We start from the raw sequence: 125,542 nt of genomic DNA on the forward strand, positions 1-125,542 counted from the left end.
CCCTGCTCCTCACACAGAGCCCCCCCGCCCCTGCTCCCTCACACAGAGCCCCCCCCGCCCTGCTCCCTCACACAGAGCCCCCCCCGCCCCTGCTCCCTCACACAGAGCCCCCCCCGCCCCTGCTCCCTCACACAGAGCCCCCCCCGCCCCTGCTCCCTCACACAGAGCCCCCCCCGCCCCTGCTCCCTCACACAGAGCCCCCCCGCCCCTGCTCCCTCACACAGAGCCCCCCCCGCCCCTGCTCCCTCACACAGAGCCCCCCCCGCCCCTGCTCCCTCACACAGAGCCCCCCCCGCCCCTGCTCCCTCACACAGAGCCCCCCCGCCCCTGCTCCCTCACACAGAGCCCCCCCCGCCCCTGCTCCCTCACACAGAGCCCCCCCGCCCCTGTGCTCCCTCACACAGAGCCCCCCCCGCCCCTGCTCCCTCACACAGAGCCCCCCCGCCCCTGCTCCCTCACACAGAGCCCCCCCCGCCCCTCACATAGAGCCCCCCGCCCCTGCTCCCTCACACAGAGCCCCCCCGCCCCTGCTCGCTCACACAGAGCCCCCCCGCCCCTGCTCCCTCACACAGAGCCCCCCCGCCCCTGTTCCCTCACACAGAGCCCCCCCCGCCCCTGCTCCCTCACACAGAGCCCCCCCCGCCCCTGCTCCCTCACACAGAGCCCCCCCCGCCCCTGCTCCCTCACACAGAGCCCCCCCCCCTGCTCCCTCACACAGAGCCCCCCCTGCTCCCTCACACAGAGCCCCCCTGCTCCCTCACACAGAGCCCCCCCTGCTCCCTCACACAGAGCCCCCCCTGCTCCCTCACACAGAGCCCCCCTGCTCCCTCACACAGAGCCCCCCCTGCTCCCTCACACAGAGCCCCCCTGCTCCCTCACACAGAGCCCCCCTGCTCCCTCACACAGAGCCCCCCTGCTCTCTCACACAGAGCCCCCCTGCTCCCTCACACAGAGCCCCCCTGCTCCCTCACACAGAGCCCCCCCTGCTCCCTCACAGAGCCCCCCCTGCTCCCTCACACAGAGCCCCCCCTGCTCCCTCACACAGAGCCCCCCCTGCTCCCTCACACAGAGCCCCCCCTGCTCCCTCACACAGAGCCCCCCCTGCTCCCTCACACAGAGCCCCCCCTGCTCCCTCACACAGAGCCCCCCTGCTCCCTCACACAGAGCCCCCCCTGCTCCCTCACACAGAGCCCCCCCTGCTCCCTCACACAGAGCCCCCCCTGCTCCCTCACACAGAACCCCCCCTGCTCCCTCACACAGAGCCCCCCCTGCTCCCTCACACAGAGCCCCCCCTGCTCCTCACACAGAGCCCCCCCTGCTCCCTCACACAGAGCCCCCCCTGCTCCCTCACACAGAGCCCCCCCTGCTCCCTCACACAGAGCCCCCCCCTGCTCCCTCACACAGAGCCCCCCTGCTCCCTCACACAGAGCGCCCCGCCCCTGCTCCCTCACACAGAGCGCCCCGCCCCTGCTCCCTCACACAGAGCGCCCCGCCCCTGCTCCCTCACACAGAGCGCCCCGCCCCTGCTCCCTCACACAGAGCGCCCCGCTCCTGCTCCCTCACACAGAGTGCCCCGCCCCTGCTCACACAGAGCGCCCCGCCCCTGCTCACACAGAGCGCCCCGCCCTGCTCCCTCACACAAGCGCCCCGCCCCTGCTCCCTCACACAGAGCGCCCCGCCCCTGCTCCCTCACACAGAGCGCCCCGCCCCTGCTCCCTCACACAGAGTGCCCCGCCCCTGCTCACACAGAGCGCCCCGCCCCTGCTCACACAGAGCGCCCCGCCCCTGCTCACACAGAGCGCCCCGCCCCTGCTCACACAGAGCGCCCTGCCCCTGCTCACACAGAGCGCCCCGCCCCTGCTCACACAGAGCGCCCCGCCCCTGCTCACACAGAGCGCCCCGCCCCTGCTCACACAGAGCGCCCCGCCCCTGCTCCCTCACACAGAGCCGCCCCTGCTCCCTCACACAGAGCGCCCCGCCCCTGCTCCCTGACACAGAGCCCCCCACGCCCCTGCTCCCTCACACAGAGCCCCCCCGCCCCTGCTCCCTCACACAGACCGCTCCCAGCCCCCGCCCTGCTCCTCACACAGAGCCCCCCCCGCCCCTGCTCCCTCACACAGAGCCCCCCCGCCCCTGCTCCCTCACACAGAGCCCCCCCCGCCCCTGCTCCCTCACACAGAGCCCCCCCGCCCCTGCTCCCTCACACAGAGCCCCCCCCGCCCCTGCTCCCTCACACAGAGCCCCCCCCGCCCCTGCTCCCTCACACAGAGCCCCCCCCGCCCCTGCTCCCTCACACAGAGCCCCCCCCGCCCCTGCTCCCTCACACAGAGCCCCCCCGCCCCTGCTCCCTCACACAGAGCCCCCCCGCCCCTGCTCCCTCACACAGAGCCCCCCCGCCCCTGCTCCCTCACACAGAGCCCCCCCGCCCCTGCTCCCTCACACAGAGCCCCCCCGCCCCTGCTCCCTCACACAGAGCCCCCCCGCCCCTGCTCCCTCACACAGAGCCCCCCCGCCCCTGCTCCCTCACACAGAGCCCCCCCGCCCCTGCTCCCTCACACAGAGCCCCCCCGCCCCTGCTCCCTCACACAGAGCCCCCCGCCCCTGCTCCCTCACACAGAGCCCCCCCCGCCCCCTCACACAGAGCCCCCCCGCCCCTGCTCCCTCACACAGAGCCCCCCCCGCCCTGCTCCCTCACACAGAGCCCCCCCCGCCCCTGCTCCCTCACACAGAGCCCCCCCGCCCCTGCTCCCTCACACAGAGCCCCCCCCGCCCCTGCTCCCTCACACAGAGCCCCCCCGCCCCTGCTCCCTCACACAGAGCCCCCCCGCCCCTGCTCCCTCACACAGAGCCCCCCCGCCCCTGCTCCCTCACACAGAGCCCCCCCGCCCCTGCTCCCTCACACAGAGCCCCCCCGCCCCTGCTCCCTCACACAGAGCCCCCCGCCCCTGCTCCCTCACACAGAGCCCCCCCGCCCCTGCTCCTCACACAGAGCCCCCCGCCCCTGCTCCCTCACACAGAGCCCCCCCGCCCCTGCTCCCTCACACAGAGCCCCCCCCCGCCCCTGCTCCCTCACACAGAGCCCCCCCCGCCCCTGCTCCCTCACACAGAGCCCCCCCCGCCCCTGCTCCCTCACACAGAGCCCCCCCCGCCCCTGCTCCCTCACACAGAGCCCCCCCGCCCCTGCTCCTCACACAGAGCCCCCCCGCCCCTGCTCCCTCACACAGAGCCCCCCCCACCCCTGCTCCCTCACACAGAGCCCCCCCGCCCCTGCTCCCTCACACAGAGCCCCCCCCGCCCTGCTCCCTCACACAGAGCCCCCCCCGCCCCCTCACACAGAGCCCCCCCGCCCCCTCACACAGAGCCCCCCGCCCTGCTCCCTCACACAGAGCCCCCCCGCCCCTGCTCCCTCACACAGAGCCCCCCCGCCCCTGCTCCCTCACACAGAGCCCCCCCGCCCCTGCTCCCTCACACAGAGCCCCCCCCGCCCCTGCTCCCTCACACAGAGCCCCCCCCGCCCCTGCTCCCTCACACAGAGCCCCCCCGCCCCTGCTCCCTCACACAGAGCCCCCCCGCCCCTGCTCCCTCACACAGAGCCCCCCGCCCCTGCTCCCTCACACAGAGCCCCCCCGCCCCTGCTCCCTCACACAGAGCCCCCCCGCCCCTGCTCCCTCACACAGAGCCCCCCCGCCCCTGCTCCCTCACACAGAGCCCCCCCGCCCCTGCTCGCTCACACAGAGCCCCCCGCCCCTGCTCCCTCACACAGAGCCCCCCTGCTCCCTCACACAGAGCCCCCCTGCTCCCTCACACAGAGCCCCCCCTGCTCCCTCACACAGAGCCCCCCCTGCTACCTCACACAGAGCCCCCCCTGCTCCCTCACACAGAGCCCCCCCTGCTCCCCTCACACAGAGCCCCCCCTGCTCCCTCACACAGAGCCCCCCCTGCTCCCTCACACAGAGCCCCCCTGCTCCCTCACACAGAGCCCCCCTGCTCCCTCACACAGAGCCCCCCTGCTCTCTCACACAGAGCCCCCCCTGCTCCCTCACACAGAGCCCCCCTGCTCCCTCACACAGAGCCCCCCCTGCTCCCTCACAGAGCCCCCCCTGCTCCCTCACACAGAGCCCCCCCTGCTCCCTCACACAGAGCCCCCCCTGCTCCCTCACACAGAGCCCCCCCTGCTCCCTCACACAGAGCCCCCCCTGCTCCCTCACACAGAGCCCCCCTGCTCCCTCACACAGAGCCCCCCCTGCTCCCTCACACAGAGCCCCCCCTGCTCCCTCACACAGAGCCCCCCCTGCTCCCTCACACAGAGCCCCCCCTGCTCCCTCACACAGAGCCCCCCCTGCTCCCTCACACAGAGCCCCCCCTGCTCCCTCACACAGAGCCCCCCCTGCTCCCTCACACAGAGCCCCCCCTGCTCCCTCACACAGAGCGCCCCGCCCCTGCTCCCTCACACAGAGCGCCCCGCCCCTGCTCCCTCACACAGAGCGCCCCGCCCCTGCTCCCTCACACAGAGCGCCCCGCCCCTGCTCCCTCACACAGAGCGCCCCGCCCCTGCTCCCTCACACAGAGCGCCCCGCCCCTGCTCCCTCACACAGAGCGCCCCGCCCCTGCTCCCTCACACAGAGCGCCCCGCCCCTGCTCCCTCACACAGAGCGCCCCGCCCCTGCTCCCTCACAGAGCGCCCCGCCCCTGCTCCCTCACACAGAGCGCCCCGCCCCTGCTCCCTCACACAGAGCGCCCCGCCCCTGCTCCCTCACACAGAGCGCCCCGCCCCTGCTCCCTCACACAGAGCGCCCCGCCCCTGCTCCCTCACACAGAGCGCCCCGCCCCTGCTCCCTCACACAGAGCGCCCCGCCCCTGCTCCCTCACACAGAGCGCCCCGCCCCTGCTCCCTCACAGAGCGCCCCGCCCCTGCTCCCTCACACAGAGCGCCCCGCCCCTGCTCCCTCACACAGAGCGCCCCGCCCCTGCTCCCTCACACAGAGCGCCCCGCCCCTGCTCCCTCACACAGAGCGCCCCGCCCCTGCTCTCACAGCGCCCCGCCCCTGCTCTCACAGCTCCCCGCCCCTGCTCTCACAGCGCCCCGCCCCTGCTCTCACAGCGCCCCGCCCCTACTCTCACAGCGCCCCGCCCCTGCTCCCTCACAGAGCGCCCCGCCCCTGCTCCCTCACACAGAGCGCCCCGCCCCTGCTCCCTCACAGAGCGCCCCGCCCCTGCTCCCTCACACAGAGCGCCCCGCCCCTGCTCCCTCACACAGAGCGCCCCGCCCCTGCTCCCTCACACAGAGCGCCCCGCCCCTGCTCCCTCACACAGAGCGCCCCGCCCCTGCTCTCACAGCGCCCCGCCCCTGCTCTCACAGCTCCCCGCCCCTGCTCTCACAGCGCCCCGCCCCTGCTCTCACAGCGCCCCGCCCCTACTCTCACAGCGCCCCGCCCCTGCTCCCTCACACAAGCGCCCCGCCCCTGCTCCCTCACACAGAGCGCCCCGCCCCTGCTCCCTCACACAGAGCGCCCCGCCCCTGCTCCCTCACACAGAGTGCCCCGCCCCTGCTCACACAGAGCGCCCCGCCCCTGCTCACACAGAGCGCCCCGCCCCTGCTCACACAGAGCGCCCCGCCCCTGCTCACACAGAGCGCCCCGCCCCTGCTCACACAGAGCGCCCCGCCCCTGCTCACACAGAGCGCCCCGCCCCTGCTCACACAGAGCGCCCCGCCCCTGCTCCCTCACACAGAGCCGCCCCTGCTCCCTCACACAGAGCGCCCCGCCCCTGCTCCCTGACACAGAGCCCCCCACGCCCCTGCTCCCTCACACAGAGCCCCCCCGCCCCTGCTCCCTCACACAGAGCCCCCGCGCCCCTGCTCCCTCACACAGAGCCCCCCCGCCCCTGCTCCCTCACACAGAGCCCCGCCCGCCCCTGCTCCCTCACACAGAGCCCCCCCGCCCCTGCTCCCTCACACAGAGCCCCTCCGCCCCTGCTCCCTCACACAGAGCCCCCACCGCCCCTGCTCCCTCACACAGAGCCCCCCCGCCCCTGCTCCCTCACACAGAGCCCCCCCCGCCCCTGCTCCCTCACACAGAGCCCCCCCCGCCCCTGCTCCCTCACACAGAGCCCCCCCCGCCCCTGCTCCCTCACACAGAGCCCCCCCGCCCCTGCTCCCTCACACAGAGCCCCCCCCGCCCCTGCTCCCTCACACAGAGCCCCCCCCGCCCCTGCTCCCTCACACAGAGCCCCCCCCCGCCCCTGCTCCCTCACACAGAGCCCCCCCCGCCCCTGCTCCCTCACACAGAGCCCCCCCCCGCCCCTGCTCCCTCACACAGAGCCCCCCCCGCCCCTGCTCCCTCACACAGAGCCCCCCCGCCCCTGCTCCCTCACACAGAGCCCCCCCGCCCCTGCTCCCTCACACAGAGCCCCCCCCGCCCCTGCTCCCTCACACAGAGCCCCCCCCGCCCCTGCTCCCTCACACAGAGCCCCCCCCGCCCCTGCTCCCTCACACAGAGCCCCCCCGCCCCTGCTCCCTCACACAGAGCCCCCCCGCCCCTGCTCCCTCACACAGAGCCCCCCCCGCCCCTGCTCCCTCACACAGAGCCCCCCACGCCCCTGCTCCCTCACACAGAGCCCCCCCGCCCCTGCTCCCTCACACAGAGCCCCCCCGCCCCTGCTCCCTCACACAGAGCCCCCCCCGCCCCTGCTCCCTCACACAGAGCCCCCCCGCCCCTGCTCCCTCACACAGAGCCCCCCCCGCCCCTGCTCCCTCACACAGAGCCCCCCCGCCCCTGCTCCCTCACACAGAGCCCCCCCCGCCCCTGCTCCCTCACACAGAGCCCCCCCCGCCCCTGCTCCCTCACACAGAGCCCCCCCCGCCCCTGCTCCCTCACACAGAGCCCCCCCCGCCCCTGCTCCCTCACACAGAGCCCCCCCCGCCCCTGCTCCCTCACACAGAGCCCCCCCGCCCCTGCTCCCTCACACAGAGCCCCCCCCGCCCCTGCTCCCTCACACAGAGCCCCCCCCGCCCCTGCTCCCTCACACAGAGCCCCCCCGCCCCTGCTCCCTCACACAGAGCCCCCCCCGCCCCTGCTCCCTCACACAGAGCCCCCCCCACCCCTGCTCCCTCACACAGAGCCCCCCCCGCCCCTGCTCCCTCACACAGAGCCCCCCCGCCCCTGCTCCCTCACACAGAGCCCCCCCCGCCCCCTCACATAGAGCCCCCCCGCCCCTGCTCCCTCACACAGAGCCCCCCCGCCCCTGCTCGCTCACACAGAGCCCCCCGCCCCTGCTCCCTCACACAGAGCCCCCCCGCCCCTGTTCCCTCACACAGAGCCCCCCCCGCCCCTGCTCCCTCACACAGAGCCCCCCCCGCCCCTGCTCCCTCACACAGAGCCCCCCCCGCCCCTGCTCCCTCACACAGAGCCCCCCCCCCTTCTCCCTCACACAGAGCCCCCCCTGCTCCCTCACACAGAGCCCCCCCTGCTCCCTCACACAGAGCCCCCCCTGCTCCCTCACACAGAGCCCCCCTGCTCCCTCACACAGAGCCCCCCCTGCTCCCTCACACAGAGCCCCCCTGCTCTCTCACACAGAGCCCCCCCTGCTCCCTCACACAGAGCCCCCCTGCTCCCTCACACAGAGCCCCCCCTGCTCCCTCACAGAGCCCCCCCTGCTCCCTCACACAGAGCCCCCCCTGCTCCCTCACACAGAGCCCCCCCTGCTCCCTCACACAGAGCCCCCCCTGCTCCCTCACACAGAGCCCCCCCTGCTCCCTCACACAGAGCCCCCCCTGCTCCCTCACACAGAGCCCCCCTGCTCCCTCACACAGAGCCCCCCCTGCTCCCTCACACAGAGCCCCCCCTGCTCCCTCACACAGAGCCCCCCCTGCTCCCTCACACAGAGCCCCCCCTGCTCCCTCACACAGAGCCCCCCCTGCTCCCTCACACAGAACCCCCCCTGCTCCCTCACACAGAGCCCCCCCTGCTCCCTCACACAGAGCCCCCCCTGCTCCCTCACACAGAGCCCCCCCTGCTCCCTCACACAGAGCCCCCCCTGCTCCCTCACACAGAGCCCCCCCTGCTCCCTCACACAGAGCCCCCCCCTGCTCCCTCACACAGAGCCCCCCCTGCTCCCTCACACAGAGCGCCCCGCCCCTGCTCCCTCACACAGAGCGCCCCGCCCCTGCTCCCTCACACAGAGCGCCCCGCCCCTGCTCCCTCACACAGAGCGCCCCGCCCCTGCTCCCTCACACAGAGCGCCCCGCCCCTGCTCCCTCACACAGAGCGCCCCGCTCCTGCTCCCTCACACAGAGCGCCCCGACCCTGCTCCCTCACACAGAGCGCCCCGCCCCTGCTCCCTCACACAGAGCGCCCCGCCCCTGCTCCCTCACACAGAGCGCCCCGCCCCTGCTCCCTCACACAGAGCGCCCCGCCCCTGCTCCCTCACAGAGCGCCCCGCCCCTGCTCCCTCACACAGAGCGCCCCGCCCCTGCTCCCTCACACAGAGCGCCCCGCCCCTGCTCCCTCACACAGAGCGCCCCGCCCCTGCTCCCTCACACAGGGCGCCCCGCCCCTGCTCCCTCACACAGAGCGCCCCGCCCCTGCTCCCTCACAGAGCGCCCCGCCCCTGCTCCCTCACACAGAGCGCCCCGCCCCTGCTCCCTCACACAGAGCGCCCCGCCCCTGCTCCCTCACACAGAGCGCCCCGCCCCTGCTCCCTCACACAGAGCGCCCCGCCCCTGCTCTCACAGCGCCCCGCCCCTGCTCTCACAGCTCCCCGCCCCTGCTCTCACAGCGCCCCGCCCCTGCTCTCACAGCGCCCCGCCCCTACTCTCACAGCGCCCCGCCCCTGCTCCCTCACACAAGCGCCCCGCCCCTGCTCCCTCACACAGAGCGCCCCGCCCCTGCTCCCTCACACAGAGCGCCCCGCCCCTGCTCCCTCACACAGAGTGCCCCGCCCCTGCTCACACAGAGCGCCCCGCCCCTGCTCACACAGAGCGCCCCGCCCCTGCTCACACAGAGCGCCCCGCCCCTGCTCACACAGAGCGCCCCGCCCCTGCTCACACAGAGCGCCCCGCCCCTGCTCACACAGAGCGCCCCGCCCCTGCTCACACAGAGCGCCCCGCCCCTGCTCCCTCACACAGAACCGCCCCTGCTCCCTCACACAGAGCGCCACGCCCCTGCTCCCTGACACAGAGCCCCCCACGCCCCTGCTCCCTCACACAGAGCCCCCCCGCCCCTGCTCCCTCACACAGAGCCCCCCCGCCCCTGCTCCCTCACACAGAGCCCCCCCCGCCCCTGCTCCCTCACACAGAGCCCCCCCCGCCCCTGCTCCCTCACACAGAGCCCCCCCCGCCCCTGCTCCCTCACACAGAGCCCCCCCGCCCCTGCTCCCTCACACAGAGCCCCCCCCGCCCCTGCTCCCTCACACAGAGCCCCCCCCGCCCCTGCTCCCTCACACAGAGCCCCCCCCGCCCCTGCTCCCTCACACAGAGCCCCCCCGCCCCTGCTCCCTCACACAGAGCCCCCCCCGCCCCTGCTCCCTCACACAGAGCCCCCCCGCCCCTGCTCCCTCACACAGAGCCCCCCCGCCCCTGCTCCCTCACACAGAGCCCCCCCCGCCCCTGCTCCCTCACACAGAGCCCCCCCGCCCCTGCTCCCTCACACAGAGCCCCCCCGCCCCTGCTCCCTCACACAGAGCCCCCCCGCCCCTGCTCCCTCACACAGAGCCCCCCCGCCCCTGCTCCCTCACACAGAGCCCCCCCGCCCCTGCTCCCTCACACAGAGCCCCCCCGCCCCTGCTCCCTCACACAGAGCCCCCCCCGCCCCCTCACACAGAGCCCCCCCCGCCCCTGCTCCCTCACACAGAGCCCCCCCCGCCCCTGCTCCCTCACACAGAGCCCCCCCCGCCCCTGCTCCCTCACACAGAGCCCCCCCGCCCCTGCTCCCTCACACAGAGCCCCCCCGCCCCTGCTCCCTCACACAGAGCCCCCCCGCCCCTGCTCCCTCACACAGAGCCCCCCCGCCCCTGCTCCCTCACACAGAGCCCCCCCGCCCCTGCTCCCTCACACAGAGCCCCCCCGCCCCTGCTCCCTCACACAGAGCCCCCCCGCCCCTGCTCGCTCACACAGAGCCCCCCGCCCCTGCTCCCTCACACAGAGCCCCCCCGCCCCTGCTCCCTCACACAGAGCCCCCCCCGCCCCTGCTCCCTCACACAGAGCCCCCCCCGCCCCTGCTCCCTCACACAGAGCCCCCCCCCGCCCCTGCTCCCTCACACAGAGCCCCCCCCTGCTCCCTCACACAGAGCCCCCCCTGCTCCCTCACACAGAGCCCCCCTGCTACCTCACACACAGCCCCCCCTGCTCCCTCACACAGAGCCCCCCCTGCTCCCTCACACAGAGCCCCCCCTGCTCCCTCACACAGAGCCCCCCCTGCTCCCTCACACAGAGCCCCCCTGCTCCCTCACACAGAGCCCCCCTGCTCCCTCACACAGAGCCCCCCTGCTCTCTCACACAGAGCCCCCCCTGCTCCCTCACACAGAGCCCCCCTGCTCCCTCACACAGAGCCCCCCCTGCTCCCTCACAGAGCCCCCCCTGCTCCCTCACACAGAGCCCCCCCTGCTCCCTCACACAGAGCCCCCCCTGCTCCCTCACACAGAGCCCCCCCTGCTCCCTCACACAGAGCCCCCCCTGCTCCCTCACACAGAGCCCCCCCTGCTCCCTCACACAGAGCCCCCCCTGCTCCCTCACACAGAGCCCCCCTGCTCCCTCACACAGAGCCCCCCCTGCTCCCTCACAGAGCCCCCCCTGCTCCCTCACACAGAGCCCCCCCTGCTCCCTCACACAGAGCCCCCCCTGCTCCCTCACACAGAGCCCCCCCTGCTCCCTCACACAGAGCCCCCCCTGCTCCCTCACAGAGCCCCCCCTGCTCCCTCACACAGAGCCCCCCCTGCTCCCTCACACAGAGCCCCCCCTGCTCCCTCACACAGAGCCCCCCCTGCTCCCTCACACAGAGCCCCCCCTGCTCCCTCACACAGAGCCCCCCCTGCTCCCTCACACAGAGCGCCCCGCCCCTGCTCCCTCACACAGAGCGCCCCGCCCCTGCTCCCTCACACAGAGCGCACCGCCCCTGCTCCCTCACACAGAGCGCCCCGCTCCTGCTCCCTCACACAGAGCGCCCCGCCCCTGCTCCCTCACACAGAGCGCCCCGCCCCTGCTCCCTCACACAGAGCGCCCCGCCCCTGCTCCCTCACACAGAGCGCCCCGCCCCTGCTCCCTCACAGAGCGCCCCGCCCCTGCTCCCTCACACAGAGCGCCCCGCCCCTGCTCCCTCACACAGAGCGCCCCGCCCCTGCTCCCTCACACAGAGCGCCCCGCCCCTGCTCCCTCACACAGAGCGCCCCGCCCCTGCTCCCTCACACAGAGCGCCCCGCCCCTGCTCCCTCACAGAGCGCCCCGCCCCTGCTCCCTCACACAGAGCGCCCCGCCCCTGCTCCCTCACACAGAGCGCCCCGCCCCTGCTCCCTCACACAGAGCGCCCCGCCCCTGCTCCCTCACACAGAGCGCCCCGCCCCTGCTCTCACAGCGCCCCGCCCCTGCTCTCACAGCTCCCCGCCCCTGCTCTCACAGCGCCCCGCCCCTGCTCTCACAGCGCCCCGCCCCTACTCTCACAGCGCCCCGCCCCTGCTCCCTCACACAAGCGCCCCGCCCCTGCTCCCTCACACAGAGCGCCCCGCCCCTGCTCCCTCACACAGAGCGCCCCGCCCCTGCTCCCTCACACAGAGTGCCCCGCCCCTGCTCACACAGAGCGCCCCGCCCCTGCTCACACAGAGCGCCCCGCCCCTGCTCACACAGAGCGCCCCGCCCCTGCTCACACAGAGCGCCCCGCCCCTGCTCACACAGAGCGCCCCGCCCCTGCTCACACAGAGCGCCCCGCCCCTGCTCACACAGAGCGCCCCGCCCCTGCTCACACAGAGCGCCCCGCCCCTGCTCCCTCACACAGAGCCGCCCCTGCTCCCTCACACAGAGCGCCCCGCCCCTGCTCCCTGACACAGAGCGCCCCGCCCCTGCTCCCTGACACAGAGCGCCCCGCCCCTGCTCCCTGACACAGAGCCCCCCCAGGCACATAATTTGGGAATTGTGCGTGTCAGCTCTTCAACCCATTTATGGTATATAACTGTTTGTATAATAAAGATGTATGTTGTTTTACTGTTCCAGGAGTGCCAACCAGTGGTGATGTGCAGGGCGTGAGTTTCAGGGGTGATTTTACGGTAGAATGTTGTCAGGGTGTGTTTGGGTAAAAGGGGGCCCGGGTTGCGGGTTCCCCTGAAACATGTACTCAGGAATCCCCCCAGATTCCTGAGGACATGAGGAACAAAGACCACCGGATTTGTAAGGACAGAATGAAAATATTCATTTCGGCGGAGAAAGAGGGGTCGCAAGCTGCGCCCCAAGCCAAAGACTGTCTCGTGGCTCTATTTGCGCATCAACCCCACTCTGGGAATTGATGTCTAGAGACTATTTCTGCGGATTTCGTTCTGTGGACATTTTATTTCGTTTTGCCCTGTTCCAGTAAGTGTTTATTCGTGTTGTAAATCAAGCTGTGTGTGTTTCTTCTGTAAATAAATTACAATCTATTTTATCTCATGCTTTGTTCAATAAAAGGATCAAGATATTAAGGTGTTAAAAAGCTTGGTCTCCCGTGACAAGGGGGACAAACGATAATGGCTACCAGTCGCGGCCAGGCCCCGGCTCTGCATCAGATGCAGTCCTTCCTGTCCCAGCCTCTGATGTCAGTGCGCTCTGCCCCTCTGATGTCAACACGCCAAAGCTTCCAGTACACGCTGACTGGAAGCTCGGTGTGGGACACAGTGAGAAGGCCTGCATCTGATGGCCGGTCATGGCCGGGTCCCGACTCTCCGCCCGTCCCTGCAGCCACCGCCAGTCCCGACCATCCCCAAGGTATGTTTACTTTTATTTATATGTATCGGGGGAGTCTTTTTATATGTATTGGGGGGAGTGGGGGTCTTTTTATATGTATTGGGGGGAGTGGGTGTTGGTTTAGCTCATCTTGCCTATGTATATAATGGGCAGTATATTGGCCATTATATACATAGGAAAGACAGGGCTAACGCCAGCCTGAAGTAGGTGATAAAATATTTGCGGTATTTCTGCCGTTCATCCCATTAAGATAAATATCCGAACTTGATGTATGGAAGTTTTTACTCCCCTTCTCTCCATTCGCTGGCCACACAAAACAATGTCCTTTCAGGAATGGCTATCCCGGCGTGGTCCCGCAAAAGGAACCGCACCCGAGATGTTTATGGTGTGGAAAGCTGAATCATACCAAAGACTATCTCTTCAGGCTGGATGATGATGATTACGATGATAATGATGACTCCTGCTGCGGGGCCCCACGAAAAGGACAGTTTCTATTTTTAGCAGAAGCTCCAGAATTTTTTTACCCCGTGTGTTCAGGAAGGCTTGGGTCAGAAAAGACCAGAGAGGAGCTACGGCCCAGAGCATTTAGCGCAATAGTCACAGGAATGATGACACTCCTAGAGATGACAAAGGCTACTGCTGCCGCCATATACAGAGAGCCGAGCGAATCAGAGAAAACAAGTACTGACTGGAAACTATACTGTGAGATGCCCCAGAAAGATGTGCAAAACTTCATCACAGAGTTAGACGTTTCTCAGCCAGAGGCTCGCGCGCTCAAAACAGAGCTGGAACTCTCATGCCATGAGGTCTACGCTCTCAGCACAGAGGTCTGTGAATTGAAGGATGCAGAGGAAGAGAACCTGATTGATGGTAAAAAGAGCAAATACAAGCCTGAGATAGAAAAAAATCAGACTTGACTGACCAGGTCAGTAAAGGTGATAAGCTTCACCAAGCAGGAAAAGTGGAGAAGCAATTGATCCAGGAAAAGTTAGAAGTGCAGGAATTACTGCAGAATGCAGAGAGGGTGCAACCTGTCTCCGTGGAGCAGCACACACAAGCAGCGCACCTAAGGCAGAGCCAGCTGCAAGAGCAACAGTATGTGCAAGTCTGGAAGCGGCCAAGGAGAAGCTGCAGAGGATCAAAAAGGCTCTGCGCTGTACCCGGAGCAACGCGTTTCGGAAGTGTTCTATACTTTTCTTGCCTGAGAGGCTTGTACTATTGATTGTACTGCCAAGTTCCATGTAATGTGCTGTTTAAATTCTGCGGTACTAGCAACACTATGGGCTTTATGCAGTAAGCGTTGATAAGGTTTTTTTCGCCATTTTATAGGCAAAATTGGGTTTGAGATTCAGTAAGCGCCGATATGTGCTTGATTTCGGCAGGTTTCGTAGCCGATAAGTTTGTTATGGCCAGCCTGCTATCGATAAGCCTGTTTTCGGCACTTATCGCCACTTTTTTAAATCGGCTGTATTCAAGTACCAAAATCAGCTTATCGGGGCTGATCGGCACTAACAAATTGAGATGTTATGGCCAATTTTTCCCGCCAACTAAAGTTGGCAAGTTGGAGGGGAGAACGATCGCTAAGGCTGCCGGAACGGCACTTAGAAAAAAAAAATCATCTGCACATCAATGGAGTCAATGGAGCGGGGACGTATAACATTATAGTACTGTTTACGTTCCATTGCTCACAATACAAATGTGATTAGCATTACAGTGTGGGGGGCATTCACTGCATTGTGTCACACCTGACGTGTATTATTTGATTTACATTGTACTTTTAGATGTTTTCATCATTTGCGTGTCACATTACTCATCATGTGATGATGTGTCAAGGGAAAATCCTATACTCAACTCTTAAAGGAGAACCTCACATCATATCACACATTTTACTGAACTGAGCGACAATTCTTTATATGATGTTACACATGTCACACATCTAACACACACACCGTATATTCATGTTGCTTTACATTACACAATGCTTGTAATTTGTAACGCATCTTTAAACGTTCATGTACATCTTTCTTCTCATGTTTACATGTACTTTGGGTCCTCCCTTTTTTTATGACGTCACTTATTGGACACTCAATCACATTGCATGTTCACATTGTAACCGTTGCATTACAAGCACTTCAACCTAACTTATACACACATGTACAGTAATTAATCATTGTGACACCTTTCAAACTGATTCTATAGCAACTATCCTCATTACATAAATGTATGCATATGCACACGAGAATTCATTGTTGTGAACATGTGACAATAACATGGCTAATTACACATGTTGCAGCAAACATTTTCCATGTCAATCTCAGGCTTTTTGTCTATTTACATGACTGACTGTTGCGTTCAGAAGTGTTACATGCATTGCACATTACACTAAGACTTTTCAAACAATGTTTGTACAAAGCTTCACTTTACATCACTGGCAAATATCATGATTGCCTGCTGAATACACAGAACAAATAATTATTTGATCAAATGGACACAGCTTGTGAGCAAAGTACTTTAATATGTTAATGTAACACCTTGCTTTTTACTATGTCACCTGACATCATCACATACCTATTTAAAGGACGCCCATTACCTGCTCATTCACAGCTACTCATTTCAAAATGTTGCGATTGTTTAGGAGACGGAGGAACATTCTTTTTCATGACATGCTTGCTGATGAAGAGAATGACATAGGGCAGGGGAGGGACAGAGCCAGGGACAGTGACAGGCACGCGGATGGGACAGGGAGAGGGACAGGCCGAGGGACAGGAGATCAAAGGAGAAGACAGAGGAGACAAGTTGTGCCTCGTCCGCATGTGTACAGGGAGAGAACCCTGTTAGATGGGATGAGTGAGGAGGAGATAGACAGTCGCTATCGTTTGAGTTCAGCAGCAATATTATCTCTTTATGAAGAGATAAGGGGAGATTTAGATTTTTTGACAGCCAGAGGTCGTGCAGTCCCTGGGCTTGTTAAAATGCTGTGCTCATTACATTATCTTGCTTCCGCGTCATTCCAGACAACTGTGGGCATAGTGGGCGGGGTCTCGCAATCTACATTCTCGCGGGCCTTTACCCAGTTTCTCTATGCACTCAATAGACGCGATAGGAATTATATTCATTTTCCTACAGAGGCGACAGAGTGGCTGGAAGTCAGGAATGGCTTTTATAATATAGCAGGGATACCATGTGTGCTGGGTGCAATCGATTGCACACATGTTGCTTTGATTGCACCTAGTCAGAGTGAGCATGTTTACCGTAATCGTAAGCACTACCATTCACTGAATGTACAGGTGGTATGTGATGCCACGATGAGGATAATGCATGTGGTACCCAAATTCCCTGGTTCCAGTCACAATTCCTCTATCCTGAGGAACTCTTCAGTCTTCCATGCGTTCGAAGAGGGACATTTTGAACATGGTTGGCTGCTGGGTGAGTACAGATTTGGATGTTGTAACACAAAACACATTTTTCTTTAGGAATGTTTTCATTGTAGAATCTTATCACTAATGTAAGCTTATGTGTGCTCCATTGATTATAGGTGACTCGGGATACGGAATTAGGCCGTGGCTCTTGACTCCGGTGCTAAACCCTCAAACTGAAGCAGAGGAGAGGTACAATGCAGCCCATATCTCTACAAGATCTGTTATAGAGAGGACATTTGGCCTACTCAAGACCAGATTTAGGTGTCTCGACAGAACTGGTGGGGCTCTTCTATACAAGCCTCAAAAAGTGTCTGATATTATTATTGCCTGTTGCATTTTACACAATGTGGCACTCAGACACAATGTACAATCAGACATAGCTGACCCTTTGGTAGACGAGCATCCCACCCATGTAGCTGCTAAAAATGAACAAACAGCCAGTGGTGGCCAGACACGCCAGAATCTCATAAATTCGTTTTTTTCTTGTAAGTAAAAACATATATGTTCCTAGTACTACTTTTATAGATTATGTTATATTAACAATAATGTTTCTTTATATAACCTTCTGTTAGGACACAGATGAATATGGGTTGCACACCTTTCTTTTCTCTGCTGTGTGCACAAAGGGATGTGGCACCGGTATGTAATTGTTGCACAGGTTATATAATCCCTCTTCCATTGTAAATTAGTTGTGTGTATGTGAATACAACTGGTGTAACAAAGCAGTAATATTTTACCTTTGTGTTGTTCCTTATGCAAACACAATACACATAGTATGGCCATAGTCATTCATTCTTGCAGTATGGTTACATACAATATTATTGTTGCAGTGTAACATGTACATCCATATGATGTGTACACCAGGCTGGTTTACATTTTGAATGTCATAAAATACACATGGTGTTGCACATTTAACACCAAATACACACTTTGCTGTGTTGCTTACGGTACTGAAGATGGCATGTCAATGTTTGCCATTTATATATTGTTCCATTGCATTATAGGTATATCTCCAGTATGACTGATCATGGTATGTATATTTGCTGACATCTGTAATAAGATGTGCCTACCTCAATATTCGTATAATTATTTGAAGCAAAAATCCAACATATTGGTAAACGATAAATGTTACATACATGTACTTTCTGTATCATGTACATGCATTTACCTACTAATGAGGTTTAATGTGCATTGTATTATAAAATGATTACGCCCATTTCATCACATTTAATGTATGTTCCCTTATAATTTCCATTAATGTAATATAGAGGTGTTTGGAGAGAAGGGGATAACTGTAGATATTTTTTTACTTACGGGAGCTCATTAATCACGGATGCAATTGACTGATCATAACACTCCATGCATGAATGCCTGTAATCACAGCAATGCGTTGAACATCTTATATTTAGCAATGTAGGTGATTATTAATGCTATAAATTATTTGTCAACATTAATTAAACATTGTCACATGTGTATGTATAAGTCACACATGTGTGTTGATGTGACCTACATGTAACAAGTGTCAAACTGTAATCAAAACCACAATTGTGTCAAAAATGTTACAGTAATTTTGCATTAATAATTACACACAATCACAATGTTCTTAATATATTTGGAATGTCATTGACGTCACTTCATCATTATCATGATGATAATGAACAAGTATTCTCTAAATATAAACGTCAATCACATGCACATTAGCATAGGCACACTTTTTAAGACAACTGTTTGTGTCTGTATCAATTTGTTTATGATCCATGTATAACACCGACAAATGATAACAGCAGCTTTATTATGGTAGGTTAAATCATCATATTGACTGTACTATTTATGTTTAGAAAGTTTAATGAACACACAATACACAATAGACACACAAATGTGTTAGAGTGGGAATGGTTGTTATATATAAAACACACCATGCCATAAAATGTTAGTAGTAATTAAAGAACACTCAAGAAAAATTCTAGCTGCACTCTTTTGCAACATCATTATGTTAATTAAGTGCTTATGCAATATAGGCATAAGGGTATCACAATTTTAATTGTTTGTTAATAAGCGCTGCAAGCAATATAAAATTAGTTCCATATGTAGTATAGTAGTCGGTGGCTCCTCCTCACAATCATCTCATATAAAGTTAGACTCTTCTGAAATCATACATTGATCCGATTGTATCTTGCCCGACATCTCTGAAATACAGCAAACACATGATGATCAAAGATGGCACCTTACTATATAATTATCCGTGACAACGCGTTACACATCTCTATATGATTGTGTACATACACACGTCACTCAGTTATATGTTAGAAGTACAACTAAACATCATTATGTATTCGTTTGTAAAATTAGTAGCACGCATAACTATGTATATGAAGTTAATGTTGGGTGTATACTTAAAAATGTGCGCGCACATCTTACTGTGCGCACGCACTTCACGCTTGGGTCGACTAAGTGTTAGCGCATGCGCAAAACAATGCGTACGTTGTGCGTTCAATACATGTTGTAAATACCATTAACCATAAAATATTTCTTTGTAATACAATGAAGGAGAAATTACATTCGTTCTAAACGACTACATCTGTATTCTTTTTAAACAGACGTGTGTGGACAGAAAGCACGCCCGATAACACAATGCGCAAATGCAATACGTGTGACGTCATGTTAAGCCAGCGTGAAGCGCACGCAAACACTCCTCCCACTGAATTAACTTTCGGCTAACGCCCAGTGCACACCCACAAACACAGACGCGCACGCATGACACAGTGCAGTTACCGTAACTATAACAAAACAACACAGCCAATAGGCTTTGACGCGCGCACGTTGCTTGGGGGCGGGACTTACATCCGTAATCCTTTTTAAGGACGCCTTGGCACATGACAAGGGTCCCACGTCATACGTGGTCGACCGGGTTTTTTTTTAAGATGTTGCATGATAAAAAAACAGGTGTGTGTTACAGTTATGGTAACATGTTGCTAATATGTTTAAAGGGATGGGAAAGTACGTATATTTATTCCGTGAGCAATGTGTACTAATCTTTCTGGTTCTACTATATTGTAATAGGAAACAATGTGTTTGTGATCGCTACATGTTATGCAGTCTGCAATGTTACGCTGTATCCACGCATTTAAAGTAAAAATGGTGGTTACAAAAAAAAAAAACTTTTAACGCTGAGTCAAGGCATAACGATTGTTATATTTACCATTCTTGTAGAAGTAACACTTCGTCTGCCTGCAACTGGTCGCTCCAGAAAACCAATGCATTTGCATCCATGGTTGACCCAAACGCTGAATCTTGTATGACACACATCTCCTCCATGAGGCGCTCATAGGAATCGCCACTGCCTTCTTCAAACAATTGGTCCGGAGGTAGGTTCATTTCTTCGGTTACCCATTCGAATGCGTTTGCAGCAGAAAGGCTTGGTAAAAAATCATAGTAGTTATGTTCTTATAGAAAGTGTGTTTCAGGAATGGAGGGTGCAGATATTGCAGCAGGTATCGATTCACACGGAACAGTAGTAGCGGATCCATTGCTATTGTTATTAGGAATAAATATGCTATTTAGCACAATATATGTGCCGTGTTCCACGGTGATTTTATTTTCCTTAGCAATCTGCCAAAAACCATACCTTTCTTGTAGGTTATCCTGCACACGTTCAAAACATTCATTAGTTGATAAAGTGAATCTTACAGAGGATTTAAAATTTCGCGCTCGCCCAGGTTCTTGGTAATAAGGATATTTTGTTCTAATCAAATCATAGATTTGGCCCACGTTGGCTTTCTGTGCCGCAGTTGAGACGATCGCCTCCGCTATCATCATTTTATAGCCTTTGTGTGGATGGCTGTTTTGAATCATATCGTTAGCCATTGCAGCTTAACACAAAATCTGACTCTACTTCAATGTTGTCTGCTCAGAATGCTGAAACTAGTAGAATGTTATCTATTTAGTGTCTTTCCATTCAAGGTCAGAAAATGTTTCTTCTTTTACTCCTGTTTTCAAGCACCAATTGGAGTTGTACAAATAATTGGTTCACATTTGTGGTTTCTGATAGGCATTTCAGTGTGAATGCCACATTAAGCTACTTTTATCTACTTTCTCAAAACAACTGTACAATTTTAATTAAAAAACAATGTGGGTTGAGGAAAGAAACATTGTACGCTTTATGAAAATAGTGCTTACACACCCATATAATGAAATACACACACACCTTCAAAAGTTTTAATCTTTTTTTTCCCCATACATTTCAGTGTCTATTTTTCAGTCTGGTTAACTCCCTGACTGCATCAGAGTTTAAGTAAGTGTGTATATGTGTATATATATATATATATATCTGTCTCATATATATATATATAAATATATAAATATATAATATATATATATATATATATATATATATATATATATATATATATATATATATATATATATATATATATATATATATATATTACAATATACATATGTATATGTGTGTAAAACCAAACTTTTAATGTGTGTGTATATTACAATATTTAATGGCTTATATGTAAAGAGGGATTTTAATATTGGTGTGATTTATTTAAAGGTTTAAATAATAGAGGCTTACAATGTTGTATGGCCTTTGACATTGGCTTGTGAGCAATTGTGATTTACCATCAAACAACGCCTTTTTTTAATTGAGAAGGCCTGTAGTGTTACAACCAATAATATATCTATGTAATCCAGTTCTACACAGATCATATTGATGGCAGTAAGTAGGCCTTGTATGAAACCTATTTAAATGGTGATAAACATGAGTGAATTAAGTGATTAATAATTGTTTAAGGCCCATACTGTTATAGGCTCACAGTAAGTATATTTCACAAACAGTAGGCCTGTATTATTACAATACTGTGTTTTCACAAGGAAGCATTAAGTGTATGTTTTGTGAAAATACATGTATACCAGTTTAGATAGTACAAATAATATATATATATATATATATATATATATATATATATATATATATAATATACACACACTGTGTGTGTACATATATCCATACATACTACATATATATTACTAAACATTCACAGATATGTTATTGAAAACAGAACTCATAAATGATTAAAGGACAACATTAGAATGTTCAAGCAAGGTGAAGGTAAGTAATATTTAACACTTAATCCTGCTGTACACGGACAAGAAAGATGTTAGCAGTTAAATAGATGTGTGTTTTTAATTGCATGTGAATAATATTTACATGCAATGATTACATCAAGTAACACACCCAAATACAATGTTTTGCAGGTAAGTAAATGGCAGCTTCTCTAAACATAGCAACTGGGTCCTGGTGGACCATTACTGAGCAGATGATTAATACATAAATATTCATAACACCATTCATTAGGACTGTTAACATTTCCAAAACTTCACGTGTACAATGACATACTTGAATGTTTGGAAACAACAGGTCTTCAGCATACATACAATATTCATTAGATAATCTGAAGTCAACAAAACAAGGCCAAAGACATATTTACTTAATTATAACATTTATTATTTTTTTTTCCTTTTGAGAGCGAGTCACAGGCCTGCTTGTTATCTCTTGGATTTTTCTTTTCCGTTTGGCTACAACTTGAGTCACAACAGAGCCACTTTGAGTGGCCTGTGGCACTTCACGGGCAGGGCTTGTGGCCAGTGACTGTTCACGGGCAGGGCTTGTGGGCAGTGACTGTTCACGGGCAGGGCTTGTGGGCAGTGACTGTTCACGGGCAGGGCTTGTGGGCAGTGACTGATCACGGGCAGGGCTTGTGGCCAGTGACTGTTCATGGGCAGGGCTTGTGGCCAGTGACTGTTCACGGGCAGGGCTTGTGGGCAGTGACTGATCACGGAAAGGGCTTGTGCCCACTGACACATGTGAGCAAGTTGGTACACAGTGCACAACTGATGGTTGGTCCGTTTCATGTTTGGGTTTTTTTGTTTGTGTCCAAAAACTGGTCAGTAGTAACTGCTTGTGCTTTTTTGTTTTTGCCGCCTCCTTTGTAGGTGTCAGCTCCAGAATTTCTACAGATGGCAGTGGTAGGATGTTGTCAGGAACATGCCCAGAACTTTCTGCTACTTTACCGGTAACATCCCGACCTGGGGAATGAACATCAGATGCATGGGGTGAAAAATGACCACCATGTAAAGATCCTTCCTGTGATGTGTTAAAGTTGAAATTTGGTACTGTAGTCATTCTCAAGTAATTAGGTTGGGTTTGCTGAACAACTAATGCTTCTAATGACGTGTTTATTTTTTGCAATTGTTTAGGCACTTCAATGAAGACTCTGTGGAGATGTGACAATTGTGATATCGTTTCTTCCTGCAGTGATATCATCCTTTCGTGCACTGTGATCAGATCTGAATGGCGACGATTTTCAGCTTCAACAATTTTTCCCTCAGAAGCTACTATTGCATCGTATGTGTTACTTGATGGACGATTTGGCTGTGTAACTGTTTCAATGGGAACCTCTTCATGGTCACTTGATTGCATTTCTGTGTCTATGGCGGCATCATCATCATCATCTTCATCATCATGTTCTAAAAATAAATGTACACATTATGAAATGGCATGTTAATCTCTGCTGTTTTACTATGCAATTATACTGTGTCATAAGTAACACCTAACATGTTTCCATACGTTTTATAACGTCACATTAAAAACTACCTTGACTTACGAATAATGTTTGGACTCAGTATGAAATAAGAATGAATGAAAAGTTGCTCTAAACTCACAACTCCTACATGATACTTAACATCACAAACACAATACATGTTGTCTTAAACTTCATTTTCACTGACACTAAGTAATCCTATTTAAAGAACATGTGCAAAACAAATAATGAACATGACAACATAACATATAGAAGTGCACATATTATATGGGCACCACCTCATACACTCACCTTCTAGGTGTGTTGAGCTGCATGACCCAGGTGAAGACACTTGTTCCGTCTCAGGTGACACATGTCCTCCAGGGGCAACTATATATAACAATAACATCAGTTGTACATTTACATGTGTAAATATTGAACAAACAGTTATTGTATGTTCTGTATTTATGAGTAACTAACAGCATAAGTTCCTTAACCGAAAATGTGTGTGTGAAAGTGAACATAAACAGTTGTAATAACAATGTACATGCCTGTGTACTTAGAACTTTTGAGTTCCCTAACATACAACATACTATGTTTCTGCAGTAATGCGTTAGGATAAATTGATTAAATTTGTACATACAAATCATATGTTGTGTAGTCATATCAGTATCATAATGTACATAACCATTGTGAATGTTCATCTCATGATAGTTATCATGAAGGTGGTCATATTGCAAAAAGATTCGTTTTTGGTAGAGGATAGAAGCTGTGGCACACCTGAATGTGGCTGTCACTCAACAACACAACACATGCAGTGTGTGATAATGTGTTGTTGATATCAGTTCAACTATAGATATGAGTGAACGAATGTGTGACGTACGGTTTGATAAGTAATGACTTGTTGGGGGATTTAGTACCTAGAGTTAAGCTTTCAAATGAGTGTGAATTCCTTCAGTTTTGCTAGTCAGGTTGTAAGAACGGTATTCCCTTCTCCAAAAACCCTAATCAGGCAGACCTTTCAATTACTTCAAACAGGTGAAAATGGTGTGAACTAAGTTGACCGTAAGATGACCCTGTAATTTGGGTGTGTGCTGAACCCCACCCCCTCTGTTGACGTGTATGGTGTGATGACATTCATTGCAGCTGCTTTAACACAATGGTAGAGGAGCTAAATAGTCGTCTGCAGTGTGCAAGTTATGAACACAATGACATAACATATGCTACGTGTGCCTCATTATGCTGTCTGTATATGACATCAAGCAAAAATGGACCTTTTTATAAACAACTATACATTTGTTAGTGCAAGTTATGTTTGTAGGCCGTGGCATGCAATATATTCGATGCATGATTAGAATAGGCAGTAATGTCGTGTTTGTAGGAGTAAAATAAATAATATACACATTAATATTATACATATTTATGTTCTGTACCAGTAGCTAGTAATAATTTCTCATTAGCATGTGTTACACATGTGTGCTACCCTGTTGTTCCCCATCTTAGCCCACCATCAATTGCTTCCACTGCAGCAATGCATTTTGGGAATTCACATGTAAATGACCACGCAATGGCACGTGGTATATTAGTTACTGCTTTTAGTAGGACTACAACATATATGTCTATTTTGAGATATATATATAGAGAGAGAAACAGACATATACATATATAGATGTAGGTATGCTTATATTGTGAAGACAGTATAAAAAGCAGCGGAAATATGTAAAATAACTGTAAGCAACGACACGCCTAGTACAGTAAGATTTCTCACCTGGTGGAAATTGTGACGGATAAATTCCAATGTCCCGGTCACCGGCCAAACCCTCCACGACGACGGGAAGTAATTTTCCCCGAAGCAGCTCCTCCAATGGAGTTAAGATCAGACGTTGTGGTGGCGGGCCACCTCCAGTGCCAGAAGCATGCACGCGTTGGTCTTGCATTTTCTTTTTCAATTTTGACCTAATATCGTCAAATCTTTTGCGACAATTCAGCTTGTCCCTGACACGATTCCCACACGCATTGACACCAATTATTATTGTGTCCCACATTTCATTTTTGCTTGATGAACTTGTCCGCGCTTGAAATACAAACAAAATATATGACGTTAATTCATAATAATAGAAGCACCAGTTTCCTACACTGCTAGCTGTTCCAAGAGATAGCAAACATGCTGTTTTAGGTGTAATATGTGAAGCACATGAGCATTCACTACTAAACCTAGACATGTAAGCAAGCTTGCATTAATATTGTATGCAGTTATCGCAAATTGAACGCCTGTGTTTAGTTGTCCTTGTAACGCATGATAAAAAGCTGTGTTTCCACAATAATTAACATAGACAGATATTCTGTACCCATATTTGCATATTAACAAAACTCACATGACCTAGGATCACATGTATTTGAAGAATAAATGGAAAGGTACACTTACCTACTAAATGTCCATAGAGACTGTCATAGTGCTCCAGAATCCCAGTGACAAGAGCTCTATTTTCCTGGTCATTGAAGCGAGGATTACGTGGCTTCTCCACACGTTTCTTCCGAGCACGTTTAGGCTCAGAGCTTGGCTGCTGCTGACTGGACTCTCCTTGTTCCAATGGAAGAGACTCCAAAAGCTGGCCACCACCAGACACCCCATCAGCAACTGAGCCACCAGCAGCACTCCCACTCCCACCAACAGCACTCGCACTCCTAGCACCAGCACTCCCAGCAACAGCACTCCTACTCCTAGCAACAGCACTCCCAGTCCCAGCAACAGCACTCGCACTCCCAGCAACAGCACTCCCACTCCCAGCAACATCACTCCCCTGAACAGTACGTTCACTCTGACGCGTACTCGCACGAGTAGCACTACCACTCACACCAGCATCACTCTTCCCACGCTTTGCGGGCATACTTACAGCACTCACAAAAAACAGAAAACAAATGTACAGCCAATCACACGAAACACTTCCACATAGAAAACAAGACAAAGATGTAAACAAAACAACAAAGGACAAAGCTTTCATAATACACAACAAGTCTCTCAGTCAATATGCAAATATTAAATCTCCCAGCTCTGTGCGTCTCTCTCTCTCTCACTCCCAACAACACAGAGAATGATTAACAGTACACGTTGCCTTTAAATATGGCGCGCTATCCAATACATGCTGGCTTCGCCTGATTCAGCAAGATTTTTGATTGGCGAACGTAACAGCACCCCGCCACGCACGCCGATACACCTGTGTATGATCGGCAAATCATCGTGAGAGTGGGCAGATTTGTTTTCGTCTTGATTTTGAAGGGATTCGGCACTTACTGCATACGGAGAGGGAAAATCGCCAATAACATGGCTAATCGGTAAGCTTGCCGATTTCACATATTCGTCGCTTACTGCATGAGGCCCTATGTTACATACTGCCAGGGTCTATTGGAAATGCCATCTCCACCTTTTTCAAGCATTTGCCTGTTAGAATTACGTTTAGCGTGCAAATGCTCATCATGCAGATATCCAGCCCACATCGCCTGATAATCCCTATCAGATGCACCAAGACTGCTTATAAGCTCCACTCCACGCTATCACCTGAACCTGACGAAAGAAGAACACTTCCGAAACGCGTTGTTCCGGGTACAGCGTGGAGCCTTTTTGATCCTCTGCAGCTTCCGTAGTATGTGCAATCAACTGGGACCCAGCCCTGCTATCCGGACGCGGAGAGAGGGACTCACTGCGACCTGGATAGTTTACTCAGCCACTGAGCCAATCTTTATTATTTTTATGTAAGTAACGGCTTTTATTATTTCTTGTTAATAAATCACACATTTTAATCAATTTGCACTGCCTTGGCTATCCTCCTCCCTTGGGTTTTTGCTGCGAGGCACCGCCAGTTATTGGACTGAAGACACAGACATACACCACACGGAGGAAAAGCCTGAGACAAGATTTGCCTGTGTGGATTTCACCCACACATGCCCGTGTGAGTGTTGATTATCTCACTTTATTATTGTCACCACCACTTTGCTCCTTCCCCCTTCCCCCCGTCCCCCATCACTCTACCATCCTCAGTTTACTCACGTTGGGCTTTTGTACTTTCTCCCTGCCTACTGTCTCATTATGAGCATGCTGCAGCTGCTTAGAGCCATCTTATGACAGCAAGGAGTATCAGGATTTGCACTAAAGACAACGCTGAGGGATTCTTACTCACACACGCCCATGTGAGTACACTATTAAATATATATTTGTCTCATTATCCCTGTTGCTAAATTACATCATATTGCTGATTGCGGGCCAATTATGTCCTTTTCTGTTTACGGGTATATTTCACCGAGTACACCCCAGCAGATGACCATATCCAGTGACTGAAAAAACCTCAGATTAAAGACAATGCTGAGGGATTTCACTCACACATAAAAGGAATGGGATCCTCCGGCGTGTGATTCCACTTGTGACTCCAGGACACATGCAATTATAGGAAAAAAGAAGGAACCACAATCAGGGGTGGTTAAAAGGCAGTGAATCATGTAAGATTAATCTTAATAGGAAATACACTCATATTAATCAGTAATTCTCCAGTAGGATAAGGGAGATTTCTTGATGGTACCTCAAATTGGGGAAAAAAAGGGGAAATATAGTGTAACACCGTTTTATTAACAAATAAGTAAAAAAAGAGATTGAAAAATCACAAGTCGTTAGTTTAAACCTCCCGGCAGGTGATACATAATAGATGAATACAGCCAAATATGTGGATTTCAATAACGAATATAACTTATTTTAAAATAAACTTTGTTTTAGTTAGGATATAGTGAGAGATGTTAGTCATTAGAATCAAGACATAGAAGGATATTAGAAATGAGTTTGGATGTGGATTTTAAATTAATTAAGCAATGTGACGATAGCTTGCCACAGGCTATTAATATTACACAAATAACTGGGTTTGAACTGAACGAGGCTTAGATATAACAAATTGTATTTATTCCTTTGGATAGGTGAACACACAATATAGTACAGTAACAAGACAAGAAGTACACTTACTTGGGGGTTGGGGAATGAGAAGTATGATGTAGCATTTCTCGAGCAATCAGGTAACAATTCAGATCATATCAGAAGACAAAGGATATAGGGTGGACAACAATTTATAAACCTTTGTTCCCCTATCCTTAACATTAAGTACCTGTGATTGGTTTTCAATTAACTCCAGCCACTCTCTAACGTGGGAACACATTTTGACACATGCCCCCCAGCTAGTTGGCACAGGCGCAGTAGAGCTCTGGGGTCTCATTTCTGTAGCCCCACATTTGCATCTGGAATGCCAGCCAGTCTACCCATTTGGATTTCTGGCAGGAAAACCTTTTTTGGAAGGTGTGAAATGAAACACTCAAAGCCTGCTCTGGTTTGAGTCCTCTCCGCCCTCAGGTAAACAGTGAGGGTGACAAAACCCTTTGAACAATACTTAAATCCTAGACATTGGGTCGCCTCCCTGGCCATCTGCTACCCTGGTATGCAAAGGAATTTCCTCTGGGTTATGTCCATACCTTGGGACACAGTATTAAAGATTAAACATAAACATATTAAATTATCCGGTTCCGTTGGGTCCAGCGGGACCAAACTTCCCAGTTCTCAATGCCGGAACTGGGATACCCTATGGTCCAATTTGCGACTTGCTACGACCTTCGGAACCGGAGATACACAAATACACTTTAAACCGTTTCTTATTTTATTGTAAAAATCTCCGCTAAAAAGAAATCTCAGCTTTTCACTAAATCCCCATTGAAAACAACGGGCTTCGCCGCCATAGACTTTCAATGGCAAACCGCCACCGTTGGCGGCTATGGGAATCCGCCACCATAGACTTTCAACGGGGCTGCGCCGCCGTTGAAGTCAATAGGGTTTCTCCGCCATAGCCGGTCAATGGAAATTGGCCGCCATTGAAGTCTATGGGAAAAATCCCAAACTTTCAAGGGGGTCCATACTCCGTCGGGTTGGTCCAGGAGGGTCAAGGATGGTTTTGCGGCGATGCCGGAGAAGTGACTACAGATACCCCAAACCTTGATCCTCTGGGCCCTCCGGAACCGGAGCTATGGATTCCCAAATTTCAGCTTTTTACACTTAGTCGTTTTCCAGAGCTGTATCTGCCGCCGCCATTGAAACCTATGGCGCGACCCGCTCTTCTCGGTTCGACCCTTATCGGGGGTCCAGGATTCAGGGACCCGGTTGGGGTCAAGTGGGGGGAGGTCTAGGAGCTAGGGGCAAAAAGAATTTTATTTCTAGGTGCTCTAGAACTGTTTATTCCCACGCCACTTGTCGTTGAACTTGACTTGTAAGTGATCAAAGCTCTCTTTTAGAAATTGTATCCGCTTTGCGGTTTCGTGGTTTGGACGGCAGCCAACTCGTTCTTCGAAAGCCCCATCGAGGAATCTCCATAGAAGTCAATGGGCCCATTGACTTTCAATGGGAAACCGCCGCTCTCCCTCTTGGGCGCCACCTGCTGGTCTTCTCAGCAAACAGGACCAAAACAGCAAGATTTGCCATTAGAACGCATGGAGCCTCAATGGCGGCCTATGGGAGCCTGCAAAATGGTGCCTGAAAAGGCGGGAAAACTACACAAAGAGCTATAATCATTAAAAGACTATTAACCCTTGTACTTCCGGATGAATTCTAGTGTGTGTGTGATGCAGACACTGATATAACCATAATACATGGGAACAGGGGAATATACATTTTGATGTTATAACAAGGGTTAAATCACATTTCTGGACCTCAGCCCAGTTAACCCCTTGTCTCCCTGGTGAGGGCAGGGGATGGCCAAATGGGGTGCAACCCCTTTAATCCCGGGCCACCCCTTTCTCCCTCTACAAGCAATTAGAAGCTTGAAGGATATAAATACTGTTGTTACCCCATGTGGATTATTGTCACTGAAGAAGCTATTGGCGAAACGTGTCTGACAAACTTTGGGCATCACAGGCCACCGTATTGAGAAGTTGGAGCTTCATCCGGCTTGGAGGCAGCACTGCGACGGATGCGCATGCGCGAAAAGTGTAAGCGGGAGCTGTGGCAAGGAGGACAGCAATAGGGAGAAACCTGGTCTATGCACAAGTACCAGAAGATCCCCTGTTGCTGACATATCCTTGCAGGAAGCCATCTTGATTGCTGGAGCAGAACCCACACCGACAGCCAGGGACTCTGGAGGACTGCTTGCGGAGTCTGGATACACTCCTTCTCATTGCCATAAATTGTTGGCGGTATGTGAGTTTTCAATCTCTTTTTTTACTTATTTGTTAATGAAACGGTGTTACACTATATTTCCCCCTTTTTTCCTCCAATTTGAGGTGCCATCAAGAAGTCTCCCTTATCCTACTGGAGAATTACTGATTAATGTGAGTGTATTTCCTATTAAGATTAACCTTACATGATTCATTGCCTTTTAACCACCCCTGATTGTGGTTACTTCTTTTTTCCTATAATTTCATGTGTCCTTGAGTCACAAGTGGAATCACGCGCCGGATGATCCCTTTACTTTTATGACTCTTACCTATGGAGGTTGGTGAATCACCTCTAAGAAACTCTGGCAGCAGGACGCCATTTTGTGTGGGACTGAACTTTACCATTTACCTTAATACAGTTGGCGCAACTATTCTTTTTCCCTTTCACTCACACATGCCCGTGTGAGTACACATATCATTATTATTCTAAATATCCCCGACAATTCATCTTATTGCAAGTTTGATGCTTTTATACACTGTGTTTCTTTCTTTTTTGTATGCGCTCATTACCACACTCGCACTCTAACCAAGGATCAGGGGACGATCCTTCCGATTGAGCAGCAGCAGCATCAGCACCAGTATCATTTGTTTTATTACATACTTTTCTGAATTGAGCCCTTCCCAATCTAGGGAATCACAACACACCCAGCTATTTTGAGGGAGCGCCATTGTTACCCGTTCTTGCACTTTCCTTACAAATCTGGTCAGAGGTACAATTCCTCTTAACGCGTTTTAGCTATCCATAGGGAATGTTATTTAACCAATCCTTATGGTGACAGCTTGTATGGTCCGATCGGACTCCTGAAGAAGCTGGCACGCCAGCGAAACGCGTAGAGTGGACTAGCAGCAACCCACAGTGTGCCCCCATGCTCATGAACCCGTGTGGATCCATTCCAAGATCGATCGCGAAATCGGAAGTGACGCGACGGGCCGGACGGGAAGTGACGCGATCCCAGGAGTGGGGTAGATGGTGTATACTGCTGCTGCGCTTTGATTGTTACGTGTCTATGCACATGGTGCTTATGTAAGTGTGGATTACCACTGTTTTTATTGAATACATCATTAGTGAACATACAATGTTGCACTAGAGTTGTTTCTGTTTTCATCGAGGGTTGAGTTCCACTGATACCAGGGATAGGATTCTAAGCAAGACCCCCCCCCCCCCCCTGCAAACTACAAAGTCTACACACTGTCTTCCAATGCTGTTATTTGTCTGGGACAATGTGAGTTCTTAATCTCGATCCCCATGCACATTGTTATAGGTGTTTAGGATATATTACAATATTGTATATTTCATTCCCTTTACATGGTGAAACTCTGCGCTCCCCACAAGCTTCTTCCAAACAGTCAAGAGAGGAGGAACTGGATCTTCTCCTGAGAGGGTTGAGCAGCGAACTTTACTATTATAATTTTGAACACTGGTTATATATTTATATTTAATTATAACTATATATTTATATTTATATCTATTAATATCACTATATATTTATTTTTATCACACCTTTATCGGAAGCGCCTCACAATTTTTGTTCTATACTTATCACAGTGTATGTAAACTGAAGATTCCAATCGTTGTGGTTCAAATTATCAATGAATCCCAGGGCATCTAATTGTGTGCCACGCAAACTTAGGATCACATCGTCTATATAACTATGTCACCGGTCCAGACCCGCCCAAGCTCGCCACCCCTCCAGACATGGTCCTCCTCCCAGGCCCCCATGAATAGATTGGCATAACTAGGAGTGAATCTGGTCCCCATAGCAGTACCACACAACTGCAAGTAAAAACAATAATTGAACCAGAAGTAGTTGTTGTTGTTTAAAATAAAATGTATTCCTAGAATCTTATATGTAGAGGTATCACCCAAAATACGATTGGCCTCACTCATATAGTAGTCTCTTGACATAACTACTATTCCTCCACCTTTATCTGCTTGTTTAATTACAAGCTGTTTATTGGACTGTAATTCTAAAATTTCTTGATGTTCTTTTTTACTTAAATTATACTTTTTATTATTACAATATTTTTGCTGCAATTCTTCAAAGTCCTTGGTAACTAGCTGAAAAAATGTTTCCAGATAGTTACCTTTACAATGTTTAGGAAAAAGGAGAAAATTTAAACAACTTACCGTAATTTTCTTTTCCTGGAACCATGGCAGTGGGCACATAGGCATTAGACATACATAGGGAGGGTAACTATGTGCCCACTGCCATGGTTCCAGGAAAAGAAAATTACGGTAAGTTGTTTAAATTTTCTCCTTTCCTGATCACGCTGGCAGTGGGCACCATTGGGACATACCCAAGCAGTGCAAATTTTAGGGAGGGATACATCAGAATAGACAACACCAGTTTAATGCCTTATCAGTTTGACCTTTATTAATACACTTTACACTTTATTTTACTACAGTTCCTAACACTCTACGCCCAAAGCTTGCGTCAGCTGATGATTGTACGTCTAGTCTGTAGTATTTCAAGAATGTATTGAATGAGGACCAGACTGCCGCTATGCAAATCTGTCCTGGTGTATCCTGGGCTTTAATGCCCATGAAGTAGACATGGCCCTTGTAGAATGAGCTTTAATGTTCAAAGGTTTATCTTGTCCTTTGCTTTCATAAGCCTTTTAATACAAGACACTATCCACTGGGAAATTGTTGTCTTTGAAGCTTCTTGACCTTTCTTCGGTCCCTCTGGAATTGATGAATAGTCTGTCTGACTTTCTGATATCTCGCATCCTTCCAGGTACACTTTTAGACATCTTACCACCTCTAACTTGTGTAGTCTTTCTTCTTTCTTATTCTTTGGTTCTGGACAGAATGTCGGAATCACAATTTCTTGATTCATGTGGAACTGTGATACAACTTTTGGCAGGAATTGATGTACTGGTCTGAGAACTGCCTTGTCTTGATGTATGACTAGGAATGGTTCCTTGGCTGATAGAGCCTGTAGTTCTCCCACTCTGCTTGCTGAGGTGACTGCTATCAAAACGCTATTTCCCATGATAACCATTTCAAGCCTATCTCCTGTATAGGTTCAAACGGAGCTGCTGTTAGTACATCCAATACTAGGGACCAGTCCCCTGTAGGTACCCTGTTCTTGATTTGAGGCCTTAACCTTTTAACTGCCTGAAAGAATCTGATGATCAATCTTTCCATTGGCAGATTTCTTTCCAACAAGGCTGATAGTGCAGACACCTGTACTTTCAATGAGCTAAGACTGAGACCTTTCTCAAATCCTTTTTGCAGGAACTCCACAATTTATACAATTCTAGGTGAAAGGACATCTGTTTTCCCTTTTCACCCCAATCGCGAAAGCAAAGCCAGATTCTATGGTATACTTTCGATGTGGAACTTTCCCTTGCTTGTAAAAGGGTTTGGATTGTTTTGTCTGAACAACCTTTCAGTCTCAATGTTTCCTGCTCAATTGCCATACCGTCAAAGCCCATTGTTTGGCATTCGGATGACATATTGACCCCTGTCGCATCAACCCTTTGCGATCTGGTATGTGCCATGGTGTATCTAGTGCCATATTACCAAGTGTGTGAACCAAAGCCTTCTTGGCCAGTAGGGTGCTATGAATATCACCTCTGCTTGGTCTTCCCTGATTTTCCTGATTGTTTCCGGAATTAAGGGAATTGGAGGGAACAGGTATACCAACTTGAAGTGCCATTTGAAACTGAGAGCATCTGTACCCTGTGCGCTTGGATGAAACTGTCTGGCACAGTAGTTCCTTACCTTGCAGTTTTGGTGTGTCGCCATGAGATCTATGTCTGGCTGATCCCATCGCTCTACCAGTTCTTGAAACACCTGTGGCTATAATGCCCCTTCTCCTGGGTGTATGATGCTCCGACTTAGAAAGTCTGCTGTGACATTTTCTAGTCTTGGGATATGTATGGCTGTAATTTCCTACAAGTGGCACTCTGCCCAAAAGAGGATTTCTGCTGTGAGGTTCATCAGCTTTCTGCTCCTGGTTCCTCTTTGTTCGGCTATATACTTGACAACTGACCTGTTGTTTGATTCTATTTTTATACAGCCACCTCTTATATGGTCTTGGAAAGTTTCTAAGGCCCTTGTACTGCTTTTAATTCCAGCAGATTTGATGGAAGATGCTTTTCCTGGTTTGTCCAGGTTCCTTGCACCAATGTTTCTCCCATCTGGGCACCCCGACCTGTGTTGCTCGCATCTGTTTAAGAAACGTGCATGGGACTAAGACAAGGCATTGCTGAGATCTCAACTCAGGATCTCCTGTTTACAAGACAGTCGCTTTAACAAACTAAGCCACAGTGCCATTGACTTGTAATTCTTACCCAGTGCACTGGGTGTAGTGTTTGTCCTTTTCCCAGGTTTCGGGTATCTTCCCACCACTTTAATTCCTGTTTTGTGTGTGGGTGTAACAAGATTCTTGGTCTCATATGTATTGCTGCCCATTTTCTGACGCTTAATGTTGAAGCGAATTTCCCTAGGAGCTTCATGCATTCTTCTGCTGAAGTCCTGGTAGCTTTCCTGAGCTTCTTTGTTGCATGGCTATGTCTTGCCTCTTTGTGTCTGGTAGTCTCACTTCTCCTTTTGCTGTATCAAATTCTACCCCCAGAAATCTTAACAGCTGAGTGGCATGAGATGGCTCTTGTTTCTGTTTATTAACCAACTGTGGTGTTCCAGAAAGGTTATACCATCTTCTGGTCTTGTTGGAAGTTTCTCCAAACTCCCTGATTTTACCCGGATGTCGTCCAGGTATGGGTATATATCTACCCCTCTTCTCATTTCTGCCACTAGAGGGGCTAGAACCTTTATAAACGTCCTTGGGGAAGTCGCCAGACCAAATGGCAGTGCTGTATACTGATAATGATCTTGATTTACTGTAAACCTTAGGCATCTTTGGTGTCCCTTTGTTATGGGCACCTGTAGATAAGCATCTTCTAAGTCTTATTGCCACCATCCAGTCTCCTGGTTGTAGCTCTTGAATAATCAGGTTCACACTTCTTAGGTTTAGAATTGCTCTGTACTCCCTTGTAGGTTTCCTTACTAGAAAAATTCTGGAATAAATTTCACTTCCTCTTCCTGAGGTACCTTCTTTATTACTTCTGCTTGTAATAATTTCTTTAAAGCCGAATTATTCTGCCTTCTTTTTTCCTTGGACTGTATCCATGTTATTAAGAACATATTTCTTCTTGGCATCTCTCTAAATTCTATACTGTACCCCTGATGAATGGTGTAATACCCAATTGTCCTGTATCGTTTGGGCCCATGTTGCAGAAAAACTGCTTCAGTCGCCCTCCTACTGGCAACTGTCACAAAAAAAACGGTCCTGGCCGTCCCTCCATGTTCTTTGTCTTGGAGATGACCTGCCAGGTCTATATGCCTTTGCTTCCTTATATTGGTTTCTATTAGCCTGTTGGAAACCGAATCTTCTGCTTTCCTGAGGTAAAAAATGCTCTTACCTCCTGATGCTTTTGTTATTATTGCATCCAGTTTGTTACCGAAGAGGAACTCACCTTCAATGGTAATCCACACAAGTTGTTCTTTGATGCTGTGTCAGCCATCCACTGTCTGAGCCATAAAGCCCTTCTTGCTGATACCGCCAGCACCATAGATTTTGCTGCTCATTTTACTTCGGACAGTGCTTAAGAATAGCACTTCTTTCCACACCTTTATGTATTGCTTCTTCAATGTTGGCAACTATGGCAGGTATGAGGATGTTCCTGCGGTAACGTATGTTTTCTTCCATACGTATCATCTTCCTATCCATAGCGTCCTCCAATGACGCAAGTTCCTTATTGGAATTGTGGTCTTCTCTACTATTCTGGAAATAGCAGTATCCACCTTTGGGCTGACATCCCCAAATTTTACCTCCTCTTGTGGGAATGGATACATCTTCCCAAACCTTTTAGGCGTAAATACTCTGGCATCTGGTTGCGCCAACTCCACCTGAATGAGGTCCTTAACTACTTGATGGATAGTAAAGACTCTACCTTTTTAAAGCAGCCGCAGTACTAGCAGCAGTAGCCGCAGTAGCAGCAGTAGTAGCAGTAGTAGCAATAATAGCAGTAGTAGCAGTAGTAGCAATAATAGCAGTAGTAGCAGTAGTAGCAGTAGTAGCAGTAGTAGCAGCAGCAGTAGCAGCCTGCTTAGCCTGTCAAAGCAGGCCAGTACAGAAACTCTTGAAGCAGCCAGGACACTTTTTGTCTCGCCCCAAAAATGCTATCTTTTTTGTGGGTTAACTCCTCAATGTCTTCCAGTTCCAAACCTGTATCATGGCTTTGATGAGTGGATCCACCCTTTCTACATCAAATTCAGATTCCTTCCTGAATATCTTGATCTGATGAATCCATTTCACTCTCTGACACATGAAAACAATCAATTTCAGACTCATATGATGAAAAACTTTTCCCCTTATCCAGACTGGTCTGGGATCTAGATCTTCCTGCGCAGGGTTAACAGCTTGCTGTACTTCCGCATCAACTCTCTGTTTAACAGCCTCCTTCATCAATAAAGAAAATGCTCATTTGTTCATTGGTATCACCTGCAGGTGTTTTAAGACAATCTTCACATAATTACTTCCCTATTAGGGCTGGTTTCACACAAGCTGAACACCATTTAGTTTTCTTAGCAACCTTTCATTTATGTTGCAGGGATTACCCCGTCCCTTTGAAGATCCTGCTTCTGGGAGGGTAACCACCGAACTAATTTATAAAAACAAAATAAATACTAAACATACACCCTAATGTATATATACCATCTCTCTTTCCCATGCAGAACTAAAACTAAGGACTCACCTAGTCTTGGGAACTGAAGTTTGGGTGTTTCCATTTTTGAATCCATATCCAGCACTTGGCTTCTCCCTGCTGAGCGTTCCATGCTGCAGCTTTCACTCACACATACACCGTGTGGTCGTCGCTTCTCTGACGTCATCAAGTGCTCGTGCACGGCTCGCGTGTCTGTACGCATTTGCCGGCGTGCCGTGACGCGCACGCTCCCGAGCGGCCGCCTGCACTGTACCCCTTTTACCGCAGTATCTCAGATACACATGCGGTCAATATGAACCTCCTTCGGTTCGCAGCAGAATTACTGGGGTAGTTCACCGCCGCGTTCCATACGCTAGTGCGGTCAATTGAGCCTCCTCTGCTCGCAGCTATGGCTGCTCCCCCCTCCGCCTGTAGCGGGCTGCTGGGTACTTTACCGCAGAGTACCATACGCTTATGCGGTAAATCTCGGCCTCCACGGCTCCCAGCTGCAGCTGCTGTGCGCCTTCGATCGGTCCTGCGAGGCTGCAGCTGTTCCCCCCCCCCAACAGGGGCTCCCCCGACTCTAAAGGGTCTCCGTCTCGCCACCCGTAGGGCGCATCGCGGAGCTTCAGGGCAGAGAGGCTGAGACCCTGGCTATCTGCACAAGGTGCAGTAGGTGAGCCCTGTTAGAAAATAAAAAATCCTACTCCTAGCTGTGAGGACAGGAAAAAGACTAAGGTGCAGGTAGAGGGAGGGGCCTTATATGGCCTACCTGCAAAAGTCTACTTCCTGTCTTACCTAGAGTGAGAAGGGATTAACCCAATGGTGCCCACTGCCAGGGTGATCAGGAAAATTGGGATTTTGGCTTACGACCTGAATGTTGATAAAGTGCTAAATTATCATCAACAACTACTTCATTTGGTTCTTTACTACATTCCTTAAAAAAAAATTCTTCTGCACTTTGTTTCAGAAAATAGCGCTTGAGAGTAAGTTTTCTCAAATATTTGTGAGCATCCACAAATAGCTTAAATGAATTTGGGCCTTGGACTGGCGCAAAATTCAAACCTTTGTTTAGAAGTGAGATCTGATCTTTCGTTAGTTCTACGTTTCTAATATTAAAGATACCTTTAGGTTGAGTTACCTCATCCTCTTTTTTGTTCCACCTTCTCCCACCTCTGGTCCCTCTCCATTTTTTCTTTTTAGGGGTGAGGCAACCAGTGACACTTCTTTTAGGGGAGAAAATCTGTTTGAATGGAGCCACGGATTCAACGTTTTTTTCACCATTTTTTCTTTCTCCGTGGCCTCCTTTCCCCCTTAAAAAGGAGAGTCCGAAAAATATCTGACCCCCCCCCTCCTCTTGGTTATCAACAGATTTATATGCTTCTTGCGGTTTGGAATAACCATGTTTTCCATAAACATTTTTTGATGCTTCCTGTGGTCTAGAATATTCACGCTGATCATATGGGAATTTAGAATCTCTCCACTGATCTCTTCTGGGATGTTTACTAAACCTTTTGTACCCTCCCTTGTGATAATTTGGTCTCCAATGTGGAGGTTGATGAAAATTTTGATTCTCTATATGAATAAGGATTTTCATAGTACTGTCTCTTGTGATAATTAAAATTACCCCATCCTCTATAAGTATTCCGCATTTGGGGATTATACTCTCTAGGGGGATACTGATTCTGATTATAATCATAAACTCTTAAAATCTCTCAAAGGTTCCTTATGGGTAGAATCTTTTCTATCAAACTTGGTGACATGAATCTGGTCATCTGACACTAGTATTTTAGGACTACTTATTGAATCGGTTGATTTTAACCTCTCGTTCGGTTTAGAAGTATCCTTATCTTTTATCTCCAAATTTTTATTTGACCAGTTGCTAACCTGATCCTTTAAGTAGTCTAATTTGTCTCTCTGAAACTTTTTTGTTTTATGCCAATAACAGATTCTTCCAATTTTTTAATTTTAGCCTGAACCTCTTTATCTCGTTTAAAATTCTGTCAAAATTTGCACATGTGAGGGACGTTAAAACAGATGGATTTTCTAAGATGGGTGTTGTCTTGCCCAAGTGTGAAAGCTGAATTGAATTAAGACACTTCAAGGGATGATTTGAAGACAGACAGACAATTTGAAATATGGTTTTACCTAGCAATAACTTAAGTAGACACAGCAGGGGATGGTTTGAAGACAGACAATTTGAAATATGGTTTTACCCGAGAAGAGAAGAAAAACATGATCAGTAATTCAATAGAGTTCCAAACTTCCTTTTAAACTTCAGCACTAACATTCTACTTTAAACCTGTCTACTTAAAACATGGCTGCAAAAAATGACAAGGAATCCACTTTGGGTCCCATGGACACTGCAGTATGACTGGATTCTTACTGTGTTACTCCTTCGCAACTTGGCCTTCCAACTCCATGCCTTGTGGAAAGTAGACTGTAATACTGCAAAGGTATTGCAGTCACGCTTCCTGGAGCGCCTCGCTTGCTCAGGCGGTTCAAACTTTGTAATCTTGTTTTTCAATTGAGCGGTGTCCTCCGCTCTCACTGTACCGTTGTCTTCACGGGCATTCGTTTCTGTGGGATACAGACGTTTGGGCCTTGCTAAGACCTTTTTCTCCAACTTCAGCTGAGAAACCTCCAGCTGGACAGCAGTAGTGTCCAACATAGCATCATGCTCAGTCTTTAGGGGCTAGAGTGCCTCGTACAGGTCACGCTTTGGTTTCTCTGCCATCTTGATGCCAGCATGCTCAGACTCCAGATCCTTCCTCAGGTCTTGAAGCTATCCTTCTGCATTTCTTTTTTCACTCAGTGCAGCTGCCAGTTCAGCTTCTTTGGCGTTGAGTCACGATACAACATCTGTCAGCTGATTCAGCACAAGGCTTAAACCGGCTTCCTTTTTTCCATTTCTGGCCTGCAGCAAAAATCCACCTTTGCTCACAGCTAACAAAATCCATTTTGAAATTATATAATACACACCATTGTGCCAGGCAGAGAAACAAGTGGGTTCAACACCTATAAATATTACAAGACGACAAACTGCCTGCAACAGACTAAGCAAATAATGAGTACTTAAATTAGTAATATAATAACCACTAACGGTGCTAGGGACTAGAAGTAATATCCCCTCTACATATCCTCTTTATCTTTGCTATACATCTTTTTCTCTCTCCCTTTTCCTATGGGATACTGTTCTTATGTTATGTTTCCGTGTGCTGTATACTAGAGGCCATTATCTATAGGTATATTTTCTTCTTTTAAATCACCATTTTATTTAGTTTCCAAAAAAGTGCTACAAAGCCCCAGGCAACACCACCCTTGGGAGATTGAAAAACCCCTCACGAAGGTCCCAATGCCGGTTAGCCTTCGCGCCTTGAGCTGACAGTTACAGGGGTACCCCAATCGGGAGAAAGCAAGGTTCAAATACCAGTGGGGTGCATGGCGGGCCCAATCACATTCTTCCTTTGGGATTTCGGGCATGAGCACGCCGACGCTGCATACTGATTGTGAATTGTAAATCCGCCACTGCCCTGCCCCCACAGCTAAATGCTTTTCATTCTGGGTTAGAGTTACAAATACAAAATAAAGTTGTGTGTGTGTGTCTCCTGGATTCTGACTATAGATGTTTGCCTCAGATTCCCATATGAACACCTCCCTCAGCCTGGCAAAGTGCTTGTGGGGAGGTAACGCCAGCGCATGTGTAACAGGAATCTCTGCCATAGAGGTGTGCAAGTGTAACCATCAGTGGGAAAGGTCCCTGCGTGAGGTGGCACCACTTGTTACATCATTACTGCATATGTCAATAATAAAGGGACACTTAACCCCTCAGGTGCCTTTTCATGTCTACGTGTAACCTGTGAAATAGATGGTCAGCCCTTGCTGCTCCCTAGAGATATTAAAGGAACATGATATACAGTATTTAAAGGCGGCTGCATTAGTGTCCCTCATTGGGGACGTTAGGCCCGGGCCATAGAGGGGTGAGGAGTTCCGAGCCGTGCTGACGCTGCATGGGCATGAAATCGTGCAGATTTCAGCAGGCGAGCCAGCGGGCGCGATCGGAGGCGGGGGGAGACTGAGGGAGGCGGGGCAGTGATGTCGCTGGGCCAATCGCCCGCGACACACTGACGTCGACGTCACGGCGCCGACGTCACGGCACCGTGACATTGACGCAGCTCCGTGCTGATTGGATGTTTTCAGCCAACAGCGCGCTGAAAATCAGCTTGGCGCTCGGCTGAAAACTCCAGCGCCTCAGCACGCCTGCGGACGCTCGCAAGAGCCCCCTCTAAAGGCATCCTCATTGAGGATGCAGGGGCTCAGCACGGAGCGTCCGCACGGCTCAGCACGGCCTGTCCTTCTATGGACTCGGCCTTAGTCTGTGTCTCTGTCCTCTACCTCAGTATTCACAAGACACTGTAGGACATTTGGTCGCGGCCGTTTCGCCGTGACTCACCCCACCGCCAGCCACTTCGCCGCTAAGATAAGTGCTTAAACCCCCTACCCTAAAACCCCTGTATCCTAAGCCCCCCTTACCTTAAACCCGTATCCTAAAAACCCCACTCTAACCGCTAAAACCATTTAAATTAACCCCATAAATAGTAATAACATTTACATTAGAAGTGGCTAGTGGGGGAGGGTCATTCTTCAGCCTAACACCTGCGGCATAATAGTCGCGGCAAAACTATTCTGATTCAAAGCTAAGTGAGGTTACACACCGTTTCAGCATAATGGGAAACACACATTTTATTAGAACCAACAGCATGGAAATATAAAACATTAAGAACATTTTTCTTTAAATAAAACAATAAGAATTATACAAATAACCTGCATTTAAAATGTTATAACTTTTTTATACTCTTAAAATGCTGGTTTTATGCACCATAAACTAAATTCACTTTTCATTGTGATTTAGCGTAACACAGATACACGTGTCCACCTATATGTGAGCGTCTTAGTCGCTGGTTATCTCTAAAAATGCCTGACTTTAGAGATAGGTCTCTCCACTATGTGTCCTCTTGTGTGTCCTCAGGCTGGATAAATCACTAAATCCCTTCTCACATTCCCCACATACATACGGTCTCTCCCCTGTATGTGTCCTCTTGTGTATGTTCAGGTTGGATAACCAACTAAATCCCATCCCACATTCCCCACATACATGCGGTCTCTCCTCTGTGTGTGTCCTCTTGTGTGTGTTCAGGCTGGATGAGCCACTAAATCCCTTCCCACATTCCCCACATACATAAGGTCTCTCCCCTGTGTGTGTCCTCTTGTGTCTGATCGCATTGGTTACGTCACTAAATCCCTTCCCACATTCCCCACATACATGCGGTCTCTCCCCTGTGTGTGTCCTCTTGTGTCTGATCATGCTGGTTAAGCCACTAAATCCCATACCACATTCCACACATACATGCGGTCTCTCCCCAGTGTGTGTCCTCTTGTGTGTGTCCAGGTTGGATGAAACACTAAATCCCTTCCCACATTCCCCACATACATACGGTTTCTCCCCTGTATGTGTCCTCTTGTGTATGTTCAGGTTGGATAACAGAATAAATCCCTTCCCACATTCCCCACATACATGCGGTCTCTCCCCTGTGTGTGTCCTCTTGTGTATGTTCAGACCAGATAACTGACTAAATCCCTTCCCACATTCCCCACATACATGCGGTCTCTCCCCTGTGTGTGTCCTCTTGTGTGTGTTCAGATTGGATAAGTGACTAAATCCCTTCCCACATTCCCCACATACATAAGGTCTCTCCCCTGTGTGTGTCCTCTTGTGCCTGATCGCGCTGCTTACGTCACTAAATCCCTTCCCACATTCCCCACATACATGCGGTCTCTCCCCTGTGTGTGTCCTCTTGTGTGTGTTCAGATTGGATAACTGACTAAATCCCTTCCCACATTCCCCACATACATAAGGTCTCTCCCCTGTGTGTGTCCTCTTGTGCCTGATCGCGCTGGTTACGTCACTAAATCCCTTCCCACATTCCCCACATACATGCGGTCTCTCCCCTGTGTGTGTCCTCTTGTGTGTGTTCAGGCTGGATGAGTCCCTAAATCCCTTCCCACATTCCCCACATACATACGGTTTCTCCCCTGTATGTGTCCTCTTGTGTATGTTCAGGTGGGATAACAGACTAAATCCCTTCCCACATTCCCCACATACATGCGGTCTCTCCCCTGTGTGTGTCCTCTTGTGTGTGTTCAGGCTGGATGAGTCCCTAAATCCCTTCCCACATTCCCCACATACATACGGTTTCTCCCCTGTATGTGTCCTCTTGTGTATGTTCAGGTGGGATAACAGACTAAATCCCTTCCCACATTCCCCACATACATGCTTTCTGTCCCCGGTCTGTGTTCTCTTCTGTGCGTTCTGGTCTGATAACCATGTTAGACTCTTCCCACGTTCTCCAAGATCCGTTCCTGTGGCAGCTGCTAATATATATATTTTGGAATGAGAAGCAGTTACAGTGTTTATTAATTGCCTTGACTGGTTGAAAGATGCATTTTCTGTCATATTTATTGGAATGTTGCAAGATTTTTCTGTCTTCATCTTTTCCATATATTCATTTGGGTGTATGAACCTCAGATGTTTGAGGAGGTAATCCTGACTGCTAAAAGCAACCTTGCAGTGTTGGCATGGGTGGATTATTGGTGCGTGTTTTTGTACTAGATGAGACAAAAAAGTCACTGTTACACAAACTGTCTTACGAAAGATCATGTAGGAGAAGTAAGTTGGCATATCACAAAAAGTTCAGGATGAAAGTAAACTCTAGATGTACATTGTAAAAATGAAGGGTTTAGCACAACATGTGCAGCATTAGGGCCGGGAGGCTTACATTGGCTTACAATGGCACTGGGTCACTAGTGTTTATTGATGATGTGACAGAAGACAGAACAGCCGGATTAATTCTGAAGTGTATAGGGATATATTGTCTGCTCAGATTCAGCCAAATTCAGCGAAGTTGATTGGACGGCACTTCACTTTACAGATGGACAATGACCCAAAACATACTGCGAAAGCAACCCAGGAGTTTTTTAAGGCAAAGAAGTGGAATATTCTGCAATGGCCGAGTCAATCACCTGATCTCAACCCGATCGAGCATGCATTTCACTTGCTGAAGACAAAACTTAAGGCAAAAGACCCACGAACAAACAACTGAAGACAGCTGCAGTAAAGGCCTGGCAGACCATCACCAAGGAGGAAACCCATCGTTTGGTGATGTCCATGCGTTCCAGACTTCAAGCAGTTATTTCCTGCAAAGGATTCTCACCAAAGTATTAAAAATGAACATTTTATTTATGATTGTGTTACTTTGTCCAATTATGAAATGTGTGGCTATAGAGGCACTAACACCCAATTGGCGAGGGGGCAACATCAATAGTCTCCTTGGGAGAAAAGAGTCGTTTTGGATATACGAGCTTAAGACCCTGACCCCTATGGGCCTGAATATTGAATTTGACCTCAAAGCATTTCTAGTTAACAAATAAATCCTTTTTTGGCCAGCACATAGTAGGGTGTATTAAATTTCTATGGGTAATACGATCATTTAGTATCAAAGGATTTTCCCTGTATAAATCACGTTATATATATATATAGCACATTGTAAGTTTACATTGTTTATTAATATTAATTACATAACACTTTCTTTACGGTCTTTATATGCATGTTAGGTATTGTAGTCACCTTTCTTTTTCTTTTTTATTTTTGGACTATACATTTCGTCCCGCTTGGAAGCTACTTGAAGGTCAGTGTAGTTATAGCAGGCAGTGCATTTGTATATATGTATGTTCTCACATGCCAGCCCCCTTTGCACACTGTCCAATACATGATATAATATCAAAGCACTTGATATAGAGTACAATATGACTCTCAGTGGACCATTTAATTCCCTATTATACAGCTCTTAGAGAATAAATGGGTCCCTTATCCCACAAGGGGTTAAGTGTTATTGTGCATCATTGCTATGTGTCCATGTCATGCATAACCATATACATTTTTTGACTTTTGTTTTTTGTTTTATTTTTAGGTATTGTAGAAGGATGTTCATTAGTGTTCGTATTTATATATTGTTTCAATCATTGTTTAGTGATAATATATGTGTTATATGTCATTTTATGTTGTCGTTAGTGTTGCTGAGACCAAGCATCCTATCCTTGAGCTACTGCGCATGTGCAATCCATGTATTGGGTCCATGTACCTTTAAACCGGGACTATTTAGATGCGGACTCTGCAAGGCATAGGAACTACTTGTTTACCCCTGAGGAAGGAAGCGCAGTCTTCCGAAACGCGTAGGGTGGTCTTCGTCGGTGCAGTTGTTGCCTCCATACCTGCTGCGCCATTGAGCCTTATCTGAAGCCTTGCCTGCGGTCTCCGGTTGCGGCGGTCGGTGCACGGATCCCCCAACACATCAGAGCAACCGGTAGTGGGTCCTGACGTGCATCCTGAGGAAATCTTGGCGGCTTTCAAAATACACACCAGCTGGTGCACGTGGGGAGCGGAGGTTCGTGACGTTACAGACGGCAAGGGATTCTCCCTGAGCTCCAGCCAGATGCCAGCACACGCGGTGTGGTTCATATGAGAGGGGATACTCTCCGATTTATCCACTGATTGTGATCTGTGTATGTCTGGTAAGCGGGCATTTCATCTGAGGCTGCTGTGCAGACGTGACCTTTATTTTTAAATGCTGTTTTATTAAATGTGATATTTTACTTCAGTCTTGTGTCTCAGCACATGTTTGTCTTTTAGTGTTATAGTCTGTCTAGTATGTATTGTTAGTGATTGTATTACGCTATGTTTGTCTTTATCTTTTTTGCATGAACTGCTGCATTCATTGGAAGAGCAACAGAGGAGTTCACCACTATACTGGTTGTATGACATTTACATCTATTTCTGTGTTATGTACCCAGCGCCATAGATATAACATTTGTTTCCAGTCTCCCATCTGACCCAGGGGGTCAGAGTTATATCACAGGCTGCGGGTTTCACCTTCTTAGATTAGCGCTACCTTTTTCTTTGTTCAATTTGTCCAATTACATTTGAGCCCCTGAAATAATGGGACTGTGTATGAAAATGGTTGCAATTCCTAAACGTTTCATACGATATTTTTGATCAACCCCTTGAATTAAAGCTGAAAGTCTGCACTTCTATTGCATCTCGGTTGTTTCATTTCAAATCCATTGTGGTGGCGGACAGACCCAAAAATATGAAAATTGTGTCAGTGTCCAATTATTTCTGGACCTAACTGTATTTTGAATGTTCTTTCTTGTTTTGTTTTACATGTGTATATATTTTGTGTCAATGTTTAAAACCTAATTTGTCTAATAGTGATATTGGGCATTAGTTGACAAGGGAGCGGGGATAGAGGACGTGGGTGATAGTGGTAGTTGCCCTGGGGAGGGTGGTTAGGCTTACCGTGGGGGGTGGGGGTGGTGGTGAGAGGGGTAAACCCCTTAATTACCGTAGCGACTACAATGGCAATGTTTTACTGGCCACTAATGGGGTCAACAGGGTTAGGTAATGTTTTCTTTTAATTAAGTATTAACCCCTTTGGTGCCTGTGGTATACCATGGTAACCACCGGCATGGAATGGGTTAATGTTATTTTGATCATAGGTTTCTGTAATACACATTACAGAATCCTACGATAGAAATATTAACCCAATGCGGTATGTAACACATTATTAACGGTCACGTTAATTCCCACATCGCGAGATTGGCCCAAATATCGCACCCAGTAAATTATTACCACAATCTTGATATATACCATCTTCAAATTGTGGTAATAACAACCGTTAGTTTATTATTTCCCTGGGCAGGGCCACCAACAGGGAGGGTTCTGCCGGGGTTGGCGTCCCTGGCCCGGTGAGTCAGGGGGCCTAGCCGCCCCGTGCAGCCGCCAAGAGGGGTGTGTGACGGTGAAGGGGAACCCAGGCCACCACATAAAGGTATTATGCCTGGCTGGGTGCCCCTGAGCTATATTGGGGAATTCTGAGTGTCAGCTCTTCAACCCAATTATGGTATATAACTGTTTGTCTAATAATGTGCAGATCGTGAGTTTCAGGGGTGATTTTATGGTAAAATGTCGTCAGAGTGTGTTTGAGTAGAAGGAGGGCCGGTTTGCGGGTTACCCCGAAACATGTACTCAGGAATCCCCCAGATTCCTGAGGACATGAGGAACACACCACCGGATAAAATCCTCACTTTGAAGCAATTTGCAGCTCACCGCCAAATCCCCCTGCTTCAGCACAAACCAAAACAGTAAGGGGAAAAGAAAATGGTTTTTAAAAGTCCCCCAAGATTTATATGTTTAGTAAGGTAATGTTCAGAGTAAGTAATTCAGGGTGGTGGGAGCCACAGTGGCTACTCCGCCCCTAAGCTTCAAAGGCGATCCAGGATACGGACGTGTTAAATCTTTTGTTAGCAAGAAGGGGAGGAGACTGAGCGGCACCCGGTAAGAGGGCCAGGGTTCCATATGCTAAGTGACAAGTGAGGGAAGATGGAGTTTGTCACACATGCTCAGTGGCTATACTGAGGCTTTGTGCCAGGTTTCACAGGACTGTTAGAACCTGGCTATAGGTGGGACTATTGGTTCCCACGCCAAAGATTGGCTGCACATGATACAGATAGGCTTTTGAGGTTTTAAAAGTCCGGTGCAGCCAGTCAGGAGTTAGTTCCATCTATGTTCCATCTTGTACAGCAGATACCTCTAAGACTTTATCGTGCGGTACTAGGACGATTCCATCGCAACTAAGGATTGTACCCTGCTTCAAAAGTTCGTTAGAACTAAGGATTGGAAAACTAATCCTGCAAGGACAGTGTAACAGGGGACTTATCCCTGTTCAGTAATGTTCCTTTAATCTAGCAGTGTGGTAGTTCATTACTAAACACCACCTGCCTGATTAGATTGTTTACAAAAAGCCTGCCTTTGAGACAGGAAGTGACTCTCTCTTTAGCTCTGACTGAGAGCTGACCTTTGGAGAGACAGAGCAGAGGTTCTCGAGTCCCAGGAGAGACTGACCAAAAGAAACCCAGATCTCTGGAGCTAATTGCAAGACACCAAATAAGACTTCTAAACCTGGGTGCTGATATTTTTCTGTGCACGCACGGGTGCGGTTCCAGGAGAGCAGAGAAGCTTACGCTACAGCAACTAAACAGATAAGACTTTCCTTATTAAGAGACTGCTTATATCTGCTTATTTTCATGTTATGTGTTTGGGCTGGGAGAAGCTTAACTAATGGAGATGTGAACTAATTGCAAGGATTTCACTAGAAATACTCCCAAGTGAATGGAAGCTTTGTTCCCCCCCCCGTGTTTGGATAATTTCCTGATGAAAAGGAAAAGGCACAATAAAGCCTATTATAATTTCACATTATAAAGCCTCCTAATTGTGTACCTCTGTGAACGTCCGTCTACATTTGGTATCAGAAGTGGGAAAAGAGGTGTCTTTGTAGTTAAAAAGGACCGGAGATTTTTATGTGAATTTTTTTTTTATGCTTTTGCCTACAAACAGTCTGGAAAAAAAAAAAAAACCTCATGCAGCAGAGATTGGAATTAAAGGGATACACACCACTGAAACTTACAAAAACCCAGAAGAGACGGCTGAAGTAGCTAAACCTTATTTTGCCTATCACAAAGTGTAATGTGGTCATTGAAATAGGGGTCTTTGCCTTTCAGCCATAGTCAGGGTTCAAGAAGTGAGTCAGCCCTTGGAAAGGGATAGGTGTTTGTTGTTTTCAAAAGTTTCGCTGAAGCAGTGAATACAGATGGTGACCCACGAGTGGTACTGATTTTGCAGATAAAGGTTGCCACACCGCATAGGACTACCAGCTGTGAATGGAGTATATGCAGAAAAGTGTGAAAATTGATACAAGACTGTGCTGAAGCAGGGGAATTTTTAGCAAACCAATGCTGAGTGTAAAATTGCCGTATAGGGGGAAAAAGTGATTTCTGAACTGTGTAAAGGGTTTTTTCAAAACCAATTGCTGAATGTTGAGTCACCCTGCCGGGAATGAAAGAAATAGTCCACTGCAAAGAATGTTTTTTTTCTGCAAGTAAAAAAGTCTGCCTATATATATCTTGGGAGCAAAAACAGACACCCAAAGTGTGAAGTGTGAATGCCATAATACCCAAAGATGAGACTGAAAATTACTGAACTCAGGCAGAAAACCAAATTCTGTTGCTGAAGTGGGGAGATTGCACCCTGCAAGCAACTGCACAATCTTGTATACCTGATAAAAGAAAATGCATTCACAGTACTGCTGATAATGAAAAAAAAAAAAAAATTACCCAAGAAAGAAAAGTCTACAGAGATGCCTGTGAGAGCTACGACCTCTACAAGCAAAATATGTCCATCTGTAGGACTACCACAATTGGGGATTCTAGCAAATACAGTGGCAACAGCTGCAATAGCGCCTCCTGAGGTCAGGAAGAAAATTACACCCAATAGCCTAAAAATGTAGGACAAGATGCAGCGTTCCTGTAATGAACCCTACCCCACGGAAGAGTGGCCCTTCCAGTCCAATAAAGAGGAAGACATCTCTTACGGGGAACCCGAACCGAGTCACATCCACAAAACACCTCAAGAATGGTGGGGGTGCCTGAACTCGGCACGAACAGAAAAGACCGCTCCCTTTGATGACGAGTATGATCAACAGGAGACAGAGCGGGAGCAGCAGATCACCCAATATTTCTGTCAGCTAAAGCAACTGCAAGAAAAGCCTGGCGTATATAATGAAGCTGCTAAAATTTCAAATGAAGATGGAGACCCCAATATCCCTGAAGGGACGATGTCATCCAAATCAAAAAGGCGGAAAAAGAAAAAGAAAAGCAGTTCTTCACTTACCGTGGAAGGAACAGACACGTCCGCAGAACCTGTGGAGGAAAAGGGGGACCGAGTTGCCCTGCAGCCTAGAGAAAATGGAGAATTCGTCCCACGTTATCTGAATATCCAGAGGGCCCAAGGCAGAAGTCGTGTACCCCAAAGAAGTGTCTGTCCGGTGCCAACAGTGAGGAACCCTCAACTAGTCATCCCAGGGAAGTGGAGCCGGAACCAGTGAGTGACGATCCCTTGACCAGCCCTGAAGACGCCCTGAAAATTGCCAGGCATGACTGTGATCTGCTCTGTGAAGAATTAGGAAGAGAGAAAAAATAATGCTGAGCTACAGAAGACTGTGCTCGCAATTTACTCTGCGGCCAAGACCGAATTGGAGGATCTCAAGACTGAGCTAGATACTGCAAAGGCTACTATCTCCGCCATGGATGAAAAGCAGAGCCAATCTGATAAAATGGTGGCTACGCTAAAGCGGAAGTATGAGGGGGCACTGAAGCAGATGAGTCTTCCAGCAAGAGGTTCACACTCTTCGTATAGAGCTTGATGCCTCACATCATGAGACCAAATGCTGCCGCACAGACCTGGAAGTTTCCAGAAAGGAACTACACAGTCTCACTGAGGAGCTGGACATTGCTAAAGAAACTATTGGTAATCTTGGTACAGTTCTCAAAGTCTCTCAGAAGGAGCTTCAGACCCTCAACCTAGAGAAGGAAGTCTCACGCCAGGAGACTGTCATTCTCAAAGCAGATGTGCGTAAATGGAAGGAGGACTGCAAAGAAGCCCTGAAGAATACAGAGACTGAAAAAGGAGAAAGTTCAAGATTAAAAAGAGAAAACTTAAAACTGAAAGAAGAACATTTTCAGTTAACAGAAGAAGTCAAGGAAAAGTTTGACGCAGAGCACCAACTGCAGAACCAACTGCAAGGTCTGCGTACACACCTCCAGTATGCTGAGGAGAAGCAGCAAACGCTACAGGAAGAAAAACTGCAGGCTGCTAAAGAGGTACAAGCGCTGCAGGAACGTCTGAATACCCAGTACGTCCCCACAGAGCAGTATGAGGAGCTAAAGGCCACGCTGCATGTCTTCAGAGCATCATTGGAAGCAGAGCTTCGATACCAGGTGACTCTGTATGAGAGGGAGCGTGAGAAGGCTCAGAAACTGGAGCAAGAGCTGGAGAGACAGAGAGACTGTTCCATTCCCTTGTCAGTACACCAAGGAGAAAACAGACGCAGCGGCAACCTTGACGACAAAAATTACAGAGCTCCAGAATATGAAGGAGACTCTGATACAGATTCCTCCAATACGGAAAAAGGTATTGGCTCTGCCCAAGCACCAGTATCTCACAGTAACTAATGCCCGTAAGGACAAGGGTACAGTGAGAGTTGGGGACTCCATGCAACATCAAAACAAAATTACGAAGTTTGAGCCACCACAGAAAGCACTAGCCAAACCTACAGCTGCCCAAAAGGCAACAAACAGAGGTAGGAGTGCAGAATCAAAGCCAGAAGAATCCTTAGCTGAAGAAGCTGAACTGGCGACTGCGTGGTGTGGAGAAGCTGCAGAAAGACCACTTCAAGAGCAGAAAACTCTAAGGGCTAGTCCTAACTGCCCTACAACTGTTGCCATACACTTTGTCTACAAAAAGAGGAGTGCCCGACGCAACAGAAATCTCAAGACCGCGCACGCAATAAAAAGACTTTACGTGGAAAAAGTCCTCCTCGAGCGACTGAGGAGTGCTGAACTCAAGTATCTTCGGGAGGAGACAAAAATAAACTGGAGAAAGGGCTCCAATCCCAGCGGGACAGAGGGTTCTCTTCCTCCATCCACTCTCATTCAAGTCACAGAGAATGAGGATGGAAGGATGGGCTTTGGCCATGGTAAGCCCGAGCTTCCCACAAACAGGGGAGGTATGTAACAGGGGACTTATCCCTGTTCAGCAATGTTCCTTTAATCTAGCAGTGTGGTAGTTCATTACTAAACACCACCTGCCTGATTAGATTGTTTACAAAAAGCCTGCCTTTGAGACAGGAAGTGACTCTCTCTTTAGCTCTGACTGAGAGCTGACCTTTGGAGAGACAGAGCAGAGGTTCTCGAGTCCCAGGAGAGACTGACCAAAAGAAACCCAGATCTCTGGAGCTGATTGCAAGACACCAAATAAGACTTCTAAACCTGGATGCTGATATTTTTCTGTGCACGCACGGGTGCGGTTCCAGGAGAGCAGAGAAGCTTATTCTACAGCAACTAAACAGATAAGACTTTCCTTATTAAGAGACTGCTTATATCTGCTTATTTTCATGTTATGTGTTTGGGCTGGGAGAAGCTTAACTAATGGAGATGTGAACTAATTGCAAGGATTTCACTAGAAATACTCCCAAGTGAATGAAAGCTTTGTTCCCCCCCCCTGTGTTTGGATAATTTCCTGATGAAAAGGAAAAGGCACAATAAAGCCTATTATAATTTCACATTATAAAGCCTCCTAATTGTGTACCTCTGTGAACGTCCGTTTACAGACAGAACGAAAATATTCATTTCAGTGGAGAAAGAGGAGTCTCAAGCAGTGCCCCTAGCCAAAGACTGTCTCGTGGCTCTATTTACACACCAACCCTGCTCTGGGAATTGATGCCTAGAGACTTGATTTCTGTGAATTTCGTTCTGTGGACATTTTATTTTGTTTTGGCTCGTTCCAGCAAGTGTTTATTCGTGTTATTTTGTAAATCAAGCTGAGTGTGTTTCTTGTGTAAATAAATTAAAATTAATTTTATCTCTTGCTTTGTTCAATCAAAGGATACAGAGTACCACAACGTGACTGGGTGCTGCGGTTATATCCCTTGCTGTCGGGCAAGGCAAAAGAGACCCTAAAGTCCACCCCACGAGAGGATCGGGATGACTACGACCACCTCAAGGCATTACTGCTGCTGCGGTATGCCCTCACCCAAGAAGTGTAAAGAGGCAAGTTCAGGACAGAGGAACGCCATCCTTAGGAGTCCTTTGTGAACTATGGTGCCCGCATGGCACGCCAGGGTACTCAGTGGGTGGAGGGTTGTGGTGCCACAAAGTACCACACGCTTCTGGACTTACATCTTCCATGAGCAGTTATTGCAGCAGTGTCCCTCAGATGTGAGGGCATGGGTCTTTGACAAAAAAACGAAGACTCATGAGGAGGCTGTCAGGATGGCTGACGAGTACTTATGCAGCCATGCCCTGATGGAGGAGAAAGGTGCTCCCTGACGACCGGCTATGCCAGCCAAGGGAGCCAAGCAAACGGCTCAGTGGGTGCAAAGATCTGCAGCAGCAGAGCACAGCAATCCTAAACCTGCAGAATTTAGGCATGAGAAAAGGTGCTACCTGTGTAACAAACTCGGTCACATCAGACCTGACTGTCCGGACCGTGCCAGGTCCAGTGAACCCCATCTGGGGCAACGCTCTCCAGCTGCGAGACTACCTGGATCTATCGGGTTTGACAGTGCAGATGAAACATACCGCAAAGACCGCCCTTTTGAACTGTTAACCTCAATAGCTGGGCCGCCCGTCAATACACTGGATTGGGCGGTTGTGCCAGCGCCTACTCTTTGAGGTGGGGAGGTGTGATGGTGAAGGGGTACCTAGGCCACCAAATAAAGGTATTATGCCTGGCTGGGTGCCCCTGAGCTATATTGGGGAATTGTGCGTGTCAGCTCTTCAACCCAATTATGGTATATAACTGTTTGTATAATAAAGATGTATGTGGTTTTACTGTTCCAGGAGTGCCAACCAGCGGGGATGTGCAGGGTGTGAGTTTCAGGGGTGATTTTACGGTAGAATGTTGTCAGGGTGTGTTTGGGTAAAAGGGGGCCCGGGTTGCGGGTTCCCCCGAAACATGTACTCAGGAATCCCCCCAGATTCCTGAGGACATGATGAACAAAGACCACCGGATTTGTAAGGACAGAATGAAAATATTCATTTCGGCGAAGAAAGAGGGGTCGCAAGCTGCGCCCCAAGCCAAAGACTGTCTCATGGCTCTATTTGCGCATCAACCCCACTCTGGGAATTGATGTCTAGAGACTATTTCTGCGGATTTCGTTCCATGGACATTTTATTTAGTTTTGCCCTGTTCCAGTAAGTGTTTATTCGTGTTGTAAATCAAGCTGTGTGTGTTTCTTCTGTAAATAAATTACAATATATTCTATCTCATGCTTTGTTCAATAAAAGGATCAAGATATTAAGGTGTTAAAAAGCTTGGTCTCCCGTGACAGGGGGGACAAAGGATAATGGCTACCAGTCGCGGCCAGGTCCCGGCTCTGCATCAGATGCAGGCCTTCCTGTCCCAGCCTCTGACGTCAGTGCGCTGTGCCCCTCTGACGTCAGCACGCCAAAGCATCCGGTGCCCGCGGACTGGAAGCTCGGTGTGGGACACAGCGAGGAGGCCTGCATCTGATGGCCAGTCGCGGCCGGGTCCCGACTCTCCGCCCGTCCCTGCAGCCACCGCCAGTCCCGACCATCCCCAAGGTATGTTTACTTTTATTTATATGTATCAGGGGGGAGTCTTTTTATATGTATTGGGGGGAGTGGGGGTCTTTTTATATGTATTGGGGGGAGTGGGTGTTGGTTTAGCTCATCTTGCCTATGTATATAATGGGCAGTATATTGGCCATTATATACATAGGAAAGACAGGGCTAACGCCAGCCTGAAGTAGGTGATAAAATATTTGCGGTATTTCTGCCGTTCATCCCGTTAAGATAAATATTGGAACTTGATGTATGGCAGTTTTTACTTTAAAATGTGATATTATGCCCGTTTTGTATCGGATCTGATGCTTTTAATGGGTTTGAAAAAAGTGATTTCTTTTTGGCGCTGCAACGCTGATTCAATGCACGCTAATAATAAGGCGCTTTTTTATTGGCGGTTATACGGCATTTTTGGTTACCGCAGCTTGATGTATCCGGCCCTATGACTCAAGTCGTTTAGTGATATTAAGTTCTAGTTGACCCGTAATGGTGTATGCAGATTTATCACTATTTGCAATTTAACATCAGTAATAAGACAATAGAGATGTAAAAACCACACAACACATATTCTGATTACCTTGTGCTGACGCGTTACTTTTCCACTGCGTACCCCACTTGATACCAAGCTCTTTCCCGTATTCATCTCCATACCAGACCAGGAGATCTGTGTGTTGGGGGAGATCTGTACAGGTTCTGTAGTAGATTTTCCTGTGGTACTGGAACGCCACAAGGTTCTGTTCTTTCTCGTTTCTCGCACAATTTACAAACCTAAAATTGGGACAGTTAGTGAGGTCTCAAAATAATGTCTATTTTATAAAGGAAGAGCTGAAAAAAGATACAAGTTGTTAATAATGTGACTTTTCTTTTCTTTCTTCTCTATAGCTTTTGAGGTGATCAGAGGTTAACGAAGAGCCATGTATATATACTAGAGGTGCGCTAACTTTTCTGTTTTGGCCCCCCCCTGTCAGCTCCCCCCCCCCTTCCCTTACCGGCTCTGAGCTTTGCGGCGTCATATGATATCATGACGTCACGTGACGCTGTGTTGTCATAGCGACGCATCACCGAAGAGGCAGTTCATGGCCACGCCAAGCCCCCTCCCCCCGCGCATCCCATCGCTCCACATAGACCACAGATCGCAGATTTGACCCGTGCAGGCAGTCAGACGCACGTGCAGCAGTGACCACTGGGGTCGCAGCCTAAGGCCGAGTCCATAGAACGACAGGCCGCGCTGAGCCGTGCGGACGCTCAGCGCTGAGCCGTTGCATCCTCAATGAGGATGCCTTGAGAGGGGGCTCACGCGAGCGTCCGCAGGCGTGCTGAGGCTTTGGAATTCTCAGCCGACAGCCAAGCTGTTTTTCAGCGCGCTGTCGGCTGAAAACATCCAATAAGCCTGAAGCAGCGTCAACGTCACGGCGCCGTGACGTTGACATCGTGACGTTGACGTCAGTGTGTCGCGGGCGATTGGCCCAGCGACGTCACTGCCCCGCCTCCAACCACCTCCCCCCGGCTCCCTTCGCGCACGCTGGCTCGCCTGCAAGTTCGTGGAATCTCGCTGACTTAAGCAGGCGAGCCTCAGCGTTAGCGCGCCTCCGCTCTCCTGAAGCCTCTATGGCCCCGGCCTTAGGCTACATACGAGCAGCAATGGTGCTCAACAATGCTGTGAGGAGAAGACAGGAGTGAGGGGAGAGGTGCAAAGAGCTGCTGTGATCACATGCTCATTGCCATTAACGTGAGTGGATGTTAAAGTGCAATTGAGGCTATTGCACTTTAGTGAATCTAGTGTTTGGTAAACAGAGGAGGCAAAGGGGATAAGGAAAAATAACCCCTGCAGATCAGTACCTGGGAGGCAAATAAAGGGTGTGGGAGGAAGGGGGATACAGAACACAAACAGCATTAGAAACACAGTAAGAGAAACAATCTGGGACTGGTAACTGTTCTCTTGAGGGGATATAGGGGAAATAATTTGACAAGCTGTATGGGGGATAAATAAAATGAATATTTCTGTAACTTCAGTAGTTTCGGGAGGTTTTGCAAGGATTTGGAAAGACAATAAGTGATGGTAATGGTCACAGAGTAATAGTCTGGAGAATATAGATTTGCCATTAGCTGCCCAGTATACTACGTAAAGTAGTGTAGGTGACAGCAACCAAAGTTATCCATATTGTCAACAACTGCATCTGGTTAAATAAGGCTTTGAAAAGTGTGGCCCTGCGTTCCAAAAACGGGGAAAGACTTGTGTGGGGTGAGAGGAAAAGGAGCGCTTAGGATAGCTAGCAAGAAGAAAAGGCTGATTACTTCAAACCCAAAAGAGTTTGTACAGAGTAGGAAAATGGTATTTAAAGGGGCAGTCCCTCCTAAGAAGAACGTGAACCAACAATAATGGCATATTTAGTAGGTTAAATGTAGCAAATTGTCAAGTTAAAAAACCCGTTTACCAAACAAAAAAACATAACACTTCCATAGAAAACAAAGTACCGTATTTCCTCGATTCAAAGACACACCTTTTTTTCCCATTTTTCCCATTTTCACATGTCTGGAATAGGGATGCGTCTTAGAATCGATGTACTAAAAATAAAATAAAAATTTTAATCAGCTAGGGGCGAAGCTGGAGATGCCCGCCGGGGACCTTCCAGTCTGCAGAAAGAGCATGGCTGCAATCACACCCCCCTCCTCCCTTTCATGAGGTGCAGAGATCGGAGATGCCTGCCAGGGATCTTCACATTGCCCAGAAGCCCCCCTCCCGAATCCCTGTGTGAACTGCAGGAGGTGCAGAGGTAGCTGTGTCTCTCTCTGTGTCTGTGTCTCACTCTCTTTGTCTGTGTCTCATTCTCTGTGTGTCTCTCTCTCTGTCTCTGTGTGTGTCTTTCTTTGTGTCTGTATGTGCCTCCCTCCCCCCTTCCCTCCATTCGCCCTCCCCCTTTCCTCTCCCCCCCTTCCCTCTCCCCCCTTCCCTCCATTCGCTCTCCCCCCTTCCCTCCATTCGCTCTCCCCCCCTTCCCTCCATTCGCTCTCCCCCCCTTCCCTCCATTCGCTCTCCCCCCCTTCCCTCCATTCGCTCTCCCCCCCTTCCCTCCATTCGCTCTCCCCCCCTTCCCTCCATTCGCTCTCCCCCCCTTCCCTCCATTCGCTCTCCCCCCCTTCTCTCCATTCGCTCTCCCCCCCTTCCCTCCATTCGCTCTCCCCCCCTTCCCTCCATTCGCTCTCCCCCCCTTCCCTCCATTCGCTCTCCCCCCCTTCCCTCCATTCGCTCTCCCCCCCTTCCCTCCATTCGCTCTCCCCCCCTTCCCTCCATTCGCTCTCCCCCCCTTCCCTCCATTCGCTCTCCCCCCTTCCCTCCATTCGCTCTCCCCCCCTTTCCTCCATTCGCTCTCCCCCCTTTCCTCCATTCGCTCTCCCCCCTTCCCTCCATTCGCTCTTACCCCCTTCCCTCCATTCGCTCTCCCTCCCTTCCTTCTCCCCCCCTTCCCTCCATTCGCTCTCCCCCTTCCCTCCATTCGCTCTCCCCCTTCCCTCTCCCCCCCTTCCCTCCATTCGCTCTCCCCCCTTCCCTCTCCCCCCCTTCGCTCTCCCTCGCCTTTCCTCCATTCTCTCCCTCCCCCTTCCTCCCCTCTCCTCCATTCTCTCCCTCCCCCCCTCCATTCTCTCCCCTCCATTCTCTCCCTCCCTCCATTCCCTCCCCCCTTTGCTCCATTCTTTCCCTCCCCCTTCCCTCCATTCTCTCCCTCCCCCTTCCCTCCATTCTCTCCCTCCCTCCTTTCCTCCATTCTGTGTCTGCCTGTCCCTCTCCATTGGTTATTGAAGGGTCATGTAACCCTGCTAGTTAAAAAAAATAAAAAATTCTGCACTAATATAGTGGGATTTTTCCCCCATTTTTAAAAAAAATTAAATCAAGGTTGTGTCTTAGAATCAATGGCGTCTTACATTCGAGGAAATAGGGTAATTATAATGCCCTCATTAATCAAAACACATACATGTTCCTGGAGAAATACAGAACAGGATTTCTTTCACAATACACAAATAACTAAAACAGTTATTTTAACCCTTTGAGTGACGGAGGGGTCACATCATCGCTCCCTCACTGATGACAGCTCTCTGTCTGTGTGTGTCTCATTCTCTGTGTGTGTCCCTCTCTCTGTGTGTGTGTCTCTCTCTGTGTCTGTGCCTCTCCCCTTCCCTCCATTTGTTCCCTCCCCCCTTTTGCTCCCTCCCCCCCTCCCCCCCTTCCCTCCATTCGCTCCCTCCCCCCATCCCTCCATTCGCTCCCTCCCCCCATCCCTCCATTCGCTCTTCCCCTTCCCTCCTTTCACTCTCCTCCCTTCCCTCCTTTCGCTCTCCCCCCCTTCCCTCCTTTCGCTCTCCCCCTTCCCTCCATTCGCTCTCCCCCTTCCCTCCATTCGCTCTCCCCCTTCCCTCCATTCGCTCTCCCCCCCTTTCCTCCATTCGCTCTCCCCCCCTTTCCTCCATTCGCTCTCCCCCCCTACCCTCCATTCGCTCTCCCCCCCCTTCCCTCCATTCGCTCTCCCCCTTCCCTCTCCCCTGCCTTCCCTCCATTCTCTCCCTCCCCTCACCCGCCTTCCCTCCATTCGCTCTCCCCCACTTCCCTCCATTCGCTCTCCCCCACTTCCCTCCATTCGCTCTCCCCCTTCCCTCTCCCCTGCCTTCCCTCCATTCTCTCCCTCCCCTCACCCGCCTTCCCTCCATTCGCTCTCTCCCCCCCTTCCCTCCATTCGCTCTCCCCCCCTACCCTCCATTCGCTCTCCCCCCCTACCCTCCATTCGCTCTCCCCCCCTTCCCTCCATTCGCTCTCCCCCCCTTCCCTCCATTCGCTCTCCCCCCCTACCCTCCATTCGCTCTCCCCCGCCTTCCCTCCATTCTCTCCCTCCCCCCTTCCCTCCATTCTCTCCCTCCCCCCTTCCCTCCATTCTCTCCCTCCCCCTTCCCTCCATTCTCTCCCTCCCCCTTCCCTCCATTCGCCCTCCCCCCTTCCCTCCATTCGCTATCCCCCTTCCCTCCATTCTCCCTCCCCCTTCCCTCCATTCGCTCTCCCCCCCTTCCCTCTCCCCCCCTTCCCTCTCCCCCCCTTCCCTCCATTCGCTCTCCCCCCCTTCCGTCCATTCTCTCTCACCCCCTTCCCTCCATTCGCTCTCCCCCCCCTTTCCTCCATTCGCTCTCCCCTGCCTTTCCTCCATTCTCTCCCTTCCCCTCATTCTCTCCCTCCCCCCTCCATTCTCTCCCTCCCTCCCCCCCCCCTTCCCTCCATTCTCTCCCCCTCCCCTCCATTCCCTCCCCCCTTTGCTCCATTCTTTCCCTCCATTTCTCCCTCCCCCCTTTCCTCCATTCTGTGTCTGCCTGTCCCTCCCCATTGGTTATTGAAGGGTCATGTAACCCTGCTAGTTAAAAAAAAATTAAAAATTCTGCACATTTAGTATAGTGGGATTTTTTCCCCATTTTTTTAAATTAAATCAAAGTTGTGTCTTAGAATCAATGGCGTCTTACATTCGAGGAAATAGGGTAATTATAATACCCTCATTAATCAAAACACACAACTGTTCCTGGAGAAATACAGAACAGGATTTCTTTCACAATACACAAATAAGTAAAACAATTATTTTAACCCTTTGAGTGACGGAGGGGGTCATGTGATCGCTCCCTCGCTGATGACAGACTGGACGGGGAGACCCCCTCCCTTCTATCCCACGTAGTGATAGATCCGTCCTGCCGTGCACAGGAGCACAGAATGACAACTCCGCTAGGAAAACCAGCAGGATTATTATGACGTAGCTATTACATCATGGGGCCAGACGCGGAGACATAGTGATTTCATGTTTTTCCGCCACTAGGTTGGATTTAAGGGCTGGGACTCGCTGCGCTCGGCGGCGCGGACGGCCGCACGAGCGTTCCCCACCAGCAGGGGAATCCTCCCCAGCCGGTCCCAGTCCCCCCCCCGCTGCTGGCTCACTACGCACTGTGACGCATCAGCCGGCAGGGGATTCAAGAAAATTGTGATCCCGAGCGGTGACGCGTCACGTGGTGCGCTGATGAGCCAATCAGCGGCGGGGGCGGGAGCTCTCATCAGGCAGCTTCCTACTCAAGGTAGTGTGTGTGTTTTTGTGGCAGAAGGGGGAGGGAGCTGCTTACCTTACAGCAGCCCGCAGCAGCTCCCTCCTGCAGCCCGAGCCCGTGGAGCGAGAGAGGGGGGGGAGTATCGGGTCCCTCCGCTCAAGCCACGCCCCCACGTCCACCTCCCGCTCCCTACAGACCGCATATCACATAATGATATGTAGTTTGCCTTGTTATCTTATGCCCAGATAAATGTGTGTAATAATGCAGCTTTTGACTGTAAGCTCATAACATTGAACCATCTAACTTGCTCCTTTTCAGCTTTAACCTTCATTTTGGCAGAAAAATCATTTAAGAAAATATCAGCATGGCAGTTCCCAGCTCTTCAGACTAATTTATAGTCATTAAATATCCTTTATGGCACCAATATAGTGCATACATGTTGCTTCAATTTACTGTTATTTAAGTGTAACTTAATTTGACTTCTCCACAGTTCAGTAAGTGTGCTGAGCTGTCCCTGAGTGACTCTATTTTGTTATTGTTTTCCTGGTTGCTTGGCGACGTGACGTCATAATGCGCTGCGATGAAGTCAGACAACAACCAGGAAGTACTGAGGCTGCAGTGGCTGCCAGGCTGTAAACACAGGTGATGGGTATGAGGTGATTGTGTAACCCCTAGGGGTATATATACTTGTTAGTGTCACTATTGCAGTAGGGTGAATGGTCTGAGGAGAGGAGGTGTCTGTCATGAAACGCCACGTGTTTGCATATACCTGCTCTGATGCTTTGAATACAAAGTAAGTTACTTACAGAAAAGGCTCCTGTGTGCTTCCTGCACCGCTTTATTTCTTCATCTTCTCTTTCCCGGAAGTGGAGACACTGACTACATCCAGGTCACAGCTCTGTGTCCTACTGCGCATGCTCACACTAAGGGGATCATGGAAGTTGTAGTTTTTAGACTTCAAAATGGATCACGTGTCACATACTGTGCAGATTAGAAACAAGACAGTAACATTTCCCAGGCATTGTGCTAGGGAAAGATAGTTTTTTCTGCATATAGATGTATATACTCCTCTTGGTCCTTAATATATTCCAGTAAAGCTGCTTCAGTTCGTCCCTTTTGGCCAATGTTGATATAAAGGAGGTAACCTGGATATGACATAACCTGAGGCTGTAACACAACTTAGGCACGTTCTATAGTGCCGGGCGTGCGCTACGCTGTGCGCGCGGAATTTTAGTTGGCTGACATCAATCAGCCCTTCTACACAAGGGCCGCGCACGGCAGGGAGAGGGGAGCCGACAGACAGCGGCGAAGATGAAGAAATTCATCGTTTCCCGCCACTACCTGCGCTCAAATGTATGTGTGGATTTGTGGGTGTTTGTATGGATGTGTGTGGGGGGGGGGGTCAAGGATTGTAATCTAGGATTTACTTTCACACAACACATGCACACACATATACTCACACATAAATTACCTGAAGCTCCCGGCTCTATAGACAGGAAAAGCATGCGGCACGTGTTTGCATATACCTGCTCTGATGCTTTGAATACAAAGTAAGTTACTTACAGAAAAGGCTCCTGTGTGCTTCCTCCACCACTTTATTTCTTCATCTTCTCTTTCCCAGAAATGGAGACACTGACTACATCCAGGTCACAGCTATGTGTCCTACTGCGCATGCTCACACTGAGGGGATCATGGGAGTTGTAGTTTTTAGACTTCAAAATGGATCACGTGTCACATACTGTGTAGATTAGAAATAAGACAGTAACATTTCCCAGGCACTGTGCTAGGGAAAGATAGTTTCTGCTGCATGTAGATGTATATACTCCTCTTGGTCCTTAATATTTTTCAGTAAAGCTGCTTCAGTTCGTCCCTTTTGGCCAATGTTGATATGAAGGAGGAACTGCGCATGCTCACACTATGGGGCTTATGGGAGTTGTAGTTTTTAGACTTCAAAATGGATCACGTGTCACATACTGTGTAGATTAGAAAGATTACACAGAGCCCCCTGCCTGCTCCCTCACACAGAGCCAGGGTTGCCCACCTTCAACTGATGGTCAACCCGGAGGGGGGTAAATCCCTTATATGGGGCGTGCTGCTGGGTCTCATGACATTATGCTGCAACTCCCCCTCCAACCAGGGTTGCCACCTTCGACTGACGGTCAACCTGGAGATTTAAAAAAAAAAATGACACTGTGTTGCCATGACAACGGGATGCTATGTAACGTCACGCAGCGTCAAGTTGCCATGACAACGTGGCACCGCATGACGTCGTGACATCATGTGGCATCTCATTGTCATGGCAATGAGCATCACGTGATGCTGTTACGTCACGTGACGTTCCAGTTGGCATGGCAACGCAGCGCCATTTGACGCCGCGCAGCCATATTGACAGTAGTTGCAGGAGGAGATGGCGGGACACTGCTATTGCTGCAACTATTGCTGCATTAATGGTATATGGAATTATACCTTACATCATTTCTATTATTTATAACTAACGCTGATGACAATTGTTGCAAACAGAGTCGTCGCTGATCAATATTAATTTATTACAATGGTTTCTCAGTTTACTTTACTTGAGTTAATTTAACAAAGACAAGGTTACCTCATTGCTATCAAAAGGGAGGAACTGAAGCAGCTTTACTGTAAAGAGAGAGGGGGAGAAGAGAGAGGGGGGGGAGAAGAGAGAGGGGGGGGAGAAGAGAGAGGGGGGGGAGAAGAGAGAGGGGGGGGAGAAGAGAGAGAGAGGGGGAGAAGAGAGAGAGAGGGGGAGAAGAGGAGGGGGAGAAGAGAGAGGGGGAGGAGAGAGAGGAAGAGGGGAGAAGAGAGAGAGGAGAGAGAAGAGAGGAGGTAAGATACATGGGGGTGGTGTGTGTTCTCTAGCAGGGTTTCTAAGAATGTTACTGTGTTGCTTATGTGTCTGATAAAAACTACAACTCCCATGATCCCCTACCTGTGAGCATGTGCAGTAGAGCATAGGGCTGTGACCCAGATGTAGTAGGCAGTGAAGTACACACAGATAGTCCCGTAACAAATGCAACGGATCTGTGAGTGATGTAGCAATGAGTCACTTACTATGCTGCCCTGTCTGCAACAACCCGCCCACCCGGAGATTTCAGGGGCAAACCCGTAACCCGGAGAAGGGGATGCCAAACCCGAAGTCTCCGGGTGAAACCCGGAGAGGTGGCAACCCCGCCTCCAACTGCAGTGAATGCTATGTGATGTCGTGACGCTACACGGTGTCACATAGTCATGGCAAAGTGACGCCGCGTAGTGTCGACATCAAGTAGCGTCCAATTGACATGGCAACGTGTAGCCATGTTCTGTGCAGTTGGAGGGGAATTGGAGAAGAATGCCGATGATGTGGATGCCACAGCAAGCGGCCACCCTCCCCCGCAGCAGCACACCGCCACTGCCACCCAGAGATTGACGGAGGAAAGTACCTGAAACCCGGAGTCTCCAGGTCAAACCCGGAGAGGCGGCAACCCTGCACAGGCCCCCCCCTCTGCTCCCTCACCCATTGCCACCCCCCCTGCTCCCTCACCCAGAGCCCCACCCCCGTTTCCTCAACCAGAGCCCCACCCCTGCTCCTTCACCCAGAGCCCCCCCTGCTCCTTCACCCAGAGCCCCCCCTGCTCCCTCACCCAGAGCCCCCCCTGCTCCTTCACCCAGAGCCCCCCCTGCTCCTTCACCCAGAGCCCCCCCCTTGCTCCCTCACCCAGAGCCCCCCCTGCTCCCTCACCCAGAGCCCCCCCTGCTCCCTCACCCAGAGCCCCCCCTGCTCCCTCACCCAGAGCCCCCCCTGCTCCCTCACCCAGAGCCCCCCCTGCTCCCTCACCCAGAGCCCCCCCTGCTCCCTCACCCAGAGCCCCCCCTGCTCCCTCACCCAGAGCCCCCCCTGCTCCCTCACCCAGAGCCCCCCCTGCTCCCTCACCCAGAGCCCCCCCTGCTCCCTCACCCAGAGCCCCCCCTGCTCCCTCACCCAGAGCCCCCCCTGCTCCCTCACCCAGAGCCCCCCCTGCTCCCTCACCCAGAGCCCCCCCTGCTCCCTCACCCAGAGCCCCCCCTGCTCCCTCACCCAGAGCCCCCCCTGCTCCCTCACCCAGAGCCCCCCCTGCTCCCTCACCCAGAGCCCCCCCTGCTCCCTCACCCAGAGCCCCCCCTGCTCCCTCACCCAGAGCCCCCCCTGCTCCCTCACCCAGAGCCCCCCCTGCTCCCTCACCCAGAGCCCCCCCTGCTCCCTCACCCAGAGCCCCCCCTGCTCCCTCACCCAGAGCCCCCCCTGCTCCCTCACCCAGAGCCCCCCCTGCTCCCTCACCCAGAGCCCCCCCTGCTCCCTCACCCAGAGCCCCCCCTGCTCCCTCACCCAGAGCCCCCCCTGCTCCCTCACCCAGAGCCCCCCCTGCTCCCTCACCCAGAGCCCCCCCTGCTCCCTCACCCAGAGCCCCCCCTGCTCCCTCACCCAGAGCCCCCCCTGCTCCCTCACCCAGAGCCCCCCCTGCTCCCTCACCCAGAGCCCCCCCTGCTCCCTCACCCAGAGCCCCCCCTGCTCCCTCACCCAGAGCCCCCCCTGCTCCCTCACCCAGAGCCCCCCCTGCTCCCTCACCCAGAGCCCCCCCTGCTCCCTCACCCAGAGCCCCCCCTGCTCCCTCACCCAGAGCCCCCCCTGCTCCCTCACCCAGAGACCCCCCTGCTCCCTCACCCAGAGACCCCCCTGCTCCCTCACCCAGAGACCCCCCTGCTCCCTCACCCAGAGACCCCCCTGCTCCCTCACCCAGAGACCCCCCTGCTCCCTCACCCAGAGACCCCCCTGCTCCCTCACCCAGAGACCCCCCTGCTCCCTCACCCAGAGACCCCCCTGCTCCCTCACCCAGAGACCCCCCTGCTCCCTCACCCAGAGACCCCCCTGCTCCCTCACCCAGAGACCCCCCTGCTCCCTCACCCAGAGACCCCCCTGCTCCCTCACCCAGAGACCCCCCTGCTCCCTCACCCAGAGACCCCCCTGCTCCCTCACCCAGAGACCCCCCTGCTCCCTCACCCAGAGACCCCCCTGCTCCCTCACCCAGAGACCCCCCTGCTCCCTCACCCAGAGACCCCCCTGCTCCCTCACCCAGAGACCCCCCTGCTCCCTCACCCAGAGACCCCCCTGCTCCCTCACCCAGAGACCCCCCTGCTCCCTCACCCAGAGACCCCCCTGCTCCCTCACCCAGAGACCCCCCTGCTCCCTCACCCAGAGACCCCCCTGCTCCCTCACCCAGAGACCCCCCTGCTCCCTCACCCAGAGACCCCCCTGCTCCCTCACCCAGAGACCCCCCTGCTCCCTCACCCAGAGACCCCCCTGCTCCCTCACCCAGAGACCCCCCTGCTCCCTCACCCAGAGACCCCCCTGCTCCCTCACCCAGAGACCCCCCTGCTCCCTCACCCAGAGACCCCCCTGCTCCCTCACCCAGAGACCCCCCTGCTCCCTCACCCAGAGACCCCCCTGCTCCCTCACCCAGAGACCCCCCTGCTCCCTCACCCAGAGACCCCCCTGCTCCCTCACCCAGAGACCCCCCTGCTCCCTCACCCAGAGACCCCCCTGCTCCCTCACCCAGAGACCCCCCTGCTCCCTCACCCAGAGACCCCCCTGCTCCCTCACCCAGAGACCCCCCTGCTCCCTCACCCAGAGACCCCCCTGCTCCCTCACCCAGAGACCCCCCTGCTCCCTCACCCAGAGACCCCCCTGCTCCCTCACCCAGAGACCCCCCTGCTCCCTCACCCAGAGACCCCCCTGCTCCCTCACCCAGAGACCCCCCTGCTCCCTCACCCAGAGACCCCCCTGCTCCCTCACCCAGAGACCCCCCTGCTCCCTCACCCAGAGACCCCCCTGCTCCCTCACCCAGAGACCCCCCTGCTCCCTCACCCAGAGACCCCCCTGCTCCCTCACCCAGAGACCCCCCTGCTCCCTCACCCAGAGACCCCCCTGCTCCCTCACCCAGAGACCCCCCTGCTCCCTCACCCAGAGACCCCCCTGCTCCCTCACCCAGAGACCCCCCTGCTCCCTCACCCAGAGACCCCCCTGCTCCCTCACCCAGAGACCCCCCTGCTCCCTCACCCAGAGACCCCCCTGCTCCCTCACCCAGAGACCCCCCTGCTCCCTCACCCAGAGACCCCCCTGCTCCCTCACCCAGAGACCCCCCTGCTCCCTCACCCAGAGACCCCCCTGCTCCCTCACCCAGAGACCCCCCTGCTCCCTCACCCAGAGACCCCCCTGCTCCCTCACCCAGAGACCCCCCTGCTCCCTCACCCAGAGACCCCCCTGCTCCCTCACCCAGAGACCCCCCTGCTGCCTCACCCAGAGACCCCCCTGCTCCCTCACCCAGAGACCCCCCTGCTCCCTCACCCAGAGACCCCCCTGCTCCCTCACCCAGAGACCCCCCTGCTCCCTCACCCAGAGACCCCCCTGCTCCCTCACCCAGAGACCCCCCTGCTCCCTCACCCAGAGACCCCCCTGCTCCCTCACCCAGAGACCCCCCTGCTCCCTCACCCAGAGCCCCCCCTGCTCCCTGACCCAGAGCCCCCCCTGCTCCCTGACCCAGAGCCCCCCCTGCTCCCTGACCCAGAGCCCCCCCTGCTCCCTGACCCAGAGCCCCCCCTGCTCCCTGACACAGAGCCCCCCCTGCTCCCTGACACAGAGCCCCCCCTGCTCCCTGACACAGAGCCCCCCCTGCTCCCTGACACAGAGCCCCCCCTGCTCCCTGACACAGAGCCCCCCCTGCTCCCTGACACAGAGCCCCCCCTGCTCCCTGACACAGAGCCCCCCCTGCTCCCTGACACAGAGCCCCCCCTGCTCCCTGACACAGAGCCCCCCCTGCTCCCTGACACAGAGCCCCCCCTGCTCCCTGACACAGAGCCCCCCCTGCTCCCTGACACAGAGCCCCCCCTGCTCCCTGACACAGAGCCCCCCCTGCTCCCTGACACAGAGCCCCCCCCTGCTCCCTGACACAGAGCCCCCCTGCTCCCTGACACAGAGCCCCCCTGCTCCCTGACACAGAGCCCCCCCTGCTCCCTGACACAGAGCCCCCCCTGCTCCCTGACACAGAGCCCCCCCTGCTCCCTGACACAGAGCCCCCCCTGCTCCCTGACACAGAGCCCCCCCTGCTCCCTGACACAGAGCCCCCCCTGCTCCCTGACACAGAGCCCCCCCTGCTCCCTGACACAGAGCCCCCCCTGCTCCCTGACACAGAGCCCCCCCCTGCTCCCTGACACAGAGCCCCCCCCTGCTCCCTGACACAGAGCCCCCCCTGCTCCCTGACACAGAGCCCCCCCCCTGCTCCCTGACACAGAGCCCCCCCCTGCTCCCTGACACAGAGCCCCCCCCTGCTCCCTGACACAGAGCCCCCCCCTGCTCCCTGACACAGAGCCCCCCCCTGCTCCCTGACACAGAGCCCCCCCCTGCTCCCTGACACAGAGCCCCCCCCTGCTCCCTGACACAGAGCCCCCCCCTGCTCCCTGACACAGAGCCCCCCCTGCTCCCTGACACAGAGCCCCCCCCCTGCTCCCTGACACAGAGCCCCCCCTGCTCCCTGACACAGAGCCCCCCGCCCCCTGCTCCCTGACACAGAGCCCCCCCCTGCTCCCTGACACAGAGCCCCCCCAGGCACATAATTTGGGAATTGTGCGTGTCAGCTCTTCAACCCAATTATGGTATATAACTGTTTGTATAATAAAGATGTATGTTGTTTTACTGTTCCAGGAGTGCCAACCAGTGGTGATGTGCAGGGCGTGAGTTTCAGGGGTGATTTTAAGGTAGAATGTTGTCAGGGTATGTTTGGGTAAAAGGGGGCCCGGGTTGCGGGTTCCCCCGAAACATGTACTCAGGAATCCCCCCAGATTCCTGAGGACATGATGAACAAAGACCACCGGATTTGTAAGGACAGAATTAAAATATTCATTTCAGCGGAGAAAGAGGGGTCGCAAGCTGCGCCCCAAGCCAAAGACTGTCTCGTGGCTCTATTTGCGCATCAACCCCACTCTGGGAATTGATGTCTAGAGACTATTTCTGCGGATTTCGTTCTGTGGACATTTTATTTAGTTTTGCCCTGTTCCAGTAAGTGTTTATTCGTGTTGTAAATCAAGCTGTGTGTGTTTCTTCTGTAAATAAATTACAATCTATTTTATCTCATGCTTTGTTCAATAAAAGGATCAAGATATTAAGGTGTTAAAAAGCTTGGTCTCCCGTGACAAGGGGGACAAACGATAATGGCTACCAGTCGCGGCCAGGCCCCGGCTCTGCATCAGATGCAGTCCTTCCTGTCCCAGCCTCTGACGTCAGTGCGCTCTGCCCCTCTGATGTCAGCACGCCAAAGCTTCCAGTGCACGCTGACTGGAAGCTCGGTGTGGGACACAGTGAGAAGGCCTGCATCTGATGGCCGGTCATGGCCGGGTACCGACTCTCCGCCCGTTCCTGCAGCCACCGCCAGTCCCGACCATCCTCAAGGTATGTTTACTTTTATTTATATGTATCAGGGGGGAGTCTTTTTATATGTATTGGGGGGAGTGGGGGTCTTTTTATATGTATTGGGGGAGTGGGTGTTGGTTTAGCTCATCTTGCCTATGTATATAATGTTGAAGAGAAGCTTGTGGGGAGCGCAGGTGTCACCATATATATGCAAAGGAAAAATAAATATAGTGTGGTATGTCTAAACAGGTACAGCAATCAACACAGGAATCATGAATGGAAACTCACATTCTGCCTGTTGTAATACAGCATTTGAAACAGCAATAGATGCAGTGAATGGATTCAGCACTGTGCAGGGGGGTCTGGCTTGTGGACACTCCCTGATGTCAGCAGGACAACCCTCAATATAATGAAAAAGACGACTCTAGTGCAACATTGTATGTTCACATTTGATATATTGAAAATAGGCAATTGCTATTGCACTTACATGAGCAACTTGTGCTTAGACACATAAAAATCGATGCGCAGCATAGGTGTGTGTCATCCACCTCACTCCCGAAGTTGCGTCGCGTCACTTCCGGTCCGGCCCGTCGCGTCACTTCCGGTTTCGTCGGCGATCGCAGAATGGATCAAAATGGGTTCTGGGGTATGCTGGGCACACGTCTGGACTGCTGCAAGGTTCACTCAACGCGTTTCGCTGGCGTGGCAGCTTCGTCAGGAGTCCGATCTCTGATTGCTGTACCTGTTTAGACATACCACACTATATTTATTTTTCCTTTGCATATATATGGTGACACCTGCGCTCCCCACAAGCTTCTCTTCAACATTCAAGAAAGGAGAAATCTGGAACTTCTCCAAAGAGGGTTGAGCAGCGAAGTTTGCCATTATCATATTTGAGCACACTTATATATCACATATTTTTGTTTATTGATTTATTTATTTATTTTCACCTTCACTAGTAGCGCCTCACAATTTCTGTTTTGCACTATGTATATAATGGGCAGTATATTGGCCATTATATACATAGGAAAGACAGGGCTAACGCCAGCCTGAAGTAGGTGATAAAATATTTGCGGTATTTCTGCCGTTCATCCCGTTAAGATAAATATCCGAACTTGATGTATGGAAGTTTTTACTCCCCTTCTCTCCATTCGCTGGCCACACAAAACAATGTCCTTTCAGGAATGGCTATCCCGGCGTGGTCCCGCAAAAGGAACCGCACCCGAGATGTTTATGGTGTGGAAAGCTGAATCATACCAAAGACTATCTCTTCAGGCTGGATGATGATGATTACGATGATAATGATGACTCCTGCTGCGGGGCCCCACGAAAAGGACAGTTTCTATTTTCAGCAGAAGCTCCAGAAATTTTTAACCCCGTGTGTTCAGGAAGGCGTGGGTCAGAAAAGACCAGAGAGGAGCTACGGCCCAGAGCGTTTAGCGCAATAGTCACAGGAATGACGACACTCCTAGAGATGACTAAGGCTACTGCTACCGCCATATACAGAGAGCCGAGCGAATCAGAGAAAATAAGTACTGACTGGAAACTATACTGTGAGATGCCCCAGAAAGATGTGCAAAACTTCATCACAGATTTAGAAGTTTCTCAGCCAGAGGCTCGCGCGCTCAAAACAGAGCTGGAAATCTCATGCCATGAGGTCTACGCTCTCAGCACAGAGGTCTGTGAATTGAAGGATGCAGAGGAAGAGAACCTGATTGTTTCGAGATGGTAAAAAGAGCAAATACAAGCCTGAGATAGAAAAATTCAGACTTGACTGACCAGGTCAGTAAAGGTGATAAGCTTCACCAAGCAGGAAAAGTTAGAAGTGCAGGAAGCACTGCAGAATGCAGAGAGGGTGCAACCTGTCTCCGTGGAGCAGCACACACAAGCAGCGCACCTAAGGCAGAGCCAGCTGCAAGAGCAACAGTATGTGCAAGTCTGGAAGGGGCCAAGGAGAAGCTGCAGAGGATCAAAAAGGCTCCACCCTGTACCCGGAACAACGCGTTTCGGAAGTGTTCTATACTTTTCTTGCCTGAGAGGCTTGTACTATTGATTGTACTGCCAAGTTCCATGTAATGTGCTGTTTAAATTCTGCGGTACTAGCAACACTATGTTACATACTGCCAGGGTTTATTGGAAATGCCATCTCCACCTTTTTCAAGCATTTGCCTGTTAGAATTACGTTTAGCCTGCACATGCTCATCATGCAGATATCCAGCCCACATCGCCTGATAATCCCTATCAGCTGCACCAAGACTGCTTATAAGCTCCACTCCACTCCATGCGATCACCTGAACCTGACGAAGGAAGAACACTTCTGAAACGCGTTGTTCCGGGTACAGCGTGGAGCCTTTTTGATCCTCTGCAGCTTCCGTAGTTTGTGCAATCAACTGGGACCCAGCCCTGCTATCCGGACGCGGAGAGAGGGACTCACTGCGACCTGGATTGTTTACTCAGCCACGGAGCCCATCTTTATTATTTTTATGTAAGTAACGGCTTTTATTATTTCTTGTTAATAAATCACACATTTTCCTGATCACCCTGGCAGTGGGCACCATTGGGTTAATCCCTTCACACTCTAGGTAGGACAGGAAGTAGACTTTTGCAGGTAGGCCATATAAGGCCCGTCCCTCTACCTGCACCTTAGTCTTTTTCCTGTCCTCAACGCTAGGAGTAGGATTTTTTATTTTCTAACAGGGCTCACCTACTGCACCTTGTGCAGATAGCCAGGGTCTCAGCCTCTCTGCCCTGAAGCTCCGCGATGCGCCCTACGGGTGGCGAGACGGAGACCCCTTAGAGTCGGGGGAGCCCCTGTTGGGGGGGGAAACAGCTGCAGCCGCGGGCGGGGAAGCTTAGGTGCAAAGCCCGGGACCGATCGAAGGCGCACAGCAGCTGCAGCTGGGAGCCGTGGAGGCCCAGACTCACCGCATAAGCGTATGGTACGCTGCGGTAAAGTACCCAGCAGCCCGCTACAGGCGGAGGGGGGAGCAGCCATAGCTGCGAGCAGAGGAGGCTCAATTGACCGCACTAGCGTATGGAACGCGGCGGTGAACTACCCCAGTAATTCTGCTGCGAACCGAAGGAGGTTAATATTGACCGCATGTGTATCTGAGATACTGCGGTAAAAGGGTACAGTGCAGGCGGCCGCTCGGGAGCGTGCGCGTCACGGCACGCCGGCAAATGCGTGCACAGACACGCGAGCCGTGCACAAGCACTTGATGACGTCAGAGAAGCGACGACCACACGGTGTATGTGTGAGTGAAAGCTGCAGCATGGAACGCTCAGCAGGGAGAAGCCAAGTGCTGGATATGGATTCAAAAATGGAAACACCCAAACTTCAGTTCCCAAGACTAGGTGAGTCTTTAGTTTTAGTTCTGCATGGGAAAGAGAGATGGTATATATACATTAGGGTGTATGTTTAGTATTTATTTTGTTTTTATAAATTAGTTCGGTGGTTACCCTCCCAGAAGCAGGATCTTCAAAGGGACGGGGGAATCCCTGCAACATAAATGAAAGGTTGCTAAGAAAACTAAATGGTGTTCAGCTTGTGATAAAGTGTGAGACACGAAACGCGTAGAAGGGTTGCATCCCTTGATTTTTATGATGCTTCATAAAAGATTACACATTTTTGGCCAGACCTGTTCTTCTTTTTGATCCCGGTGCGCTGAATCACTCTCTACATCGCTGGACTTTACTTCTCTACAGCAGCACGCGATGGAGGGGAGACCCTGGTGGCAGTAATACAGTGAGTACTTAGGGCCAACCCAATGAGGTAGGGGAGGCTGTCCTTGGACTACCTACCCCGACCTTCAGGGTATCTGGTGCCCCAATTTTATGATACTCAAGTGTATATATCAATTCAATATCCAGAGTGTACGCCCCTCTTTCTTGTGTATAGTACACTTATGAGCACCTTACCTCACCAAAACTTCTAATAGGGAAGTAATTATGTGAAGATTGTCTTAAGACACCTGCAGGTGATACCAATGAACAAATGAGCATTTTCTTTATTGATGAAGGAGGCTGTTAAACAGAGAGTTGATGCGGCAGTACAGCAAGCTGTTAACCCTGCGCAGGAAGATCTAGATCCCAGACCAGTCTGGATAAGGGGAAAAGTTTTTCATCATATGGGTCTGAAATTGATTGTTTTCAGGTGTCAGAGAGTGAAATGGATTCATCAGATCAAGATATTCAGGAAGGAATCTGAATTTGATGTAGAAAGGGTGGATCCACTCATCAAAGCCATGATACAGGTTTGGAACTGGAAGACATTGAGGAGTTAACCCACAAAAAAGATAAAAATTTTGGGGCGAGACAAAAAGTGTCCTGGCTGCTTCAGGAGTTTCTGTACTGGTCTGCTTTGACAGGCTAAGCAGGCTGCTGCTGCTGCTACTACTGCTACTGCTACTGCTACTGCGGCTACTGCTGCTACTACTGCTACTACTGCTGCTGCTTTAAAAAGGTAGAGTCTTTACTATCCATCAAGTAGTTAAGGACCTCATTCAGGTGGAGTTGGCGCAACCAAACGCCAGAGTATTTACGCCTAAAAGGTTTGGGAAGATGTATCCATTCCCACAAGAGGAGGTAAAAATTTGGGATGTTAGCCCAAAGGTGGATACTGCTATTTCCAGAATAGTAGAGAAGACCACAATTCCAATAAGGAACTTGCGTCATTGGAGGACGCTATGGATAGGAAGATGGATACGTATGGAAGAAAACATACGTTACCGCAGGAACATCCTCATACCTGCCATAGTTGCCAACATTGAAGAAGCAATACACAAAGGTGTGAAAACAAGTGCTATTATTAAGCACTGTCCAAAGTAAAATGAGCAGCAAAATCTATGGTGCTGGCGGTATCAGCAAGAAGGGCTTTATGGCTCAGACAGTGGATGGCTGACACAGCATCAAAGAACAACTTGTGTGGATTACCATTGAAGGTGAGTTCCTCTTCGGTAACAAACTGGATGCAATAATAACAAAAGCATCAGGAGGTAAGAGCATTTTTTACCTCAAGAAAAGCAGAAGATTCGGTTTCCAACAGGCTAATAGAAACCAATATAAGGAAGCAAAGGCATATAGACCTGGCAGGTCATCTACAAGACAAACAACATGGAGGGACGGCCAGGACCGTTTTTTTTGTGACAGTTGCCAGTAGGAGGGCGACTGAAGCAGTTTTTCTGCAACATGGGCCCAAATGATACAGGACAATTGGGTATTACAGACCATTCATCAGGGGTACAGTATAGAATTTAGAGAGATGCCAAGAAGAAATATGTTCTTAATAACATGGATACAGTCCAAGGAAAAAAGAAGGCAGAATAATTCGGTTTTAAAGAAATTATTACAAGCAGAAGTAATAAAGAAGGTACCTCAGGAAGAGGAAGTGAAATTTATTCCAGAATTTTTCTAGTAAGGAAACCTACAAGGGAGTACATAGCAATTCTAGACCTAAGAAGTGTGAACCTGATTATTCAAGAGCTACAACCAGGAGACTGGATGGTGGCAATAAGACTTAGAAGATGCTTATCTACAGGTGCCCATAACAAAGGGACACCAAAGATGCCTAAGGTTTACAGTAAATCAAGATCATTATCAGTATACAGCACTGCCATTTGGTCTGGGGACTTCCCCAAGGACGTTTATAAAGGTTCTAGCCCCTCTAGTGGCAGAAATGAGAAGAGGGGTAGATATATACCCATACCTGGACGACATCCGGGTAAAATCAGGGAGTCTGGAGAAACTCCAACAAGACCAGAAGATGGTATAACCTTCCTGGAACACCACGGTTGGTTAATAAACAGAAACAAGAGCCATCTCATGCCACTCAGCTGTTAAGATTTCTGGGGGTAGAATTTGATACAGCAAAAGGAGAAGTGAGACTACCAGACGCAAAGAGGCAAGACATAGCCATGCAACAAAGAAGCTCAGGAAAGCTACCAGGACTTCAGCAGAAGAATGCATGAAGCTCATAGGGAAATTCGCTTCAACATTAAGCGTCAGAAAATGGGCAGCAATACATATGACACCAAGAATCTTGTTACACCCACACACAAAACAGGAATTAAAGTGGTGGGAAGATACCCGAAACCTGGGAAAAGGACAAACACTACACCCATTGCACTGGGTAAGAATTACAACAGATGCGAGCAACACAGGTCGGGGTACCCAGATGGGAGAAACATTGGTGCAAGGAACCTGGACAAACCAGGAAAAGCATCTTCCATCAAATCTGCTGGAATTAAAAGCAGTACAAGGGCCTTAGAAACTTTCCAAGACCATATAAGAGGTGGCTGTATAAAAATAGAATCAAACAACAGGTCAGTTGTCAAGTATATAGCCGAACAAAGAGGAACCAGGAGCAGAAAGCTGATGAACCTCACAGCAGAAATCCTCTTTTGGGCAGAGTGCCACTTGTAGGAAATTACAGCCATACATATCCCAGGACTAGAAAATGTCACAGCAGACTTTCTAAGTCGGAGCATCATACACCCAGGAGAAGGGGCATTATAGCCACAGGTGTTTCAAGAACTGGTAGAGCGATGGGGTCAGTCAGACATAGATCTCATGGCGACACACCAAAACCGCAAGGTAAGGAACTACTGTGCCAGACAGTTTCATCCAAGCGCACAGGGTACAGATGCTCTCAGTTTCAAATGGCACTTCAAGTTGGTATACCTGTTCCCTCCAATTCCCTTAATTCCGGAAACAATCAGGAAAACAGGGAAGACCAAGCAGAGGTGATATTCATAGCACCCTACTGGCCAAGAAGGCTTTGGTTCACACACTTGGTAAATATGGCAGTAGATACACCATGGCACATACCAGATCGCAAAGGGTTGATGCGACAGGGGTCAATATGTCATCCGAATGCCAAACAATGGGCTTTGACGGTATGGCAATTGAGCAGGAAACATTGAGACTGAAAGGTTGTTCAGACAAAACAATCCAAACCCTTTTACAAGCAAGGGAATGTCCTTTCACCTAGAATTGTATCAATTGTGGAGTTCCTGCAAAAAGGATTTGAGAAAGGTCTCAGTCTTAGCTCATTGAAAGTACAGGTGTCTGCACTATCAGCCTTGTTGGAAAGAAATCTGCCAATGGAAAGATTGATCATCAGATTCTTTCAGGCAGTTAAAAGGTTAAGGCCTCAAATCAAGAACAGGGTACCTACAGGGGACTGGTCCCTAGTATTGGATGTACTAACAGCAGCTCCGTTTGAACCTATACAGGAGATAGGCTTGAAATGGTTATCATGGGAAATAGCGTTTTGATAGCAATCACCTCAGCAAGGAGAGTGGGAGAACTACAGGCTTTATCAGCCAAGGAACCATTCCTAGTCATACATCAAGACAAGGCAGTTCTCAGACCAGTACATCAATTCCTGCCAAAAGTTGTATCACAGTTCCACATGAATCAAGAAATTGTGATTCCGACATTCTGTCCAGAACCAAAGAATAAGAAAGAAGAAAGACTACATAAGTTAGAGGTGGTAAGATGTCTAAAAGTGTACCTGGAAGGATGCGAGATATCAGAAAGTCAGACAGACTATTCATCAATTCCAGAGGGACCGAAGAAAGGTCAAGAAGCTTCAAAGACAACAATTTCCCAGTGGATAGTGTCTTGTATTAAAAGGCTTATGAAAGCAAAGGACAAGATAAACCTTTGAACATTAAAGCTCATTCTACAAGGGCCATGTCTACTTCATGGGCATTTAAAGCCCAGGATACACCAGGACAGATTTGCATACCGGCAGTCTGGTCCTCATTCAATACATTCTTGAAATACTACAGACTAGACGTACAATCATCAGCTGACGCAAGCTTTGGGCGTAGAGTGTTAGGAACTGTAGTAAAATAAAGTGTACTGTATTAATAAAGGTCAAACTGATAAGGCATTAAACTGGTGTTGTCTATTCTGATGTATCCCTCCCTAAAATTTGCACTGCTTGGGTATGTCCCAATGGTGCCCACTGCCAGGGTGATCAGGAAAGGAGAAAATTTAAACAACTTACCGTAATTTTCTTTTCCTGGAACCATGGCAGTGGGCACATAGTTACCCTCCCTGTGTATGTCTAATGCCTATCAGTTATATATTTCAGCTATGGAAGAATTGTAAGACTAAGGTGCAGGTAGAGGGAGGGGCCTTATATGGCCTACCTGCAAAAGTCTACTTCCTGTCCTACCTAGAGTGAGAAGGGATTAACCCAATGGTACCCACTGCCATGGTTCCAGGAAAAGAAAATTACGGTAAGTTGTTTAAATTTTCTCCTTTAATCAATTTGCACTGCCTTGGCTATCCTCCTCCCTTGGGTTTTTGGTGCGAGGCACCGCCAGTCATTGGATTGAAGACACAGACATACACCACACGGAGGAAAAGCCTGAGACAAGATTTGCCTGTGTGGATTTCACCCAGACATGCCCGTGTGAGTGTTGATTATCTCACTTTATTATTGTCACCACCACTTTGCTCCTTCCCCCTTCCCCCCTTTCCCCCCCTCCCCCATCACTCTACCATCCTCAGTTTACTCACGTTGGGCTTTTGTACTTTCTCCCTGCCTACTGTCTCATTATGAGCATGCTGCAGCTGCTTAGAGCCATCTTATGACAGCAAGGAGTATCAGGATTTGCACTAAAGACAACACTGAGGGATTCTTACTCACACAAGCCCGTGTGAGTACACTATTAAATATATATTTATCTCATTATCCCTGTTGCTAAACCACATCATATTGCTGATTGCGGGCCATTTATGTCCTTTTCTGTTTACGGGTATATTTCACCGAGTACACCCCAGCAGATGACCATATCCAGTGACTGAAAAAACCTCAGATTAAAGACAATGCGGAGGGATTTCACTCACACATAAAAGGAAAGGGATCCTCCGGCGCGTGATTCCACTTGTGACTCCAGGACACATGCAATTATAGGAAAAAAGAAGGAACCACAATCAGGGGTGGTTAAAAGGCAGTGAATCATGTAAGGTTAATCTTAATAGGAAATACACTCATATTAATCAGTAATTCTCCAGTAGGATAAGGGAGACTTCTTGATGGTACCTCAAATTGGGGAAAAAAGGGGGAAATATAGTGTAACACCGTTTTATTAACAAATAAGTAAAAAAAGAGATTGAAAAATCACAAACAGCCAACAATTTATGGCAATGAGAAGGAGTGCATCCAGACTCCACAAGCCATCCCACAGAGTCCCTGGCTGTCGGTTTGGGTTCTGCTCCAGCAATCAAGATGGTTTCCTGCAAAGATATGTCAGCAACAGGGGGTCTTCTGGTACTTGTGCACAGACCAGGTTTCTCCCTATTGCTGTCCTCCTTGCCGCAGTTCCCCCTTACACTTCTCGCACATGCGCATCCGTCGCAGTGCTGCCTCCAAGCCGGATGAAACTCCAACTTCTCAATACGGTGGCCTGTGATGCCCAAAGTTTGTCAGACGCGTTTCGCCAATATCTTCTTCAGTGACAATAATCCACATGGGGTAACAACAGTATTTATATCCTTCAAGCTTCTAATTGCTTAATTAATTTAAAATCCACTTCCAAACTCATTTCTAATATCCTTCTATGTCTTGATTGTAATGACTAACATCTCTCACTATATCATAACTAAAACAAAGTTTATTTTAAAATAATAAGTTACAGTATATACTTTATTGAAATCCACATATTTGGCTGTATTCATCTATTATGTATCAGGGGAGGAGAACACCTTCCTTTGAAAATTGTTTATTTATGTGGTATTATTTAAAAGAATTTGCTTCAAATAAAAGCAGTTAATTCCATCTCCAGATTTAACCCCTTAGGTGCTAGAGTTTGAAGGGTGAAAATCCAAAAGGATTCTCTTTTGGATATTTTTTGAATAAAATCACCCCTCCTCCAATCTGCCTTCACTTGCTCAATACCCCAACATTTTAAACATGCTGGGTCCTTATTGTGTACGTTCTTATAGTGATTAGATACACTGTGTGCTTCTAAACCATTAGTAATATTCCTAATGTGTTCGTCTATACGAGTTTTTAATTTCTGAATTGTTCTCCCTACATATTGGAGATTACATCCACATTGTAGAACATAGACTATCCCTTTACTATTGCACGTAAATGTGATTTAATTGGATAGTCAATCAATGAGACAGAACATTTAAATGAAACTGTCTTAGTGCCTAGCTGTGTGTTATTTCTGCAGGCTTTACAATTGAGGCATTTTGTGAAGCCTTTAGAAAGTTTGATCAGCCAGCATTGTTTCTGTTGTATGGGGAGATAACTTGGCACCAATTTTTGTTTTAAATTAGGTGCCTTGGAGAAGACTACATCTTTTTTTGTTTTTTCCCCTATAATTTCTATTAGCCACTGGTCTTGTTTTACAATGTGCCAATGTTTCCTTAAAATTCCCCTGATTTGGTTTGATTGGGTGCTATATGTTGTTATAAATGGAATAAAATCTTTCCCCATCGGGTTCTCTGTTTTTTTTATAATTATATGCCAGCATATCTGATCTTTTAAGTTCATCTACTTTCTTGATTGTTGTTTCTATAGTTGTTACTTTATAATCTTTCTCAAGGAATCTGTCTTTCATGGACGCAATCTGTTTGTCATAGTCCTCCTGCTTCGTACAGTTATGTTTCAGTTTTATTAACAAATAAGTAAAAAAAGAGATTGGAAAATCACAAACAGCCAACAATTTATGGCAATGAGAAGGAGTGCATCCAGACTCCACAAGCCATCCTCCAGAGTCCCTGGCTGTCGGTGTGGGTTCTGCTCCAGCAATCAAGATGGTTTCCTGCAAAGATATGTCAGCAACAGGGGGTCTTCTGGTACTTGTGCACAGACCAGGTTTCTCCCTATTGCTGTCCTCCTTGCCGCAGCTCCCGCTTACACTACTCGCGCATGCGCATCCGTCGCAGTGCTGCCTCCAAGCCGGATGAAACTCCAACTTCTCAATACGGTGGCCTGTGATGCCCAAAGTTTGTCAGACGCGTTTCGCCAATATCTTCTTCAGTGACAATAATCCACATGGGGTAACAACAGTATTTATATCCTTCAAGCTTCTAATTGCTTAATTAATTTAAAATCCACTTCCAAACTCATTTCTAATATCCTTCTATGTCTTGATTGTAATGACTAACATCTCTCACTATATCATAACTAAAACAAAGTTTATTTTAAAATAATAAGTTATATACTTTATTGAAATCCACATATTTGGCTGTATTCATCTATTATGTATCAGGGGAGGAGAACATCTTCCTTTGAAAATGGTTTATTTATGTGGTATTATTTAAAAGAATTTGCTTCAAATAAAAGCAGTTAATTCCATCTCCAGATTTAACCCCTTAGGTGCTAGAGTTTGAAGGGTGAAAATCCAAAAGGATTCTCTTTTGGATATTTTTTTAATAAAATCACCCCCCCTCCTCCAATCTGCCTTCACTTGCTCAATACTCCAACATTTTAAACATGCTGGGTCCTTATTGTGTACGTTCTTATAGTGATTAGATACACTGTGTGCTTCTAAACCATTAGTAATATTCCTAATGTGTTCGCCTATACGAGTTTTTAATTTCTGAATTGTTCTCCCTACATATTGGAGATTACATCCACATTGTAGAACATAGACTATCCCTTTACTATTGCACGTAAATGTGATTTAATTGGATAGTCAATCAATGAGACAGAACATTTAAATGAAACTGTCTTAGTGCCTAGCTGTGTGTTATTTCTGCAGGCTTTACAATTGAGGCATTTTGTGAAGCCTTTAGAAAGTTTGATCAGCCAGCATTGTTTCTGTTGTATGGGGAGATAACTTGGCACCAATTTTTGTTTTAAATTAGGTGCCTTGGAGAAGACTACATCTGTTTTTTCCCCTATAATTTCTTTTAGCCACTGGTTTGTTTTACAATGTGCCAATGTTTCCTTAAAATTCCCCTGATTTGGTTTGATTGGGTGCTATACAGTATGTTGTTATAAATGGAATAAAATCTTTCCCCATCGGGTTCTCTGTTTTTTTTTTTTATTATATGCCAGCATATCTGATCTTTTAAGTTCATCTACTTTCTTGATTGTTGTTTCTATAGTTGTTACTTTATAATCTTTCTCAAGGAATCTGTCTTTCATGGACGCAATCTGTTTGTCATAGTCCTCCTGCTTCGTACAGTTATGTTTCAAACGTCTAAATTCCCCGTAGGGTACGTGCTCCAACCAATTCTTCTTATGGCAGCTATCTGCCTTAATAAAATTATTGCAATTTACTGTTTTAAAATGTGTCCTGGTATTAAAATGACCTGATTCTATAAAAATCTCTAAGTCTAAAAATTGTTCTCTTGATGTATTCATGCTGTGTGAATTTCAAATTAAAATTATTCTGATTAATAACGTTAAAGACCTGTAATGACGTTTTGTCCCCTCTCCAGATAATAATAATATCGTCAATATAGCGACGGTACAGCACCAGGTTTGCTCCTCAGCTCTGATTGGACCAGATGACTTGATCTTCCCACCAACCAAGAAAAAGATTTGCATAGCTGGGGGCAAACCTGGTTACCATCGCGGTTCCCCTAGTCTGGAGATAAAAGTCCCCCATAAACCAGAATACGTTATGATTCAAGATAAACTTAATCCTGACTACTACAAAATCCAGCTGTGTCGGGTCTATTGTTTCATATTTCTTTAGACTGTATAAAATAGCATCACAACCTTGTACATGATCTATACAAGTGTATAGTGATGTGATGTCATAATTTATGTATCCGCATGCACCCCCCCGTCCGGGCATCCGTTCCCCCGCTGGCTCGGCGGCTGGCCGCTCCCCCTTCTTGGTTCCCCGTTCCCCGTGACTCACTCTTCGCCCCCCCCCCCCCGTTCCCCGTGACTCGCTCTTCGCCCGTTCCCCGTGACTCGCTCTTCGCCCCCCGTTCCCCGTGACTCGCTCTTCGCCCCCTGTTCCCCGTGACTCGCTCTCCTCCCCCCCCCCCCCCCGGGCAAGCGCTTGGTCCCCCGATGTGTTGTCCGGCTGACTGAGGCGCGTGCAGGCAGAGGCAGGAAGCGCCCTGTGTGGGCCTGGGGCCTGGCCTGAGGCCTGAGGTTGCGCGCCTGAAATAGGTGAGTTACTGGGGCCATAAGCTGAGGCGGGAAGCGCAGTGGTGTGACTTACCTGGGCGGGAGGAGGGGGAGGTAGCGCGGGGACGTAAGGGAGCGTTGGCGGCTGGGGTAGGAGGGCCGTGCCGCACTTCCCCTCCGTTCGGAGCCGGTGCAGGGCGGCATACGTGATGGGGGGGGCAGAGAGAGGGGGGCCTGTCACTCCGCCTCAGGCCAATGAGAGGTGTGTGGGGGCGGGCGGGGCGGGGTACAGCGTTTAGCCTTTTTGATCCGCTGCAGCCTCCATAGTTGGTGTAATCAACCGGGACCCAGCCCTGCTATCCGGACGCAGAGAGAGGGACTCACTGCGACCTGGATAGTTTACTCAGCCACGGAGCCCATCTTTATTATTTTTATGTAAGTAACGGCTTTTATTATTTCTTGTTAATAAATCACACATTTTAATCAATTTACACTGCCTTGGCTATCCTCCTCCCTTGGGTTTTTGCTGCGAGGCACCACCAGTCATTGGACTGAAGACACAGACATACACCACACGGAGGAAAAGCCTGAGACAAGATTTGCCTGTGTGGATTTCACCCAGACATGCCCGTGTGAGTGTTGATTATCTCACTTTATTATTGTCACCACCACTTTGCTCCTTCCCCGTTCCCCCCGTCCCCCATCACTCTACCATCCTCAGTTTACTCACGTTGGGCTTTTGTACTTTCTCCCTGCCTACTGGCTCATTATGAGCATGCTGCAGCTGCTTAGAGCCATCTTATGACAGCAAGGAGTATCAGGATTTGCACTAAAGACAACACTGAGGGATTCTTACTCACACAAGCCCGTGTGAGTACACTATTAAATATATATATTTATCTCATTATCCCTGTTGCTAAACCACATCATATTGCTGATTGCGGACCATTTATGTCCTTTTCTGTTTACGGGTATATTTCACCGAGTACACCCGAGCAGATGACCATATCCAGTGACTGAAAAAAACGCAGATTAAAGACAATGCTGAGGGATTTCACTCACACATAAAAGGAAAGGGATCCTCCGGCGCGTGATTCCACTTGTGACTCCAGGACACATGCAATTATAGGAAAAAAGAAGGAACCACAATCAGGGGTGGTTAAAAGGCAGTGAATCATGTAAGGTTAATCTTAATAGGAAATACACTCATATTAATCACTAATTCTCCAGTAGGATAATGGAGACTTCTTGATGGTACCTCAAATTGGGAAAAAAAAGGGGAAATATAGTGTAACACCGTTTTATTAACAAATAAGTAAAAAAAAGAGATTGTGATTTTTCAAACAGCCAACAATTTATGGCAATGAGAAGGAGTGCATACAGACTCCACAAGCCGTCCTCCAGAGTCCCTGGCTGTTGGTGTGGGTTCTGCTCCAGCAATCAAGATGGTTTCCTGCAAAGATATGTCAGCAACGGGGGGGTCTTCTGGTACTTGTGTACAGACCAGGTTTCTCCCTATTGCTGTCCTCCTTGCCGCAGCTCCCGCTTACACTTCTCGCGCATGCGCATCCGTCGCAGTGCTGCCTCCAAGCCGGATGAAACTCCAACTTCTCAATACGGTGGCCTGTGATGCCCAAAGTTTGTCAGACGCGTTTCGCCAATATCTTCTTCAGTGACAATAATCCACATGGGGTAACAACAGTATTTATATCCTTCAATCTTCTAATTGCTTAATTAATTTAAAATCCACATCCAAACTCATTTCTAATATCCTTCTATGTCTTGATTGTAATGACTAACATCTCTCACTATATCATAACTAAAACAAAGTTTATTTTAAAATAATAAGTTATATACTTTATTGAAATCCACATATTTGGCTGTATTCATCTATTATGTACCAGGGGAGGAGAACACCTTCATTTGAAAATGGTTTATTTATGTGGTATTATTTAAAAGAATTTGCTTCAAATAAAAGCAGTTAATTCCATCTCCAGATTTAACCCCTTAGGTGCTAGAGTTTGAAGGGTGAAAATCCAAAAGGATTCTCTTTTGGATATTTTTTGAATAAAATCACCCCCCCCCTCCAATCTGCCTTCACTTGCTCAATACCCCAACATTTTAAACATGCTGGGTCCTTATTGTGTACGTTCTTATAGTGATTAGATACACTGTGTGCTTCTAAACCATTAGTAATATTCCTAATGTGTTCGCCTATACGAGTTTTTAATTTCTGAATTGTTCTCCCTACATATTGGAGATTACATCCACATTGTAGAACATAGACTATCCCTTTACTATTGCACGTAAATGTGATTTAATTGGATAGTCAATCAATGAGACAGAACATTTAAATGAAACTGTCTTAGTGCCTAGCTGTGTGTTATTTCTGCAGGCTTTACAATTGAGGCATTTTGTGAAGCCTTTAGAAAGTTTGTTCAGCCAGCATTGTTTCTGTTGTATGGGGAGATAACTTGGCACCAATTTTTGTTTTAAATTAGGTGCCTTGGAGAAGACTACATCTGTTTTTTCCCCTATAATTTATTTTAGCCACTGGTCTTGTTTTACAATGTGCCAATGTTTCCTTAAAATTCCCCTGATTTGGTTTGATTGGGTGCTATATGTTGTTATAAATGGAATAAAATCTTTCCCCATCGGGTTCTCTGTTTTTTTTTTATATTATATGCCAGCATATCTGATCTTTTAAGTTCATCTACTTTCTTGATTGTTGTTTCTATAGTTGTTACTTTATAATCTTTCTCAAGGAATCTGTCTTTCATGGACGCAATCTGTTTGTCATAGTCCTCCTGCTTCGTACAGTTATGTTTCAAACGTCTAAATTCCCCGTAGGGGACGTGCTCCAACCAATTCTTCTTATGGCAGCTATCTGCCTTAATAAAATTATTGCAATTTACTGTTTTAAAATGTGTCCTGGTATTAAAATGGCCTGATTCTATAAAAATCTCTAAGTCTAAAAATTCTACTCTTGATGTATTCATGCTGTGTGAATTTCAAATTAAAATTATTCTGATTAATAACGTTAAAGTCCTGTAATGACGTTTGGTCCCCTCTCCAGATAATAATAATATCGTCAATATAGCGACGGTACAGCACCAGGTTTGCTCCTCAGCTCTGATTGGACCAGATGACTTGATCTTCCCACCAACCAAGAAAAAGATTTGCATAGCTGGGGGCAAACCTGGTTACCATCGCGGTTCCCCTAGTCTGGAGATAAAAGTCCCCCATAAACCAGAATACGTTATGATTCAAGATAAACTTAATCCCGTCTACTACAAAATCCAGCTGTGTCGGGGCTATTGTTTCATATTTCTTTAGACTGTATAATATGGCATCACAATCTTTACATGATCTATACAAGTGTATAGTGATGTGATGTCACAGGTAGCTAGCAGTAAATCTGATTGCCAGACAACTTGTTCTAATAGCTGTATTATTTGGGTCGTATCCCTTAGATGTGACGGTAATTTATTTACTGATGGCTGTATCTATATAGGCGGATAGATTCTGTGTCAATGATCCTATTCCCGATATTATTGGCCTGCCGGGAGGTTTAACCAACGACTTGTGTAGTTTAGGAAGATAGTAAAATACCGGCATCTTCTGGTTATCTGTTTTGATAAAATCATATTCTTTCTTTAAGAGGATGCCCCTCTGTAGACCATCATCCAAAAGGGACATCATTTCCTTTGTGAATATTATACTGGGATTATTCTTCAGTTTTTTCATATGTAGTTCTGTCTCCCAGCAACCTCTCTGTCTCTTCTATATAGTCTACTATATCTAAAACAACCACCACTCCCCCCTTATCTGCGGGCTTGATTACCACATCTTTATTTTCAGATAGATGATCTAAGACTTCTCTTTCTTTTTTCGTTAGGTTTAGTCTGTTTTTACTCTTCTTATCTTCTATCAATTTTAAATCCTCCTCAATTAGTTTCTGGAATGTTTCCAAGTATGGACCCTTACAATAGCTTGGATACAATTTTGAGGGTTTCTTCAATGTCGTGTGTATAAACTGCTCATTTGTGTTGCCTGTTTTTACCGTGGCTGTTTCTCTTTGATCCTGCTCGGTTTTTGCAAAGTATCTTTTTGGAGTCAGTCTCCTCACATATTTCTGGGCATCAATAAAGACCTGAAACGATGATGTTCTGTTAGAGGGGGCAACATTTAGACCTCTACTTAGGAGTGTTTCTTCTTCTTCCTTCAATTTATATTTACTCAAATTAAAAACTCCTATTGTTTCCCTTATTTTATTTATCTTCTCTGATCCCTTCTTCCCCCTCTGCACCCTCTCTTCTTTCCCCGTTTCTCCCCTCTCTGGAGGTTATGGCTGCATTCGCTCTCAACATTCTTGGATTATAGCCTTCCTGATCTCTGTCTCTCTCCCCTTCTCTCCTCTGTCTTAAAAAAGGAGATTCATGATTTTGGTAATGGGTAACCCTAAGGGGTTAAATCTGGAGAAGCAAATTCTTTTAAATAATACCACATAAATAAACCATGTTCAAAGGAAGGTGTTCTCCTCCCGATACATAATAGATGAATACAGCCAAATATGTGGATTTCAATAAAGTATATAACTTATTATTTTAAAATAAACTTTGTTTTAGTTAGGATATAGTGAGAGATGTTAGTCATTAGAATCAAGACATAGAAGGATATTAGAAATGAGTTTGGATGTGGATTTTAAATTAATTAAGCAATTAGAAGCTTGAAGGATATAAATACTGTTGTTACCCCATGTGGATTATTGTCACTGAAGAAGCTATTGGCGAAACGTGTCTGACAAACTTTGGGCATCACAGGCCACCGTATTGAGAAGTTGGAGCTTCATCCGGCTTGGAGGCAGCACTGCGACGGATGCGCATGCGCGAAAAGTGTAAGCGGGAGCTGTGGCAAGGACAGCAATAGGGAGAAACCTGGTCTATGCACAAGTACCAGAAGATCCCCTGTTGCTGACATATCCTTGCAGGAAGCCATCTTGATTGCTGGAGCAGAACCCACACCGACAGCCAGGGACTCTGGAGGACAGCTTGCGGAGTCTGGATACACTCCTTCTCATTGCCATAAATTGTTGGCGGTTTGTGAGTTTTCAATCTCTTTTTTTACTTATTTGTTAATGAAACGGTGTTACACTATATTTCCCCCTTTTTTCCTCCAATTTGAGGTGCCATCAAGAAGTCTCCCTTATCCTACTGGAGAATTACTGATTAATGTGAGTGTATTTCCTATTAAGATTAACCTTACATGATTCATTGCCTTTTAACCACCCCTGATTGTGGTTCCTTCTTTTTTCCTATAATTTCATGTGTCCTTGAGTCACAAGTGGAATCACGCGCCGGATGATCCCTTTACTTTTATGACTCTTACCTATGGAGGTTGGTGAATCACCTCTAAGAAACTCTGGCAGCAGGACGCCATTTTGTGTGGGACTGAACTTTACCATTTACCTTAATACGGTTGGCGCAACAATTCTTTTTCCCTTTTACTCACACATGCCCGTGTGAGTACACATATCATTATTATTCTAAATATCCCCGACAATTCATCTTATTGCAAGTTTGATACTTTTATTCACTGTATGTTTCTTTCTTTTTTGTATGCGCTCATCATTACCACACTCGCACTCTAACCAAGGATCAGGGGACGATCCTTCCGATTGAGCAGCAGCATCATCAGGGCCAGTATCATTTGTTTTATTTCATACTTTTCTGAATTGAGCCCTTCCCAATCTAGGGAATCACAACACACCAAGCTATTTTGAGGGAGCGCCACTGTTACCCATTCTTGCACTTTCCTTACAAATCTGGTCAGAGGTACAATTTCTCTTAACGCGTTTTAGCTGTCCATAGGGAATGTTATTTAACAAATCCTTATGGTGACAGCTGGTATGGTCCAAATATGTATTGCAATCTATGGACTTGAAATAAGTTTTACATTTGACCTTCTTATTTTCAACATATAGATGCAGATCTAAAAAATGAATATTATCCTTACTCACAGTGTATGTATTTTTTGGAAGAAGCTTGTGGGGAGCGCAGAGTTTCACCATGTAAAGGGAATGAAATATACAATAGTGTAATATATCCTAAACACCTATAACAATGTGCATGGGGATCGAGATTAAGAACTCACATTGTCCCAGACAAATAACAGCATTGGAAGACAGTGTGTAGACTTTGTAGTTTGCAGGGGGGGTCTTGCTTAGAATCCTCTCCCTGGTATCAGTGGAACTCAACCCTCGATGAAAACAGAAACAACTCTAGTGCAACATTGTATGTTCACTAATGATGTATTCAATAAAAACAGTGGTAATCCACACTTACATAAGCACCATGTGCATAGACACGTAACAATCAAAGCGCAGCAGCAGTATACACCATCTACCCCACTCCTTGGATCGCGTCGCGTCACTTCCGGTCCGGCCCGTCGCGTCACTTCCGGTTTCGCGATCGATCTTGAAATGGATCCACACGGGTTCAGGGGCATGGGGGGCACACTCTGGGTTGCTGCTAGTCCACTCTACGCGTTTCGCTGGCGTGCCAGCTTCTTCAGGAGTCCAATCGGCCTCCTGAAGAAGCTGGCACGCCAGCGAAACACGTAGAGTGGACTAGCAGCAACCCAGAGTGTGCCCCCCATGCTCCTGAACCCGTGTGGATCCATTTCAAGATCGATCGCGAAACCGGAAGTGACGCGACGGACGGGAAGTGACGCGATGCGATCCCAGGAGTGGGGTAGATGGTGTATACTGCTGCTGCGCTTTGATTGTTACGTGTCTATGCACATGGTGCTTATGTAAGTGTGGATTACCACTGTTTTTATTGAATACATCATTAGTGAACATACAATGTTGCACTAGAGTTGTTTCTGTTTTCATCGAGGGTTGAGTTCCACTGATACCAGGGAGAGGATTCTAAGCAAGACCCCCCCTGCAAACTACAAAGTCTACACACTGCCTTCCAATGCTGTTATTTGTCTGGGACAATGTGAGTTCTTAATCTCGATCCCCATGCACATTGTTATAGGTGTTTAGGATATATTACACTATTGTATATTTCATTCCCTTTACATGGTGAAACTCTGCGCTCCCCACAAGCTTCTTCCAAACAGTCAAGAGAGGAGGAACTGGATCTTCTCCTGAGAGGGTTGAGCAGCGAACTTTACTATTATAATTTTGAACACTGGTTATATATTTATATTTAATTATCACTATATATTTATATTTATATCTATTAATATCACTATATATTTATTTTTATCACACCTTTATCGGAAGCGCCTCACAATTTTTGTTCTATACTTATCACAGTGTATGTAAACTGAAGATTCCAATCGTTGTGGTTCAAATTATCAATGAATCCCAGGGCATCTAATTGTGTGCCACGCAAACTTAGGATCACATCGTCTATATAACTATGTCACCGGTCCAGACCCGCCCAAGCTCGCCACCCCTCCAGACATGGTCCTCCTCCCAGGCCCCCATGAATAGATTGGCGTAACTAGGAGTGAATCTGGTCCCCATAGCAGTACCACACAACTGCAAGTAAAAACAATAATTGAACCAGAAGTAGTTGTTGTTGTTTAAAATAAAATGTATTCCTAGAATCTTATATGTAGAGGTATCACCCAAAATACGATTGGCCTCACTCATATAGTAGTCTCTTGACATAACTACTATTCCTCCACCTTTATCTGCTTGTTTAATTACAAGCTGTTTATTGGACTGTAATTCTAAAATTTCTTGATGTTCTTTTTTACTTAAATTATACTTTTTATTATTACAATATTTTTGCTGCAATTCTTCAAAGTCCTTGGTAACTAGCTGAAAAAATGTTTCCAGATAGTTACCTTTACAATGTTTAGGAAAAAATTGGGATTTTGGCTTACGACCAGAATGTTGATAAAGTGCTAAATTATCATCAACAACTACTTCATTTGGTTCTTTACTACATTCCTTAAAAGTTTTTTCTTCTGCACTTTGTTTCAGAAAATAGCGCTTGAGAGTAAGTTTTCTCAAATATTTGTGAGCATCCACAAATAGCTTAAATGAATTTGGGCCTTGGACTGGCGCAAAATTCAAACCTTTGTTTAGAAGTGAGATCTGATCTTTCGTTAGTTCCACGTTTCTAATATTAAAGATACCTTTAGGTTGAGTTACCTCATCCTCTTTTTTATTCCACCTTCTCCCACCTCTGGTCCCTCTCCATTTTTTCTGTTTAGGGGTGAGGCCACCAGTGACACTTCTTTTAGGGGAGAAAATCTGTTTGAATGGAGCCACGGATTCAACGTTTTTTTCACCATTTTTTCTTTCTCCGTGGCCTCCTTTCCCCCTTAAAAAGGAGAGTCCGAAAAATATCTGACCCCCCCCCTCTTGGTTATCAACAGATTTATATGCTTCTTGCGGCTTGGAATAACCATGTTTTCCATAAACATTTTTTGATGCTTCCTGTGGTCTACAATATTCACGCTGATCATATGGGAATTTAGAATCTCTCCACTGATCTCTTCTGGGATGTTTACTAAACCTTTTGTACCCTCCCTTGTGATAATTTGGTCTCCAATGTGGAGGTTGATGAAAATTTTGATTCTCTCTATATGAATAAGGATTTTCATAGTACTGTCTCTTGTGATAATTAAAATTACCCCATCCTCTATAAGTATTCCGCATTTGGGGATTATACTCTCTAGGGGGATACTGATTCTGATTATAATCATAAACTCTTAAAATCTCTCAAAGGTTCCTTATGGGTAGAATCTTTTCTATCAAACTTGGTGACATGAATCTGGTCATCTGACACTAGTATTTTAGGACTACTTATTGAATCGGTTGATTTTAACCTCTCGTTCGGTTTAGAAGTATCCTTATCTTTTATCTCCAAATTTTTATTTGACCAGTTGCTAACCTGGTCCTTTAAGTAGTCTAATTTGTCTCTCTGAAACTTTTTTGTTTTATGCCAATAACAGATTCTTCCAATTTTTTAATTTTAGCCTGAACCTCTTTATCTCATTTAAAATTCTGTCAAAATTTGCACGTGAGGGACGCTAAAACAGATGGATTTTCTAAGATGGGTGTTGTCTTGCCCAAGTGTGAAAGCTGGATTGAATTAAGACACTTCAACGGATGATTTGAAGACAGACAGACAATTTGAAATATGGTTTTACCTAGCAATAACTTAAGTAGACACAGCAGGGGATGGTTTGAAGACAGACAATTTGAAATATGGTTTTACCCGAGAAGAGAAGAAAAAGATGATCAGTAATTCAATAGAGTTCCCAACTTCCTTTTAAACTTCAGCACTAACATTCTACTTTAAACCTGTCTACTTAAAACATGGCTGCAAAAAATGACAAGGATTCCACTTTGGGTCCCATGGACACTGCAGTATGACTGGATTCTTACTGTGTTACTCCATCGCAACTTGGCCTTCCAATTCCATGCCTTGTGGAAAGTAGACTGTAATACTGCAAAGGTATTGGAGTCACGCTTCCTGGAGCGCCTCACTTGCTCAGGTGGTTCAAACTTTGTAATCTTGTTTTTCAATTGAGCGGTGTCCTCCGCTCTCACTGTACCGTTGTCTTCACGGGCATTCGTTTCTGTGGGATACAGACGCTTGGGCCGGGCCAATACCTTTTTCTCCAGCTTCAGCTGAGAAACATCCAGCTGGGCAGCAGTAGAGTACAACATAGCATCATGCTCAGTCTTTAGGGCCTTGAGTGCCTCGTACAGGTCACACTTTTGTTTCTCTGCCATCTTGATGCCAGCACGCTCAGACTCCAGATCCTTCCTCAAGTCTTGAAGCTATCCTTCTGCATTTCTTTTTTCACTCAGTGCAGCTGCCAGTTCAGCTTTTTTGGCGTTGAGTCACGATTCAACATCTGTCAGCTGATTCAGCACAAGGCTTAAACCGGCTTCCATTTTTCCATTTCTGGCCTGCAGCAAAAATCCACCTTTGCTCACAGCTAACAAAATCCATTTTGAAATTATAATACACACCGTCGTGCCAGGCAGAGAAAAGACCCCACAAGTGGGTTCAACAACTATAAATATTACAACAAGACAAACTGCCTGCAACAGACTAAGCAAATAATGAGGACTTAAATTAGTAATATAATAATCACTAACGGTGCTAGGGACTAGAAGTAATATCCCCCCTACATATCCTCTTTTTCTTAGCTATACATCTTATTACTCTCTCCCTTTTCCTATGGGATACTGTTCTTATGTTATGTTTCCATGTGCTGTATACTAGAGGCCATTATCTCTAGGTATATTTTCTTCTTTTAAATCACCATTTTATTTAGTTTCCAAAAAAGTGCTACAAAGCCCCAGGCAACACCACCCATGGGAGATTGAAAACCCCCTCATGAAGGTCCCCTTTGCCCGTTAGCCTTAGCACCTTGAGCTGACAGTTACAGGGGTACCCCGATCGTGAGAAAGCAAGGTTCAAATACCAGTGGGGTGCATGGCGGGCCCAATCACATTCTTCCTTTGGGATTTCAGGCATGAGCACGCCGATGCTGCATACTGATTGTGAATTGTAAATCCACCACTGCCCTGCCCCCCACAGCTAAATGCTTTTCATTCTGGATTAGAGTTACAAATACAAAATAAAGTTGTGTGTGTGTCTCCTGGATTCTGACTATAGATGTTTGCCTCAGATTCCCATATGAACACCTCCCTCAGCCTGGCAATGTGCTTGTGGGGAGGTTACGCCAGCGCATGTGTAACAGGAATCTCTGCCATAGAGGTGTGCAAGTGTAACCATCAGTGGGAAAGGTCCCTGCGTGAGGTGGCACCACTTGTTACATCATTACTTCATATGTCAATAATAAAGGGATACTTAACCCCTCAGGTGCCTTTTCATGTAAACGTGTAACCAGTGAAATAGATGGTCAGCCCTTGCTGCTCCCTAGAGATATTAAAGGAACATGATATACAGTATTTAAAGGCGGCTGCATTAATGTCCCTCACTGGGGACGTTAGTCTGTGTCTCTGTCCTCTACCTCAGTATTCACGGGACACTGTAAGACATTTGGTCGCAGCCGTTTCTCTGTGACTCACCCCACCGCCAGCCACTTCACCGCTATGTTAAGTGCCTAAACCCCTATCATGGGAGAGGGGGTTTGGCCCGGGATTAAAGGGGTTACACCCCATTTGGCCACCCCTACTCTCACCTGGGAAGCAAGGGGTTAACTGGACTGTGGTCCAGTAATGTGTTTTTACTTTGCTTCAGCATCCTAATGTATATTCCCGTTACAATGTATTATCACCATGTAAGTGTCTGCACCACACACACACTGGGGCTTAAGGGGTTAATGAGCTACAGTTTTAGGGACATACAAATATGTGTGGTGTCTTTTCAGAAATATCTGGGCTTCAAAAGGCTTGATTGAAGTTGGGTGTGAAAAGTACAGAGGGGGTTTGTGTATGTTAATACCTAATTTGCAGGCCAAGGGTATATTGCTGGTAGAGACAGCTAGGACCCAGGTCTGGAGCATTGGGTGTGAAATATAGCACCTGTGACAATTGTTCTCTACGCAGGAGGTCCAGCTTCAAAGCATTTCTTGACAAGGGGTTATGGGGGCCAGGGGTGCAGTTACAGAAGGAGATATCAGAATGAGTGACCTAATTAAATATAAGAATATTATGAGATGTCCTCGGCTGAACATGCTAAAAGTAACATCTGTGGATCCGTGGGACCGATTCGCACATAATGATTACAGACAAGCAAAGAAAAGAAAGAAAGCTCCCTAATAGCCGCACAAGAGAACACCTATACATATGTTAAAAATGACTATTTATTGATAAATGATTACAGACACATGATGTCTAGCAGGTACTAAGAGACCGATATTAATATCTCTCTTAATTTTAGTATTACACGGTAATATTTAGTCTCATTGGGAGCGTCATGCGTGCCGGAATGTATTAATATGTCTCGCGTGCCAGTAAGTTTTACTGAACTGAAGTTATGAAGTTATTTAGATAGGAAAAGCAGTTCTATGGTGGGAGGAGTTTTACTCTGGGGAAGACTGTCAACCTCACCGCTGATTTATGAGAGGGGCTGGGTTTAGGTTGTGTTCAATGGGAAATAATTGTATATAAACAAGGCTCAGCCTATGGCTAGTGTCTTTGTGATTTTCAAGATTGCTGTATGAACTGCCAGTCCAGAATTGACTGTTTCATCATTCCATCTTAAGTAAGTGTCTATATTTTGTCTGTTATTTGTATATCTCGTGTGTTCACCTTTTTCAAGGAATATATTATATTGTATCATATCTCAGCCGTGTTCAGTTCAACCCAGGTATTTTTGGTGTAAATTATATCTTGTCATAAAGTTACCTTTACAAACCCCTTCCCTAAAATCCCTGTATCCTAAGCCCCCCTTACCTTAAACCCGTATCCTAAAACCCCCACTCTAACCGCTAAAACCACTTAAATTAACCCCATAAACAGTAATAACATTTACATTAGAAGCGGCTAGTGGGAGAGGGTCAGTCTTCAGCCTAACAACTGCGGCGTAATAGTCGCGGCAAAACTATTCTGATTCAAAGCTAAGTGAGGCTACACACCGTTTCAGCATAATGGGAAACACACATTTTATTAGAACCAACAGCATGGAAATATAAAACATTAAGAACATTTTTCTTTACATAAAACAACAATAAGAATTATACAAATAACCTGCATTTAAAATGTTATAACTTTTTTATACTTTTAAAATGCTCGTTTTATGCACCATAAACTAAATTCACTTTTCATTGGGATTTAGCGTAACACAGATACACGTGTCCACCTATATGTGAGCGTCTTAGTCGCTGGTTATCTCTAAAAATGCCTGACTTTAGAGATAGGTCTCTCCACTATGTGTCCTCCTGTGTGTCCTCAGGCTGGATAAGTCACTAAATCCCTTCCCACATTCCCCACATACATGCAGTCTCTCCCCCGTGTGTGTCCTCTTGTGTGTGTTCAGGTTGGATAAGTCACTAAATCCCTTCCCACATTCCCCACATACATACGGTTTCTCCCCTGTATGTGTCCTCTTGTGTATGTTCAGGTGGGATAACAGACTAAATCCCTTCCCACATTCCCCACATACATACGGTCTCTCCCCTGTATGTGTCATCTTGTGTGTGTTCAGATTGAATAACTGACTAAATCCCTTCCCACATTCCCCACATACATGCGGTCTCTCCCCTGTGTGTGTCCTCTTGTGTGTGTTCAGGTTGGATGAGTCCCTAAATCCCTTCCCACATTCCCCACATAAATGCGGTCTCTCCCCTGTGTGTGTCCTCTTGTGTGTGTCCAGGTTGTATGAAACACTAAATCCCTTCCCACATTCCCCACATACATGCGGTCTCTCCCCTGTGTGTGTCCTCTTGTGTCTGTTCAGGCTGGATAAGTCACTAAATCCCTTCCCACATTCCCCACATACATGCGGTCTCTCCCCTGTGTGTGTCCTCTTGTGTGTGTTCAGGTTGGATGAGTCCCTAAATCCCTTCCCACATTCCCCACATACATAAGGTTTCTCCCCTGTGTGTGTCCTCTTGTGTGTGTTCAGGTTGGATGAGTCCCTAAATCCCTTCCCACATTCCCCACATAAATGCGGTCTCTCCCCTGTGTGTGTCCTCTTGTGTATGGTCAGACCGGATAACTGACTAAATCCCTTCCCACATTCCCCACATACATGCGGTCTCTCCCCTGTGTGTGTCGTCTTGTGTATGGTCAGACCGGATAAATGACTAAATCCCTTCCCACATTCTCCACATACATACGGTCTCTCCCCTGTGTGTGTCGTCTTGTGCAGGGTCAGACCGGATAACTGACTAAATCCCTTCCCACATTCCCCACATAAATGCGGTCTCTCCCCTGTGTGTGTCCTCTTGTGTATGGTCAGACCGGATAACTGACTAAATCCCTTCCCACATTCCCCACATACATGCGGTCTCTCCCCTGTGTGTGTCGTCTTGTGTATGGTCAGACCGGATAAATGACTAAATCCCTTCCCACATTCTCCACATACATACGGTCTCTCCCCTGTGTGTGTCGTCTTGTGCAGGGTCAGACCGGATAAATGACTAAATCCCTTCCCACATTCCCCACATACATGCGGTCTCTCCCCTGTGTGTGTCCTCTTGTGTGTGTTCAGATTGGATAACTGACTAAATCCCTTCCCACATTCCCCACATACATGCTTTCTGTCCCTGGTCTGTGTTCTCTTCTGTGCATTCTGGTCTGATAACCAAGTCAGACACTTCCCACTTTCTCCAAGATCTTTTCCTGTGGCAGCTGCTAATATATATTTTTTGGAATGAGAAGCAGTTACATTTTTTATTAATTGCCTTGACTGGTTGAAAGATGCATTTTCTGTCATATTTATTGGAATGTTGCAAGATTTTTCTGTCTTCATCTTTTCCATATACTCATTTGGGTGTTTGAACCTCAGATGTTTGACGAGGTAATCCTGACTGCTGAAAGCAACCTTGCAGTGTTGGCATGGGTGGATTATTGGTGCGTGTTTTTGTACTAGACGAGACAAAAAAGTCACTGTTACATAAACTGTCTTACGAAAGATCATGCAGGAGAGGTAAGTTGGCATATCACAAAAAATGCAGGATGAAAATAAACTCTAGATGTACATTGTAAAAATGAAGGGTTTAGCACAACATGTGCAGCATTAGGGCCGCGAGAATAGATGTAGTACTTAACCATTTAAAAGGAAATCTGACTAGCTGCAAAACACCAATTAAAGTGACAGAAATATTTAAAATCCTTAGTCCCTGAGGTAATAAATGGGGGTTATCAATTTATTTTAATTTTTTGATTTATTTATTACTGGGTTACCATTTATCGCCAATATGGATATCTGCCCCCCTTCCACCCCCCAAAAGTATGGAGAAGGCTTGGAACGGCTCATGATCCGAAGCATACCACATCATCTGTAAAACACGGTGGAGGCAATGTGATGGCATGGGCATGCATGGCTTACAATGGCACTGGGTCACTAGTGTTTATTGATGATGTGACAGAAGACAGAACAGCCGGGTTAATTCTGAAGTGTATAGGGATATATTGTCTGCTCAGATTCAGCGAAGTTGATTGGACGGCGCTTCACTTTACAGATGGACAATGACCCAAAACATATTGCGAAAGCAACGCAGGAGTTATTTAAGACAAAGAAGTGGAATATTCTGCAATGGCCGAGTCAATCACCTGATTTCAACCCGATCGAGCATGCATTTCACTTGCTGAAGACAAAACTTAAGGCAGAAAGACCCACGAACAAACAACTGAAGACAGCTGCAGTAAAGGTCTGGCAGACCATAACAAAGGAGGAAACCCAGCGTTTGGTGATGTCCATGCGTTCCAGACTTCAAGCAGTTATTGCCTGCAAAGGATTCTCGACAAAGTATTAAAAATTAACATTTTATTTATGATTGTGTTAATTTGTCCAATTACATTTGAGCCCCAGAAATAATGGGACTGTGTATGAAAATGGTTGCAATTCCTAAACGTTTCATACGATATTTTTGATCAACCCCTTGAATTAAAGCTGAAAGTCTGCACTTCTATTGCATCTCGGTTGTTTCATTTCAAATCCATTGTGGTGGCGGACAGACCCAAAAATATGAAAATTGTGTCAGTGTCCAATTATTTCTGGACCTAACTGTATTTTGAATGTTCTTTCTTGTTTTGTTTTAAACGTGTATATATTTTGTGTCAATGTTTAAAACCTCATTTGTCTAATAGTGATATTGGGCATTAGTTGACAAGGGGGCGGGGATAGAGGGTGGAGGGTGGTTAGGCTTCCCGTGGGGGTGGGGGTGGTGGTGAGAGGGGTAAACCCCTTAATTACCGTAGCGACTACAATGGCAATGTTTTATTGGCCACTAATGGGGTCAGCAGGGTTAGGTAATATTTTCTTTTAATTAAGTATTAACCCCTTTGGTGCCTGTGGTATACCATGGTAACCACATGCATGGAATGGGTTAATGTTATTTTGATCATAGGTTTCTGTAATAATACACATTACAGAATCCTACGATAGAAATATTAACCCAATGCGGTATGTAACACATTATTAACGGTCACGTTAATTCCCATATCGCGAGATTGGCCCAAATATCGCACCCAGTAAATTATTACCACAATCTTGATATATGCCACCTTCAAATTGTGGTAATAACAACCATTAATTTATTATTTCCCTGGGCAGGGCCACCAACAGGGAGGGTTCTGCCGGGGTTGGCGTCCCTGGCCCGGTGAGTCAGGGGGCCCAGCTGCCCCGGGCACCCTGCGTGGCCGTCAGGGCCACCAAGACGGGTGTGTGACGGTGAAGGGGTACCCAGGCCACAAAATAAAGGTATTATGCCTGGCTGGCTACCCCTGAGCTATATTGGGGAATTCTGAGTGTCAGCTCTTCAACCCAATTATGGTATATAACTGTTTGTATAATAATGTGCAGATCGTGAGTTTCACAGGTGATTTTATGGTAAAATGTTGTCAGAGTGTGTTTGAGTAGAAGGAGGGTCGGGTTGCGGGTTACCCCGAAACATGTACTCAGGAATCCCCCAGATTCCTGAGGACATGAGGAACACACCACCGGATAAAATCCTATCTTTGAAGCAATTTGCAGCTCACCGCCAAATCCCCCTGCTTCAGCACAAACCAAAACAGTAAGGGGAAAAGAAAATGTTTTTTAAAAGCCCCCCAAGATTTATATGTTTAGTAAGGTAATGTTCAGAGTAAATAATTCAGGGTGGAGGAAGGTACATTTGCATGGGAGACACAGTGGCTACTCCGCCCCTAAGCTTCAAAGGCGATCCAGGATACGGACGTGTTAAATCTTTTGTTAGCAAGAAGGGGTGAAGGAGACTGAGCGGCACCCTGTAAGAGGGCCAGGGTTCCATATGCTAAGTGACAAGTGAGGGAAGATGGAGTTTGTCACACATGCTCAGTGGCTATACTGAGGCTTTGTACCAGGATTCACAGGACTGGCAGAACCTGGCTATAGATGGGACTATTGGTTCCCACGCCAAAGATTGGCTGCACATGATACAGATAGGCTTTTGAGGTTTTAAAAGTCCGGTGCAGCCAGTCAGGAGTTAGTTCCATCTATGTTCCATCTTGTACAGAAGCTACCTCTAAGACTAAATTGTGCGGTACAAGGACGATTCCATCGCAACTAAGGATTGTACCCTGCTTCAAAAGTTCGTTAGAACTAAGGATTGGAAAACGAATCCTGCAAGGACAGAACAAAAATATTCATTTCAGCGGAGAAAGAGGAGTCTCAAGCAGTGCCCCTAGCCAAAGACTGTCTCATGGCTCTATTTACGCATCAACCCTGCTCTGGGAATTAATGCCTAGAGACTTGATTTCTGTGAATTTCGTTCTGTGGACATTTTATTTTGTTTTGGCTCGTTCCAGTAAGTGTTTATTCGTGTTATTTTGTAATTCAAGCTGTGTGTGTTTCTTGTGTAAATAAATTAAAATTAATTTTATCTCTTGCTTTGGTCAATCAAAGGATCCAGATATTAAGGTGTTAAAAACCTTGGTCCCCCGTGACAGGCTTATATTAACTGGTGGCAGCGGTGGGATCTGCTTGAACCTATGATATAGTATCTTGCGGGGTACTATAACATAGAGGGAGACTCGAAGTTAAGATCTCCCAAAGCATGAGATAGCACACACACAATTTGCAAGAGAAGCGAAAAACACAGTCTCTCTTTGTGCCATATCTTGTTGCCTGCGGGTGAAGCATGGACAAGCGAGCTGGGAGATTCCATTCCTGGGATCGGCACAGGCTCATTGCCCGGTGTGAAGAGAATGGGTTACTGACAGCTGGTCGGGCAAAGACACAACTAGAAGAGGATTTGGAGCAGCATGAAACAAGCCTTTCTGTACTTTCCAGCACAGCTCATGTGACTGCAGCCGCAGTGGAGTTACTCCAGCACAGGGTGGGTGAAATTATGCCACCCCTGGAGGAAGATGGACAAGGGGAGGGAGAGAGTGCTCACCAGGATATTGGTGAAAGACTGGGGTTGGGGGTTGCGGAGGACATTGTGCCAACAGTTCCAATTGCTCCTTATGTTCCTGCGGAGACCCATAACTCTGGAGAAACAGCACTTCTTGCCTCATGGGGGGCAAACGCTACAGCCGATGAGCGGATTTGCATGCTGGCAGCTGTTCACGGACAAGAGACCCCTCATGCTCACCTGGTGAACGGAGAGCAGCCTGTGCCCCAGGTTAACCATCACAGTTTCAATAAGTTCGTCTGTGGCAAAGACAAGATTGACGGATTTTTATCTGACTTTGAAACGCAGTGCTTAAGGTACAGATTACCACAACGTGACTGGGTGCTGTGGTTATATCCCTTGCTGTCGGGCAAGGCAAAAGAGACCCTGAAGTCCACCCCACGAGAGGATCGGGATGACTACGACCATCTCAAGGCATTACTGCAGCTGCGGTATGCCCTCACCCAAGAAGCGTACAGAGGCGAGTTCAGGACAGAGGAACGCCATCCTCAGGAGTCCTTTGTGAACTATGGTGCCTGCATGGCACGCCAGGGTACTCAGTGGGTGGAGGGTTGTGGTGCCACAAAGTACCACACGCTGCTGGACTTACATCTTCCATGAGCAGTTATTGTAGCAGTGCCCCTCAGACGTGAGGGCATGGGTCTTTGACGAAAAAAACGAAGACTCATGAGGAGGCTGCCAGGATGGCTGACGAGTACTTATGCAGCCATGCCCTGATGGAGGAGAAAGGTGCTCCCAGACGACCGGCTATGCCAGCCAAGGGAGCCAAGCAAACGCCTCAGTGGGTGCAAAAATCTGCAGCAGCAGAGCACAGTAATCCTAAACCTGCAGAATTTAGGCATGAGAAAAGGTGCTACCTGTGTAACAAAGTCGGTCACATCAGACCTGACTGTCCGGACCGTGCCAGGTCCAGTGAACCCCATCTGGGGCAACGCTCTCCAGCTGCGAGACCGGTCGCCAGTGGGCGACTGGCACACACAGAAGAGTCAAGCCGAGCCGTGGATTCAACCCACAGAGGGACGTCCACGGAGAGATCTGCATTTGACCCTCAGGAACCAGCAGTGGAGACGGAGGGGCATCAGGTTGCATCAGTCAGGATGCAGCCCAGTGATGCCCAACAGAAACATCTGCGGAGGGTGACCATCGAAAACCGTCAAGCGGACGGCTTGTTGGATTCCGGTGCCACCGTTACCCTGGTCCGGCCTGATATGGTCCGGCTAGAGGATTTGCTCCCAGGCACCGGGATGCGTGTGACCATGCCAGATGGAGGACCGCGGTTACTCCAGGTTGCCCGGGTCTTTTTGGATTGGAGTGCCGGTCGTAGCATGAGGGAGGTGGGGTTATTGCCTGGGTTAGATGCCGCAGTTTTGCTCGGCAATGACCTGGGACATGTTACCTGTGTATTCACTGCAGAGCTGGCTCCTGTTGCAGCAATTCCTAGGAGCCAGTCATCAGGGATGGCAGCAGGATCAACCCGTCCCCCTGCATTTGGGACCAACAGTTCCAGCGGTCTCTGAGGGGACCAGACAGGTAAGCCAGACTACTGAGTCGCGACCAGTGACTGACTTACTGTTCCCTTTACCTGTTCCTGTTTCCCCTGAATTAGAGACTAAGGGTGGGTGGTTAGTGTTAGGAACAGAATTTAGGAATGCGGTGAAAGCTGACCCCAGCCTAGAAGGTATGAGACTGCGGTCGTCCGAGTCTCGGGCAGCAGGGGGTCAGACCACTTGCTGTCGCACCGCTGGCTCTGAGGTAGGGAGTCTGGATCTACCGGGTTTGAAGGAGTCTGGACAGGTAGAAGACGGTTAGTGGTATCCAGGGAGTGTAGGCAGCAAGGATTACGGGAAGCCCACTCCATTCCACTAGCGGGGCATCAGGCGGTCACTCAGACGAGAGCTTAGCTGTTGCAGCATTACTCCTGGCCGGAGGCATCAGGGGCAGTGGCAGAGTTCTGCCGCCCCGGTGATGCCTGCCAGCCAGAGGGTAAAGCGGGTGCTTGTGTGCGGATACTCATGGACCTGTTACCAGGAATGGGAGGCTGTTTCAGGGAGTGCCAAGCATCTTGGCTGGGATAGGTTATCCTAAGGGGGTTCCAGGTGAGCTAGGATCCCGGGTGAGTAGGCAGCCAGGAGCAGTAGCCAGGGCTAGGTCAGAACAGCATAGGGTTCTGTTCTCGGACCAGCCGGGCTGGACACATGGCACAGATCATCGTGCGCTCACAAGTGATCTGCGCCCTCTGCATAGGAATGCATACAGGGTATCAGCAGAGGTGAAGGGCAGTGTAGAGAGGGACGCTAGGGAGACGTCAGCCTTCATCACCCCGAGGGGCCTTAGTGAATTTTTAGTGATGCCATTCGGGATGAGGAATGCCCTGGCTACCATTCGACGCCTGGTCAGTAGGTTGCTGGAGGGAGTGCAGAGTTATGTAGGTGCATATCTGAGGGAGATAGTTATAGTTATTCTTGGGATTTACCACAAGCACAGGTTAGCTTGAGTAAGGGAAGCAGGGCTATTGGTGAAAGCCCCTAAGTGCTTAGTAGGGATGGCTGAGATGTTTGACCAAGCCACAGGGCGAGTGGAGGGCATCTGACTTTTCTAGGTACCACTGGTTGCTGTAGAGGGTTTATCTCACAGCACAGTGCTGTGACTAGATCCCTGACTGACTTGACTGGGAAGTGACTCTCAGTACTGTTGGTCTGGTCTGCAGCCTGTGAAAGGGCAGTTCAGGCTCTGATAACCGCACTGCCCAGTGTGCTGCTACTAACTGCACCAAACTCTGCTACAAAGTTGTGTGTGCAGACCGATGTCCCGGACGTTGGTATCAGTGCTGTGCTCAGCCGAATACGGGGAGCACCGGGCACGACAGTGTAGATGAACCATACCGCAAAGACCGCCCTGTTGAACTGTTAACCTCAATAGCTGGGCCGCCCGTCAATACGCCGGATTGGGCGGTTGTGCCAGCGCCTACGCTTTGAGATGGGGAGGTGTGACGGTGAAGGGGTACCCAGGCCACCAAATAAAGATATTATGCCTGGCTGGGTGCCCCTGAGCTATATTGGGGAATTGTGCGTGTCAGCTCTTCAACCCAATTATGGTATATAACTGTTTGTATGATAAAGATGTATGTGGTTTTACTGTTCTAGGAGTGCCAACCAACGGGGATGTGCAGGGCGTGAGTTTCAGGGGTGATTTTAAGGTAGAATGTTGTCAGGGTGTGTTTGGGTAAAAGGGGGCCCGGGTTGCGGGTTCCCCCGAAACATGTACTCAGGAATCCCACCAGATTCCTGAGGACATGAGGAACAAAGACCACCGGATTTGTAAGGACAGAATGAAAATATTCATTTCGGCGGAGAAAGAGGGGTCGCAAGCTGCGCCCCAAGCCAAAGACTGTCTCGTGGCTCTATTTGCGCATCAACCCCACTCTGGGAATTGATGTCTAGAGACTATTTCTGCGGATTTCGTTCCGTGGACATTTTATTTCGTTTTGCCCTGTTCCAGTAAGTGTTTATTCGTGTTGTAAATCAAGCTGTGTGTGTTTCTTCTGTAAATAAATTACAATTTATTTTATCTCATGCTTTGTTCAATAAAAGGATCAAGATATTAAGGTGTTAAAAAGCGTGGTCTCCCGTGACAAGGGGGACAAAGGATAATAGCTACCAGTCGCGGCCAGGCCCCGGCTCTGCATCAGATGCAGGCCTTCCTGTCCCAGCCTCTGACGTCAGTGCGCTGTGCCCCTCTGACGTCAGCACGCCAAAGCTTCCAGTGCGCGCTGACTGGAAGCTCGGTGTGGAACACAGTGAGGAGGCCTGCATCTGATGGCCGGTCGCGGCCGGGTCCCGACTCTCCGCCCGTCCCTGCAGCCACCGCCTGTCCCGACCAACCCCAAGGTATCTTTACTTTTATTTATATTTATTTATTTATAAAATATTTTACCAGGAAGTAATACATTGAGAGTTACCTCTCGTTTTCAAGTATGTCCTGGGCACAGAGTTAAGACAAATAATACATGGTTACAAATACAGTTACTTAAATGAACAAGGTATACATTATATACAAGACATTGCATGCACAGTTAAAGAAAATATATGTTATGGGCGAATGAAACAGTTACAAACCAGATTAAAATGTGAGACAGCCTTAGATTTGAAAGAACTTAAACTGGTGGTGGATGTGAGAGTCTATGGTAGGTTGTTCCAGTTTTGGGGTGCACGGTAAGAGAAGGAGGAACGGCCGGATACTTTGTTGAGCCTCTGGAACATGAACAGTCTTTTGGAGTCTGATCTCAGGTGATAAGTGCTGCATGTGGTAGGGGTGAGGAGCTTGTTCAGATAGCTGGGTAGCTTGCCCATAAAGAATTTAAAGGTAAGACAGGAAAGGTGAACTTTGCGCCTAGACTCTAGTGATGACCAATCTAGTTCTTTGAGCATTTCGCAGTGATGTGTGTTGTAGTTGCATTGGAGAACAAAATGACAAATTGAATTGTAGAGGGTGACAAGTTTGCCAAGGTGGGATTGAGGTGCCGTGCCATATACTATGTCTCCATTGTCAATAATTGGCATTAGCATCTGCTGTGCGATACGCTTTCTGACCAGGAGACTTAGGGAGGATTTGTTCCTGTAAAGTACCCCTAGTTTGGCATAGGTCTTGGTTGTCAGGGTATCAATGTGCATTCCGAATGTTAAATGGGAGTCAAACCATAAGCCTAGGTATTTAAAACTAGTGACAGGGGTTAGGGTGGTGTTAGTGTTGGTTCTAATATGGAGCTCAGTCGCTGGAAGCTTTAAAAATTTAGTGTTGGTCCCAAATACCATTGTTACAGTCTTGTCAGTGTTTAAAAACAGTTTGTTTTGGGAAATCCAGTTTTCGAGTCTCAAAAAGTCAGACTGAAGTATGTGTTGAAGGTCAGAGAGGCTATGGCTGTGTGCATATAGGATTGTGTCATCTGCATACACGTGTATTGAGGCTTCCTTACAAGCTGTGGGAAGATCATTAATGAACACTGAGAAGAGTAGGGGCCCCAGAACAGAGCCTTGTGGGACACCACAGGTGATACCCAGGGGGTTGGAGTTGAAGCCTGAGATGGACACATGTTGGGATCTTCCTGAAAGGTAGGACTGAAACCAGTTTAAAGCATGCTTCCCTATTCCAGAGCTCTGGAGTTTGTTAAGCAGGATAGCATGATCAACTGTATCAAAAGCCTTTGCAAAATCTAGGAATACTGCACCAGTGAGTTGTCCCCATTCCATTCCACACTGGATTTCATTGCAAACTTTTAGCAGGGTAGTTATGGTGGAGTGTTTGGGACGAAAGCCAGATTGGAATTGGCTAGGGAAATTTGTCTTGGTGTAGTAGTCGCTTAATTGGGAGTGGACACATTTTTCCACGACTTTGGATAGAATTGGGAGAAGTGAGATTGGTCTGTAGTTTGAGACAGTGTTTTTGTCCCCACGTTTGAAGATTGGGACAACTCTGGCAGTTTTCAAGGTCTTAGGGATATGGCCTGCAGACAGGATAGAGTTGACTATGGAAGCAATTGGGTTGGCAATGGCTGGGGCACCAAGATTGTAGTAAGTCAGGTCTGCATTGGCTGCTTAATTTTAGTTTGAGGAGCGCTTGTGTAATCTCCTCTTCAGATACTGGGCCAAATTGAAAATTGTGGGCAGTGTTGGGAGGGGGTGGGGCTATGTGGGCACTCCCAGGATGAGATTCAGGTTTGTGGTTTGGGCTTTGTTTCGCTAATAAGTTAGTGGCAAACCCCACAAAGTAATCATTGAATGCATTTGCAATGTCAGTGGGGTTTGTCAGAGTAATATCCCACTTAGTGATATTACTTGGTTGTTGATGGTTAGGAGGCTGGAATATATTGTTGATAACCTTCCAGAAGTTAGCTGTGTTTGATGTATTTTGGTGGAGATTGTCAGAGTAATATTGTGCTTTTGCGTGCCCTGTTTGCCTTGTGCACATGTTCCGCAGGCATCTGTAGTGATTGAATTCCTTGGCAGTGCCAGTTACTTTGTAGCTTTTCCACAAGGTATCCCTGAGCTGGTAAGTGCAATAAGGTCAGTTGTAACCCATGGAAGATGGGCCCCCCATACCCTTATTTTGCATAGTGGAGCATGGGTATCGCAGAGTTTTAAGAACTCGGATTGGAAATAGTCGAGCGCAGAATCAGGGTCGGGAATTAAATTGATTCTGTGCCATGGGCAGTTGGTAAGGTCGTCCAGAAACTGTTGTGGGTTAAAGTTTTTAAATGTTCTAGTGAGGAGAACTTTAGGGCTGGAATGGGGCGTTTTAATTTTCCTTTACACAGTACACTATTGCAGGGGGGCGCAAACTTTTTTCCCTGCGCCCCCCTGACGGCTGTCCCCTCACTCCCGCGCCCCCCCCAACACCAACTTACCCGCGCTCCGGCGTAATGACCTCGCAGCGTCATTTTGACGCCGCGTTGCCATGATGCCGCAGGGAGGAAGCCGCCGGAGCCACGGTAAGTTAGGTTTACAGAGGCGCTGCAGCTCCCCCGGCACTTAATTTAAGTGCCTTCGGGAAGCGCGCGGGGCCTCTGTAAACCCCGCGCCCCCCGTCGGCAGTGTCGCGCCCCACAGTTTGCGCACCGCTGCACTATTGCATGGTCACTGAAAATATTTATCGGGGGGGAGTCTTTTTATATGTATTGGGGGGAGTGGGTGTTGGTTTAGCTCATCTTGCCTATGTATATAATGGGCAGTATATTGGCCATTATATACATAGGAAAGACAGGGCTAACGCCAGCCTGAAGTAGGTGATAAAATATTTGCAGTATTTCTGCTGTTCATCCCGTTAAGATAAATATTGGAACTTGATGTATGGCAGTTTTTACTTTAAAATGTGATATTATGCCCATTTTGTATCGGATCTGATGCTTTTAATGGGTTTGAAAAAAGTGCTTTCTTTTTGGCGCTGCAACGCTGATTCATTGCATGCTAATAATAAGGCGCTTTTTTATGGGCGGTTATACAGCATTTTTGGTTACCGCAGCTAGATGTATCTGTCCCTTTGACTCAAGTCAAGTTTAGTGATGTTAAGTTCTAGTTGACCCATAATGGTGTATGCAGATCTATCACTATTTGCAATTTAACATCAGTAATAAGACAATAGAGATGAAAAAACCACACAACACACATATTCCGGATTACCTGGTGCTGGCGCGTTACTTTTCCACAGTGTACCCCACTTGATACCAAGCTTTTTCCCATATTCATTTCCATACCAGACGACGACCTCTGTGTGGGGGGAGGTCTGTGCAGGTTTTGTAGTAGATTTTCCTGTGGTACTGGAACGCCACAAGGTTCTGTTCTTCCTCGTTTCTCGCACAATTTACAAACCTAAAATTGGGACAGTTAGTGAGGTCTCAAAATAATGTCTATTTTATAAAGAGCTGAAAAAAGATACAAGTTGATAATAATGTGACTTGTCTTTTCTTTCTTCTCTACAGCTTTTGAAGTGATCAGAAGTTAACGAAGAGCAATGTATATACTAGAGGTGCGCTAACTTTTCTGTTTTGGCCCCCCCCTGCTCGCAGACCCCTTCCCTTACCGGCTCAGAGCTTTGCGGCGTCATATGATGTCATGATGTCATGTGAAGCTGTGTTGTTATGGCGACACATCGCCGGAGAGGCAGTTCATGGCCACGCCATGCCCCCCCCCCCCCCCCGCGCATCCCATCGCTCCACATATACCACAGATCCCGGATTTGATCCGTGCAGGCAGTCAGATGCGCGTGCAGCAGTGACCACTGGGGTCGTAGCCTAAGGCTACATACGTGCAGCAATGGTGCTCAACAAAGCTGTGAGGAGAAGACAGGAGTGAGGGGAGAGGTGCAAAGAGCTGCTGTAATCACATGCTCATTAACGTGAGTGGATGTTAAAGTGCAATTGAGGCTATTGCACTTTAGTGAATCTAGTGTTTGGTAAACAGAGGAGGCAAAGTGGATAAGGAAAAATAACCCCCTTCAGATCACTACCTGGGAGGCAAATAAAGGGTGTGGGAGGAAGGGGGATACAGAACACAAATAGCAATAGAAACACAGTAAGAGAAACCATGTGAGACGGGTAACTCTTCTCTTGAGGGATATAGGGGAAATAATTTGACAAGCTGTTTGGGGGATAAATAAAATGAATATTTCTGTAACTTCAGTAGTTTCGGGAGGTTTTGCAAGGATTTGGAAAGACAATAAGTGATGGTAATGGTCACAGAGTAATAGTCTGGAGAATATAGATTTGGCATTAGATGCCCAGTATACTACGTAAAGTAGTGTAGGTGACAGCAACCAAAGTTATCCATAATGTCAGCAGCTGCCTCTAGTTAAATAAGGCTTTGAAAAGTGTGGCCCTGTGTTCCTAAGACGGGGAAAGACTTTTGTGGGGTGAGAGGAAAAGGAGCCCTTAGGATAGCTAGCAAGGAGAAAAGGCTGATTGTACAAACTCTTATGGGTTTGTAATCTCAGGATTTATTTAAACTGAAGCAGAGTAGGAAAATAGTATTTAAAGGGACAGTCCCTCCTAAGAAGAACGTGAACCAACAACAATGGTATATTTAGTAGGTTAAATGTAGCGAAGTGTCAGGTTAAAAAACCCGTTTACCAAACAAAAAAACATAACACTTCCATAGAAAACAAAGTACCGTATTTCCTCGATTCAAAGACACACCTTTTTTCCCATTTTTCCCATTTTCACATGTCTGGAATAGGGATGCGTCTTAGAATCGATGTACTAAAAAAAAAAAAAAATTAATCAGCTAGGGGCGATGCTGGAGATGCCCGCCGGGGACCTTCCAGTCTGCAGAAAGAGCATGGCTGCAATCACGCCCCCCTCCTCCCCTTCCATGAGGTGCAGAGATCGGAGATGCCTGCCAGGGATCTTCACATTGCCCAGAAGCCCCCCTCCCGAATCCCTGTGTGAACTGCAGGAGGTGCAGAGGTAGCTGTGTCTCTCTCTGTGTCTCACTCTCTCTGTCTGTGTCTCATTCTCTGTGTGTTGTCTGTGTGTCTCTCTCTATCTCTGTGTGTGTCTTTCTTTGTGTCTGTGTGTCTCCCTCTCTGTGTGTGTGTCTCTCTCTGTATGTGTCTGTGTATGTCTCTCTCTGTCTGTCCCTCCCCCCTTCCCTCCATTCGCTCCCTTCCCTCCCCCCCTTCCCTCCATTCGCTCCCTCCCCCCCTTCCCTCCATTCGCTCCCTCCCCCCCTTCCCTCCATTCGCTCCCTCCCCTCCATATCTTTGCGTGTGTATATATCTTTGCGTGTGTGTGTGTGTGTGTGTGTGTGTGTGTGTGTGTGTGTGTGTGTGTGTGTGTGTGTGTGTGTATATGTATGTGTGTATGTGTATGTGTATGTATATATATATATATATATATATATATATATATATATATATATATATACACACAGTGGTTGACAAATCACCAAAAAATCTACTCGCCACACAAAAAAAATCTACTCGCCACCTAGTACCAAACGTGTGCTGCTTGTGCCAATATTTACTCGCCCGGGGGTTAAATCCACTCGCCCGGGGCCAGCAAATGTATAGGTTTGTCGAACACTGTATATATATATATATATATATATATATGTGTATATATATCTGTGTGTGTGTGTGTGTGTGTTTGTATATATATGTGTGTGCCGTGCCATATACAGGCATACCCCGCATTAACGTACTCAATGGGACCGGAGCATGTATGTAAAGCGAAAATGTACTTAAAGTGAAGCACTGCCTTTTCCCCACGTATCGATGCATGTACTGTACTGTACTGTACATCGCATAACTGATGTAAATAACACATTTGTAACAGGCTATATAGTCTCCCGGATTGCGCACAGCTTCAGTACAGGTAGGAAGCCGGTATTGCTGTTCAGGACGTGATGACAGGCGCATGCGTGAGCTGCCGTTTGCCTATTGGGCGATATGTAGTTACTCGCGAGTGTACTTAAAGTGGGGTATGCCTGTACTATGTCTCCATAGTCAATAATTGGCATTAGCATCTGCTGTGCGATACGCTTTCTGACCAGGAGACTTAGGGAGGATTTGTTCCAGTAAAGTACCCCCTAGTTTGGCATAGGTCTTGGTTGTCAGGGTATCAATGTGCATTCCGAATGTTAAGTGGGAGTCAAACCATAAGCCTAGGTATTTAAAACTAGTGACAGGGGTTAGGGTGGTGTTAGTGTTGGTTCTAATATGGAGCTCAGTCGCTGGAAGCTTTAAGAATTTAGTGTTGGTCCCAAATACCATTGTTACAGTCTTGTCAGTGTTTAAAAACAGTTTGTTTTGGGAAATGTGTATATATGTATCTCTGTGTGTGTGTGTGTGTGTGTGTGTGTGTAGGGAGCCGCCTGCACGGATCTCCTGCCTTTACTCCTTCCCCCAGTCACTCTCATCCGTCGCTGCCTCTGCTCTCCACTGTGTGTGTGTCTGTCTGTGAGAGAGTGTGTCTCTCTGTGAGAGAGTGTGTGTGTCTGTGAGAGAGTGTGTGTGAGGTCTGAGAGCGTGTGAGGTCTGAAAGTGTGTGTGTGTGAGGTCTGAGAGTGTGTGTGTGTGAGGTCTGAGAGTGTGTGTGTGTGTGTGTGAGGTCTGAGAGTGTGTGTGTGTGTGTGAGAGGTCTGAGAGTGTGTGTGTGTGTGTGTGTGTGTGTGAGAGGTCTGAGTGTGTGTGTGTGTGTGTGTGAGAGGTCTGAGAGTGTGTGTGTGTGTGTGAGAGGTCTGAGAGTGTGTGTGTGTGAGAGGTCTGAGAGAGAGTGTGTGTGTGTGTGTGTGTGTGTGAGAGGTCTGAGAGAGAGTGTGTGTGTGTGTGAGAGAGGTCTGAGAGAGAGTGTGTGTGTGTGTGTGTGTGTGTGTGTGTGTGTGTGTGTGTGTGTGTGTGTGTGTGTGTGTGTGTGTGTGGTCTGAGAGTGTTTGAGTGAGAGTGTGTCTGAATGAGTGAGAGAGACAGTGTGTGTGAGAGAGACAAGAGTGTCTGAGAGACACCAACTGTGCACTGCATCTGTTAGGTATGTATATACAACTTTGTTTTTACTTTGGGCGCCGCGGAAAAATCCTGATCGCCTTGGGGAGCCTTGAACCAAAAAAGTTTGGGAACCACTGATATAATAGATAGAAGATAGATGCGTTCCACTGACGTGTGCTTGTTCCCGAGCCCTGGTCCTGTCACATGGGGCTTCTCCAGCAGCATGGAGAGGTAAGCTCAAGAAGTTTGCGCACCCCTGTTTTAATCTATATATCTCTAATGATATGTAGTTTGCCTTGTTATCTTATGCCCAGATAAATGTGTGTAATAATACTGCTTTTCACTGTAAGCTCATAACATTGAACCATCTAACTTGCTACTTTTCAGCTTTAACCTTCATTTTGTCAGAAAAATCATATGAGAAAGAAAATATCAGCATGGCAGCCCCCAGCTCTTCAGACTGATTTATAGACATTAAATATCCTTTATGGCCCCAATATAGTGCATACATGTTGCTTCAATTTACTGTTACTTAAGTGTAACTTAATTTGACTTCTCCACAGTTCAGCAAATGGGCTGAGCTGTCCCTGTGTGACTCTCTATTTTGTTATTGTTTTTACTGGTTGCTTGGCGACGTGACGTCATAATGCGCTGCGATGAAGTCAGACAACAACCAGGAAGTACTGAGGCTGCAGTGGCTGCCCGGCTGTAAACACAGGTGAAGGGTATGAGGGGATTGTGTAACCCCTAGGGGTATATATACTTGTTAGTGTCACTATTGCAGTAAGGTGTATGGTCTGAGGAGAGGACGTGTCTGTCCTGAAACGCCACGTGTTTGCATATACCTGCTCTGATGCTTTGAATACAAAGTAAGTTACTTACAGAAAAGGCTCCTGTGTGCTTCCTGCACCACTTTATTTCTTCATCGTCTCCTTCCCGGAAGTGGAGACACTGACTACATCCAGGTCACAGCTCTGTGTCCTACTGCGCATGCTCACACTAAGGGGATCATGGGAGTTGTAGTTTTTAGACTTCAAAACGGATCACGTGTCACATACTGTGTAGATTAGAAACAAGACAGTAACATTTCCCAGGCACTGTGCTAGGGAAAGATAGTTTTTTCTGCATATAGATGTATATACTGCTCTTGGTCCTTAATATATTCCAGTAAAGCTGCTTCAGTTCGTCCCTTTTAGCCAATGTTGATATGAAGGAGGAACTGCGCATGCTCACACTATGGGGATCATGGGAGTTGTAGTTTTTAGATTTCAAAATGGATCACGTGTCACATACTGTGTAGATTAGAAAGATTACACAGAGCCCCCTGCCTGCTCCCTCGCACAGAGCCAGGGTTGCCCACCTTCAACTGATGGTCAACCCGGAGGGGGGTAAATCCCTTATATGGCGGCGTGCCGCGGGGTCTCATGACATTATGCTGCAACTCCCCCTCCAACCAGGGTTGCCACCTTCGACTGACGGTCAACCTGGAGATTAAAAAAAAAAAATGACACTGTGTTGCCATGACAACGGGATGCTATGTAACGTCACGCGGCGTCAAGTTGCCATGACAACGTGGCACCGCATGACGTCGTGACATCATGTGGCGTCTCATTGTCATGGCAACGAGCATCACGTGATGCTGTTACGTCACGTGACGTTCCAGTTGGCATGGCAACGCAGCGTCATTTGACGCCGCGCAGCCATATTGACAGTAGTTGCAGGAGGAGATGGCGGGAGACTGCCATTGCTGGCAGTATTGCTGCATTAATGGTATATGGAATTATACCTTACATCATTTCTATTATTTATAACTAACGCTGATGACAATTGTTGCAAACAGAGTCGTCGCTGATCAATATTAATTTATTACAATGGTTTCTCAGTTTACTTTACTTGAGTTAATTTAACAGACAAGGTTACCTCATTGCTATCAAAAGGGAGGAACTGCAGCAGCTTTACTGTAAAGAGAGAGGGGGAGAAGAGAGAGAGGGGGGGAGGAGAAGAGAGAGAGGGGGGAGGAGAAGAGAGAGAGAGGGGGGAGGAGAAGAGAAGAGAGAGAGAGGGGGGGGAAGAGAAGAGAGAGAGAGGGGGGGAGAAGAGAGAGAGAGGGAGGGAGAAGAGAGAGAGAGGGGGGGGAGAAGAGAGAGAGAGAGGGGGGGGAGAAGAGAGAGAGAGAGGGGGGGGGAGAAGAGAGAGAGAGAGGGGGGGGGAGAAGAGAGAGAGAGGGGGGGAGAAGAGAGAGAGAGAGAGGGGGGAGAAGAGAGAGAGAGAGAGAGGGGGGAGAAGAGAGAGAGAGAGAGGGGGGAGAAGAGAGAGAGAGAGAGGGGGGAGAAGAGAGAGAGAGAGGGGGGAGAAGAGAGAGAGAGAGGGGGGAGAAGAGAGAGAGAGAGGGGGGAGAAGAGAGAGAGAGAGGGGGGAGAAGAGAGAGAGAGGGGGGAGAAGAGAGAGAGAGGGGGGAGAAGAGAGAGAGAGAGGGGGGAGAAGAGAGAGAGAGGGGGGTCTATTTTGATCTGGTTTGAAACTGATTGGCCGGCGAAGCCGGCCAATTCAGTTGAACAGCAATTCTACTTGTTACCAAGTAGAACAAAGATAAACCAGTCAAACAAAAATGAAATGAACCCAACAAGTGCACTGATGAAGTGCACTTAAAACAGAAGGGTTAAATCTGAAGAACCCTGATTGGTGGATACCGAGCAAAGCACCCCGCCTAACGCCCACTGGGAGGCAAACTCTGAAACCGTCCCAGTAGACTCGGCGTACGAGTACTCTGCCCGAATACGGGAGTGCACCAGCGCCCGGAACATGACCACGATGTTTGTCGGGACCCCCCCCTCCAAACACTGCTTCCTGGTTTTACAAATGGCTACCTTAGCCAATGCCAGGAGCAGGTTGACCAGGAGATCCCTAGGCTTATTGTCCCGGGACACTGGGCACCCAAAAATAAAAAGATGAGGTGAGAAGTGCAACCAGAACAGCAGGAGCAAGCTCCTCAAGAAGGAAAAGAGGGGTTGCAGTCTGGCACAACTCGAATAAATGTGATATACGGACTCCCGCTCGCCACAGAAGGGACAGGTGGCGGGGGAGTCCGTGAAGTGTGCCAAATACCCTCCTGTGCTCAGTGCTCCGTGGAGGACTCTCCAACTCAAATCCCCGGCGGGACGGGGAACCAAAGATGAATAGAGTTCCCTCCACCGGGGTCTCTCATCCTCGTTCGCTGGGAATACCCGCCTCCAGATGGTGTCTGGGCGGGTGACAAGGGCGAGGTAATGCACTATATGGAGCACCAGAGAATTCAGGACTTTCCTCGGCATGCCGCGGAAACATGCCGGGGACATTTCCCCCAACTTGCTGAGGTTGGGGGAGAGAAGAGCCCGAGGGGGTTGCCGTGACCTTGGTTCTACGCAAAGATTCGGAGAGCCGAAGTTGATAGGATGACAAGGCTTTCCGGTCTGCAATACCCCCTCAATGAAGGTGCGGGAGTCGGGGTGTATGGCATCTTTAATCTCCTGGATCAAACGACGAGGGACGCGGGCAGAACGCAGATCCATACGGGGCGCGAGCACCTCTGCCCCTACCCAATCCCGCCGCTCATAGTCCAGGAGATCCCCGACTCTGGTCACCTGTGCCAGGATTAGCCGGCGGCAAATAGAGGGTGAATCCAACATCCGAACCCCCACTGCCGGATTATACAGCAGGGGCTCGGCGAGGAAATCAATCCCCACCGCCTGCCTCTTCCTGGTCGCGGAGACCAGTTTCCAGGCCTTCAGTAAGTCCCGGTAGTATGCCGGCAGGTCCGAGAGGTTTCTACCTAAACCCTCGGGCCTGATGAAAAAGAGTTGCCGGTCATACCTCATATTGCGCAGCTGGCGAAAGAAAAAAGGTTGCCAGCTGGCACCACTGCGGAGACGGATCTGCGAATAGGTATCTCTGCAGGTATTGGAGGCGGAAAGTGTGTAACTGGGAGCGGACACACACCACTCCCTGTCCACCCTCCTCCAAAGGGAGACACGCAACTCCCACAGAGACCCAATGCTTCCCCATCCAGAGAAAATCCATCAACTTCCTCTGGATCTTGTTAATAAATTCGGGGGTCGGACCCATGGCTATCAGCCGGTGCCAAAGCTGACTGGCCACTAGCTGATTAATCACCAGGGTTCTTCCCCTAAGGGAAAGCATTCTCGACAGATACACCCATGACCCCAGACGAGCAATGACCCGTTCTTCAAGATCACTGAAGTTTTCTGGGGCAGGATCCTCTGCAGCAGACAGGTAGACTCCCAGATACTTGAGAGTATCGCTCCCCCACGAGATATTACGAAACGTGGGGGGCAAAGAGTCCACCTTTAAGGGACCCACCAAGATGCCGGAGCACTTGGACCAGTTGATCCGAGCAGAAGAGGCCGCGGTGTAGACCTCTTGACACTCCTGTGCCCGCTCTAGATCATCTAGGTCCTGGGCCACGAGGAGCACATCATCGGCATAAGCCGACAGGACTACCCGCATGTCGGGCTCCCGCAGCACCAGCCCGGTAAGCCTCTTCCTCAGTAGGCAGAGGAAGGGCTCAATGGCCAGCGCGTACAGTTGCCCAGACAGGGGGCACCCTTGACGCACTCCCCGACCAAACACAAAAGGTGCCGTCAGGGACCAGTTAATCTTCACCAGACACTCTGCAGAAGCGTACAGCATCTGGAGAAAGCCCACAAATTGTGGGCCGAAGCCAAACGCCCGCAGGGTCTGCATAAGGTAACGGTGATCCACTCTGTCAAACGCCTTCTCCTGATCTAGGGACAGGAAGGCGAGTGATAGACCAGTCCTCTGTGTGTAATGCATCAGGTCCCGGACCAGAAAAATGTTGTCATGAATGCTCCAGCCCGGGACAGTATAGGACTGGTCGGGGTGAATCACCTCTGCCAGTACGGACTTGAGCCTCAGCGAAAGCGCTTTGGCTACGATCTTATAGTCCGTGCTGAGCAGTGAGACCGGTCGCCAATTAGAGATCTGACGGAGATCCCCCTTCTTCGGCAGCAAAGACAGTATTGCCCGCCGACACGAAAGTGGCATCTCACCGATCTCCAGGGCTTCGGCTAGGACCTCGGTGAAATCAGGTCCCAGCATCTCCCAGAAAAACCGGAAGAACTCCACAGTCAGCCCGTCTAGCCCCGGCGCTTTTCCGCGGGACATGAGACTGAGGGCTTCAGAGAGCTCGGCCAGAGTCAAAGGTAACTCAAGCCGCTCCCTTCCATCCTCACCGACCGTGGGAAGCCCCTCCCATAAGACCCTGCATTTATCTGGCTGGATGGACTCCGGAGAGAAAAGATCTACATAGAATCTCCGGGTTCTGTCCCGGATGCTCTCCGGGTCAGTCAGAGGGGTACCGTCCTCTGCCAACAGGCATGTGATATGTCTACGGTTTCCCCTCTTTTTCTCCAGCGTGTAGAAGAGGCGCGACCCGCGATCCATCTCTCGAAGGAAGTTGATGCGGGATCGCACATACGCCCCCCGAGCTCTCCGATCTTCCAATTCCCGGAGAGCGCACTTCCTCTCCATGTACATACTCTGCAGGTATTGGTCTCCCGCCACAGACAGCCGCTTCTCGAGATCGAGCACCTCCTCCCTGAGGGCCTCGATCTCAGCATCGCGCCGCCCGCTGGCACCTCTGGTGTACTCCTGACATACGAGGCGCAGATGAACCTTGCCCACGTCCCACCACTGCTCTAACGTGGCAAAGTCTGACCTGCAACCTCTCCAGGCCATCCAAAAGTCTCTGACCGACATCGCAAACCCCTTGTCCTCCAACAACGAATTGTTGAAATGCCAATAAGCGGCCGAAGGTGCTGCAGGTAGCAGCATCAGCGTCACGGACGCACAATTGTGGTCCGAAAACGGCGCCAGCCTAATGGCACTGGACTGGGCTCGCGACAGGCTGTGGCTGGAAATATACAGTCTGTCGATCCGGGACCAGGACATCCGTTCACCCCTAAACACCCTAACATGGGTGAACTCAGTGGATGCCTCAGGATGTTGTTCTCGCCAGACGTCTACCAAGGAGTAGCGGGTGATGACCTCCCGCAAGGCCGACGCAGAACACGGGTGTGGCTCCTGACCATTCCGGTCCTTCCGAGCCTCGAGGGTACAGTTAAAATCACCCCCGAGCACCACGTATTCGTCCGCGTCGACTGTCTCCAGGTATTCAGACATTCTGACGAAGAACTGCCTTCTCAGGGGTCCGTTGGCAGGAGCATACACGTTCAGGAAATTAAACGTGTAGTCCTCGTGTCGGACCCTGATATGCAACAGGCGACCTGGAACAACAGCTTTGGCAAGCAGCAGCTCTGGTTGAAAGGACTCAGAGAATAGGGTCACCACCCCACTAGATGTTGAAGTGAGATGGCTGAAGAAGACACTGCCTCGCCACTCCAAATGCCAGCTGGCTTCAGCCTCTGGAGTGGTATGGGTTTCCTGCAGGAAACTCACAGAATACTTCCCCTTCTGCAAGAAGGAGAGTACCTGGAACCTGCGAAACCCATCCTTACAGCCGTTAACATTTAGCGTACCGATGCTTAACGCCATTGGTAATCAGGAGTTTTTTGGTTCCCCACAGGTGCTCAGGGTACTATACCCCTGAGAAGCCTTTACGTGGTCTCGCATCACTTTTTCAAACTTCAGGACCCGAATATGGATAGCCCCAGAGATTTTGGCCTTGTGGTTGGCCCTGATGTAAGCTCCAAGAGAATGGAGAATGACCGAGGCATTTTTCCACTTCTCAAGGGCCAACTTCACCTTAAAGTTTTTATGCTTGCAGAGGGTATCCTCTAGGAAAGCATCTAGCTCCTGGGCAGGGATAACAGGGGTCAAAGAGTCCACCGACTCCACGGTGCCAGAAGACTCCTCACTGAGCCCCAACTCCCTAAGCTCCTGTTGACTGAAAGGCTTAAGACCCTCACCCTCCCCCTGCGGGGTCTCTCTCAGTTCTACAGTGGGTTCCCCCTTCGGTGTTTCCACGAGGGGGTCCACTAAATCCTCCACTTCCAACCCCGGGATAGGATGTTCAGGGGTATCTGGTGGTGGCATGGCAGAGGCAGCGGTTTCTGGAGTGACCTTGTGAACCAAAAAGGTACCCATTACCCTCCTGGTCTCCTCTATCGCCGTGTAAGTAAACGGAATGTTAGGGGCCTTCGCCTCAATCACGGGAGGGCACTCTTCTGTAGGCACCCCAAGGAGAGAGTCTAGCCTGGCAGTCATCTTTGACAAAGACCAAAACTCCCCACTAAGAGGGCTCATGTCAGATAGCCTCCAGTTGAAATCCGAAGTGCTCACTAAAGCATCCCTACCTACACCTGCCTCCCCCTCTCCATCCTCAACCATGGGGGTCAGCCCTAGCCCATCCCCTACTTCTGGTGACGCAAAACCTGACTCCGCCTCAGGTGCACCACTCGAAGGCGGTACAGCCGGAGGGGGATCTTGGCTGGCTCCAAAGATAGGTGCACTCGGCAAGGCAAATTCACCGAAGCACAATTCTCCTGGGGATGCTCTCCAACCGGGAGGGGCGTTGAGAGGCACCCCAACGTCTATATCTATGGGCAAGGCCTCATGCTGCTGAGCATTTTGGCCTTCCACCCCAGAGACGCCGGGTACCTTCAGTTGTATTCCCTCCAGAAATTCGAGGGGGGGGGGCTGTACGTGTGTGGGATCTGGTTTACACTGGCTACTCGTAACCAGTGGTCTGGACAGGACCACCTTGTACGGAACTGATGTTACGTCCCGCTTCAGAGACTTCAGAGGGTAAACGTAATACGGTTCACCCTCCTCTACCTCCTCAATCACCCTCTTATTTGTTTTAAATTTGCTCTTTCTAGGGATTGATTCCCCAGGAGAGAGTGCCGCTACCTCCATAACAGGAGCTTCCTCCTGCTCCCCCACACTCTGTACGGTGCTTAAATTGGGGGTAAGGTGTTCTTGGGGGGGGACAGCGACAACAGAGGGTGACTGTTGTGGGGTGACTTTTCCTTTCTCCCTCTTTGTAGGGGGGAGAGGTTCAGATGTCACTGTTTGAGTTGAGGCAGTGACATCTTCTGTGATCCCAGGGGGGACCTGGGCCCTTGAGGTCTTTTCCTTCTCCCTCTGTTCTTTGGGGAGAGGTTCAGATGTCACTGTTTGAGATGGGCCAGTGACATCTTCTGTGGTCCCAGGGGGGGCCTGGGCCCTCAAGGGGCTTTCCTTTCTCTCTCTTTCCTTGGGGGAGAGGTGTAGATGTCACCGCCCGAGATGGGCCAGCGACATCTTCTGTGGTCCCAGGGGGGGCCTGGGCCCCCAAGGGCTCCGCCGCGGTGGGCGCAATGGCACAGGGTATTTCCCCCTGGGGGGAGACAGTGATAACAGAGGGTGGTCGCTCCAGGGCGACCCCCTCTCCTTCTCTCCGCTCTCTAGGGAGAGGTACAGAAGTCACTGTTCCAGATGGGACAGCAACATCTCTTGTGGTCCCAGGAGGGACCTGGGCCCCTGAGGGCCCCGCTGTGGTGGGCACAGTGGTACGGGGTGTCTTGGCAGAGGGAGGGGTGGGTGTAGGAGTTGGGATAGGTCCTCTGTTCCCTTTGGGGCAACTCCTACGAGTGTGCCCCAGCTCCTTGCACAGATAACATCTAATTCCCTCCGTGCCATAGAACACTGTGTACATTATGCCCTCGTAGGGCACCCTAAAAGAACCCTCCACAGATTCTGTGCTTTCCGGCAGCAGCACTTGTACCTGCCGCCTAAATGAGAGCACGTGCCTCAGCGCTCTATCCCTGCAGCCCAGTGGAATTTTTGTTATGGGAGACTTAATGTCTCCCAGGACTTGCAGGTGCAGCCGCATGAGGCTATCTGGGATGAAGGGGGGCACATTGGAGAGAATAATTCCTAACCCCTCCATGGGTTCTACAGGGATGTAGGTCCCCCCTACACTGATGCCTTTCTGCACCAGGGTGTGAGTGGCAGCCAGCGTACGGAGGAAGAAAACACCTCTCCCGTACATCTTGCTGGCCGCCACCACAGCAGAGGGACCCACAACGTCTGCCACAGCCCTAACATAAATCTCCATGCTAAGGCCAGGTGACATTGGGCACCTCACCCCAAGCTTCCTGCTCAGTCAGGGTGTGGCCCCAGCATTGTTATTGCCGGGGCCGACGCCTGCAGCTGCCACCTGCACCCAAGTTGAACCTGGGACTGCAGGGGTTAAACTGACAAGAGGAGCTGGGGGAGGTGTGACCAGGGCACTGGAAGTACCAGGCCTTGGGCTATTGTTGTTACTCCTAGGGGCCCCAGTTTTAGGAGTCCGATGTCCAGGTGTGGCCCCTGTTGCTGCACTAGTCCTGTTCCCCCCAGGCATGATGAAATAAGCCTCTAAGTAAGGGGAGGAAAAAGTGCTTAGGGAGAGAGATGCAGAGACGTAACTGTTTCTTTAAGATCCAATTAACTATCTCTCTGCACAGGGAGGGAATGAAAACAGCTTTTAAAACCTGCTGTAATCTTCTCTTTCTCCCCTAATTATTTAACTCTCTCTCTCTCTTACAAGAAACCCACACACAAAAATGAAGGTCTTAAAGTACGACACAGAGCTCCCAATTGCAAATGAAAAAGAAAGAAATCAGGCTTAAATTAAAGTGACAATTGGAAGTAAAAAAACAACCAGAGGTGGGGGAGGGGAGAGGGGTTGAGACTGCAATTTCTGCCAGCCAAAGTGCAGCTTTGCTGGGTTGAAATACAGCAGCCTCTGGGTGAAAACAAAAACGGTTTTTAAACCTGAAAAAAAAAAACCACCCAAACCCTCTACAAAAACCACTGTATACTCACAGTATACTCCCCCACAGATCCACACCAAAGTATACCAAAAAAGAAAGAAGAAAAAAAGAAAGAATACAACCTGATTCTTCAGCAATTGCCTGGGAACTCTGAGTGGAAAAGAAGCAGGCTCCAGCACAGCTACACACAGGAAAACAGGGCCTATGCAGAACCATTTGGCCAATGTTGATATGAAGGAGGAACTGCGCATGCTCACACTATGGGGCTTATGGGAGTTGTAGTTTTTAGATTTCAAAATGGATCACGTGTCACATACTGTGTAGATTAGAAAGATTACACAGAGCCCCCTGCCTGCTCCCTCGCACAGAGCCAGGGTTGCCCACCTTCAACTGATGGTCAACCCGGAGGGGGGTAAATCCCTTATATGGCGGCGTGCCGCGGGGTCTCATGACATTATGCTGCAACTCCCCCTCCAACCAGGGTTGCCACCTTCGACTGACGGTCAACCTGGAGATTTAAAAAAAAAAAATGACACTGTGTTGCCATGACAACGGGATGCTATGTAACGTCACGCGGCGTCAAGTTGCCATGACAACGTGGCACCGCATGACGTCGTGACATCATGTGGCGTCTCATTGTCATGGCAACGAGCATCACGTGATGCTGTTACGTCACGTGACGTTCCAGTTGGCATGGCAACGCAGCGTCATTTGACGCCGCGCAGCCATATTGACAGTAGTTGCAGGAGGAGATGGCGGGAGACTGCCATTGCTGGCAGTATTGCTGCATTAATGGTATATGGAATTATACCTTACATCATTTCTATTATTTATAACTAACGCTGATGACAATTGTTGCAAACAGAGTCGTCGCTGATCAATATTAATTTATTACAATGGTTTCTCAGTTTACTTTACTTGAGTTAATTTAACAGACAAGGTTACCTCATTGCTATCAAAAGGGAGGAACTGCAGCAGCTTTACTGTAAAGAGAGAGGGGGAGAAGAGAGAGAGGGGGGGAGGAGAAGAGAGAGAGGGGGGAGGAGAAGAGAGAGAGAGGGGGGAGGAGAAGAGAGAGAGAGAGAGGGGGGGGAAGAGAAGAGAGAGAGGGGGGGGGAAGAGAAGAGAGAGAGGGGGAGGAGAAGAGAGAGAGAGGGGGGGAGAAGAGAGAGAGAGGGGGGGAGAAGAGAGAGAGAGGGGGGGGGAGAAGAGAGAGAGAGAGGGGGGGGAGAAGAGAGAGAGAGGGGGGGAGAAGAGAGAGAGAGGGGGGGGGAGAAGAGAGAGAGAGGGGGGGAGAAGAGAGAGAGAGAGAGAGAGAGGGGGGAGAAGAGAGAGAGAGAGAGGGGGGAGAAGAGAGAGAGAGGGGGGGGAGAAGAGAGAGAGAGAGGGGGGAGAAGAGAGAGAGAGAGGGGGGAGAAGAGAGAGAGAGAGGGGGGAGAAGAGAGAGAGAGAGGGGGGAGAAGAGAGAGAGAGAGGGGGGAGAAGAGAGAGAGAGGGGGGAGAAGAGAGAGAGAGAGGGGGGAGAAGAGAGAGAGAGGGGGGAGAAGAGAGAGAGAGAGGGGGGAGAAGAGAGAGAGAGAGGGGGGAGAAGAGAGAGAGAGAGGGGGGAGAAGAGAGAGAGAGAGGGGGGAGAAGAGAGAGGGAGAGGGGGGAGAAGAGGGAGAGGAGGGAGAAGAGGGAGAGGGGGGAGAAGAGGGAGAGGGGGGGAGAAGAGGGAGAGGGGGGGAGAAGAGGGAGAGGGGGGAGAAGAGGGAGAGGGGGGAGAAGAGGGAGAGGGGGGGAGAAGAGGGAGAGGGGGGGAGGAGAGAGAGAGAGGGGGGGAGAAGAGAGAGAGAGGGGGGGAGAAGAGAGAGAGGGGGGGAGAAGAGAGAGAGGGGGGGGAGAAGAGAGAGAGGGGGGAGAAGAGAGAGAGAGGGGGGGGAGAAGAGAAAGAGAGAGGGGGGGGGAGAAGAGAAAGAGAGAGGGGGGGAGAAGAGAAAGAGAGAGGGGGGGGAGAAGAGAAGGAGAGAGGGGGGGGAGAAGAGAAAGAGAGAGGGGGGAGAAGAGAGAGAGAGAGGGGGGGAGAAGAGAGAGAGAGGGGGAGGAGAAGCGAGAGAGAGGGGGGGAGAAGAGAGAGAGAGGGGGGGGAGAAGAGAGAGAGAGGGGGGGAGGAGAAGAGAGAGAGAGGGGAAGGAGAAGAGAGAGAGAGGGGGAGGAGAAGAGAGAGAGAAGAGAGGAGGGGGAGAAGAGAGAGAGGGGGAGGAGAGAGGAAGAGGGGAGAAGAGAGAGAGGAGAGAGAAGAGAGGAGGTAAGATACATGGGGGTGGTGTGTGTTCTCTAGCAGGGTTTCTAAGAATGTTACTGTGTTGCTTATGTGTCAATCGATCTTGTCTGATAAAAACTACAACTCCCATGATCCCCTACCTGTGAGCATGTGCAGTAGAGCATAGGGCTGTGACCCAGATGTAGTAGGCAGTGAAGTGCACACAGATAGTCCCGTAACAAATGCAACGGATCTGTGAGTGATGTAGCAATGAGTCACTTACTATGCTGCCCTGTCTGCAACAACCCGCCCACCCGGAGATTTCAGGGGCAAACCCGTAACCCGGAGAAGGGGATGCCAAACCCGAAGTATCCGGGTGAAACCCGGAGAGGTGGCAACCCCGCCTCCAACTGCAGTGAATGCTATGTGATGTCGTGACGCTACACGGTGTCACATAGTCATGGCAAAGTGACGCCGCGTGGTGTCGACATCAAGTAGCGTCCAATTGACATGGCAACGTGCAGCCATGTTCTGTGCAGTTGGAGGGGAATTGGAGAAGAATGCCGATGATGTGGATGCCACAGCAAGCGGCCACCCTCCCCCGCAGCAGCACACCGCCACTGCCACCCGGAGATTGACGGAGGAAAGTACCTGAAACCCGGAGTCTCCAGGTCAAACCCGGAGAGGCGGCAACCCTGCACAGGCCCCCCCCTCTGATCCCTCACCCATTGCCCCCCCCTGCTCCCTAACCCATTGCCCCCCCCCTGCTCCCTCACCCAGAGCCCCCCTGCTCCCTCACCCAGAGCCCCCCTGCTCCCTCACCCAGAGCCCCCCCCTGCTCCCTCACCCAGAGCCCCCCCCTGCTCCCTCACCCAGAGCCCCCCCCTGCTCCCTCACCCAGAGCCCCCCCCTGCTCCCTCACCCAGAGCCCCCCCCTGCTCCCTCACCCAGAGCCCCCCCCTGCTCCCTCACCCAGAGCCCCCCACTGCTCCCTCACCCAGAGCCCCCCCCTGCTCCCTGACACAGAGCCCCCCCTGCTCCCTGACACAGAGCCCCCCTGCTCCCTGACACAGAGCCCCCCCTGCTCCTTGACACAGAGCGCCCCGCCCCTGCTCCCTCACACAGAGCGCCAGAGCCCCCCCTGCTCCCTCACCCAGAGCCCCCCCTGCTCCCTCACCCAGAGCCACCCCTGCTCCCTCACCCAGGCCCCCCCCCTGCTCCCTCACCCAGGGCCCCCCCATGCTCCCTCACTCAGGGCCCCCCCCTGCTCCCTCACCCAGAGCCCCCCCCCTGCTCCCTCACCCAGAGCCCCCCCCTGCTCCCTCACCCAGAACCCCCCCTGCTCCCTGACGCAGAGCGCCCCCCTGCTCCCTGACACAGAGCCCCCCTGCTCCCTGACACAGAGCCCCCCCTGCTCCCTCACACAGAGCGCCAGAGCCCCCCCTGCTCCCTCACCCAGAGCCCCCCCTGCTCCCTCACCCAGAGCCCCCCCTGCTCCCTCACCCAGGGCCCCCCCCTGCTCCCTCACCCAGGGCCCCCCCCCCTGCTCCCTCACCCAGGGCCCCCCCCTGCTCCCTCACCCAGAGCCCCCCCCTGCTCCCTCACCCAGAGCCCCCCCCTGCTCCCTCACCCAGAGCCCCCCCTGCTCCCTCACCCAGGGCCCCCCCCTGCTCCCTCACCCAGAGCCCCCCCCTGCTCCCTCACCCAGAGCCCCCCCCTGCTCCCTCACCCAGAGCCCCCCCTGCTCCCTCACCCAGAGCCCCCCCCTGCTCCCTGACACAGAGCCCCCCCCTGCTCCCTGACACAGAGCCCCCCTGCTCCCTGACACAGAGCCCCCCTGCTCCTTGACACAGAGCGCCCCGCCCCTGCTCCCTCACACAGAGCGCCAGAGCCCCCCCTGCTCCCTCACCCAGAGCCCCCCCTGCTCCCTCACCCAGAGCCCCCCCTGCTCCCTCACCCAGGGCCCCCCCTGCTCCCTCACCCAGGGCCCCCCCCTGCTCCCTCACCCAGGGCCCCCCCCTGCTCCCTCACCCAGAGCCCCCCCCTGCTCCCTCACCCAGAGCCCCCCCCTGCTCCCTCACCCAGAGCCCCCCCCTGCTCCCTCACCCAGAGCCCCCCCCTGCTCCCTCACCCAGAGCCCCCCCTGCTCCCTGACGCAGAGCGCCCCGCCCCTGCTCCCTGACGCAGAGCGCCCCGCCCCTGCTCCCTCACGCAGAGCGCCCCGCCCCTGCTCCCTCACGCAGAGCGCCCCGCCCCTGCTCCCTCACGCAGAGCGCCCCGCCCCTGCTCCCTCACGCAGAGCGCCCCGCCCCTGCTCCCTCACGCAGAGCGCCCCTGCTCCCTCACGCAGAGCGCCCCTGCTCCCTCACGCAGAGCGCCCCTGCTCCCTCACGCAGAGCGCCCCTGCTCCCTCACGCAGAGCGCCCCTGCTCCCTCACGCAGAGCGCCCCTGCTCCCTCACGCAGAGCGCCCCTGCTCCCTCACGCAGAGCGCCCCTGCTCCCTCACGCAGAGCGCCCCTGCTCCCTCACGCAGAGCGCCCCTGCTCCCTCACGCAGAGCGCCCCTGCTCCCTCACGCAGAGCGCCCCTGCTCCCTCACGCAGAGCGCCCCTGCTCCCTCACGCAGAGCGCCCCTGCTCCCTCACGCAGAGCGCCCCTGCTCCCTCACGCAGAGCGCCCCTGCTCCCTCACGCAGAGCGCCCCTGCTCCCTCACGCAGAGCGCCCCTGCTCCCTCACGCAGAGCGCCC

At 49.5% G+C, this 125,542-nt stretch overlaps 3 protein-coding genes across 9 annotated transcripts; all 3 read right to left on the reverse strand.

Annotated features, from left to right (window-relative positions):
• Positions 1–21,370: 21,370 nt before the first annotated feature.
• Positions 21,371–26,784, reverse strand: LOC142474963 (uncharacterized). Its single transcript, XM_075581048.1, has 4 exons — positions 25,354–26,784; positions 24,697–25,002; positions 23,241–23,318; positions 21,371–22,875 (listed from the first exon to the last, which is right to left on the reverse strand). The coding sequence occupies exons 1-4, from the start codon at positions 25,928–25,930 to the stop codon at positions 21,833–21,835; spliced, it is 2,004 nt and encodes a 667-aa protein (XP_075437163.1). The 5' UTR covers positions 25,931–26,784; the 3' UTR covers positions 21,371–21,832.
• A 14,816-nt stretch (positions 26,785–41,600) lies between these two features.
• On the reverse strand, positions 41,601–111,708 carry LOC142474965 (uncharacterized). 4 transcript variants are annotated; one of them, XM_075581050.1, is made up of 5 exons: positions 61,815–61,906; positions 61,058–61,174; positions 56,690–56,753; positions 54,766–54,956; positions 41,601–43,541 (listed from the first exon to the last, which is right to left on the reverse strand). In XM_075581050.1, exon 5 carries the CDS (start codon positions 43,432–43,434, stop codon positions 41,860–41,862), a length of 1,575 nt encoding a protein of 524 aa, XP_075437165.1. In that variant the 5' UTR covers positions 43,435–43,541; positions 54,766–54,956; positions 56,690–56,753; positions 61,058–61,174; positions 61,815–61,906; the 3' UTR covers positions 41,601–41,859. The 4 variants fall into 4 exon arrangements, with proteins under 4 accessions (XP_075437165.1, XP_075437164.1, XP_075437167.1 ...); XM_075581049.1 differs by lacking the exon at positions 56,690–56,753; XM_075581052.1 differs by lacking the exons at positions 56,690–56,753; positions 61,058–61,174; positions 61,815–61,906 and adding an exon at positions 111,659–111,708.
• On the reverse strand, positions 94,345–111,743 carry LOC142474966 (uncharacterized). 4 transcript variants are annotated; one of them, XM_075581055.1, is made up of 4 exons: positions 111,659–111,743; positions 108,489–108,551; positions 106,978–107,166; positions 94,345–96,296 (listed from the first exon to the last, which is right to left on the reverse strand). In XM_075581055.1, exon 4 carries the CDS (start codon positions 96,187–96,189, stop codon positions 94,615–94,617), a length of 1,575 nt encoding a protein of 524 aa, XP_075437170.1. In that variant the 5' UTR covers positions 96,190–96,296; positions 106,978–107,166; positions 108,489–108,551; positions 111,659–111,743; the 3' UTR covers positions 94,345–94,614. The 4 variants fall into 4 exon arrangements, with proteins under 4 accessions (XP_075437170.1, XP_075437169.1, XP_075437171.1 ...); XM_075581054.1 differs by lacking the exon at positions 108,489–108,551 and having other exon boundaries at positions 111,659–111,742; XM_075581056.1 differs by lacking the exons at positions 108,489–108,551; positions 111,659–111,743 and adding an exon at positions 107,378–107,450.
• Between the last annotated feature and the right edge of the window lie 13,799 nt (positions 111,744–125,542).

This window comes from Ascaphus truei, unplaced genomic scaffold, assembly GCF_040206685.1.
Source record: "Ascaphus truei isolate aAscTru1 unplaced genomic scaffold, aAscTru1.hap1 HAP1_SCAFFOLD_1023, whole genome shotgun sequence".
In the NCBI taxonomy this organism is placed as follows: domain Eukaryota; kingdom Metazoa; phylum Chordata; class Amphibia; order Anura; family Ascaphidae; genus Ascaphus; species Ascaphus truei.

Coding starts and splice junctions, on each gene's coding strand:
- LOC142474963 (XM_075581048.1), bottom strand. CDS start 25,930: ATGAAAGCTTTGTCCTTTGTTGTTTTGTTTACATCTTTGTCTTGTTTT. Junction 25,003..25,353: donor TCTCTATGGACATTTAGTAG/GTAAGTGTACCT, acceptor TTGTATTTCAAG/CGCGGACAAGTTCATCAAGC. Junction 23,319..24,696: donor TCCGTCACAATTTCCACCAG/GTGAGAAATCTT, acceptor TGTTATATATAG/TTGCCCCTGGAGGACATGTG.
- LOC142474965 (XM_075581052.1), bottom strand. CDS start 43,434: ATGGAAAAGATGAAGACAGAAAAATCTTGCAACATTCCAATAAATATG.
- LOC142474966 (XM_075581055.1), bottom strand. CDS start 96,189: ATGGAAAAGATGAAGACAGAAAAATCTTGCAACATTCCAATAAATATG.